The sequence below is a fragment of the Mesocricetus auratus genome, unplaced genomic scaffold (assembly GCF_017639785.1).
Source record: "Mesocricetus auratus isolate SY011 unplaced genomic scaffold, BCM_Maur_2.0 Super-Scaffold_100003, whole genome shotgun sequence".
Taxonomy (NCBI): domain Eukaryota; kingdom Metazoa; phylum Chordata; class Mammalia; order Rodentia; family Cricetidae; genus Mesocricetus; species Mesocricetus auratus.
Genome location: NW_024429188.1, coordinates 75,612,664 through 75,756,842, shown reverse-complemented (window position 1 = coordinate 75,756,842; position 144,179 = coordinate 75,612,664). Strand labels below are relative to the sequence as shown.

At 36.4% G+C, this 144,179-nt stretch overlaps 1 protein-coding gene, 1 long non-coding RNA gene and 1 pseudogene across 2 annotated transcripts; 1 reads left to right on the top strand and 2 right to left on the bottom strand.

The window, feature by feature from the left end:
* Positions 1-5,638: 5,638 nt before the first annotated feature.
* On the bottom strand, positions 5,639-9,873 carry LOC101829179 (annotated as a pseudogene).
* A 25,990-nt stretch (positions 9,874-35,863) lies between these two features.
* On the bottom strand, positions 35,864-137,124 carry Nrk (Nik related kinase). The gene is made up of 29 exons (XM_040744450.1): positions 136,790-137,124; positions 129,093-129,158; positions 93,032-93,088; positions 91,805-91,876; positions 88,222-88,347; positions 86,584-86,694; positions 85,370-85,460; positions 82,771-82,901; positions 80,543-80,597; positions 79,155-79,233; positions 78,133-78,308; positions 76,310-76,373; positions 74,747-75,917; positions 72,251-72,349; positions 69,433-69,500; positions 66,703-66,797; positions 64,531-64,628; positions 62,777-63,141; positions 61,337-61,646; positions 59,493-59,673; positions 58,642-58,713; positions 57,096-57,239; positions 54,729-54,887; positions 50,735-50,839; positions 49,127-49,269; positions 48,723-48,872; positions 45,525-45,684; positions 42,354-42,493; positions 35,864-39,241 (listed from the first exon to the last, which is right to left on the bottom strand). The coding sequence occupies exons 1-29, from the start codon at positions 136,844-136,846 to the stop codon at positions 39,146-39,148; spliced, it is 4,641 nt and encodes a 1,546-aa protein (XP_040600384.1). The 5' UTR covers positions 136,847-137,124; the 3' UTR covers positions 35,864-39,145.
* Positions 45,535-78,110, top strand: LOC121140018. The gene is made up of 2 exons (XR_005876841.1): positions 45,535-45,644; positions 77,904-78,110. It is a non-coding gene; the product is annotated as an uncharacterized LOC121140018 (long non-coding RNA).
* Positions 137,125-144,179: the final 7,055 nt, after the last annotated feature.

Below are 144,179 nucleotides of genomic sequence, written 5' to 3'. Positions count from 1 at the left end.
CTCTGTTTCTTGAATGATGTAATGTGAAAAAACTTATGAATATCTGCCACATGCTACTACCACCATTGAGTAAACTGCTCTACCATTCATTCCCCAACAAAAGTGTACTGAATCCTCTGAAATTATGGGAAGAAATAAATAATTATTCCTTTATATTGTTATTGTTGGGTGATTTATCACAAAAAATAGAAAAGTAATAACTGAATAAGCAAGAGTAACAACTCTCCTAAATATGGATAACAACCAAGCCCAAGAGGTAGTATCTGATTTCCATAATTGCCATTTATAAAATTCAAAAGTTCCAGCATTTGATAAGAAACTAGATAGCATGTAAAAATGTGAAAATATAGCCAGTATACTGTGGGCAAAAAGAAATTAATAGAAAGTTTCCTGGTAGAACACACATATTGAACTTACTAGATAAGGTCTTTAAAATAAGTAATTCATATTCAAATACCCAAAGGAAATCTCATGGTTGGAATTAAAGGAAGCCAAGTAATGATGCATCCCCCATTAAAGCATAAAACCAAACCAATTAAAAACTTTTCAGTTGAAAACTTTACCCCAAAATCCTTTATGGGATTCAGTAGCATATCTGAGTAGGCAAAACAGAATTGGCAAGACTAGTGAAGATAGATTATTGAGAAATCTTTAATCATTATTTTATTTTAAAACAATCTTTTCTCATTTTACATGCCAATCCCAGTTCCCACTCCCTCTCCTCCTCCTGCTCCCCCCACCTTCCCCCAGCCCCTGAAAATTTTATGATTATTTGAGAATCAGAATGGTGAGATAAAAGAATGAATTAAATATGGTATTTGTTGGATCAACATATGAATAATGGGAATTCTCTGAAGAGAAGGGGGAAGAAAAGATAGTTGAACAAGTAATGATGGAGAAATCTAACTTAAATTTGATATATATATATATGTATATATATATCTTAATTAATTCAAAGCAGGGTGAAGTGAAAGAGATCCAAACTGAGATATATTATAGTCAAACAGTCAGAGGACCAATGGAATGGTGATCCTGAATACAGAGGCAGCCACTCAGTTCTAAGGGTTCCTGAATGAAATTACTAACAGTTTTCATCAAAGTCATTGAAGCTGAATGGGAAGGCATATTTAAAATAATGGCAAAAATATATCAACAAAGAGTTTTCAAATCCAGCAAAATATCCATTGAAATAAAGACAATTAAGATATTCCTAGACAGAAAAAACATTAAAAGGAATATATTATTAGTATAGAGTTTCCTTTAATGAAATATTTAATTTCAGGATGAAGCATCTCAAGTCAAAGATAAGAAAGAAAATATATGGTTCGTAGGGAAGGAAAGGTGATCAAATACATTGTTTGAAAAAATTAAATAAAATTTTTAGAACAAAAAAATTACGAATGATCAAATCTTGTCTTTTGAGAGCCCCCAAAATAACTGTTAAGAATAGAGTTCAATTGCCTGTGGGAAGGAAGGGAGAGAAAGCGGAGGAATGGAGGGAGGAAGTACACAAGAGAGGCTGAGGTAAAAGACACACAAATCAATGGAATCTGGGGAAGTGAAGATGAATCTTCAGTCTTGGTATAACTTCCTTTCAAATAGTGATGAAAGAAAAAATAAAGAACAATAACAACAAAGGAACTAAAGTAACTTGCAGCTGATGACATTTTCTTATGCTTTATAATATGCTGACCTTCTAAGAGAACCACTAAAATGCTAGTTAATATATTCAGTAATGTTACAGCATGAAAAGGTAACACATAAAAGTCCTGTAGCCATGCATCAGGAATGAACTATTGCGAAGAAAATTTGAAAATTCCATTTAAACTCATACAATAAAAATGAAAATTCCTAGAAATAGACTTTAACAAGAAATTTAAAACTTGTGCACTCAAACTGTAAAACATTGCTGGAAAAATCAAAACAGACACCCATATGGAAAATTCTCCTTGGTACTTTAGAAAAAATTATATTGTTAAGAATGATATCATTATTCTTCCTATCAATTTGTATACACGTTGCAATTCTTGGCAAGATTTTAACAACCCTCTGCTCCTACACAAATGAAGTACTATCTCTAAAAGGTGTGTTGAATTGTAAAAGACAAGAATGATACAAGGCTCACATATCTCCATTTCTAAGCTAATAAAACCTGTCTTAATAAAAAGCTGTGTGGTACTGGCTCTGATAAGCATGCAGATCAATCAATGGGATAGAAATGAGAGTCTAGAAATAGCTTTTGCTTTTATGGTGAATTGATTTTCTTTTAACAGGGACTTCATGACCATTAAAACAGAAATGATGCTGTAAGAGGATAGATGCTAGGACTACTAGTTATCTATATGCAAAAGAATGAAACAGGACTCATACCATACACAAAAATCTTTCTTGGGTGCAAGTACTTCAGCATTAAAGATTCCCTAACCTATTGAGACCTGTCATTTAAGATGATGGACTTGGCCCTTCAAAAGAGATCAAAGGAAGATTCTTCTTTTTTTACATTCAACACATCTGGTTCAGATAGAGGCTGAGGGTGCTATGAAGCTGCCAAGGGAGGCAAGCAACTGTTAGTCCTACCTGGCTGTAAAACCCATGAACTACAATAATGACCAGATGGTAAGATATTCATAAAGGGGATGAATAGGTGACTCAGGGGTTAAGAGCACTAGCTGCTCTTCCAGAGGTCCTGAGTTCAATTCCCAGCAACTACCTGCTGACTTATAACCATCTATAAGGAGATCTAGTGCCCTCTTCTGGCCTGCAGGGATACATGAAAGCAGAATACTGTATACATAATAAATAAATCTGTAAAGAAAAATGTCCTCTTTTTTAAAAAACGATATTCATAAAGGTACAATAGTGGCATTCATAACTTGGTGGCAACTAGTAACTGTTTAATTGGAGTGAAGGAAGGACTGATCAACAGGGGGAAATCATACCTGGTACTAGATTTCACTGGGCTTGTGAGGTCACAGATCTTAGAGGAGAATCTACTACCATAACTTTACTGAACTAGCATACTTCATATAAATGTGTATAAACTTATTCATATATACATTATCCTAAAAATGAAAATAAATTTAAAAATTACACACCCAACATAACCGGACTAACAAGCCTACTTCTATCACCTTGGCAGCACTAATTCCTAACTGCATTCTAAATACTCATCTTTGAAGGATAAGTGTACTTCCCATCTCTCATCAAAGAAGCTTCTCTGCAGCAGATGCAGACTGGTACAGAAAGCCACACTTGGTCAAAATGCAGAGATCAACTGATCATGGTGTTCTCCACATCAATATCTGTATATGCAATACAACTTCTACACCCAGGGACCAGGGAATATTGTGGAAGAAGGTGCAGAAGAATTCTAAGAGCCAGAGGGCTATGGAATACGCTGTGAGATTGTTTCCTAGTAATGACGGAGAAGTTTTACCCCCGATACCTTGACAAAATACCTACCTAAACAAGATTTGAGCAAGGACAGCCTAAATAGACATGCTAGCATGGAAGTGAGATACCTCACAGGCTCACACCTAAACAACTATAGATGAATAAGGACGAATGAGAGAGGGGAAATTCATCTTTCCAAGGGAAGTTTTCAGTTAAAATCAATGAAATACTTTAATGAGAAATTACAAAATAAATCTGATCTTGAAACAAAACACATAAGACAGAGCAGATTATGAAAGGTGGATTTGTGAGTAAAGTGCAGGTTTGGGTGGATCAACATATGAGTAATAAGAGACCCTCAAAAGGAAGGAGGGAGGAAAGATATTTGTGCAAACAATGATGATGTAAACCTACTTAAATTTCAAAAAGGTATGAGTACACGTTTACAAACCAGAGACTAGCTGAGGAGATAGCTCTCTGAGTAAAATGTTTGCTTTGCAAACATGGGTTTGTGTCCCTAGCAACCACATAAAAGCCTGGTATGGTTGGATACCCAGCAATCCCAGCTTTGGGAAGTACAGAAATAGTTGATTTCCTGGAAAGCCTGTCTACCCAATCAGTGAACTCCGGGTTTAGCGAGGGACTCTGTCTCAACAAGTAAGGTCTAGAGTGATACAGGAAGGGACTCCAAATATACCTTTGGTGTCCATGTGCACATATACAGGTAAACACATCAATACACAAACATGAACACACACACTGACACATACCCACAGAAAAGACAGAGTAGGGTGAGTTATCATAGGAAGAAAATGGAGAATAACAGTTTAGAAAAACGGTTAGGTGTGCTTGATGGTGTACAGGACTACTTGCATGTAAATAGAGGGAAAGGTTGCTGAGTTTTCTGATGTTTATACTGCCAAAGAAACCAGAAGTTAGATCTAAAAGGTTGCCTCCTATTGACCAAATTTGTTTTTGACAAACAGTGGCCTATCAGTTTCCCAAACTGACTTAAATCTGGTTGGATATTATGACTTATTCATATCAATATATTTGGAAAGATCTGTATTGCATTTGAGTTAAGGAGATTAAGAGGTATAAATTTCATTCCATCATTCATCTGCTGGATACAGCATATTCCAGATCTGGAGGGTACACGAAGATGCCTGGACCTCTGATGACTAAGAAACAAAGATTCATAAGCCTCTTCACATCTTAAATGACACCAAGAAGAAAATAAAGAAAAATATATCCTATTTTATAGTTTAGCCAAACTAGAGAGAGAAAGACTGAATACATTTCCTCCTTTTCTACAGCAGTGTTATAATTTTATAGGAAAATGATGAAACAAAACCCAGGAAATATGCATATGTTAATTCAAGTTGTCAGGGTTGTGTGAAATATTTTCTGGGTAGGCAAATTCCTCCTCTAGCTAGAATGACAGCTGTTCATGTCCTCCTGGAATAGAATTCCTGGGGAAATTTTAATTCTTCAAGGTTCATAGTTTCAATAGTCTGGTAGCCAAAGGGAGAGGCACAAGTATCTGTCTTTATAATATCTTCTCTCCTGCCATGGAGTTATCAAAATAATCTGTCATAAACAACTCCATTTGATCCATACACAAGAGTGAAACAAACTATTAATTTATTAAGCCATAGAAACAGTGATAATGTTGATAAAACATTTCTCAGAGGCAGAAATATACCAATATTATCCCCATCATGGAGATCAGAAAATAGTGTCAGAGAAGGTGGGCACTCACTCAAAGGCATATGCATGTTTAGGGGTGTGATCAGTACTGTCTCCCCTGGATTAGGGTTTTGTCTGCCTCCTGGGAAAGAGTTGTAACAGAGGCAATGATCACAATAGTGGCCTCTTTTCAAAGCTACTTAGTGTTACAGCAGAAAGCCAGTTACAAGGTAAATAGAAGGGAATAAACAAATGTACTCAGAAAGCTTTACCGGGTTTTGAGAAAGAATCACCAGTTACCCAGAAGCCAGTTGGGAACTGCAATATGATACTGGAATCCCAACATCTCCATCCAAAGGACTGGCTTACAAATCTTCTTGATGACACACTCATTGATTATGGCACCTGACACACAACAGCAGAAATCCCAGAAGGGCATGTTTTTACCAGACAAAACAAAACACAACTAGACATGGATTGGACATTCTAAATGTGGCACAAAAGAGTAAACTAAGTAAGTACGGTGCTGCGATGAGAAGCTATTGGAAACTGATAGCTACTTGGAGAGGAAGAGTCCAAGGGATGTGGCTTTAGCGAGACTCCCCCGTGTTCCAGTAGATGGTTCTACACCCATGTCCCTAAGTGGACTCAGTGAGCTTAAAAAAGAGCACATGAAATTCGGAAGGAATACTGGTGCAGGGACATAGGGAGAAGTTAGATAGGAAGGAATGGGGATAGATTTGATCAAAACACATTAAATTCATTTATAAAATTCTCAATACAAAAAATAAACAAAAGTGCTATGAGAGCAATAAAGCTGGTATTGCTATTCCCAACCAGCTCTGCATGCTGGAGAAACTAAATCTCTTTTCTCTCTCTCTCTTTTCTCTCTCTAGCATACTACACTTCCCAGAATCATGGAAGAAATGCCCCACCCCCACAAGATCTAAGTTGATCTTGCCCATTCCTACCACTTATTTGTTTTGTATGTCTGCTTTAGTCTGTATCTCCCTTTCCCACCATGCTGTCACAAATGTCATATTTACTCTCCATTCTGCTACTGCCAAACACAAGTCCTCCTCTTTGCTGCTTGTGAGTCTACTATGTAGTCTATCTACTGTGGGGAAAAACTCCTATGAGGTCCTTTCATTTACTTCCTGACTCAAGGCTCAGTGTGTTCCCCCTCCTTCACCCCATACCTGCAAGGAGCAGGACCAGGATGAGAATGTTGAAGTTTGATGTCAAAGGTACCTGAGTACAAACCCTGATTCTACTACTTATCTCCTAGGGGGATTTGGCAAATTACAAAATGCCTACCTTGGTAACATGAAACAGATATAATGCTCAAAAGACATTTGGATCATTATGTAGGTAGTAGGTAGGGAGATGGCAGTTTGCCATTTCAACTTTTGTCAAGGGGAAATTTCAAAGTTTCAGAGAATCCAACAATTAGTTTGAGTATATCACTATATTTTCGATGTGCCAGCATACATACTAAACTGTTAGCAGTAGTTAGGTCTGAATAGTAGAGGGTGAAAGTAGAGGTAAAAGTGGAGATATGGATATAAGGCATTTAAATTTTAATTTTAGATACTTCACTTTTTCCAAATAGAGCATGTGATGATTATACACTATGTTTTTCCCTTCTAAAAGCATTTTTAGGGAAATCATTGAAATAATCTCTCTATGTAATTGTTTTATCTGGCTGAAATCTTCATGGCCAATCATCATAACCATTTTCTTGGGTGTGTCCTTGACTTGCTGTTTGAGTTATTGTCTATTGCATAGGTGAGAGACACAATCCCAACATGACCTGAAGGAATCTGGGGGCTTCTGCACAGTGACATCAACAGTTGATATAGGATTATTGACTTCACCATAGGAAAGGATAAGCCAATATGAAGTAGGGTTGGAGTTCCATGTCTGAATGTTTATGTATAGGGGGGTGTGGGGTACATTTGTGTATGAATAAGTGGGCAGATGTCATAAGTGAACATCTGATATCTTCCTCAATCACTTCTTTACCTATTTCATTAATTACTTTTGAAACATGCTCTTACTATGTAGCCCCTGGATGTCATGATACTTGATGGGTAGATAAGGCTGCTGACCTGAAGGCGACAAGAGATTTGCCTCCCAACTGCTAGGATTAAAGGTGTGCATCACCATCATTTTTTTGAGATTGATTTTACTCTGAATCTGGGATTTACAAATTCTTGTAGACTGATTAGTCAGTAATTCCCTGAGGTACTACTTCTCCAGAACTGGATTACAAATCTGTGATTTCCAGCTCTGGCTGCATGTGTGCTGGAGATCTGAACTCAGGTCCTCAATCATGCCTGTGCTGTAAGTATTTTGCTGATTAAGCCATGTTCTCTGCACTAAAGTTGGAATTTATTAAGAAGAGATTCTGAAATAGACTGAAGCGGATTCAAGTAGATTGAAGTTAGCAAGAAAGAGCAGTGTTCCAGGAAAGACTAGGATGCACCCAAGTGCACAACTTGACTGTTTAAGGAAGAGTCTTAAATATCTTAGCAGTAACAACATAAGCAATTTTAGAGGCTTTCAAGTTACATTTCAAAGGGTTGCTAAGAGAGTTTCCCTCCCTCTTTTTTCTATTTTGCTTCTTTTTTGAAATAGTTTTTACAAATATTGTTTATTTTAATGAAGCTGGTACAGACGATGTTCCTTAAGAACTCCAGTCCCTGGTCAAAAAAGTACAAAGAGAATGAAAAGGAGCTGTGTCTGTTGGGTACACCTCTGCATGAGTAGCTTTTTCCTAACTGCTGATGAAAATTAGGACTTTCTGGGACTTTAAGACGCCTGTCTTATTCTCTTTTTTTTTTTTCTCCAGTGAAGCCATATTTGGAGTTAGTTGTTATTCTCACTTATTTGTCATCTTGACTACAAATGTGATATTCTTCTTTGGGTCCTGTAGCGTGAAATTTGGTGCTTTGCCATTAGCCATGTGGCATATTAGAGGCGCATATAGATGAGGTAATAAAAGAGCGTTTTACCACACTGGTAACCACACCCACTTTAGGCATGACTAAAGACATATACGGATGTAGGCGGTGAACTAGGTCACTAGCCAGGCCCACTTTTGGTCATGGCTAGGGGCGTTATGGAGGAAGGTATAAAAGACTGGGGGTAGAATAGGGGGAAGAGGGAATCATAGGATCGAAGACAGATCAGGCACCAGAGTGACCTCGAGTGATCTAAAGGTATAACATCAATTGGCAAGCTAAGCAATAGTGGAAGGACCACCTCGAATGCCCATTCCTGATAATGAACTTGATGTCTATAACTATCCGGGAGCCTTCATCCTGGGACTGATGGAAGCAGAGGCAAACACACATCTAAGCACTGAACTGAACCCAAGGAACCCAGTGACAGAGAGAGAGGAATGATGAGCAAATTGGCAAAGAATGGGCTGGCAAAACCAGCAGAGACAGCTGATCTGAACAGGGGAGTGCTCTTGGACCCCAGACCGACAGTGGGGAGGCCAGCATGGGACTGATCTGGACCCCCCCCAAATGTGGGTGTCAGCGAGAAGGCCTGGGCAACCTATGGGGCCCTGAGCTGTGGATCAGTGTCTATTCCTGGTATACAATCTGTCTTCATGTGCCTATAGCACAAAGAGAGATGCTCTCTCAGCCTGGACTCTTAGGGGAGAGCCTTGACCCTACCAAGAGTAAAATGATAGACTCTAGACATCCCCTATGTGGAAGTATGTGGCAATAGGGTGGGAGGGAGGGTGGAAGGGGAGTGCAGGAGGAGGGGAGGGAGAGGGAACTGGGATTGACATGTAAAACAAGCTATTTAAAATTCAAAAAAAAACTAATGGAAAAAAAAAAAAGACTGTTAGCAGACCGTCTCACCCTCTTTCCAGCTTCCAGTTCAGTGGTGGAAAAATACTCGGCTCATCTGGGTTGCTTGTTTTTCTCTTGTGAGTAATTTCTACAATAAATACTTATACTTTCAATAAGTGTGCCGTTTATCATTGCAGCATCAGGATCCACACCCTTAGATTTTAAAAGTAGCTTCAAGCTGAGGAAAGATCTTTTTCTCACAGTTCAGTTCTCTGCAAAACTCCCATCTCCCACTGAAAATCACAGTCCAGGAGTGAAGCAACTGTATGCTTGTATGCTGTAACTTCAGGGCCATTGGAAAGTCACAGAAAAGCTCCCACTGGCCGGTCCTTTTATCATCACAAGCCGGAAAATGAACAGTCCTAAAAAGGGTGGCCTCTCTGCACACATGACATTTTTAAAAATAAAAATAGAAGGGCAATATTAAGGGAGCTGAGGTTTGATCCCCAAAATCAATACAATAATAACGACCAATAATGAATATTGAACACTAGAATTCAGATTAGCTAGAGTGTCAGTACTCACTTTTCATTTTGAACACCACATTATAAAAGAACTATTTTAAAAATAAAATGTATTGGCAGAAAAGGAAAAAAATAAAAAGAATTGTCTAAACCATCCAATGACTCTCCCTCATACCCCATTTGTTCCTGATGAGTTTCAACCACATCTTCTTCCATTCTCAGTTCTTATGGAGTGTGATTGTCATCAATTCTCTGCCCTTCAAAGAGAAATCTGAGTGAATTCATTGGAACTCCCTGTCTTTGACACTGTGAGTCTTTTGGTTTCTTGAGATGTGTTGTCATTTTCACTTTGAAATCTATCTCACTGCTATCATGTCCAATAACTCCGAGTTTAATGCATCCCCTTCCTTCGTATCCCCTAAGTCAGTTGAAGTTTTTACCTCCTCGTCAAACATGGTGATGATGGCTTTGTTGGGGGTCTCTGTAATATAGTGGCCTCTGGCAGGCAGGCTGGCCGTCTCTGTCTCTGTCTCTGTCTCTCTGTCTCTGTCTCTCTCTCTCCCTCCAGTTTTAAATAAGTGAAATTATAAAATTACAAGGTGTCTTCAGGGTTCTGTATCTTGTATTGGTTTGTAATCTGATTAAACTATGGGTCACAAGGATTGTACAAGGGTATGAAGTAAAGGAATGCCCTTTACTGCAAATGGACCTTCTTAATGAGGTTCCTGGAAAATTATAGGTTTACTGCTGGGAAAGAAGAAAGACCACTTATTATTTGGCCTTAACATAGTATAGTATATTGGTGCTTTAACATGGTTATTTAAAATAGCTTTCTTTAAAATGTTTTATTTGCTTGGGAGGCAGAGGCAGATGGATCTCTGTGAGTTCAAGGCCAGTCTGATCTACAGACTGAGTTCCAGGACAGCTAAGGCTGTTACACAGAGAAACCCTGTCTCAAAAAAACAAAAAAATGTTTTGTTTTTATTTTATGTGTGTCTTAGGTACTGTTCTATCACTGTGAAATGACACTGTGACCATAACAAGTCTTATTTTTAAAAGAGCATTTGATTGTGGCCTTGCTTACAGTTTCAGAGGCTTAGTTCATTGTCATCATGGTGAGGAGCATGGCAGCAAACAGGCAGGTATGGTGCTGGAGAAGTAGCTGAGGGTTACATCCTGATCCATAGGAAGCAGGCAGAGACACTGGGCTGGGTGACAGTGTTTGATACCTCCAAATCAACTTGCAGTGACACATCTCCTCCCATAAGATCCCATTATCTTCAACAAAGCTATACCTCCTTATCCTTCCCTGACAGTTTACCAACTGGGGACCAAGCTTGTAAATGCAAGAGCCCATGGTGGGGGCTTAATCAAACTGAAATCATCACATTCTACCTCCTGGTCCCATTAGGCCTGTAGCCATATCTTAATACAAAATGGGCTCAGTCCAAGTTCAAAAGTCCCCACAGAATGAACAATATTTGAAAGTTTAAAGTCCATTCTGAGATTCATGGAAATTTGTAACTGTAATCATGTAATCTTGTGATTCCCTGTAAAATCCAAATTAAAAAGCAGGTCACATCCAATATACAAGAGCACAGAATATACATTACCATTCCCAAATGGAGGAAATACTGGACCAAAGCAAGACTGAAAATCAGCAGGGCAAACTACAAATTCTGCATTTCCATGTCTGATGTCAAAGTGCTCTTCAGATCTCTAATTCTTATCAACTTTATTGAATGTAGCATATTTCTCTTTCCTGAGCTGGCTCCACACCAGCTGCCACTTTCTTTGGCAGGTATCCCAGGATTCTGGCATCTGTGACATCTTGGAGTCTTGGAAAACTTCATCTTTGCAGCTTCAAGCATTGACCTCATTGGGCCTCTGTGCAGAGGCCCATCTTGCCTCGTACCTGTTCTCAGTAGCTTTCCTTAGCTATGGACAGAGATTGCACAACCTATTTCTTTTATTCTTGACTCTAAAGCAAGAACCAAGTAACCCCACAGCTGGAAAATTCTGCTGCTATCGAGGGCTGAAACCTAAGCCCTTGGATTACTTGTATTTGCCTAAACTTTGGCTTGTTGATTGTTTCCTTCTCCACTAGAGCATTCCTTCAATTCTTTTATACAACCTGGCAGTTTATCTCTGTGGGACCTTGCCCTCAGGTCACCACTCCCTTGATTCCATCTAGCATAAGGCATTTCTTTGAACTTTTGATCTCCTTGAGCACAGGACTGAACTCCAACATCACTCTTCCTGGTGTCCTTTTTCTCTTTGCAATGTACATTTTGTATTTCTCCTAGTCCCACTTGCATTGCAGATCTGCATCAGAGTGATTCCAACTAACAAAAGTCAGTGCTAGGCTGTCTTGAAATCTCCTCTGACAATTCCAAAATTTTAATTTAATCCAAAAATTTTCAATTTAGCCTTTGGCAGAGATCAAGGGCAAAAAGCAGCCATATTCTTTACCAAAATATCCAAAGAATGGTCTCTAGACCACTCACTAATTTTTTCCATTCTGAAACTTCTTGTTCTGGGCTGTCACTGTCTACATTTTCCTTAGCCCCCCTGTTTATGCTCCTACTAAGATGGCCTAGTAAGCCCAGCTTAAAGCATTCAACTTTTTTTTTCTAGACCAAAGTCCCTGGGTGGGGGTAGGAGCAGTTACTGGTATGTGGTGGTTTGAGTAAGAGTCACCCCCTAGGCTCATGTATTTGCCTGGTTGGGCCCCAGTTAGTGTGCTGTCTGGGAATGAAGAGTATGGATTTGTTGAAAGAAGTGTGGCCTTGTTGGACGATGCCTGTTACTGGGAGTTGGCTTAGAGCTTTAAAAAGCCCACATTCATCTCAGGGTCTCTCTCTCTGTCTGCTCCCGGTGGATTGGGATATAGCTCTAAACTACTTCTCTAGCATAGCCTGTCCATGTGCTTCCATGATTCCCACTACAATAATAGACTCATCCTCTGGAACTGTAAGTAAGGCCCTGATTAAATGCTTTCTTTTATAAGAATTGCCTTGGTCATGGTCTCTCCTCACAGCAACAGAATTGGGTGTTTCACCTACATGTATGTCTATGGACCATGTATGTGTAATGCCTGTGGAGGCCAGAAGAGGAAATCAAATACTCTAGAACTAGAATTGCAGATGTCTATGCACCACCCACCTTGTGGATGTTGGGAACAGAACCAGGGACGTCTGTAAGACAAGAATGCCTTGCACAAGCACATGCTCTTAAATTCTCAGCCATCTTTCCAGTTCCCAACATATTTTCAGATAAAAGGAATATGGTCTTCATATAGGCAACCTTCCACAAAGTGTTGTCAATTATGTTGAAACTGTTGAGACTTGGCTGGCACAAGGCTTCACTCTTTCAGGGTAAAGGGTTCCTTTCCCTTTCCACGTTCCCTTCAATTTCTCTGCGTTTCTATCCTGCTTCAAAGATAGCTACAGAAACAACTTAAGAATGGAAAATTGTACTTCAATTCACAGTCTCAGGTTATTTCAGGGTATCACAGCAGGGAAGTCCTTGATAGCAGTGTTCACAATTGTCACTGTGACAGAAATGTGTGTTGTAATCTCCTTTCACAGGGGCAAGATTGAGGGACTGGCCTGAAACCGTGAGAGGCCCTCCCCTAAATACTAGATCTGCCAGTGAGGTTCCACCTTCTAAATAGCCAGTGGTCTCCTAAAATAATGCCACCACCTGAGAACAAGTATTCTATATATGAATTTTTAGATTTATCACTACTGCTATCTACTTAGCAACACTGCCTATATCATCCAATGCTTATTTCACATATGAACTTCTCTTACTCTTGTCTAAAGCCATTGATTGCAACCATTATTGTATATCCTTTTGTGTACTTTTGCCTTGGGCTACATCTTTTTTCCTTTGTATATCTTGCATATTTTTTTACTTTACTATGTCATTTCAATAAACACACATATATCCTATTCTGTCATATAGGGAACTACCTCATGATGTCATTTCCTTGTTTACTTATATCACATTCTTTTACTCAACATGCAAAGCAGAACTTAAAAGTTCAACAGCATTTGAGTTTGCAATTTCTCCATCTCCACTAATTTTATCCTATCTCATCTCCTCTTACCATCTTCCTATCATCAAAGTTGTTAAGTTTGGAGCCTGGGCCCTAACAGACTAGGCTTTGGTACTCATTTTTCAAAGACCATGTGAAGATAGAAATGTGGAAGTTTAAATAAGTGTCCCCATAGGCTCAAATGATTGAAAGCTTGGTCCCCAATTCCTGACACTTTTTAGAGTGGTTATAAGGAAGTGCAGCCTTGTTGGAGGAAGTTCTTCATTAGAGTGGACTTAGAGAGTTCATAGCATAAAGTACTTTCAGTTGGTTCTGTTTCCTGCCTGTTAATACTGATGTGAGCTATGAACTTCCTGCTCCTGGCAGCATGCCTGTCCCCTTCCTGCCATGTTTCTCTGCCATGATAGACCCTTATCTCCCTACAACCCTAATCTCAAATAAACTCTTTATGGTGTTTTCTTTCTTTTTTTCCATAGTGTTTTCTTACAGTACCAGAAATGTATCTTATATAAGCAGTGGCAAAAAGCAAGGAAAGGAGATTTCTTCAATGTGGTCATAGTGGAGAGAGGAACAAAACAAGTGGTCCAGTGATACCTTACTTCTTCCAGAGCCATCTCTGGGCCACTAGCACGAGGTTCAGTTTTATATAGGGTATAAGACTTAATACTTAAGTAAGCATTCCTGGTTATGATCTGGTACTACTCATCACTCATCTGTAGTCAATACATCACCTACATGTCAGCCCTGTGTGAAATCATTGTCTGTCAAGATAAGTAGGCCCTGTGGTAGGCCCCAGAGTACCAGACCTTTTCTTCTCTATTGGGAGGCTTCTGAGGAAATTCCAATTCCTTGAGGTCTATTGTCTCACTTGCCTAATATTTGAAGGGAAGGACACAAGTGTTTCTTTTTTAAGTATCTTCAGTCCTGCAAAAAATGTTTATAATACTATCTCACCTAATCTCCCATTACAGTCCCTGCCCCCATCCCATCCCATCATAATCTCATCTCCTCATCTCTTCTCATTTCATCTCATCTCTTCTCATCTTTATCTCAAACATTACTGTGCTTGTTCCCTACATGTATTTACACTTAATTTACATGAAGTAAAATAATTATATTTGAAGTATACAGTTATATGAATTTTCACACATGTATGCAGTCTCAAAAGTACATCTTCATATCAAGAAATAACACCCACCCACCTACCCAGAGAGTTCCCACATCCCTTTCTACTGAAGGTCTATATTCACCTCAATCAAATGCTGTGTTTCCATGTCTATAGTTAGAAATTAATATAATCAAATCTTCAATTAAATTTAACTGGATTCAATATTTCATGGACAAATCCTTTAGTGCCTAGATTCCTTATGCTAACTTTATATTTTTGAGCCTCACAGAACCTTAAGTTTTAGTGGTGAGTTCTCATACTCTTTTCAGGAATGTTCCACAAAAGCCAAAGAATGATTCTTCCAGGCTAGTCTCCTTATTGGTAGAACCAAATGGTACTCAACCTAGTTCTCATTCTACAGTTTTCACCTTCTCCTGGGTTTGTGAAGTTAATCAAAGATATCAAAATCTGCCTCCTGTGGGAACTAGAAATCACTCTATCCATCTTTCACCAGAGACCTCCTTATCATAACCTTGGTTAGTTCCCAAGGTCAAACCTGCTGTGGTCCTACATGGCATGCGGCATCCTTTACCACCAGGCTGTGAGTGTGTGTGACAAATAAATAGCTGCCAAAGTCATCTGTTGAGAGTAAAATGGTTTGCATTCATCCATTCCTAAAATCCTTGCCATGACTCCCTTCCTGATGAACATAGGGTAGGAGTTGATAAGGCTCACATTAATGTTTTTATGTGCTTTTAATGTTACTGTTCTACTACTCTGAGAAAAAGCAACTTTGATGAGAGGGGATTATTTAGCTTTCAATTTCAGGATACAGTCCATTATTGCGAGAAGTCAGAGTTGGTACTTTAATCACCACATTCACAGAAGTAGAGAGAGAGAGAATCAACAAGTGATTCTTGTTTGCTAGCTGCTTAATACTTAGCTAGCCCCATGTATTCTAACACACATTTACCGTTATGAGGAGGGGGGGGAGGAGGGAGGGAGTAAGGGAGAGTAAACATGTGATCTTTGTTGGCTTGCTGCTTAATACTGAGCTAGCCATATGTATTCTACCACAGTCCAGAGCCTGAAAGCAGGGAATGGTGCCACTCATAATGGGCTTGCTCTTCCTACATCAATTAACAATCAAGACAATCTCTCCCACAGATGTTTCTTTTTTTAAGATTTATTTATTTATTACATATACAGTGTTCTGCCTACATGCCAGAAGAAGGCACCAGATTGAATTGTAGATGGTTGTGAGCCACCATGTGGTTGCTGGGAATTGAACTCAGGACCTCTGGAAGGGCAGTCAGTGCTCTTAACCTCTGAGCCATCTCTCCAGCCCCCCACAGATGTTTCTATAGACCAATCTGATCTATATGAAATTTTTCAATTTAAATTTTCTTCCCAGTTACATCTAATAAGTGCTGTTGCTCACATTGCTATATGTAGCACCAACTTGTTTCCTATATTGCTGAATAATATTCTGCTATATGAATACACTATAGTTAGCTTATTCAATTCCTTTTTCACAAACAGTGGATTTTTTGTATATGGGGATAATATGAATCAAAGATGCTATTAACATTATTACACAAGTCTTTTATGAGCACAGGTTTTTCTTTCTCTACAGTAACTACATAGTAGTGGAAATGTTGGATCCTGTGTTGAGAACACGTTTAACATGATGTGAAGCTGCCAAACTGTTTTCCTAAAGCAGTAAGTAGTACTGTTTTGTTTATCACCCTTCATGTGCAAACGTTTTAATAGCTTCACACACTTGCCAACAGTAATTGATGCCAATCTTTTTTATTTTAGCTATTCTAGAAAGTGTAATTTTTACTTTGATGCTGCTTTTACTTTAGTTGTTATCGGCTTTATTTTAAGCTTCTCACTATATTGATTACATGACAACCTTTTTTTTCATTTGTCACAGGTTTTGTTCTTGTCTTTTTTAGTTAAATATTTTATTTAATAGTCATGCATGCATATAATGTCTTTGTATCCATCATATCCCCCATTCCTTCCCTATTTCTCACACTTTTCTTTCCCAACTTCATGCATTTTCCCCCTCTTTTTTAAAGGTTTAATACCACGATGGTGAGATTGATGACTACCTTATATACCATTCTAGAGCCTTCATCGAGTAGCTGATGGAAGTAGATGCAGACACCCACAGCTAAACACTGAAATGAAGTCCTGGAATCCAGTTGCAGAGAGGGAGGAGTGATGAGCAAAGGGGTCAAGACAAGGCTGGAGAAACCCACAGAAACAGCTGACCTGAACAAGGGGGAGCTCATGGACCCCAGCCTGATGGCTGAGAAACCAGCATAGGACTTTCCCAGACCCCCTGAACATGGATGTCAATTCGGAGGTCCCATTAATCTATGGGACCTCTAGTAGTGGATCAGTATTTATCCTTAGTATATGAATGGACTTTGGGAGCCCAATCCACATAAAGGGATGCTCTCTCAGCTTAGACACATGGGGGAGGGTCTAAACCCTTCTCCAAATGATGTGACAGACTTTGAAGATCCCCCAGGGAAGGCCTCACCATCCTTGGGGAGCAGAAAGGGGGTGGGACAGGGGGTTAGTGGAGAGCAGGGGAAGAGGGGAGGGAGAGGGAACTGGAATTGACATGCAAAACAAAATTGTTTCTAATTTAAATTTAAAAAGTTTAATACCCATGGAGTTCACTCAGTGCTACCAGTGTGTACATGGGTGCAGAGCCATCTACTGGAGCATGGGTGGCCTCTCATTTGCTGCATTCTTGAAATCTCTTCCCTGACAGCTGTGCATTGTCAGTATCTTCTCATATTGAGATGGGAATTCAGGAGCCCCTCCCTCATCCATATTGGGATTTGGCTTGGCACCATTTTGTGCAAGGCTCGTACATTCTCACAGCTGTTGGGAGTTCCTGTGTGCAACTGTGCTGTCATGTCCAGTAAATGCATGTTCACTAGAGACATCCACTTCCTTTCACTCTTACAATCTTTCCACATCCTGAGTCTGGGAGAAACAAGGTGTGTTATAGATGTCACATGTAGAGCCGAGCACTCCACAGGCTTTTGTTCTCTGCATTAACAGTTAAGAGTTTTTTTTATTAATAACCATCTGCTGCAAAAAGAAGTTTCTTTGAGGAGAGTTGATATATGCCCCAAACTGTTAGTATAAATGTAAGAACTTAGGGGGTGGGTTATTATTATTCATTTAGCACAATGAAAGGACTTGGGTTCTTTGCTAGGGCCTATGACAGAGCCAGAACAGTTGTTTCTTTTTTCCAGTGAATAGTATTGAGCATGGGGTCCCACTTACGGCAAGGACCATAAATCCAATCAGAGAGAAAGAAACAACAGAAGTGAAAAAGGCTCTGTGATGTGAACAGTTTGGAACTGTGTATGTTAGTTTTTGTAAACTTGACACAAGCTAGTCACCTGGGCAGAGAAAACCATGATTGAGGAATTGCCTCCAATAGGTTGGTCTATAGGCAAGCCTGTAGGGGCATTTTCTTGGTTAATGATTGATGTGGGAGACCACTGGCCACTGTGGGCCTTGCCACCCCTGGGTCCTGGGTTGTGTAAGAATGCAGGCTGAGCAAAGCATGAGGGTCAAGCCAGTAAATGGCACTGTGCCGTGGCTTCTGCTTTAGTGCCTGCATTTCGTTCCTGCCCTGACTTTCTTTGATTGTGGACTGTGATGTGGAACTGCCCACTATTCTGAGCTGCTTTTGACCATTGCGTCACAATTCAAACCTAACAAAAAAGAAAGGGAAATGTTAACTTACAGTGGCCTATTTGCAGATGTTTATTATAGTTTGAAAACATGTTAGTGAACCAGTGAGGTAGACCAATGTGATAAGGGTACTTGCAATAAGTTTGGCAATCTGAAGTAGATCCCTAGGACACAGGTGGTGTTGGAAGAAGAAAGTGAACTTCTCCAAGTTGTCCACTGATGTTTACATGTGTTTCTGTGGCACATGTTTACACCCTCTCCATAGAAAATAAATAAATGTAAAAGAAAAAAAAACATATTCCTAACATAATTTAGATGAGTGTTTGAGCAAACAATTGGGCATAATAGCCTTGCGAGGTGGATATGTAGCATTCTCCTCCACAGAAGGCTCCTTAGTTTCTCTATTTTATCCAGAATAAACTGTAATAGTTTTAGAATCCCTAGTGGCTCCTGTGATGACACCTCTCTGATTTCTATTATCTGCTGCAGTTTTCCCCTCTTTCATTGTACTAAGGATATATCAAAGAACCAGCTTTTCTTTTCATTGATTGTTCCCATTGTTTCTTAGATTTCTTCTTCATTAATTTCTACTCTGATCTTTATTAGCTTAACTTGGGTTTTACTTCCTATTTTAGGATTTTGTAGGTAGAATTTGAGGTTACAAATATGAGATCATATTATTCAGGAAAGAAGGGAGAATAAATATTTTTAGTACTGTAGGCCCCATACTCTTTTTGTTGCAACTTCTGAATTCTGCCATTATATTAAAACACAATCACACAAATATGTACACGAATTGGTGTGGTTTTGGTTCCATAAAACATTATTTATCAAAGTAGGGGAAATCCGTCTTAGAAATTTTACTTTAGTTTGCTGTTTACAGCTAAGATTGAAAGGATGAACATTTTCATTCGTCTTAAATTAGAGTTGAATGAGGACATAGCGATAGCTTTAATTAAATTTACTGCGTAGATGATGATGCTAATTCTCAATTGCACCACTGCCACTACTTTTAATTTGACATTATTTGATTTGAAAGAGGCTTAGGCTGTAGTACCTAATATTTTAGGTTCATTTGCATTCTAGTTTGCACAGCCTAAAATACAAGAACTATGGGAACATAATTACTGCAGTTTTTCTCTGTCTTCATTCCTATTTTCCACTGATATAATCTGGACAAATATTCAGGATGTGTTTGCACAATGAATCATTGGTCCATGTGAATTCTATTTGCATCTGGGGCTCATCTAGTTCATATATACGGCCTACTTTTAGCACAGCACACACAGTATTCTTTCCATTGTGCACATTAGATCGTGTACCTCTCCTATCTCAACCCCCTCCAAGAAAGTCAAACTTCATTCAGAGGCAATTATAATCGCCTGCAGGGCCTTCAGTTTCTGGCTGCTCTACTTATTCTTTTCTATCTAATCTCTGCTCCTGCAATATTCCTTTTGTCTTTTACTGCGTCAATGTGGCTGTATTGATTTTCTGCTGATATATCAAGTACACTCTTATTTTAGGTTCTTTCTCTGCCTCTACCCCTCTTGATTATTTCCCCCAGACACCTGCTTGACTGTTTTCCACTTCTTTCAAATCTCTTCTTCAAAATCAGCTTCTCAGTGAGACTAACCAGGACAAAAGCTATTGAAAATTGAACATGGTTGCTAGGGTTTTGCTTTGAGTTTTGATTTTCAAATCAAGATTTATGTATGATAATGTAGATGGGCCTTAAGGACAATATACTAATTTTAAACAAACCAGTTGCAAAAAGCAATTACTACATGATTCCATTTCAATGACTTGTACAAAGTGCTCAAACACTAGGAGTGGAAAGGAGATTGACAGTCACCAGGTGCTACTGCAGCTACAGTCTCAGTTGGTGTGCTCTCTGTTTGCCAGGAGGAAAAGCCCCAGAGATATGTTGGAAGCAATGCACACTACTTTATTGTACACTTTAAATTGTAGGCTGTGTCTTTTTCACACACAGAAAAGAAATAAACAACCACAAATTAAGTTTAACCAATTGAAGGTTTAAAAAAGGTCAGTTTTGACTTCTGGTTTAATCCTGAACGCAGAAAAACCGGAGCAATCACTATTCCCATGTTCACAAAACTAAAACAAATAATGTTTTTCCACTTTAATGGTTTGCATTTCCTTTTTTCATTAAGTATATAATTAAAAAAGAGACTATCAACCTGAATGGGGATATGGAAGAGGATTGAAGGTGGGTAGCTCTGAGGCCTGAGGGGGAGGGTATGGACAGGGTTTGAAGGTGGGGAGCTCTGAGGGTCTGAGGGCAAGAAAGGGAAGGGAACTGATGTAATTCAACTTCAATGAAAAACATTTAAAAATTATCAGGCTCAATTTTCAGGGCAAATACCACATTTCCATACAGGGAGACTGAGAGTCACAGCCAGGTTTTTTACCAGGGACAAACTCCACTAAAACCATAAGCTGATGGGAACACATAAATGGTGATGTTAAATACTGTGACAAGGAGAAGCTTCTGGAAGACAACACCCCCAGGGCAAGGGAGGGCAAGGCCACTACAGTTTTCTGAGTTTTATCTCCAGAAATCCTGTCAGGTTTTCATAATGGAAAGCCCAAAGGACAGCACTTCTGTTTGGCAGGAGAAGGAAAAAGCATGCATTGCCAAGACCTGTTCTCCACAGGAACAGAATTTACCAGCGCTTCATGACATCTGGAAAAGTATGCCATTGACTTCAGCCTCCTCCTCCTCCTCTTCTTCCTCCTCCTCCCCATCTACCTCCTCTTCCTCTTCCTTCTACTCCTCTTCCTCCTCCCCCTCCTCCTCTCTCTCTTCCTCGTTCCTCTCTGTCTCTCTTCTTTGTTCCCAATTTCCATTCCCTCTTTCTCTCATTTCCTCCCTCCCTCTCTCTCTTTTTGAGGGTGTCCTAGTTAACTTTTATTTAAATTTTTAATGCGGTATGCTTTGATCATAGTCTTTACAATCATGCAACTATTCTACATCCTCCCTGCCTCTCTACCCTCCCAACTTCATGTTCATTTGCTTAAAACAAAACAAAATCACAAAAGAGGAACCAGAACTAACTCAATAAACAAAAATCAAAACAGAAAAACTAAAGAGAGAAAAATCAATAAAACAAAATAAGAGAGAAAAAAATGCATTACAAACTTATGTAGTCTGTTTTGTGTTGACCAACTACCCCTGGGTATAGGGCCTGCCCTGAAGTGTGGTTGATAAATCCAATGTTACTTCATTAGAGAAAAGTGATTTTTTTCCTTTTACAGTAGTTATAAACTGGAAATAGCCTCTTGGTTAGGCATGGGATTTTTGTATCTACTTCCCCTTCTCAGTGCTGGGATTTTGTACAGTTTGAGTCTGTTCTTGCATTTGCTGTCTCAGTCTCTGTGAGTTCATATGTGTATCAGTCTAGTTATGTCTGAAGATGCTGTTTTCCTGGGATCACTCACTACCTCTAGCTCTTCAAATCTTTCTCCCTCCCCTTCTGCATCCTATTCTGTAGGCTACCACTTTGCTGGAATGACAGCGTACTTTGCTGTTAAAAAAATAGTCCATGGAGCTTGAGATGAAGGCAGATTAACAGTTGAGAGCACTGACTACCAGAGGACCAGGGTTCAATTGGCAGCACCCATGTGCCAACTAATAACTGTCTTTAATTCCAACATCTGATCCCTTCACACAGACATGCAGGGAAAACAACAATGCACATAAAATAAAGATAAATTATAAGAAATATAGTCCATGTGTATATAGAAACAGAACTGTGAGACATTTAAATTGTTGGTGGAAAAAAAGAGCAATAAAAAACTTACAATTCTGTAACCAGTAAAATAAGATTAAAGTAAAGTTCAGCCGGTGGGTACAGGTCTGAATTCTTAATTACTCTGAGGCTGAGGCAGGAAGGTTTTAAACTGAAAGCCTGCTGAAGTTACAGAGTGAAATCAAGGCTATTTGAGAACCCTAATATAATCCTGTCTTAAATAAGCTAAAAGCTATGGATTTAGCTCAGTGATATAGTGCTTGCCTATTATGGGCTAAGGCTTCAATCAATCTCAAGTATCACAAAATAAAGTAAAATACAAAGGCAAAACAAAAAATGAAAGAATTCATTTTCAGGTAAATTTTAGAGTGGTTCTGAACCTGTGAGTCACAACCCCTTTGGGGGTCGAACAACCCTTTCACAAGGGACACCTAAGAACACCAGAAACCACAGATACTTACATTAACATTTACAACAGTAACAAAATTACATTTATGAGGTAGCAATGAAAGTAATTTTATAGTTATAGCCTTTTCCTTGCCAGCCGCTTTGGTTTTTCCCCACCAGTAGCCTGGGCTCTGCCACGTTGTAGTCCCCAAATAACACACAAGACACTGTATTAATTATGAAGCTGTTGGCCTTGCTTGTTTCTTACTGGCTAGCTCTGACTTAAGTATTTATCCCATAATTGTTAATCGAAACATTTCTTTTACCAGAGAAAAATTCCGGACATCTTACTTCTCTGGTGGGCTACATCGTGACTCCCTGTGCTTCTCCTACCCAGGGTCCTCCTGGACTCCTAGTCCCACCTATCTTGCTTCCCTATTGGCCAACAGTGCTTTATTGACATATACACAGGACTTCCCCATCAGTTAGGGGTCACCACAGAATGAGGAACTGTATAAAAAGATCGCAGCATTAGGAGGGTTGAGATTCACTTTTCAAAGAACATAAAGATATTTTCTTTAAGAACAAAGCGGTTCTATAAATAAAAAACATGTTTTCATTTAAAAATGGGAAGAATTCTAGAAGAAAGGATAAATGAAGGCAAAACAAAATCTTCCGTTTTCCTTGGCTGCTCTAAAAGGCAATAGACTGATTAAAGTAATAAAGACAAAGCTGTATTATTTGCAGCATATGGAGATGAGAAAGGAAGGACAGGACTGAAGAATTTAATATACTCAATTCAAAGGTATGTGTGATGCATATGAAGTGGTAAAGTGTTAATTGAAGGCAGATTTAAGCTAACTAAGATGCCTATTGAAACTTAAGGTTACTAATTAAATACTTTAAAAATAAATGAAATGGAAACTGAAGTATAACCAGAGAAAGCTAAAAAGAGCAAGTGCAATGAATGGAATCTAAACATGGAAGTTACTACTACTAATCAAGCTGTACTAATTGTGATAAAGGACATGTCCTGTATACACCAATTAAAACATATAAAGTTAATACCAAACAGGTCCCGAGTACATATTGTCTATAAAACTTAATTAGTTTATTGAGTAGGTTTTCACTATGTTGCCTGGACTGGTCAAAAACATCTAGACTCCTCTGGTACCAACATGCTGAGTAGCTGAGACTATGGGGCTTGCTCTCACACCCAGCTAAGAAACCTATCTTAAATAGGAAGACAGCCAAATTGAAAGATAAGGGATGACAAAGATATATGTGAATAAAAGAAAGCTGTACTTTCTATTCATTTCAGTAAAGCGAACTTCAGAATCAGGATGATTATTATAGATAAAAACAGGCATTGCAGATAATAAATGTGTCATTTATACAGACATCATAATCCTTAAATTGTATTCACTTAACAATAAAACATCAAAGTAGGAGGCACAAAACTGCTAAAGCTACAAATAGCAATAGATAAATCCACCTCTATTTTGGGAGATGTCATAAAACTGTCAGCAGTAAATAGATTAAGGTTCCAGAAGTTTGGTAAGGATTTAGTAAATCAGAAAAGCACTAGTAAAATCAACTTGAAGGCATTGGCATTAATGAGTTAGTCCCTGAAGTATCCCACATTATAGACCAGAAAGTACTAACCCAGCAAGACAAAGATAGCTTGGGAAATTGCCAAATCTAAGGAGATTAAACAATATATGTAAAAATAAAACATTAATCAAAGAACTCTAAAGGGACATTTAAACATAGCTTGAATTATATCAACATGAAAATAAAGCTATAGAATTTAGTTAAGCTTCAAGATCAATATTCAGGTGGTATAGATGATAGTGAATGCTATAGAGAAAACAATATATTTATTTACCAGAGAGAGAGTCACACAAGCTAGGAGTTAGAAGTGTGGCTGGCTTCCAAGGGAAAAGGAGGGTCCTTTTCCTTTCACTTCCTTTTATATCTACCTGTGCTAATTTACTTGTCCCCGCCCTCATGGGCGGATAGCTTTGTGGGGTTCACAACTACAATTCCCCTTTTAGTCTAAATAGAAGATTTAAATTTGATACAAACTCAAACATATACAACATATATATATATATAGAGAGAGAGGGTGATAATTAAGTTATAATCTACTTATCCTAAGCTAAACATATCCATTCCACCTAAATTCTAAACTTATCTGAAAGGGATGCCTAAGTCTGAACACCTCCTTCCAATCCCAACCCTAAAATAATTGCAAATTAACACTAACAGGTGTAAACTATCCTCTAATATCAATAGTAGGGAGAAGGGATATGGAATTCTCAAATTTACTTCCTGTTGAAGTGGGACGATGACAATCATGGGGACCTGTGGGAAGAAATTGTTAGTGTAGGAAGAGTCTTAATTAGTCTCTGTTCGGCAGGAGATGCTTGACTGAAGTTTTTGATTAGAGTTCTAATTTTGATTGAAGCTCTTATCTGAAGCTCTGATCAGATTGCAGAAGATGCACTGTATCAGTTCCTTGGTCTGCAGATGTGTCGAGTGATGTAGTTCCAAGCTGGTTCCAGGATAGTGCTTGTCAGGTGGGGTCGATGATGTGGGGCAGTTTAGATGTATCTAGTCGAATCAGGCAGAGTAGGGAAAGTGAATCCACATTCTCTTTCTGAAGCAGTTGAAGACCGCTGTCAAGAAATCCCCTTTTCTCTGGAAAACTGAAATATTAATGTTAGCGCAGAGATTTTTAACTTTTATATTTATACTGGGAAAGGCGACCCTAAGGAAGATAATACACATGAAGGAGATTAGAGTTTTAGAAAAAGAACCAAGTATACATAGATGACAGTCCTGATTTTTGTTTTCTTTTGTTTTAAATCAATGGCTCTTTGATATAATACAGAAAGTCTGAATTGCATTTTAACAATATGCTTGGGTTTAAAGCAGGAGAGCCAATCCAACTCTAAAGCCAGCGTTAATTAGATGAGTTGGGACTCAGGCATATCAAGAAGAGAAGAAAATAGAAATTACAATAACAAAATAGAGAGATTTAGACATTGATAACATGTTGTATTATTGCATGTTTGGTGGTCCTCTGAGTAGCTATCCTTTCTTCTTTAGGTATCCATATACCTAGTATTTTTTCACTGTTCAGAACTAATTTTTCCTGTAAAGACACAAACAGAACACTTCTCTTTCCTTTGATGAGGTCTCCTTACACATAGCAGTAGTTGGTATAATATGACCTTGTAGATGAGCCGTCATCTTTCCTCCTCCTGAGACGTCTTCTATTCTGATCAAATCTTAATTAATTTAGATGGGACCCAAAGGTTTTCTTGTAGGAGTGAACCCCGCAAAGCTATCCCACTTCTGACACCAGATATAGATGATAGTCAATGCTATAGGGAAAACAATATATTTATTTACCAGAGAGAGAGTCACACAAGCTAGGAGTTAGAAGCGTGGCTGGCATCCAAGAGAAAAGGAGGGTCCTTTTCCTTTCACTTCCTTTTATATCTACCTGTGCTAATTTACTTGCCCCCCCCCATGGGCAGATAGCTTTGTGGGGTTCACTACTACAAGGTGGCATTAGGTAGATACATATTGTATGATGTAACATCTAAGGATGGGAGGTTAGGGAACAGGACATGATAGGAGTGCTAACCTAAATGAAAGATGTATGAAAAACTATGAAAATTCACTATGTTGTAAGCTAATTTAAAAACAGAGGTTTTGCTGGGTATTGTACCATATGTCTTTAATCTCAGTACTTGGAAGGTAGATGCAGGCAGAATCTGTGCATTTGAGGTCAGCCTGGTCTAGATAGCAGTGTTTAGGATAGCCAGTGCTATCCAGAATTAAAAATGGGATGCTTCTCATCAAATTATTTTACTTTCCCAAACCTTCTTTTGCTCTCTATGAAGCTGAAGTTACCACATAAACTACAGAGATTAATTTGCTGTAATTTGGTCACAGCAATGTATATAAACTAACAATTTAATTAATTTCAACAAACAAAATTATCTATTATATGTATACACACTTATTCACATTAAACATACATGTACTCATATGTCATGCTCTACAGCAGGAAGAATAGAAAATCAAAGCCACGGCAGGCTCTAATAGCAATACCCTGTGTCAAGAAAAAACATCCTCAGTACCAAAGCTTCTTTTTCTTCTCTACTTATTCTTATCAGTCAGGTATATATTTTATAAGGAGCAATATATAATATTGTATAATGCTTTCCTGCCACATCCTCCCCATCCTCCCTCTTTTCTCACCCCTCTCCATTTCACTTGTGTCCATTTCCTCCAAGATATTTTCATTTTTACTTTTGCTTAATTCATTCATTCATTCATGATTTCACTTGACTATATGAAATCTACAAATGACAAATGAGAGAAAATATGTTGATTGCCTTTCTCAAATTGGCTTAATTCACTTATTCTTTTGATGTTTGTCACCATCTCATACATATATATGTATATATATACATACACACAAACACATACATGACACATATACACATGCATGTAGATATGGTTGTATACTTGTGTCTGTGTGTGTCTTTGTGTGTATGTGTATAAGTCAGACCTTCGCATTGTAGAAGTCAGATGTTGACATCCCTATGTCTTCCTCAATAACTCTTCAACTTCTTTTTTAATTAAAACCAATTTATTAACCAATTATATGAGATATAGCATTACCAAGGTGCCAGTAGTAGAGTAGAGCTTGATACAGAAGTTTTGCTCACAGTGTGTACTCGGTATGACAGGAGAAATATATATGAAATCAACCAATAAAAGGAAATATATGTGGTATCAACCAGGGAACAGACTGCATTGGTTAGATGCAACCCAGAATAAATGGCTAAACTGGGAAAATTAAGAATCACACATTAGGTCACTCAGCTTTGTCCTGTTTCTCCTAATAGCATCCCCATCAGAAAGGCTACCTCCACATGCGATAGAGTGGAGACCCCTCCATATGCTCTGTTTTCTTCTGTATTCTATGTTCTCATTGTCTGATTCATACCCTGTATTTATTTTTTCTCCTTTTGATTAATTTATTTTTTACATTCCAATTCTAGTTCCCACTCCCTCCTTTCCTCCCACTCCCCCACTCATCCCTCCTCCTGTCTGCTCCACGGAGATGGTATGGCCTCCCCTAAATAGTCTACTAAGTCTGTCCCGTCATCTAGCTGAGGCAGGACCAAGGCACCTCTCCACCCCCCACACATGTCTATGCTGGGCAATGTATCTCTCCACATAGAATGGGCTCCGCTAAGTCAGTTTGTGCATTAGTTCAACTTCTTTTTTGAGATACGAACTCCCATTGGGCATGGAAGTCACTGGTTCAGCTAGAGTAGCTGGCCAGCAAATTCTGGTAATTGTCCTGTTGCCTTCCCCTGTGCTGTGATGAATTCAGGGACTCAGGCTTCTTAAGAAAGTAAGAACACCACCACCTCCCCAGCCCCCTGCTATTCTTATTTATTTCCCTCCATAGTATCCTTCTTTCCCTTGGTTCTTCTCCTGGATATCAGTAGTAGCACCTTTATCCAGTTGGGCAATCAAATTATCCTTAAAATTTGCCATATGTCCTGAGAGTAAAATGCCTGTGAGACAATCACCAACTAAGTTGTAAGGTTTTAAAAATTGAGATGAAAATTGAGCTTTCAATTACAATTTGGGGGAGTTAACAGAGACTTAGTAAATATAATATAAATTTCAGGCATTTATCCCTTCAAACCTTCTAGTATATCAAGTTTTTACATATGTTTTCAATACCCATAGAGCATGAGAATCTATTTTTAAATAATAAGACAATATTCTCTAATGTTGCAATTATATTACACTCTTGCAGTTATTAAAATAAAATGGTATGCAATGGGAACATGATATTGAATGTTCCTTGTGTCTTTCATCCTTAGGCCTTCTAAATGGTCCTATGTACCAGTCTCAAGTCATGGCCTCTGATTACTCATTTCAAGCAAGATGGTGACAATTTGGGTGAAAATCTGCCTATAGTTTTTTTCTATGCCCAAAGAAGTCTAAGTATCATTATATTAACAAAATAACTGAGCTCAGGAATCATGTTTCTCAAACATGAGCTTATAGCACCACTTAGTGGTTTACATAGTTCATAGACACAGGTCTAAGAATGATTTGAAAAAAGTTCAAGTGGTCATAAGACCAAAGACTGCTTCTATCTTTTACATTTGATATAACACTACATAAAACAAGCTACGGTAGAATAAGATACAAATTTCAAATATTTGTCCCATGAGAGTCAGATGAGAATCATGTTCACCCTTGTCTGCTCTAGGTTAGGCAACTTCTGTGTATCACCTTATACTTCTCCATTTAAACAACCTGAATTAAACTAGTAGGGGAGTTAGAGAAAGGACCAGCGAATATTTGGATAAAGAAACTTTGAGTAAGGAGACATTCTTCAATCACACCATGTAGAATACAGAAGCAGGTCTTTCTCAGGAGATAGGACTTTCCCAATATTTTATGCCTTGGCCAGCAGGGCACAATGGGAGTCGTGCCTACAGAAAACTGGAATGAAAGGGACAAGAGACAAAGAATAGACAACAAGACAGGCTTTCTGATCAAGCTGTGAGATTCATTTTCTCAGGCCCATTATAAATTGGTTAGGGTGGGAAAACTAGGTAGGGCAGAGTAATCAAAGGAGAGGGGTCATTGGTGTAGTAACCAGGTCACTGAAGGTGAGCAGATAGCAGGTATTGGCAAGGTGAAAGGGTCACAGAATGAGGGTTTGAGTGATATAATTGTAGAATGTTTCCTTTTTTGACATTGGCTATTCCTGTGAGCCCAAGTTCTATTCATTAGGAAGCTGGGGAGGGGAAGAGGGTTGAATGAGACTGAAGGTAGCTATTCTTTTAACACATGGGCTATTCTTAAAAAAAAAGGCTGGCAATATTTACTAGAGGTCCGAAATAACAATGATCAGTGCTGACAATTTTATATCTAAAATATTACTTAAGTTTTGGAAATATTTTGGAAAATTAAAAACAATAGGTGAAATAGTTTTATCCCATATGCACAGGTATTCCAAGATTACAAAGGAGCTAGACAATAAACCTAGGTATTTTACTTATCCAGGTAGCATTTCCCTCCTTAGAGGCAACATTTTTAACGTTAAAAGATTATGCAATATAATCAACTGTACATTTTTCTGTTACTGTAAATAAATTTTTGAACCTTGCATTAACACTGCTTATGCTGAGTGATCTGTGCAGTTGCACAACCCGAGAAGGCATATCGGTGACATTTTTTGGCTCTTGTTAACCTAAGTAGTAGAAACCAAGCCTATTGAGTGTGTGTGTGTGTGTGTGTGTGTGTGTGTGTGTGTGTATGTGTGTAGGAGTGCGTGGTAGCTCCCCTGGTAGGGCCCTAGTGTAAACATCAAGGCACCTTGATCGGGTTTGTTTTCTTTGCCAAAGACTTCAAAGGCAGAATAACTGTCAAACACAGTGGGTAGCAGTGGGGAAAACTATCAGACAGCAGACAAAATGAGCTCGTGTAGAAAGATAATTTATTAAAAGTGAGGAAACACACACAAACACACACTCACACACACACACAGAAGGTGGAGGGGAGGGAGATTGAGAAAGGGAGGGATAAATAGAGGGAGAGACAGAGATGGAGAAAAAGAGACAGACAGAAACCTGGAATCCATCTTAATGTGGTCCCATGAGGTGCTAAAACCGACAGAAACCAGATGGGTGAGGTTTCATGAAGGACTAGAACCCACAGAAAACAGCCGGGTGAGGTCCCATGAGGAGATAGAACCCACAGGAACCACCTGGGTGAGGTCCCAGGAGGTGGTAGAACACAAGAAAACAGAAGAGTAACTAGAGTGGGCAACTCCAGCAACAAAGCTTTCAGGAAGTTACCAACATTATTTGTTTAGTCCTGTTCAGGTTGTTTGGTTTTATCTTATTTTATTATTATTTTATATGCCTGTTTGTATTCTAATGAGAGAAAGAATGGGTGTGGATTTGTATGGGGGAAGTAGGAGAGAGTCTGGGTGTAGTTCTGAAAAGGGAAACAATAATCAGAATTGTATGAAAAAAATTTATTAAAACTGCTTGAGGTAAGTGTGGGTTCTGCTCAGGCCCAACTCCTCCCATCCCCTCCTTGGAATTTCCTGGGTCCGCTCCTCAAGTATTGGACCCACCACAATGGGTCTAGCCACTTCAGTTTTGGCCTCTCCCATGCCCTCTGTCCATCCTCCCTCCACTTGAGTCTTGACACCCCCCACCCCCGCTTGAGTGAGGAGGACACCAGGAGAGGCTGGACCATCCAGAGGTGCCGACATTGAAGTCTTGGCCCACCTACACCCACCGGTAGATTAGAGGAGAAGGAGAGACCTCACCTGCACCCATTCGAAGAAGGAATGTGAAGATGACAGTATAAGAACACACTCAACAACAGAAAGACTAGTATGCCACCACCAGAATCTAGGGACTCTACACCAGCAAGACCTGAACATCCCAAAACAGATGAGGCAGAAGAGAAGGACCTCAAAAACAACTTTATGAAGATGATAGAAACACTCAAAGAGGAAATGAGAAAATCCCTTAAAGAAATGGATAAAGAGACAAATGAAAAATTCAAGAAATAAACAAATCTCTTAAACAATTCAAAGAAAGCCAAGAAAAAAAAACAATCAAACAAGTGAAAGAAACAATTCAAACAGCTCAAGGCTTGAAAGCTGAAGTAGAAACAATAAAGAAAACATGGAATGAGGGGATGCTGGAAATAGTAAAGCTGGGTAAATGATCAGGAACAACAAGTGTAAGTATAACCAATAGAATGCAAGAGATGGAGGAGAAAATCTCAGATGTTGAAGACTCACTAAAAGAAAGAAACAAAGAAAATCTCAAGTCCAAAATATGCCTAACACAAAGTATCCAGGAAATATGGGGCACCCTGAAAAGGCCAAACCTAAGAATAATAGGTATAGAAGAAGGTGAAAAATACAGCTCAAAGGGGCAGAAAACATATTCAACAAAATCATAGAAAACTTTCCCAACATAAAGAAAGACATGTCCTGGAAGGTAGAAGAAGCTTACAGAACACCAAATAGAGTGGACCAAAAAAAAAAATTAAGTCCCCTCGCCACATAATAATCAAAACACCAAATATACAAAATAAAGGAAGAATATTAAGAGCAGCTAAGGAAAAAGGTTAAGTAACATATAAAGGCAAACGTATCAGGATTACACCCAACTTCTCCATGGAAACCCTGAAAGCCAGAAGGTCCTGGATAGATATTCTACCAACACTAAGAGGCCACGGATGCCAGCCCAGACTACTATACTCAGCAAAGCTTTCAATGGCTATATATGGAGAAAACAAAATATTCCATGAAAAAACAAGATTTAAACAATACATATCCACTAATCCAGCCCTACAGATAAAGTTCTGGAAGGAAAGCTCCAACCCAAGGAAGATAACTACACCCACAAAAACACAGGCAATAGATAATCCCACTTTACCAACAGCCAAAAGAAAAAGGGGGTGGAAATGGATACATAATACCACTACCACTAACAAATCCAAAACAAACAAGAATGAGCAATCAATGGTCATTAGTATCCTGTTAAGAGAAGCTTTTTCTTTGAGAGAAGCCTTCCCGCCAGCCTGGTTCTAGAGCCGCATAAGTCCCAAATAAACACACAGGAGGCTATATTAATTATGAAGCTGTTGGCCTTGCTTGTTTCTTATTGGCTAGCTCTGACTTAAGTAATTACCCCATAATTGTTTATCTAAGTATGTCTCTTACCGGAGAAGTTCCGGGCTTCCTACCCCATGGCGTTACATCTCAACTCTCCTGTGTTTCTCCTTCCCAGAGATCTCCTGGACTCCTAGTACCACCTATCTAGATTCCTATTGGCCCGCAGTGTTTTATTGACAAATAACAGGACTTCCCCAACAGTATCCCTTAATATTAATGGTCTTAACTTGCCTATAAAAAGACACAGGCTAACAGAATGGATTCGAAGACAGAATCCATTCTTCTGCTGCATACAAGAAACACACCATGCTCCAACATTTGAAGCTGAATGTCCTCAGTTTCTGGTGTTAAACAATTTGCTATTTTAAGCAGGTTAGACAGATATTTGCATGCACAAGCATGCACATTCTTTGAACTGAAGCTCATTATGTAACCTTACTTAACCTTGTAGGTTAAATGCAGAATTGGGTATGTCAAGAGTTCCCAGTGTGTGCATATGCATAGAGACCAATAAGAATAAGATGTACTTGTTGGGGATAATAGCTGCCTTCCACTTCACATACCTCTCATAAATTATTTCTGCTCTCAAATCTAATTCAGGAAGAACATATCATAATTCATAACTCATTCTATCAGGTAAGTGCCAGGAGAGCTAAATATTCATGGCAATTATATGTGTCATAGAGGTGTGTGTGGCTCTGCTTCAGTAACAGAGGATTCTTTTTGCTCTCTTCTTGTTCCTCACCATACCCAAGGCATTCCATTCACTCATTCATTCATTCATTCATTCGGTCAGTCAGTCTTTTATGAGGGCATGTGATTGTGTGTGCAGTGTATGTACCTGTGTGCATTCTATCAAGTGTGCTCACCTATGTGGTTATGGAGGTGAGAAGAGGACTATCAGGTATCTTGCTCTAACATTCCCTGCCTTATTCCCTTGATGCAGGGTCTCTCACCGAACTGGAGGCTAGGCTGGCATCTAGCAAACCATGGAGCTTCTGATTCACTCTACCATGTCTTGATTTTACATGAGTGCTTAGAATTTCAACTCGGGTCTTAATACTTGCACAGGAAGTTTTCTTACCAACTGAGTCATCTCTTTGGCCCTCATCAACAAATTAAGACTCCAACTATACATATGGATTTAATATTAACATTGGGATTTAATGCCAAGTAAGTATAATCTTATCCTCCAACAACCGACAAGTACATGAAAAATTGGACTTCTTATTGATTGTTCAGAAAACGATATTGTTTGAATTGTATTGGCCTTCATTTCTTCTCAGTTATAATTAACATTATACCTTCTGAATTTAAAATCCCAAAAGAATCCATACAAATGAAGCTGGTTGCATGATCAGCCACATCCAGTAACTTATCACTCAGATTCCTGTAATCAAGATCAGTAAAGTCAATGATTCCTAAAGCTGTATGGGGTATAATCATTCTTCTAGTCTGTCATTGAGGTCATATAAGGGGCAAATATATATTTAATTCATTTTCCCTAGGTTAAGTAACAATCACAACTCATGGAGAGTTACTTAAAAATCTTAGCACTTAAGGGGTTATATAGTGGAATATGAAAGAAACTTTTTAAAAATCTAAGTTTGTTGTCATGATTTTATTAGGTCATTCTTAAAAATGAATAAAAAGAGATAATTAATTGTATATGGGATGGGGTGCAGACAGAATTAAAGGGTTTACTGGAGATAGCTTCATCGGGAGACTGAAAGACTAGGAGGAACTACAGTTTGCAAAGCAGCAAGAATCCATATGTTCACATGACCCAGGAAGACAGTAGGGTCATTTGGATATGACCCAAGGTATTTGGGCACCTAGCTCAAAGACTCTCATGGATACTCATGTCCAGGGAACCCCGAAGCCACTTAAAGGAATCAAGTATCTATTTGGATGAGTGTAGACAATAGACCAGTGGGGAAATAGCAAATGTAGCCCATATTTCACCAGCTTGTCATGTAATTTAATTTTACCTATGGAAAAGAACTACATTCTGGTAATTCAATCAGTTTTGAACTCCATTATATTTGCTGCTATTTCAACTCAAGAGACTCATCTTTCTTGTATGGAATGCTTGGTTTAATGGCTTCCTTCCTAAAAATAATTTAGCTACTAGGATGGTACCTTCAATAAATGCATGGAATATATTTGTTTATAGTAATATAACATTTGTTGGTGCAAACATATTGAACACTTTTGAAGACATTTAAACATATCTCATGATGCTACTGTATAATTTGTGAAAAACACATATTATTGTTTGTATGAAACCAGAAATTAAATGTCTTATTGTTGTGATGATTGATATAGCAAGTCTTGAATTATAGAAATGTTATAGTGGCCTCCCTTTTGTTTCTTTTCAAGGTAAATAACAAATTAAGAAGATTATTATAATGACCTATTTTAAAATTCCAGGTTTGTGAGGATCTCTTGAAATGAAACAAAATGTGCCATATCCATGCAATCACTGATCAAATGATACATTGATGAAACAGCAAATACATGTCTGAATTTCAAGCGATTGAAAACAAAATAAGATGAAGGATAATCTCAGCCTCCCACTGATGATGCCCCCAATTTTCCTTTATCTCATGCATTTATTGAGCATTTCCCCTGTGACAGGTACAAAATGAGGTAATTTAGTGTATGGAGTGGTAAAGTCATAGACAGCTCTGATGTCTTAAGAGTCTGATTTTTCCATTTATCTACAGTATTGACCAGCTTCTGTAAACATAAACCCATAAGTTCACTTTATTTCCTCTGGACCTACTATTTTGAATCAGACAGATATGTTTCTGAATATACATAGCATGTGACAATGCCATGTTTATGCTGTCTTTTGTCTTCTATTATCAGCTTTTACAAACCCCTTTTTGATTGCCAATAAACTATAAATATGTACTCTCCTCTTTGGATAAGGTTCCTACTTTTCATTCACCACCAGACATGAAGATACTGGGATGGAATATGAGGGGAGGCAGTATTGAAATTTACTTGGGCTGTCCATACCTGTGTGTCCACCAGAGTTCCATGCATACCCAAAATGTGTCACACTCTGTCTTATGTGATTCTATGCCTATATGCCCCACATATCTAGAGAAAGTACTGTTAGTTTCTAATTTCACAGGTGTAGCCTCAGAGATATTTTGCTAGGATATTGTGTGTACATGTGTATGCTTCCTGTATTTGCCCATGTGCACGTGGAGGGTATAGATCAACACTGGACATCTTGCCACCTTATTTTTTGTCGTACTGAATTGGAAGCTCTGATTTTGCTATACTGGCTGTCCAGTAGGCTCCAGAAATCCACTTGTCATTCCTTCCCCGGCACTGGGTTTGTACCAATTTTACTAGTGCTTTACGACTCTACACTGACACTTTCATTCTTGAATGACAAACTCTTCACTGATTCATATGTCCACTTCACAGAAAGAACTCTTATTAGATAAACACAGCTTTCTTTGACCAGAATCATACAACAGAGAGACCCTTGACTATTCCATAATGGGCAGATTCTTACCTAATTAATGAAATTATTCCTGAAATGAGCCCAAATTCCAAGACATTGTGCTTGCGTATTTCAATAATAACACCAATCAATAATTGCAAATTTTATTTAAGAAGCCAATCAATAATTCATTACAGAGTTTCTGGTCAAACAATTAGTCCCAAAGATGAACTCCATACAAGTTGAATATAAGTGATTCAAACCGGCACATTATCTTGAAACAAATCAAAAAATACGTAAAAGATCCCATTGAGAGTGTGTGGCATTATTCCTTATGGAGACTGTCTCAGATAAATGAATTGTATTTTGTGTGTTTGTGAATGTTTGTGTGTTCCTGTGTATGCATGGTGTGTGTGTGTGTGTGTGTGTGTGTGTGTGTGTGTGTTATAAAACAAGGGAGACGGATGAAGGGAGGGAAGGTGGGAGGGAGGCAGGAAGAGGGCAATCAGAGGATAACATCCAGTGTCATCCTCAGGAATGCCATCCACCTGTTTGGAGACAGCCTCTCTCACTGGCCAGAAGTTCTGCAATTAGTTTTGACTAGCTGGCAAGCAAGCTCCAGAAATCTATTTGTCTACCTTTCTTCAGCACAGGGATTCAAGGTATCCACTACCATGACTGGAATTTTTATGATTTCTGGGGATTGAATTTAGAGTACTGGGCATTGGCTTTACTAATCTAGCTATCTGTCCAGCCCTCAAATAGATGAAAACATTACTTGGTTTTCAATTTGTCTCAAAAAGTATTTAATCTTTACATTCTAAGGTTTGGGTGAGGGGATGTGAGTACGTGAGTGATACTGCCTTGCTTATTTAATTGCTTTGATGGTTATCACTTCTTGCTCTTTGCTTTTAGCATTTTAATTTGAACTCACTCAGAAATTTTGTTATCAGCCCTATTTTTTTAGCATTTTCTAGTGTTCAAACATTTCACATGATATCTTTTATTATAACTAATTTGGAAATAAAAAAATCTAACTCACCATGAAGTCAAACCATACTCTGACCAGTGTTGTTCATAACCTGCCAGAATGTTCATGCTTCAAACCATAATTCTAGTTACACTGGCTTTCAGAGTGCCTCTTCCCACTTCTGTGATGTGCTGGGCCTCCTAGGTACTGCTCCAAGGTATAGTACATAGTCATTCCTCCTATTACAAAGTATAATGACTATGAAATTGCATTGTTCTGCCTTTCTGATTCACCTGCCAAAGGCTATATAGAGCCCATACAGATTAACTCCTAAGTTGGAAATATCCATTAGTGACACTGATTACTAATGAACTACTTCAAATATTTCATTCTTTCATACTTTGCCACCCAAGGCTTAAAGCTCCCTTTTCCTTGCTAGATGCCAAACTTCTTTTGTTCAATAGTGCACTAGCCTTTGAAGCATGGCATTGCACTGGCAATCTGTCCTGTGTGGTTGGGTTGGGGACAACTTTGTAGATTCTGTTTGCTATTTCCTGTGCTTGATGGAATAACTGCCACAAAGATCAATGGGAGTTGAGTTGCTAAAATAGTTTTTAAAATGTATGACTGCCTTAAACGTATGTTTTAAGATGAAACTTGTTATAAGCTTAACTTTGAGTAAATACTATGAAGAAAAAATTCTTAAAAAGGCTTTTCCTACACACTACTTAAATGAGAAAAAATTCGGAAATTCAAACATAGCAAGCTCCATTTGCTCAGCGATGAGGTACTTGCACCAAGTTCCCCATGGCCTTTGGTGTACAATTATTTTTAAAAAGAAAACTACTTCTAAGGTATCGACTTGACATTAAAGTTTGTTTATTTAAAGTAACTATTGAACTTAGAACTTAAAAAAGTCATTTGAATTGTAAACACTCAAGGATAAGCCAGTTTTTAGGATCACATTATTGTGTCACAGTAACAGAAATGTGAATCACATTTAAATTGTAGACTCAGGTTCTCCTATAATCTGAACACTGAGCTACTATACTCTTGATAGAAGCCATAGGAAAATCCAAATCTTCCTTTCTGGCACAAACTTTCCAGGAAATGATATACTATAAGGAAATCACATGAAGTCAGCTGCTTTCTGTTTTGGTTAACCAGGTAGTTTAAAAATTATTATCCCACTAGCAAAGTCTTCAGACTTTAGAAGCAGAACTAGAGGACTCACTGAGGTATACTTTGTGGTTGGTTCTGTAGCTTTTTCTCTGGCCTCAGAACTAACCATGGCATTGAGGATGGACAGGTATAAATCACACTTTCTTATCAGGTAGCAGTTACCATAGGTGAGCAAGTATCACCTATTTTTTTGGCGTCTATAAAATATTTGGGTATGGACTGGCATGAATTTCACTTTGATATTCCAATGAATGCTATTTTGGTCTTATTATTTACTTGCCTACAACAAATGACTAAATTTGAGATTATTGTTTGATTGCTTTCATTTCTCAGTTTGTAGTGACAGAATTGTGAGAATGTATTAGCTGTCAATGTTCTTTTCATTTTGCCACGTTGCTTTGCTTAATAACTGGAAGGGCATTTTATATATTTTAATATAAGACTGGGAAAATATTCAATACTGTCTGATGGTCATAGTATTGGCTAGATAATGAAATTCAGAACTCTGTCAATCATGGGGACAGAATTTGACGCCTACTCTTTGAAGAATTAAAAAATCTTTCTACAGTACATGTGTATTGGAGTTCAGTCCTGTATTCAAACTGGCAAATAAATTGTTAGGTAGATTGTAAAAACAGCTATTGTACACAGTAGGGGCTTCAGAAAGGGGAAGCAAACATCTGAGGTTTTCTTCTTTCGTTCTTATATGGAGAAAGCCAGTTGAACAAGGGGCAGAAATAAAAATCACAGTTGGTTTCCAACTGTGGATTGATTGTTAAAAAGAACTGGGTGGCATATCCCCCTTGATCGCTGTAATTTTCCTTGTACATACAGGTTGTTCAACCTTAGTCTGGGCAATAAAAATTATTAGGCTTCTGTGTCTTAATCTAACCTTTCCTTGGAAAAATCACATATGTATTTTTTTAGAAAAGCTTATTTAGGGCCAATTCAATTGCAAGTCGCTTGTAACATAATTTATAACAGGTTTCTTTACTCCATGCTGTAAATCTGAATACAGATACTGTCCAAACTGTCCTAAGAGTAATGTCTGAATTCACAGTAACAAAAGTTACAAAGTTCGTGCAAAAGATATTGTACACCATTGGAGTACATAGAGCTTGCTATAGTTAACTTTACTTATAAAACTGAATTTCTCATTGAAACTATTATGTCCTACATTAAAAGCCTCTCGTTAAAGTGTTTCTAATGGTAAAACTGAAATGTCAGGATGCAATTGCATGTATGTGATGGATGTAAATGGAAGAAATCATTGGGACCGTTTAAACAGCATAACTTCTGTGGAGCTCTTCAAGTTTTCCAAGGGTCATAAAGTAAACCCGGCTGTGGTGGTTGTTCAGTGTAGAAGTAAAGAACAGCTTTAAAAAAATCAGAGAAAAGCATTATCAGTGAGTACGTAATCCACTTTAGCTAGATAATTCATAAATAAATGTGCACAGAGCCGGGCGCTGGTGGCGCACGCCTTTAATCCCAGCACTCGGGAGGCAGAGGCAGGCGGATCTCTATGAGTTCGAGACCAGCCTGGACTACCAAGTGAGTTCCAGGACAGCCTCCAAAGCCACAGAGAAACCCTGTCTCGAAAAACCAAAAAAAAATAAAATAAAATGAAATAAATAAATGTGCACAGTACCAATTTATAATTATAATTTGGTGTAACTAAAATATTAAACCATCTTGTTTGGAACAATTTTTCATTGATTGTAAAGAACATAAATTTGATTAGTTTCGAATTTGCATTATGTATTTCACAGCAAGCTCCTCACCATAGTCTATATAACTACAATTCATGTGGTTTACTAGTTTGACTTTGTTTTCACTTTAAAAATCTATCATTTGAGACTTTCATCCATCCACACAATGAATTATGATCACATTATCACTTGGTCAATTCCCTCCAGACCCCCTCAACATGTTTCCTCCCATTTTCATGCTCTCTTTTTAAAAATTATAACCCACTGGGGCCAAGTAGTGCTGAACATATGGGCATAGGTGGGAGGCCATGTACAGAACACGGGAAGTTACCAGTGCCCTCCCCAAAGAATAATGATTCTTCTTCTCTTCGCGGCTACCATATTTATTGTAGGTGGTTTTCAACGCTTTCTTTTAGTTGAGCAAGGGTGACACCAATGGACATGACAAATTGGATTGGGGAAATCTCACAACACCTCAACTCTATACAAAGAACTACAGGTAACTGAGGAAAGCAGGGAGCTGGGATCAAGAGAGTTGGTCCTCCTCAGAGAAGAGCACACCAACTAGTTGTCTAGTGCCAACAGGTCAGCCCTAAATACCTACACATTATGTGGAATAAACAGGTTATATTTAGGAATATGTATGCATATACATTTATACATGCAATAACAATTAGTGAAAAAAGGGACTATGAATATGAATGACTGGGAGGAGTATACTGGAGAATTTGGAGGGAAGAAAGAGAATTAAATTTTCTACTTCTTTTGATGTCAGCTCAATTCACTGAAACAGAAAACCATGAAAAAGAAGAAAATTTCTATAACTTCTTAAATATAAGCAGAAGTGGCAAGTGACAGAAAAAATGTTTCCTTGTATTAAAAGAAAATTTGAATTAGAATAAATTTGTTTTTATTTTTTGAGATTATAATTGGATTGTGACATTTCCTCCTTTCCTTGGTATAATGAATTAAACCCAATGGGATAGAGAAGAACATGTTGTATAAACATGTGTTCTTCCATAATAAAGAAAGTCAGAACAGAGGACAGACATAAATGTCAAAAAGAATACAAAGGTTTTTTTTTACATCATCAAAAGTTATACTTAGTAGGTTATCATGATTACCTAGTAGGTTATCATGATGATGATGAGTGTAAAATAAACCAACTACCTTTAACACATTTTATGTGACAAGACCTCTCTAAAATGCTTACTGAATGCATATTATGTAAGATTTTTACCATTGCTCCCCAAAAAGTTGTGAATAGTACCGTTTTATAGATAAAGGAATTAATTTTTTATTTTTAAAGATCAAACAAGGGTTGGTAATGTGGTACAATGGTACAGTGTTTGCATAGCACATGTGTGAGGTCCAGGGTTCCATGCCCAGCATTCTCCCACCCCATGACAAAAGAAACATATTAAAGATCAATTAAACTTCTCTGGTTCTCACAACTTGTTAGATGACAGAGCCAGAACTGCAACCCCAAACTCTGACCTCAAACTTTTGTTCTTAGCATTATATTCCAAAATTGGGCACCTTTCCTTGACATGAAGCAATTTTGCCCTGCTTTCCCTTCTATTAGCTTGAATTCTGTGTAATCCTTGATAATGATTCTTAAACCTATTAAGATATTTTCTTTCAAGTATTATTTCTTAAAATATTCACTTATGTAATGAAATTTCCCACCTATCTATTTTGAATAGTTAACACTGATCAACTTTCACAGAAAATTTCCAAGTCTCAATTTTAGTTTTCTTCCCTGTAAAATAGTCATCATTATACCTACGTGTGAAGATAAATTGAGCATCTAAAAATAGCAAACGTAAAGCTTAGCATATAATTATATATTCAACAAACATAAGTACCATAAGTACTTTTGCCTTCTTTTATTCTTGGAATAAACTAGAAATGGAGTATTTTCAAAAAGCAAAGAAATGCTTCTAAAGAGATGGCAAAAAAGGATTTCTCACACACTGTTGGTAGGAATGCAATATTATAGCAATCCTGGAAAGTAGTATGGAAGTTCCTCAAAACAAACAAACAAACAACAAAAACACAACCCTAATACAACTTGCCATGTGTTCTGGCACCCGCATATCTTGGTATGTATCATAGGAATTGGGTACCAGCCTACCCAAAATATTCATATGCCATGGTTACTGGAGCACTATCTGCAATAACTTTTGAGTCAATCTAGCCACCTGTTAACCAATGAATAAGCAAAATAAAACCCCAAGTCATTCATTTGCAGCAAAATACAAAGAACTAGAGAACTGATGCTAATCAAAATAAGCTAAAAAGAAAACATAAATGATTTCTTTCATGCATCGAAGCTAAACGAAATCCAAGAAGAGACTAGGAATGACGTTGGGACTAAGGCAGATAAAGGGAGTTTAGATCTGATTAGTGCATATGTAGGGCATGCACTGAAATATCACAAAAAATGTCATTGATATATGGATTAAATTATGCTAATCAAAACCAAAATATTTAAATCATCCTGAGGAGGCTTATTTGCTCTCATATTTTTCTTGAATTTCTTGGTTATGAAAATGAAAATGATTATGGATCAAAATTAATGCAAGTTCTTGTCAAATAAAATATCGATATTTAATTGGGATATAACTAGATTTTTACTTTGAAATTGGGGTATATATTGTTTTCATTAATAGTGTGCTGTTTTAAAAAATATAATCTTAATGTTTGAGTGAAAGGAAAGTCTAATTAATGTCAATGCCTAGTTTATTTCTGCTTCATTGAAGGGTGTAAACTGTACCTTGTCACCACGGGTACACAGGAATCTCAGTTTCTTGATTGACCTGCGCTTGAGCTCATTCTCGAGGATGCTGGACTGCAGAGATCTCACTTCAATAGCCTTTTGGTCCCACCCGGTGATTCTCTGTGTACACTCAAAAGCTACAATACAAATGGAAACGTCAGCAGAACATTTTATTTTTGCAACAGGGCAATAAAATCACAACCACAGTTAACTATTAAGAAGTTAATAGTTACAGGTAAGGCTAAACTCATATGGTTTTAACCTTATTCTGAAGTGTGCCATTTTGGACATTTTGCTGCTTAGGGATGGTATTCACAGTTGTTACCTATAGACCCCACAGTGATCAACAATGACTTGCTAGGTTTGGTGAATGCTTGTATTTGTATACTGTATGACCATAGACTAACCCAAGGGTTAGCGACTTTGTTTGCAAACATTCAGATCAATCCATGGCTTTAGAAAAATAGTAATAGCATAGGTAATATACAGTGTCACACCAAATATGAATTGAGGGGTCCCAATAAATAGCTGTCCTGTAACATACGTAGAAAACTGACTCGGGAACAAATTAAAACGAGGGCTTGGCATTTAGTTCAGTGGTAGAGTTCAAGACTCTGGGTTCAGTTCTCAGTCCTGAAAATATTCAACTGTTACATAATATCTTATTCAAACAATGACTTTGGTAACTAATTTGAGTAAGTTTTCTTCTTAGAAGCAGAGCTGAGCATAATATTATACAGTTAAAACTTTTTCTTGTTGAGGAAAATTATAAACATTTTAAAATTTTTTGGCCTGTTTTATGATCCTTTGTGATAATATCACTTATAAAAATACTATCACAAAGCAGAATTCTTGTTATGAAAAGTACATCCCTTTCGTTGATTCTGTGAAGTATGTTATGGCTGAAGAAGTAAGTAGTATTAGTAACTGTTTAACTTTCAACTTCCTTTATGAAATTTATAGGAGAGAAAATTTCCATATATAAATTAAATTGTAACATTTAAAATGACACAAATTTTGACTGAAGTTAAAAAACAAAATGTGGCACTTTGATGACTCAAAGCAGAATTCTTTAATTAATTTGACTCTCGGTTTCCCTTTATTTTAAAGGGGAAACTGGCATGAGTATAGCTATGTATTTTTAAAAAAAAAACACCCGTTTTTATCAAATACCCTCAGGTACTTCTGTTTAAACCAGAATTTATCTGCAGTAGTCTAAATTAAATTTACATACAATAACTTATGGAAGACTAGGTAAAGTAGAAAAGTAACCAGCAAATGCATGCTGTGAGCAATGGAGCTTATCTCAAAGAAAATGCAGAGCATGCATGCATAAATTATCCCAGGTTAATTACAATGCAAACGACTTAACTGTATGATTCTGATATCAAAATTGTCATTAAATTACTGTCATATATTGACTATGAAAAATAGCTGTCCTGAAATAACTTTATTAGTGTAATTTCAGGCCCTAATTAAATTTATGAAGTATGAAGAACCAATGGTCTGTCTTACAGTAACTAGTAAGAGATTTGGCATATATGAATTTGCCTTTTTGCTCACATGACTACTATATTAAAATAGTAGTTCTCTCAACAGCCTTACAGAGAAAAACCTTTCTAATTTTAACACAGACTGTCTACTGAGTCCAATACCCAGTATTTACATCATCACAGATTCACTCATCCTAGACACTTACTGACACAAGTTTGCTTTCTTAAATGAGTCTCTGAAATTTGAAAATAAGAGATTTTTGGTAAAACTTTCTTCGATTCTTAAGCTTCTATACAATTCTTTGGGAATAAAGAACATTGTCTTTACTATTGAAAATATCATAGTTTAAAGAAATGTAAATTTTAGTTTAGGAACATCTGCATTTAAGCTAGTTGTAAACAACAAGTTTTTTTTAGTTAAAAAGCAGATCAAATTATTTCCTTGATATCAGTGTTATATTGTGATGTATTCTCAATATGAAATAAACAAGCGATTTTTCCGTGTGCTTGTAGTGCCATAATTTATTTTACATGTAGGTGTCTTTCAAATTCTAGCATGTGAAAATTGCCTTTTGCTTTAGGATAGAAATTTTCTTGCCTGAGGACAAGAGATGCTGTAGACATTGAAGATCCCTCTTACTCTTATGATCATCTAGTGGCTTGAATATTAAGGTTATGCTCTTCAACTTGGCTACCTGATTTTCATTTCTGGGTTCGTATACTTTTTGATGAGCTGGGGAGGCATTCTTTCCCTAAGCTGCATCACATTGTTCTCAAAAGTATCATTATAAAATATAAAACATTACTCATCGGTTTTACTTTCTTTTGTCCTAGATCCATAAGCATTTAGTGTCTATCATTAAGCCCTCTATGAATTCTTAGCTGTTTGAAGAAATTAGAGCAGGTTCTCAGGATAATCCTTAACATTGACTATGTATACAAAATTAAAAGATTCTGCAGATGGAATGAAAAAGATTATCACTCCACAGAGAAATTGTCCAAAACTGAGTTCTTTCAAATTTTGCTATTAATAAAATATGGGTATTAGTTTTCTACCCACTCTACAGTCAATATAGAGCATGCTATTCTCTGTTTGGACAAACAGTTTTTCCTTCCCCTTCCCTTTCTTTTGTATAACCCACTCTCTTCACACACACACACACGCACCACACACACACACACACACACACACACACACACACACACACCCGCATGAACACAGGAAGGGGCCTTGTCATTCATGTTGTCATTCTACCCTTTACCCTGACTAATATTTTAACTATTTGCATGCATTCTCTTGTCTAGTCACTACACAGTGGAAACATAAAAAAGAATCTGAAATGATTTAATTTTCCAGACCAGCATCCCTAGACTATTTAGAGAAAAACAGTGCTCTAACTAGAAAAAAATATAATTCTCCATGTTGCTAACTAGGTGGCCACTAGTTCTATCTGTCTTTTATATATGTTACTTCACAATAATACCACTCTATAAACAGAACACTGATGCCTAGACAAAATAGTAGTACTTTTCTTTTTAATGTGTAAGACTTTAAATTGCCACTCAGTTATTTAAGGAAAAAACTTGAAATTCCAGAAACCTTATCTAGGACACATTTTTCTTTCTCTTAGAGCTTCTCTGGATCATCTGGGAGGAAAAGGAATTTACTACATACCCACAGAAGATGGTATGTCTTTCCACACTTCAAGGATCTTCTTGAAGAGTTGTTCATTTGCTTCCTCCGAGGCAGCTTCAGCATTGAAGGAGAGCATCACGCCAATTCCCAAGCAATCAGGTAAAATGATGATATTCTGTGATATAATGATTTCCAAGGATGGGATTATGTTTCATAAGATTTCAATGTCCAGAATTTTATCACTATTATGTTAACTGCAGCAACTATTACTTTAATTGAAGGCCAAAAGATGCTCAGCATGCAGGGAGGAAGGTAATCTGTTTCTAAATTCAGCAGACTGAGATAAACTAAGCACTTGAGAAGAGTTGGTTTCCATTATGTCACAAAGCCATCAGTTTTAATATTCTCTATTTTTGTTTAGGATAATAATTTCGAAAAAAAGTCAAGCTGTGCTTCTAGAGAAATTTCTTAGAATGCCAGAAAAGTATTGTGTATTATATAGGAAAACTAATACAGTCCTGAATTTAGGATTCATTTCAGAAATTAAGCAAAATTTTCATAATGAATGCGTGAGCCAAGTAACACATCATATACATACTTCTCGTTCATTAGCAAATTCATCTAATAAAGGAAAATAAACCTCAAATAGCTTAACTTCAAATATTTAAGGGACAACTTTTAATACTGTTAATAACTTGTTTTATTATATTTGTTCCCATTCAAGACACATAATGTTAACACAGGCTCAATATGCAAATTAAGAAATATTGGTTGGTAGAATAAGGAAATACTAAGAGACAAGTAAGAATTTGTAAATTTTCAGGTTCATAAATGGGACAAAATCTGTTTAGAGCCCATATATTATGCCATTGACAGTATTACTCTAATAAGGTAATACTAAAAAGGTGTGTTTTGCTGTTTTTCCAAATTAGCAAGTTACAGGGGTGGGGGAGGTCAGAAACTATACTTGCCAAAGCCAGCGTACTCAGGCCAATTGCTTGAGGCCATGTCTCAGCAACAACAATCCTCAAAACTAAAATGGGAATCCAGAGACGAAATGCAATTTTAATGCGTTCCCTGGGTACTTGCATGAGCAGTCGAATCAGAAAACAGATGAGAGAATGAAAGGAAATGCAAGAAATAAGGTTGTCTCAAGAAAATCTGTTTGTAATAAAAAGGGACTGCTGTGAATCCAGACAGCCTCTGAGATAATTGCCTGCTTCTCGGATGCTTTATCAAACAACCGGGTACTTTTCAGCACGTGTGGCTACCCAACACTATGAGAGCCTTAGTAATCTAGCACATTGGAGAAAATATGATTTTTAGGACATTCTCTTTCAGGCTCTTCTCCCTGATACTAAAATCCTTTCTATTTTAGTGGGTCAAGACACTAGGGAATTTGTCTAAAAATATGTTTGCGTACGTATGAGGTATCCTAATTAGGTCAGAAAATGATTTGTGAAATCTCTTCTTCTCTCATTCTCATTTCTATAGCAAATAATTTCCCTGCTTATTATTTAGATTTAAACTTCTTCAATGATTTTATTTTTCAAGCTAAATAGCCAATGCTGGCCATAATACTCCCAAACATCCTGTCTACACCTCCAAAGTTATGGGTTTATGTGTGTTATGTGTGCACTAATAAGCCTGGTTGGGCTTTTCAATAAGTCGAGATTTAAAACAACATTCAAATATTCCTTATTGCCCTGCCTTCTTAATAAAGACTATCTGTTATGATGATAAATAGAAGATACATGATGCTATAGAGACAACTTAAATGAAGAGTAATGTAGTTACATCAAAATTATTTTGTGGTTTTGGCTGAGATTGTGTTTAGTATTTCCACAGTAGAAACTGAGTAAATTGTATATATAGGCAACCACTGGGTCATAAGCCACTGATTGCTAGTTTCACCAAAATATCTTTAAAGATGTCTTCACTAATCAATGTTATGCTAATTGTTTTATGTCATTGTTTTAATTGCATTATTAGAGACATGGATTATATTTCTAAAATTGTTCAAAATGCCACATAAATTGAGTGGTTTAAAGTACATAAGAGTCTTGTCTAAGGATTTTATGTAAAGATAAGCTGCTGAAAATTTAATATTTAATCAACTGAATATCAAGAAAGGATGAAGCAAAAAACAAACAACAAAAAACAACTGCTGGCCTTTTAAATACAACTTTCAACTAGGAAAACCATCAGTTCAACCATCAATATTTTATATGATAAATTTGGAGTGGTATGATGTTACTGTCAAGCTCTTTATAAAATTTTTTATTTGTTTTTTGAGACAGGGTTTCTATGTGTTGTTTTGGAGCCTGTCCTGGAGCTTGCTCTGTAGACCAGGCTGGCTTCGAAATCACAGAGATCCTCCTGCCTCTGCCTCTGCCTCCAGAGTGCTGGAATTAAAGGTGTGTGTCACCAATGCCTGGCTCAAGATCTTTATATTAATGATGAGTGTTGTTACCAGCATTCACAATTTAGATCTTGGGCTTTATTTACATGTAAAAACTGTAGTGAATTTACTTTTAAAATACCGAATCTTTTCATCAGAAATTCTCCAAATTAATTAATAACATAAATGAATTTTAAAGTAATTTGCTATTGTCTATAGATAATACAATAAAGAGTGGAGTACACATAATTATGCAATTCTCTTATTGATTTCTTAATAAAGTATATTAGTATATTACAGGGTATAGAAATACTAAAGCTAACTGAAAAACCATCCCAGGTCCATTTAGCATAAATGCACAAAGATGAATGGATAGTGAATGCAGAGCACAAAGCCATTAAAATGAGACAGACCTCAATTAGTTCCACTTGATAATGGCCAGATGGTGGTGTGGGCTTGAGATTATCAGGTCTGGTTAATCAATAGAATTCTGGATTTTACAGGCAACATGTATTCATTAATAACAAAATCATTACAGCCAAACAAAATCTGTCTGCAAACTGCACTTAAATATTTGGAGAATGAAACCATTAGTGACTTTTATTTACGTAGCAACATTCTCCACCATGCTAAACTTACCTGTTAGATCTCTAACACCCTCAGACATACATGCACATGCAAACAAAACATCAATGCACATGAAATAAAAATAAGTATCACTTTAGAAAGTAAAAGAAATGAAGGAAAGTTATACTTTAAACTTTTGAGAGTTTTGATAACTGGAAAAATTCAAAGTGTGTACAATAAGTTCTAGCGATCTGAAGGTATTATCTTACGTTATTTGGCAATGTCACATCAGACATAACCTCAGTTTCTGCATCAATGATGTGATATCCATTCGCTGAGCTGAAGAAAATCTTCAGTGTTTTCTCAGAACCAATAGCCAGGTCAACTGTCACTGGCTTAAGATCAGGGGTTGGAAACACCTGAAAATATAAAAGCAAATATGGCCCAAAGGCCAAAATGATATTCTGACTAGGCAAAAATTTCCCTATTCTTTTGCCATATTTACAAGTTTATTAAACTCAGGTGGCTGTTTGTGATTGATTGATTAATTGATTTATGATCCTGGGGATTTAAAACAACTATGGCTTCCTACAACCTACAATGACCAAATTGTTAACATCCTTGGAACTGCATGTGGCCTTGTTCTCTCATTAGCTGCCCTTAAATTCCTTGCCTTGAGTTTCAGCAAATGAAGGAGCTCATCTGGTCTCTTAAACCGGTTCGCTGGATCAGCTGCCTGTATTTTTGCCAATATTCGTATATAGGCTTCATAGGACATGTAGTCTCCTTCGGAGTCTGCTGATTGATCAATGCATACTTGGTAAGGAAGGAAAAAGGCCATACATATTAACCTATGGTAGACAGACTATCCTCTAAGACTCCCATGGTTTATAGTTCAAGGAAACAAAAGGCCAAACAGGATTCATTGCAATGATCAGATTATGTAAAGGACTGAGCATCATGGGATTCACAATAACATGGTCACGAGACAGGCATCAAGAATGGAAATGAGGACTTAGACAGGGCCTAGCTAGACACATTGTTGATATTTATTTCTTTGTTTTCCAGTTCCATACCAGGTAGCACTGAAAAGTCAGCAGACACCCAAGAATTAACCATATCCAAATGTTGGCAGCTGAGCCAAGACCCAATTTAGGCAGATCAGATCAGGGATGCTATATCTGTCATGGTAGACTGACTGTCTATATAAAAGCCTATTCTATCTAGAAAGAGGCTACAGGATACTGTGCAGACAGTGCAAATAGTTCTTGGGGAGTATTCACATGCATTTTATTATGATCAATAAATATATGTGATATTTGGGCCTAAAAATTAGAACATGTACATAGATCCCAATCTAACACAAATGTATTTCATGAATACCATGAAGTCTATCAGTATGTGCTCCCATCAGTGCTTTGTGAAATCTATATGTGAACAAAGTAGTTCAGGATTATTGAGAGCATTTGCTAAAATGTGATTCTCAGGCCCCACTGCAGACCCACTAATGCAGCCTGGGGTTGGGTCCGAGATCTAAACATTTAACAAATGCTCCCACTGATTCTGATGCCTAAAAAAGCATGATAAAATAGCTACTTGGCTTTTTAAAAAATCTATCCTGTTTCAAAGAACTCAATTTATGGGAAAGGCAAAAATCAACTGTAATTTATTTTGGCCAACAGATGGTTAGTTTCCATAGCTGATCCATACAAATTTCTACGATCTAAGTTGCATTGGGGTACTTACCCACTATTGTCCCAGAACAGTTCTACAGAGAAATGTGTTTCAGACCGGAAGAAATATAGACCCCCACTTCCTTCCCCCAGCCACCTACTGTAATGATAGTTGGAGCAAAGCTTTTATCTCCCCTCTTCCAATGTGGCTTCCTCAGTATCTCCATATCTCTTCTTACCTTCCCTCTGCTCTCCACCCCCCACTAAGAGAAAACAGGGACTTTTCCAGCTTCAAGTCATTGGGGCGGCACCTGAAGCCTGTGTTTGGACCTCTAGAAGAGAAGATCTTCATGTTGACTACAGGAAATGGGATTGAGGAGCTGGTGGGGATGTCCTGTAAGGGGAGGGGTTGGGGACTTCCCTCAAACTCTCCCTTCCTGTGGTGCCTGTGGATTGTCTAAAAAAGGGTTAAATGATAATTATTGACATGATATATGCAAATTTCAATAACTGTAGCTGAATGATATATATCCACATCTACATTCCAAACTATTTTGTTTATAATACCTTCTTTAAGAAAAATGATATGATGCAAATGAAATGGTTACTCACTTTAATAGCAGTGCTTTCATCAAAGGACTTTGGTGCCCATGCATAAAGGTGAATTGATGATTTCAAAGCAACTGCAATGTATGTTGTTTCTTCATGTTGAACTATAAAGGCAACATACAAAAAAGTCATACCTCAGAATTAACAAGCAGGTGTTTATATTTATTATCACAGTGAAATAACCACAATGTTAAGAGCAAAAGCTGTGTATTTTTAGAATAGCTCCTTGGCTGGAGTTGTATTCTCTTCATTCAGTATTAATATTTGTGTAATTCATGGATTGTATTTATTAATATTCAAGTACATTTGATTATTATTATACACTACTGCAAAATAAGGCATAAAAAGAAAGCTCTAGTAAAGCTGAGTGGCACCTAAATTTTATCTTAGCCCTTGGCAGGCTCAGGAAAGAAGACTCTGAGTTTGAGTCCATCTTAGGGCTACATATCAAGAGCCTATCTCAGAAATACAAGGGTTGTGAGTGTGGCGTAGTAGTGAGTAGTGAAGTGTTTTTGTATTACACACAAGGCTCGGAGTTTCATTTTTGGCAGAGAATAACATATTAAAGAAACTCAAAAATAAATGGGAAAACTTCCCATGTTCACAGATAGGTAGTTTTTCTCAAAATGTAGTTATCTAAAATAATCTTTACAGATTAAATGCAATCAATATTGAATAATCAATGTTTTGGTCTGTAGAAATGAGGGGGTTGTTCCTAAATGTCACACCGAATCGTATAAATATTCAAACTCTTCAGAAAAGTCTTCCCAAAAGCCTAAAGTTGAAGTACACCCATTTTCTGAGCTCAGTGTTTATTATAAATTATACTAGTAGACTTATTGAAGCATCATCCAGTCATAAGAAAGACTGAGATTATATCATTTTCAGGAGTAGATATAGCTAGAGATTATTATATTAAGCTAAAGAATCAGATTCAACGAGACAAATAGCACACATCTTTTTCTTACATATGTAACTTGTATTGAAGAAAAAGTAAAGGCGCTGGTGACATGGCCCAGTGATTCAGACAGCAAACTGCTTTTGCACAGGACCCAAGTTCAGAGACTGGCACACTGCTTGGACATCTTAAAATTGCCTGTTACTCTAGATTCTAGAATTAGATCAATGGGATCTTTGCTGACCTTGTTGGGCACCAGAAGCAAAATAGTCATACAGATAAAATATTTGCAGGACAATGCAAATACAGACAAACTGAATATGATTGAGCTTCAACAAAAAAACTCATCATATCTAAGCTCAATTGCCCAAGACCATTCAATAAAGAGAAAACAGTGCCTTAAATGAATGGTCCTAGAACACATGGTAAACTATATGCAAAAGAATAGAGCAGCAGACTGTGCCAGAGGATACACAAATTAAGTAAAAATGGATCAAAGATCTAAATGCCAGAGCTTATGTTGTAAAACTCTAAGCAATAAACAAATGGAAAAATATTAATAACTTTCTATATGGCAATGTATCTTGTATTTAACAAAAATTATAGATAGTGATACAAGAAAAAGTAACTTAAGCTTCATCCAAATTAAAATCTTTTGTGCATCCTAGAGTCTAAGAAATTGAGATTGGCTCTGGCGGTGCAGACTTGAACATTCACCTATGAGAAAGTCTTACAAGACTTAGGATTGCAAAAACAAGGCCAGTCTGTCCAATTTAGTGAGACCCTGTCTCAAAGTATAACAATGGCTGGAAATATATCTCAATGATAAAGTTAAAGCCTGGTATGTACAAGGAAGTCCAAGTTAAGTTTCAGTACCACAAAAAAGGGAAAAGGGGAAATGAAAGAATTAAGATATATAATCCAGTTACTAAAGAAAAGTATTTGCAATTACTTATAAGAGTCTAGTATACAGGATTTATAAAGAATTTCTTCAACTCTATTCACCATCAAGGCAAAAAGACTAGAAAGTACTTCCTCTAAGAACAGTATAAAAATGGTAAACAAATACATTGAAAAGTATGGAAGTGCATTACTAACCAAGAAAAAGCATATTGAATTATGAGGAACTACTTTAACTCTGCTAGGATGACTAATATCATAAAGAGACACAGACACATATGAGTATTCAAATGGATACAGAGAAAATGCGGTCCTTATATATTACTAGTGGCAAGGTGAAATTCTGCATCTAATTTGAAAAGAAGAGACAAATAGATGCACATAAATACAGCAGAATTATTGTTATAAACCAGAAAAGAGCAAACATGCAAATGTCTATTAACTTATATGTAAATAAATACAAATGATATCTATATAATACATTCATATTCTGCAGTTCGAAAAAAATGAAATATTGAAACCTGTTGTATTATGAACCTTGAGAGCATTACATTAAGTAAAAGAAATCTGTTACGGAAGGCTACGTAATACATGGATGTATTTCTGTTAACTTCTGAAATAAGGCAAATATATAGAGAAAGAAAATAGGTCAATGTTTATCCAGTAGTTGACAAAAAGTGGGAAAGGGGCCAGGCAGTGACAGCACATGGAACGCATTACATGCCAGCCAAGGCTACACAGAGAAACCCTGTCTTGGAAAAAAACAAAAAAGTGGGAAAAGGGAAAAGGAAGAAAATACTGAATACATGTAATGGAATACTCATTTCTTTGGGGAGTAAAATCTGAACTTCTATGCAAATAAGATCATATTAATGGTTATTGAGTTCTCCACTTAAAAAAACTACATTTCATAGTATGCAAATCATTTCAATAGCACTATTGATATAGAGAGTAAAAGTTATGCAAAGCACTTGCTTGCTTTATGTAACATCCCTCTTCTTTGGCTTGAATACTGTCTCTTCTAATTTTCTACAATATTCTGTCTCTTGATCACATTTTTTCCTCCTCTTTTATTTTATCTCTCTTACCATTCTGTTTGTCAATGGAAGAAATGACTTTTGTCCAGGATACTACTTTCATTGATTCGGAATGGGCTCAGCTAGGAAAATGGACTTTACTTGCTCATTCACCTAGAGTACAGATTTTCCAAGATCTATCATTGAGATAAATTGTGGCATTTCAGTAAGAGGTAGGTGTACAATATAAGCTCCTGGATTAATATCTTGGAATATCTTTCACCTTTGGGGCTTTCATATTTATATAATATGATTGCAGGACAGTGGTGGTATTTAAAGCTAGAAGAAAGAGTTTTTCTTTTATTTTAGCTTTCTAGACACTAATTCCTTCACTTAAAGTTATATGTGTATAGGTGAACATGTGTGGAAGCAAAAAATGTCAGTTATGACATAAATATCCTCTTGCAATTTATATAATGTGATTTCAGTCATCTTTCATCTACACTATCAATTCTTCTCTAAGGGTCAATTGCTTCAGAGTAATAGGAAGCTGAGAAGAGAGGGAATTTGATTCAGAAAGGGAAGATACTGGGATAACATTACTTCAAGTTTGTCGACACCGAGAACAGTACTCTGAGGACATAGGGGGTTATTGTTCTACTTTACTGAGATATTTCTGGAGAGACACAGGCTATGAAGACATTATATAAAGAAACATACGCTATTCAGAGCAATAGTCAACAGATCACAGACAAACTCGGATTCACTGTAAAATTTCCTGGTCAGTAATTAAATGGAATCTCATTTTTGTCATTCCAGAGAAAGGAAATACATACTTCTCGGCAAGTTGCTACAAATACATCAAGAACAGTTATAGTAAGGGAAATATTGATTTCAAATATTATGAGTGACTAGGAAAGAAATATAGAAGTAAACCAAATTTAACTCCAAGAGCTATTTCAGTCGATAATTTATATATATATACATATATATGCATATATATGTTGTATATATGATTATATAGAGAAGGACCTGGAGACACCTCAATGACATTAACTCATCTTTTCATTCAAAATTGGAAATTACTTCCTTTCCTTGCTTGTCTTTTGCAACTGTGGACCTCTCTACATGAATGGAAGCATAAACTATATAGCAATATTAAATGTGAAATGGACGTACGGACACTGAAGTGTTCACAGCCAGTCAACTTATCAATGGATTTACAAGCCTCCTCTGTCTTCAGCATTTCTTTCTGCCTTCTCTTGCTTTCTGGATCATTATTCAGAATCTTGTTCCTCAGCCAGGTCAGATGATACACGCGAAGTCTGTTCTTGTGGCCTGGTAGGAACACATGATGATATTTCAATTCTCTCTTTCCTTTTACAATTTAGGAATACAAAGAAGTAGCAGTGTACTGCTCTTTAAATCAAATGTTCATTAAACTAAAAGTCACTATTAATAACTAACATGATATTTCTGTCTTCTGTCTTAATTCTAAGAGACAGTTGGGTTTTGCTGCTGCCTCTGTGCCTATCTGAAGTGGATCTAATATACTCTACTAGGGTAGGATAAGAATGTCTTTAGGCAGTCAGCCCAATGACTATCTATTCATTTGAACTTTGCTAAGGCATGGTTCCTGTATGGTTCCCAGATTTGCTAAGGCTGTTCCTGGTATTATGTATGGATGAGAAGATTTTTGAGTACTGACTGTTTGGGCATTCGGGACAGGAATATGGATCTCCTTAGTTTTCTCAGCCTGGTATGTTGATAAATGGATTGGACACATTTATTATTTCTTCAATAATTTTATCTTCCAAATTTTTATTTGCCTTTTAAGGCTTTTATTTTTATATATTTATGATGTATAATGTGGTATTTTTATTCATGTAAACATTGAGAAATAAGCATATTTATTACTTAATTTTGAAATTAAGGCTGAGAGAGCATCCCTCTTTGTGTTATGAACATACGAAATCCGTTTGTATGCCAAGGAAGAACACTGATCCACTGCCCAAGGCCCCATAGGTTGCCCAGGCCTCCTCACTGACTCTCACACTCAGGGTGTCTGGATCAGTCCCATGCTGGCCTCCCAGCGTCGGTCTGGGGTCCAAGAGCTCTCCCCTGTTCAGATCAGCTGTCTCTGCTGGTTTTGCCAGCCTATTCTTTGCCAATTTGCTCATCGCTCTTCTCTCTCTGTCACTGGGTTCCTTGGGTTCAGTTCAGTGTTTAACTGTGGGTGTTTTCCTCTGCTTCCACCAGTCATTGGATGAAGGCTCCAGGATGGTTATAGACATCAAGTTCATTGAGTTTATTTCTAAAGCGATTTGCCTTTAATCACACCTTGAAGCCAAATGAATCTCCTCCAGTCATATGGCAATTTGCACATTAATCTATATTCCACATATATATTGTAAAGTACAAAAACTTATATAAACATCAGTGGTTGGTATGGTTTTATTTGGTGGCCAAATCTTACCTTGACCATTCCCATTAATTTAGTAGTTGTCTTTTGGTTTTCTGATACTAATTCCTGTTTAGTGTTAGGTCTCAAACTCAGGACAAAGGGCTAACTAAGGTGCTTATCAACATATCAATGCAGACACTGGCTGCTAGGTTCTCCCAGCATCCCCCAGTCCCCACCTGTTACAGGATCCTCCTTGCTGGCATATCCTGCCCCCCACCTTGAAGTCTCCAGCCCAGGAGCTGGGCCGCCTTTCTCCCAGCTGCTCTTTCATACTTACCCCAGCCATTTGGATACACTGATTTTTTCACTCTGTTGCCTTTTGGTCTCCTGGCCTCTTGGCTGCCACTCCAGGTTCCTGTCTCTCCCTCCCCTCCCCTCTCTTCATATGGACTATTCAGTCTGCTGGTCCTGTCCACTCTGGACTCTCCCGCATGCCTCTGGCCATGCTCTCCCACAGGTCTACGATAAACTTTCTTCTCTACCATGCCCCGGAGTAGTCATGTCCTCCTTTTCTTCATTTATTTTCATTAATTTAGTAGTCACCATTTAATACCAACTTACTTGCTTTTCCATAGTCAGCATTTCAGACTCTAATTATGAAAATTATGAAAATCAACTACTGTTTGGGAAAGGTATAGATCTTTTTAGGGAATCCATTCTTGTAACTAATCTTGTCTATTTGCCCTTGTAATATTAGGTGGAGACAAGGTCAATTCATTTTTACCCAATTACTTATTCACTTGTGTTCTGCACACATCAAAAGCTAGATGGTGGATATTGGTGTAGTCCCTCGTATGTGAGAATACAGCTCTGAAGTTTTGGAGACATCTCTGAAAAGAACTTCTAAGGATGCAAATGTAATTTTCTTGATCTCCAACCTAGGTTAAGTGCATCAAGATCAACGGGATTTTGTTTAGAGTGTAAAATGTACAAAAACACAAGTAGGAGATTCTGCTGTCCCAATTAAAGGTTATATTTAAAGTGTCTTCCTATGAATACTTTCACCTATGAAAGCCTTTAACCTAGTTTGTAGTTCAATTATTTTCCATAATTACTCAGTTAATTTTAGGACTTAAACAAACCAGAGATGGTAATCAGCAAATTGAGTGGCTCCACAACTTGAATCTGGCGGAACGGTCTTCGCTTTATAAGTTTAATGATGTCTGCCTTTCCACTTCTGTCCATCAGGTACAGATTAGATTTGGTGCCCAGCAACAAATTGACTCCTGTTAAGATATAGAAAAGTGCTGTATTAGCTGATAATTTATATTAGTGTATATTAATTCTACAGAAAGGGTTTTCACTATGATGCTTCTATACTCATCTATCATGCAATTTAATCAAAAACACTCTAATCACCCTCCTGTTTTTATACTTATCTGTCACATAACTTAATCAAAATCACTCTCATTACCCTCACTTCCACTCCTCTTCCATTTCCCTAATAGTCTCCATTTGATTTTTAGGACCTTAAGAAAAATAAAACTAGATTTTTGCATGTGAGGGGAACTGTGATATTTGTCTTTTCACATTTGGGTTATTTCAATATCCATTTGTACCCTATTTTCCTATAAACATGATTCTGCTCTTTTTCGCAGCTGAATAATACTGTAGTATGTGTATGTGTATTCCACATTTCTTTACACTTTAACCATTGATTTTCTATCTAAATATATATGTATAATTACTTTTATTATTGCACTTTGACATTTCAGGCTAATATTAGCCTTGTTAATATCATAATATTCAACTATGTACATTCCTAACAGTCTGTTTCATTAAAATGTATAAGTAGATGTACATACATACTAGCAATATTCTATTGCCTGCTGTCTAGTGTGTCATCTAACATACCCAATATTAGGTATGTCATAGCACTATTTCTTAATTGTCACAAACATTTCCAGAATCAATCAGACCTTCTGAATGTTGCCTGTAAGCAAATTTGTCTACATATATAGTTAATTTTGGTTCATTTTCTAGACATCAGCTACATTTCCAGGTACTTGGCAGACTCAAGTGCTCATGCATTATAGTCTGAGCACCAAGCTAAAAAATTGTTGAGGATGATCATTTTCTTCTAAGGGCTCAGTCCCTATAGTTAAAGTTGCTAATCATTTGCATTTCTCTTTTAAAACCCATCTTCTGTTCGTACATAGGCAAAAATCTATGAAGTATTAAGTTAGAAGTTGGTGTTTACTTTGGACCCTGGTTGAATTAAGTTATTTTATAGCAATGTACTGTGCAGACTAGTTTAGGATAACCTATATATAATCTCAGTTCTACTGCAATGGTCATAAATTTTCTGAAACAAAAAGTTGAAAAAAAACCTGTCAAATTCACAGAGAGAACTTATACATCTTCTACACTGAAAAATTGCAAGATCCTGCAGAAATCTTCCTTGTACTAAGTATATACTTAGATAATATTAAACTTAAGTTAAAAAGCATGAAGAAGTGCAAGATATTAATTCAAAAAGCTAAATCAGCCTTGAACCAATTACTATAAATTCATTTTTAATTGACTGGCAATGCCAAAATATTTTACTTTTACAAGCTTCACAAGTTTTCCACACAAACATGGATTTAAAAAACAAAAGAAAATTCAGTTTCAAGGACTCCAACTCACCCCACAAAGAACCACAGCAGATCTCAGATGTGAACTCCTTTTCATACACATGAATTAGTGGTTTGTTACATGCTGGGGAGACACAGAATGGGTTAACATTATTTCAGATGGTAACTGAGGAGGTTTTTCAGGAACCTCAACAAATCCAGCATATACTGCAAAGGGAAAGGCCCTAAGACAAAACACTCATCTATTTACTAAAGGTGCCAAGTATTTCCAGAATGGAGACGGCCCCTCAAAGTTGGGTTTCCTTGCATTTTATGCAACTTTTAGTAAATTCTTAACTCCTTAGAAAATACAAAATGTAGTGGTTAGATACATTCCTGAGTATGGATGTGATTTATGGTTTGATCATATTGCAAAACCAATAATTGTACGAAGCACTCAATTTATCAGTTGCAGATCAAATTTAGTCACCATAAAGATTCAGTAATAGCTGGGTGTGATAGTGAGGGCCTGTGGTCCCAGGAAGATGAGAATTCAGTGCCAGTAAGAGCTATAGAATGTCATCCTGGTTACATGAGACTCGCAAAAATCTAAGGAAAAGGAAAATATTTCATTGAGGAGTAATTATAAAAATTATATATTATTGGCTTTTTTAGGTACATATGATGTGGATGGTTCTCTCCTTCCACCATGTGGGCCGAAGGAATTAAACTTGTTAGGCTTGGTGGCAAATACATTTACCTTCTCACTCATCTTGCCAGTCTGAAGAATACGTTTTTTAAAAGCATTCATAGATCTCATCTCATACCAAATGCATATTCAAATTCCTTGATTATTATGCACATAAATTACTGTACCATCAAGTAAAACATTCACCATGAGAAGATCACACCAGAAATACTCACTGTTGGCGCTCTCAGTGTCAATATCAGAAGCAGAAGCAGACCCTCCAGAAGGTGAGTGGACTATAGGAAATCCCACTGTTGTTGATGACTCTGATATATCATTGGGATTCTCACCATCAAGTCCAAGGGATGTGTCATCCAAGGCAATTGAGTCTGAGGTCTCAGTTCCACCATCTGAATCCTATAAGGAGACCAAAGGCCATTTCTTACTTTATTTGGCTAGTAACTGGAAAAAATGCTATGGATAACTTGAAAATTTGAATGGAAATTTTGTAATACTTACATCCTTAAAATTCCATATTTACTAAAAATATTCAACAGTCTCATCAGAGAAATAAGCTGCTATTGAGATAGTGTGAGGGGAGAAACAGAAGGAGCATCAAGTTGCCAAATGTACACTTTCAGATCTAATATTTGTGGCAATATATCAGGTTCTATGATAGTAATCTCATTTATATATCTCTATGTACATTTACCACAACATAAAAAGTAAATACCTCTGATTTTGCTTAGGAAACAAAATCATAGAGAAAGTAAAAGTTTTCTATATCAGAGAGCTGATAAGTAGGGGATTTAAGGTTTGAAAGGAATCTAATCCCAAAATGTATATACCAAATAACCACTTTGAAAAAAAGCACACTATGAGGATATCTCATCCATTAGTTTAAGGTTTCTATGAGCCCACAATACTGTCCACACCCATTTTGAACAGTATTGTGGGATCACCCCTACAGTCTACAGTGCTGGGTCTTATGGCAAATGTATAAATTTATGGCACTTGCAAGGCTCAGGTCATGAGTCTTAGGCCAGTCTGTGCTGAAAAATAATTTTCAGGCTAACATGGGCCTACAGATATAGGCCCTAACCCTAAAATTGAAAAATAAAACAAAACAACAACAAAAAACTGACAAAACTATGACAAAACAATACAGAACACAAAATAAGAATACAAGAAAAAAAGATGGCTTAAAAGAACTGACATTAAGAAGAACCATGGGGAGTGTGGTTCAAATGATCAAACAAAAGATAGACAACAAAAACACAAACTTAAAACAATCCTAGAGTAAGCATATTTCACTATAATCTTTCATGCTTCTATTAATGGAATAGACATTCAAGGAATAAGAACTTCATGTGTGACAGTTCTATATTCAATACATGGAAAATTATCAACTCTGTTGAGGCTACTGAAGGTCAAGGGAAGAATTAGGAGTTAATTAAATCTACCAGCCTAGATGTCTAACAGATTAATTGGAAAACAAAAATAATTCTACTCAGAGAGAAACATCCTTCTAGATCTTTATGATAGACATACAGACTCTAGTAATGGGTCAACAGAGTTGAGTGGAGGGAAAAGGTACAGTTGAGGGAGCAGGGGAATGGAAGGAAGAGGAGGACCAACGCAAACAAAGCATGTGTGACAATGCTATAAAGAAATCCATCATTCTATGTGCTATAAAATGCAAATAAATATAAAATGCTAATGGTTGCACAATATTGTACATGTCTAAAATGCTAGTGATTTGAATACTTGGAAAATTTCAGCATGTATATTCTATGTCTATAAATGTCTATAAATAATACTACGAAATAGTAGTATTTGAAATACTTTGAAATACTTCCCCAAGGACATGATCTTACTTAAAATAAAATAAATCAAGTTTTTTTGTCCTTGGAGGTATATAGTGAAGTATTTAGTGAAGATTCCCATGCACTTATAATTATTTATTTCAAAATTTGGGGTACAAGAATATAACCAATATTGATTAGCTCTAATATTGTATATCATGTGCTGATATATGTTTACAAGAGAAGTATATTCTTGTCTTCAAATGCTTCATTACCTCTTGTTCATGTTCAAAATCCTGAAAAATGTGTTGATCCAGTCCTGCACCATCTTCCTGCGAGTAGGCTTCTTCTCGACAGAATCCATATGCTCCATTTTCTTCACTGCTGTCATTGACTCCTCTGTATCTGTTACCTCTATTGGCTCCATGCCCATCCTGGTCTCTAAAGGCAGCACTCGCTTCAGCGGCACTGTTTCCTTGATAACCTCTGGCTCCATTGTTTCTATAGGCTCTGAACGCTCCCCGCTGTACATTACTTCCACCACTACCACCTTTCTTCAATATTCCCTGTCTGCGATAGCTTGCCCTATTAACAAGGACAAATTAATGAAAGGTCATACAATAAAACCACAAATCAAAGCCAGAAAATGAAAGAGAAATCAGATTTTATATACACATACAGAGACCCATGTATGTTATGCTCAGGAATGACTTTGCTGTTTGTAAATGCTTTTGGTCTTATATGCACATGAAAAATTCCTCAACATTAAATACTGAATTAACATGATAGTCACTGTCAATTGTTTGTCATCATTATGGTGACAGAGGAAAAAGAACTGCACTCTGATAGTAGATACACATGACTGGTTAGAGCAGAAAATACTCATTTTTCTTAAATAGCTGAATAATTTATCAATAAATTCTAGTTATATTACTGATCAAACCCATAGAAATACTAGAATATTTTTCAGTATTCAGAATACTGTCTAAAATTGACAGTATTCTGTCAATTTTAACATATTTACATGTATACCAACAGCTCTGCTATAGACCGTTGGTCAATATTCTCACCAGAAAGTTCAAGTCATATTGGCTCCATATGTTAGAGGATGATTAAGATAATCACATAATCAGGGTTTATAAATGTTAAGTTCTAAAAATGTCCAATATTTCATATTGCATGGAAAACAATATTAAACATATGACCCTAAGATCATAAATGAAAATCTATGTGAAAATGGAATTCTTTGTAGATCTTCTATTTGGGGGAAAGAATCCAAAAGATTTTATGATAACTTCTCCACTAATTAAACTAATAAAGATCATCCTAAATTTATAATATACATAGCAAAATTTCAACTCTGTGAAATTCTTAGCTATTTTTCAGATAGTGGTATATTTCATTTTGTACCCCAATTTTCATTGTGATTTTGTAGGGAAGGGAGATATAGTGGAATTAATTTTAAGAGAAATAATCAAAAAATCTCACTTATCAATAAACTAATAAAAAACTGAATTTAAATTGTATGTAAATAACTCAGAATTACATGTTCTACATTAGAAAAATTGAAATGACACTACTGAACATTTACCAATATGTAAGTAAGTGAAATTCATTAATTCTTTTAATATTGTGTTAAATTTAAAAATAAACCAAATATGCCAATAGTTATGAACTTATAAGCATCTACAGGATAATAACAGAGACAAACTAACCTTGGCCCATTGGCTGCAGAACCCAGATTATCATCTATGTCACGAACAGATCCATCTTCATAGTCACCTTCACCACGGACTTTATAGACATTTGCTTGATCAACCTGGTTATTCCAGCCATAATGGCCATTGACATGGTCATAGGTATCTTCATAAGCATCGTAAGAAGCCGCCTCATCACCATCAATATTAGCACCAGCATCATAGAGTTCAACATAATCACCATCTTCTTCAGGTGGCTGAATGACAGGTGCAGGAATTAACCAATCATCCCAGAAGATTTCAGAGAGTGCATTATAGCCTACCCATTCATTTGTCAAGTATACAGGGGGTGATATTTTTCCCACTTTAAATCCATCTGGAACCTGTGTGCACAAGAAAGGTTAAGGTAGTCTCTAATAGCCTTTTCATTTTCTTTAGATATTGGAAGTTTTCAAAATGACAACATTTTAAAACATGTTAAAAGTATATTCTTTACTGAAACAAAGATGTCCACAAAGAGCAAATATTTTAGTGAAGATGAGTTGCCCAAATCCGAACATTAGTAATTATTAGTGGACTTTGTAGATCACACAGCAAATTTACTCACTGTTTTATTAACCCTACTTGCCTGCTGAGGAGTAGACATTTGTTTTTGAGGCTAAACAGTATAACTAGAGAAAGTCTGTTTTTTTTTCCTTTTGTTTTTTCCTAACACTAAGATTATGGTATAGCTCTTGAAATAGATAGGTTATTTTCCAAGTTTTGTCTACATATGCCATATATTATCTTAAATTATTTCAAATGCCTCCAAAATGCAAATGAAATCAAATGCAATTCTTACATTAAGCATAAACATGTATATGATAGAGTAAAGGTATTATGAAAATGAAATATTATGATCTGAAAGCACATTGCAAAAGTTTAGGGATGCCTTTTACTTATATGATCAGAAGACACTATTTTTCACGAATATTTTGTCTCATTATCTAAGGAACACTATTAAACAACTGCTGAAAATTTGAAATATACATCTTGGTCATATCTTAGTTTTTATAAGTATCTGCTTGTCATTCCTACCTACTCTATCTCTATTTTGTGTGGTACTGGAAATGAGTATGCTAAGCAAGCATTGTACCACAAGACTATCCTTCACACCTATCATCAACACATTCTGACAAAACTCTAAAAATACAGTACTGTCTGATCGGAAAAGTACTTTTTCCCCAATTCTTTTTTTTTGTTTTTGTTTTTTACGAGACAGGGTTTCTCTGTATTGTTTTGGAGGCTGTCGGTCCAGCCCGGCCTCGAACTCACAGAGATCTGCCTGCCTCTGCCTCCCAAGTGCTGGGATTAAAGGCGTGTGTCACCACCGCCTAGCTCCCCATTTCATTTTTAAATTCAAAATTTTATATTTCGAATACTTGCCCAACAATGTGATCTTTGTAAATAAAGACTAATATAACACATTTCAACTCTTTTACTCCATTTAAAAATATTTTCTCTGTGTGTTTGCCTGTATGCATATATGTACACTTTGTGCCTTCCTGGTGCATACAAATGCCAGAATATGATGTTGAATCTTCTAGAACTGGACTTGAATGTGATTGTGAGTTACCATATTCATTCTGGAAAACACACCCTAGTCTTCTGAAACAGAAACAAGTACTGAGCTACCAGTCCATGCTTAGCCTCCGTGTTTTAAGATCAGAAACAGTTGGCCAAACCAAACTGTTAGTAAAAATATATAGAAATGCATCATGAGATTAACCTACATGGATGTCAATCAGTAACTTCTGATCAATAGTAGAATAAGGCGGCGACGATTGGGACTTCCTCCTAGTCACAGGACTCTCCTCCTCAGAAGATGATTCTATGGATTTCCAAAAAGGACATTAGTAACAACAGTGATTTCACAACTACTTCAATTTGTGTAGGTGTCAATTCAACACCTTATTGTTTTTCTTTTAGCCTTTGTCATCCTTTTATGGAAGTATCTTCTCATATTAAAACCTATTGTGGCTGTGATCCTGCGTTATGCTTTCAAGATACTAGCACGCTCACGTTTTGTTCATATTGTAGACCTACAGGCATTTCTATCTTCAATATTTAATGTACATTTGATAAATCTATCAACCTTCCCATATTTAACCAAGTTATGCATTCCCAAATATTTTGATAAAGATTAAGAGTAAAGTAATCAAAATTATAAAACTTAACTGTGTATCACACAGCTGGAAAGTTTATAGTAATTTATGAAAAAACTTTCTGATGTGATGGAAATATTCCGTGTCTGTCTGGCTAATGAACATTTGAGAGTATTGAATATTAACCACTGGATCAGCAGAGTAGCTACTGAGCATTTAAATAGAAATAGGATGTTAAAATATTTAATTTTTGTTTTAGTTTTCATTTTAATAATCACAGGTGACCTGTTTACTGTCATATGGGATAGCACAGTTACATTATGAAAATATTTCTACTTAAATAAAATTCTTTCAGTTTGTAAGTACAGGTTTTAAAAACTGTCGTGTGGTAAATAATAAGTTGCACTGAAAATTCAGTGAGGATATATAATAGGCTCAGAAATCAGTGGAGTCTATGTGAACATATTTATTATAAAAAGGTTTCCCAAAGGAATACTGGATCCATGTTTATTTCTAGGAATATTGAGTATAAATACTGCTGCCCTTCTTTTATCAGCAAACTAACTAAATATAGTCAAAGTCTAGATACTACATATTGAAAACCATTATAATGCTGCTACATTTTGAGACTATTATACCTCCTATCCTAGAATGTGTATTCTTGCCTTCTAGTGTTGTAAATTTGGTATTTATTATTTTTTTCAGGAAGTAATACTTTCAGGTTGAGTGTCTGATGATTTCTCTGGCACATTGACAGTGAGGTGATTTCCTCTCTGAGGAATCCTAATCTGCTGGGAATCTCAGCTGTTCTGTGTCATACACATAACAGTCCCAGCCCTGAAAGATTTAGCTTGTATTTGCAGAAATAATGTTGTTTCCGTCTATCAATGGTGATGGGTTATTTTCTTTCAGAAAGGTAAGTGAGTGAACTGTAAAATTGATGTGTTCGCTATGTATTAGCAAAGTTTTACCTGACCAAACCAGAAGGAAAACATTCCTAATACTTTGCTTTATCTTTTTGGAATATCATTTCTATGTGAGATATACTATGAAAAGAATTTTTCACCATATTATTCTCCTAAGCTAGAGTAGGGGTTTTAAAGTTAAGAAATTTGAATATTGGGTTTTCTATATCCCTTATATATAAACATTTAGCAAAAATTCATATGCTACATTTTTATAAATAATGTGATGGCTTGATCAGGAAATGTCCTCTAATTAAACTATGTTCCATAGTTATAACTGTAAAATGCCAATTTTATGACCTAATGCACAATTTTTTACTTTCCTAATGTCTAAAAATGTATAACAAATTTAAAGTCTACTAAATTCACATCACCACTAAAATACTTGACTGAAATTAATATCAAAATTTGAGAAGCACTCTTGGCATTACTTGATGAATTAATTTTTCATGCATTTTTGAAGAAAGCCATGGGTTTGAAGCATTTAAGAAATATTTGTGTGATATTGTGTATACCATATTTTGGAGAGGTGAGATAAAATGACCAGTAAAACTTACTCTCACAGTTATTCTACTTATATTGTAAAGGTAGCCTAATTAATTTTGGCTAGTCAAAAAATTGTCTTCCAAGTTCTTATGTTGTATAGGAACTAAAGGAAATGATCACTTTCTTTTTCTCAGAGGTCATCACTAATCACTAATACCAAATCAGATCAACTGCTTGTTTTAATATTGCCTTCATTTAATCTTTCTCAAAAATCTTCTTTACTTCTGAAATATAAGCTGTTAAGTATTAGGCCTATGTAAGACTGTTCTAACTTTGAGTTTCAAATCACCTGATTCTGCTTGGTAATTGTGAAAATTTAGGGAACTCCTCTGTCTGATGTCCATCGGCCGTTGAGCTTCTTCGAAAATAGGCCTCTGAGAGACACTACAATGATAAAGAGACAAAAGGTTTAATGAAGAAATGCGTATAATAATGATAAGCATACTGTGATGTTACCTTCATCTCTTACAATCATCTGTGTAAGAAAACCAAACCGAACCAAAGAAAAGAAAAACATGAAGGACTGTGACACAAATGCTAGAGTATATATAATTCAACACAGAATGGTTTTCTTAAAACTCTATTATATATAGCACTGAAAAATTGGAGCATGAATGTTATTTTCCAATTTTAATTTCCTAAACCTATTTTATCTACGATAGACAGTTTCCATATGTAGAAATAGAGGAAAGCACCTTTCAATATAATACGTATTTCCTTCACATAATACACTTTCTCCAATGTTCAAAGTAATATTCAGATAAAATTATCCAGATAACATCAGGAAACAAAATCTTCTAGTGCATAATAGAGTTTTAACATGGAAAATACAGAGTATTTTATTACAAGTATTCCACTGTTATCCTGTTTTTACTTGCCCATAATTCACGTTTTAAATATATTGTTCCTGGTTTGAATAGGTAACAGTTTGGATACATGCGTATCCATTTTCAAATGCCAGTATAGTTAGTTTTATTTGCTTTCAGTTTTCTATCTAGGAAGGAGTCCCTTTGTTAATTCAAGTTTATAACAGACCAAAGACATTAGTGTGGCCCATCATTTCAGGAGAAAATCGATATTCATTTATAGTAATTTTATAAATTTATTTTTGTTTGTGAGTCCATTAAAGCTTCATATTTTTATAAATTTACAGAAAATTTATTTGTAGAAAATGTATGTCATTAATCAATTAAAAATCCGTTTGTATAGTTACCAACCACTCTCAAGTTAACATTAATTTTAAATTTTATATACTGAATTGTATTAGAATTATGTTCAATGGCACTACAATTCATTCACAACTAATCTGGTTTCTTCTCTTTGAGGTTAGAAGTATCAAGGTAACTCAGGCATTGAATGTAGAGAAAGAGTTCTCAATCTTACTTTCTAATATTTAAAATTTTCTTCCTCAGGCTTTGTGTATAATTAAAGTCACAAGACTTAAAAATAATGTTTAATGTTGTATGGCTGTTTATTATGTGTGAACTCTCTATCATCTGTCCATATTGTGCAGTCTCTTTAATTTTACTATATTATATGATGAGTATATAATTGTTAATATCCAAATTCTGTAATTATGACGTTCATTTTCAGTGTGTGTGTGTGTGTGTGTGTGTGTGTGTGTGTGTGTGTGTGTGTGTGTGTGTGTACATGGACCTGGAAATAAAAACATTCCATGTCACACATGTGGAAATCATAGGGACAACTTGTGGAATTTTGTTCTTTCTGACTGTGTCGGTTATGGGAACTGAATTCAGTCCATTAGGCATGACGTAATGCGCTTTTACGCTCCGGCCCCACCCCAGCCACCTCACTGGCCCTGTCTAATAATACATGGAATGATCAATAAGTATTTACTGAATGTCAGACTGAACATAGGCTTTATTGTGAGTTTGGTCCATTTTAAAATTGTCATTCACATCTAATGCATGCCACAGAACACCTGACTTATGGAACATAATCTTTGAAAATTACAATGGTTTCTTTTTTTATTTTAGAGACACTCTTATTTACATATACATCCCCTCGTTCCCTCACCCTCTGATCCTTCCATGCTTCCCACCAACCCCCCAACCCATGCCCCATCCACACCCCAGGGATAATGAGACCCTCCACGGGGAATCATCAAAGTCTGTCACATCATTTGGGGGAGGGCCAGGTCCTCCTTGCCATATCTGAGCTGCAATAGTATCCCTCTATAGGGAATGGGCTCCCAAAGTCTATTTGTGGCCCAGGAATAAACACTGACTCCACTGTTAAGAGGTCCCATAGACTGCCTTGGCCTCCTAGCTGGTGCCTATATTTAGAGGCTTGGTTTGGTCCAATGCTGGTTCCCCCACTTTATGACTAGGGTCTGTGTGCTCTTACGAGGTCAGGTCAACTGTTTCTGCAGAATAGTTTCTATGTTGCATATGTCATCTATTTATAGGACAATGATTTATATATTTGTTCTTGACCTCAGAACACTTTCAGGCTTTTCTGCTCTCTGGCATTAGCTTCTGCACTTGTGAATAATTTGTTTTATCATATTGTATACATAGGGAAACTTACCTACATTTATCAAATGATTAGTATCAGGTAAATTATTGTGATTACTTTTCTCACTATATTTTCAAAATTGTTAGGTAATTATTGAATTGAAGCACATGGAGTAGACTATGAAAGCTGTTATTATTGGATAATTGCAGTTAAATTTTCAAATGTAAGTTGATTTTGGTTAATTGTCATGGTGTGAGTGATAATTTTGTTTTGTCTTAACATGAAAATTAATTTCAAAGAAACAAAATTTTGTTGTTTTATTGTTGTTGTTGTTGTTTCTCAAAACAGGGTTTCTCTATGTAATAGCACTGGCTGTCCTGGAACCCACTTTTTAGACCAGGCTGGCCTCGAACTCACAGAGATCCGTCTGCCTCTGCCTCCCAAGTGTTGGGATTAAAGGCGTGGGCCACGACTGCCTGGCCCAAATTTTGTTTTTTATCTCACAGTTACTCACAAATAATTTAAAAATGGAAGCACATACCTTGAAGAAAATTTCACACGATGGGTACGATTCCGGTTGCAAGGCATAGAAGCAGATCTCTCGTGGACCTTAGAGATGCAATGCAATCAATAGTTTGATAAAGTCTTAACCATAAATTCTTTTGTGTTATTAATTTATTAGAAAATGTCTTTCTTCACATATATTTTTCACAAAAATCAAACTTAAAATCACAATTTTTATAAATCGATCTTATTTGTATAATTTTTAACCTTAGAACTTAAGTATCATAATGTCTTATGGTTTCTTTGATCATTAGCATAGATGTAATCTAGAAATAATGTAATCAAAACTTTACATTTTATTATTGCGTAATCCTTAGCCTAGAAAAATTAATGGCTTTTCTAAAAATTTACAGGTCAAATTAAAATCTAAAACCAGCTTTCTTTTCAACCAAAAATTAAGAATTTAAGTTCAAACTAATGCCAATCTAAGCTAACTCTAGATTTTCACACATAAAATTCATTATAATTTCTTTGAGAAAGTATGTCATAATAAGTGTTCCAAATGCTTTTTGCCTCTAAGCAAATTATTTTGAAATTTTCTTACCATACACTCATTTAATATAGTAAACTACTCAAGAAGAGCACATACAATGTTGGTTTACATCAATGGAGCAAAATTACTTTCTGTTAGTAACACCAGGCAGATCCATAGTCTATTGCCTTGTTTAATCTAATTTCAAACCACTAAGTTTTTACTTCCGGTAACTTTCTGCTGTGCCCCCCAGTAGGCTATTCTAACATGCAATAAGAAAGCCACTAGACTCTTTAGAGAGGAAATTGCATCCTTTTACTCATAAAGAAAAATCTAGTGTATTGTAAAAAAATAGATTTCCTTTAATTCCTAGAAACTGTACTTATCCTTCATACATTAGTTTGCCTTATGAAGAGACTTATCACTTATTTATATTTTATATTAGGTCTCCCTATGTTCTAAAGGCTGTCCTAAAATTTCCAAACTCAAATGATCCTCCCACCTCTGTCTCTCCTATAACTGATACTACATGTATGTACTGCCACCACAGCAGCGTCAATAAAGTAAGTGACACCTATTAAATCAATTGTCGAAAATCACTAAATGTGTATAATAGTAAGAAATGAAAGGACAAGGCTTAATCTGAGTTGGCATTCTTTGGTTTGAAAAATGGGAGATGGAAAACAATCAGTGAGACTGCATGTATTATGTTCCAAACCAAACATTGATCATTCGCTGCATGTCTTGCTTAGTGTCAAGTTAAATATAATAACTACAATCTGGGAATATAAGCAAAGCCAAGTGTTAAGGCAGCAAGGAAGACATTATTGACTATTGTAATTAACTGACACAGTCCCACTTATCTTCCTTCTGTAAATACATAGTATGTATAAAACAATAATCTTAACTAGGCAATCATGACTAAGTACCTAAGAAACTTGAAGAAGTCTTGAAAAAATTTCACAGTAGAATTCTGTGAGGTATCTTATGCTGATTAAGTACAATAATGTGACTCCTAAACCACCACTGCCCGAGGAGCGTTAGTGTTATTTATCTGCATACTAATTAATTTCAGTGACCAAAAGGAATTTGGAATGTTGGCTGTTAGGAATGCAAGTCATGATACTGCTACCATGTCTCCCTATAAGAAGTAAACTCACAATGGCATTCTCACAAATATGTGTTATGAATACGCCATTTTTTGATGTGGTCATCAAAACAGAAGTCATCCTGACATGTAATCATTTAAATTTTTGTATGTGAGAAAATGAATCATAGATTAACTGACTCAGATCTTTGATAAATAGTGTACCAGGAAGGGACATAATCAAGGTAAAGGATAGCATGTGGCTATGTTACACAGTGAACTACCCACATTTTGATATGAAATGCTATATTTTTTAAAAATACACTGAAAAACATTCTTAGTATATGCTAGATATTTTAAATGAAATAAGTTTGCAAACCTAAGAAAAAAATCAAAGTGATGCCATTTGTCAGCAATGATAACAACATAAGCTTTCAAGGGAGAATTAGCAATTGTAAATTAGTACCTGTTACTGCGTAGTTGACAGCTTATGAATACCGTTACATTTATGGTAAAATCGGTAGTGATGTTAAAAGTGCTGTTTTGATATGGTGAAATGGAATATAAACTTTTTGGAGAATCTGTATACACAGAGAACTAATATTTTCCAATTGATTGATGAATACGTGAATTTAGAAATCATGTATAACTGAACTATCTATTCTTAGTACAAGACAGGGCAATGGATTGTAATATTAGTTATGCAAAATTTTATGAATGTAATTTTAGATTCCATTCCATTTGTCTAGTTTGGGCATGTTATCAAAGAATACGCACAAGTATCTGAAGGAAAATCTACAACAGTCACAATTATCTGAAAATTTTATACAAAATTCCCCTTTCTAGCCATGCATAAGTAACAAGCCAGCTCTTACACATATATTTGTAGCGAAACACCATATGGCCACAGATTGACTTATGAGGCAGATATGAATCCAGCTGTTTTCTATTAAGCAAGACAGATTAAAAGGATCTGAAAATATGAGACAATGACATCCCTATAATAATATTTTGGGCAAGATAAATACTTTTCATTTGTATTTATTCATCATGTTAAATGTATTTGTACCTTTTTGGTTTTAATTTTCAATAAGTTAGAGAGCGAATGACATAATGAAAAAGCTTTACAGAAGTCTCAATATTTAAGATTATAAAGGGATCCTGAGACCCTTAAGTTTAAGAGGCACTTTTCTAGGTACTTATTAATGTCATAACAACTCATATTGAGAAATTTACCTCATTTCCTGTAGGATTTGGAACGTATGGTTCTATTTGGACTTCAGCCTGTATTGAATGAAACACTTCATCATTGTCTGATGAGTCATCTTCTTTATCCTTTTAAACAAAAACCACAGAAATATTTAAATGACCATGAGAGTGAAAGTGATAGGAACAACAGAATTATCTTAATTTGTAACCATAATGAATAATTTTCAAATATTTAAAAATTATTTAAATGAGTAGCTTCTAACAGTTTTTTGTTAATGACCCCTTTTTAAGCTGAGAGAAGGTACCAATTGGGCACAGAAAATTGCATATAGACACACATATTTGCATAGATTTTCAGGCGAACTATTAAGTTTCTGAAGCTTATCTATGGGATTCAAATTAAGAATCTGATTTAATGCTTGATTAGCACATAATCACAACTTAACTTTCACATTTGGTGAGCTGTTATAACTCCAACATTTGGTCCTGAGTAGAGGAAGATCTGTGATACAGAGGTGCAAATATTCCTCCTAAATTAAGCTCTCAGAGTTAAGAAGTTTTTCAATCAAATGAATCAACCACCATTATCTCTTCCAATCATAAGGAAAATCTATGCACTTTTTCTCACTAGTATGGTGAGGCACTCAGACATGTTTCTAAATTCTAATTAAATTTCATATCTTTCAAAAGAAGGATAGCTTTGTCTCCAGTATGAAGAATTTTATTTCCTTTAAGTTACTTTTAAGGAAGACATACAAAGATATGAATGCCTATGTAAGAACATAGTCTCATATGATGGTAACAATTGTTCACTGACTTTACATTTTGAAATAGCTTCATGTATATAAGGATATTTGGATATGCGTATATATATAGCTCCAAAACAAGGAAAGTATGTTTTCTGCTGCTAATGTTAGGCATATTTCCAGGATAAATACAAGTCTTGTTCGTGAATGCAAATCTAATTGGCTAAGAGAGTTCACTGAGAATAGTCATTAGCATATTAAATGCCTTTAATTCCTGCCACACATCTCCATTTTAGACTCACCTCTCCCCTCCTGCATATGATTTCTGTCACTATATTCTGAGAGTGATGACATCCATTTCTCCTTTTGGGTCATTCTTTCACTTTTTGCGTTTTAAATTCTTTTCTCATGTAAATGAGCCAGGGAATTATCAATTGTTTAATTGATTTAATGTGCACTCACCTAAATAATTACTTATGTAGATACTCAGGCAAGGTTCACTTGTAATTATTGCATCAGTTATTATTTAAGTGGATCTGGTTAACTGTTTAATCATCATTTAATAATTACTTTGATATAAATAAATAATAAAATTATTAGAAAAAACTATTCTAATCTTCCTGACTTTAATAATTTGTTTATCAGACCTATAACTATTCATTATCAGATTAGTATTTCCAGATAAAATTCAACAAGGCCTATCAAATTTTATCCTCCTCTATGAGAGTTTGAAAATAGTGAAATTTTATTGTCTGATCCTCAAAGAGAAGTTAAGTTCCACTTGTTTCCTGGTCTGTGCAGGCATGTCATTGAATAATTACATAAAAACATGGGACTATTAAAAAGACAAATAGTAATTATGACAACTATATACAAAAAGCGCTTTGAAAATGAGTTCTGTTCTCACTTTTGAAAACATTTATTTATTTTTACTGTATATGTACTTTTGGCACCCTGTGTGCAGTGTTTGTGGAGACCAGAAGAAGGGATCAGATCCCTGGCACTGGAGTCATCGATCATTGTTAGATGTCATGTGATACTGGGAACTGAACCTGAGAATTCTGAACTATCTCTCTAGCCCAGGTTTTTTGTTCTTATTTTAATCTCAACTGAAATGTCCCAAGGTACAAATAAATGCAATTCACACAGCATCACAGGTCAGCATTCTATGGCAAGATATAACAAATAAGCAACTTCCAATTAAGATTAAAATTATTTATTTTATTTATGCATTATGTGCTTGCTCTAACTCATCTGCACCTCATGAGTGCAGAAGCCCATGCAAGACAGAAGGTTACAGGCAGTTATGCGGTGCCATGTAGGGTTCTGGGAACTAAACTTCTGTCTACTGCAGGAGCAGTAAATTATCTCATCTGCTGAGCCATCTCTCTCTGAGCCCAGAAAGTTACATTTTAGAGGAATAAATTGGAAGCAACTTTAGACTTTTAAATTAGGAACGTTTCAAGAGTCAAAATAATTATTTTAAGTGTTTGTATGCTATCCCTTTACTGGTTAAGGGAGTAATTGGTAAAAGCAAAACTAGCCCCTAATAATTAAGGTACAACCCCTACAGAGATATATTAAACCATTACTTGTATTATTAAAGCAATTTCTCCTTTTGATCACAATTATCTGGATATTTCAGAATGACTCATTTGAAGTACAAATTAGTAAATGTTTGGTAGAGCCTGGGCTATTCATTTCATTGTGCTTCACATGTAAGCATTAAGTAGCACACTTTCTTGTTTGACTCAGGAAAAATATCAACATCTCTTACATTTCCAATTTGTCTCAATTCCTCTTCATGCTGATTAAAGATTTCCTCCCATCTTCGCTGGCGCCGTCTCCTGCTGGTTTCTGAGTCTGAAAATTCAAACTCCTCAATTCTCCATAAGGACTTTGCCCTGAACCTCTTGGGTGACAGTCTTTTCACCAGTGCTTGCTTTAGACTAGAAACTTTTGACTTTTTCTTCCGTGTCTGTTCTGGTTGAGTGTAAAACACATTTGATGACAAATTTTCCAGCAGGATTTGCAGCGGACCAAGTGGTTTTGAGATATATGCATTTGGTGCTTGAAGCAAGTCCCTTGATAATCCCTCTATCAGTGCTTGAACTGCACCGATTGCCTGGGAGGCCTCTGGAGCCCAGCCCTGCGCTTGAGATGAGTCTTCACTTTGTTCCCCTACTGGAATTAGCACCTGTGTGTCCAAGTGAAGAGGCAGGAGCACATGATGGTTCTGTGACAATAAAGGCAGGAACACCTGGGCATGTACTTGTAGGACCTCAGGTTCCTTATCCTCAACCTCAGCTTGCGGAGGCTCCACGGCCTGTTCCTGCACCTCTGGCTGCTCAGGTGCCCTATCTTGCTCTGGATGCTGCTCAGGAACTTGATCCTGCCTCTGCTGTTGTTCAGCAGCCTGGCCCTGCCTTTGCTGTTCAGCTGCCCTATCTTGCCCCTGAAATTCTTCAGGCACCTGATCCAGATCTTCAGGCTGCCCTGTTTCTAATGCCTCAGACTGGGCCTGCTGTTCTTTGGGTATGGGGGCCTGTGCCTCTGGAAGACTAGGTTCTTTATCCTGAGTAGGGAGTTGCATGGGCACCTGCATCCGGGATGCTCTCTTTAGTTGGGGAGGTGCCTGAATCTGCTTGAACAGAGGTGTAGATTCCTTAGCTTTAACTGGAGCCTGTAGCGGCATGAACACCTGAGCTGCCCCATGTACGCTCTGTGGTGTCTGAGCCTGCTCCTGTACAGGCCCAGGTGTGTTGTCCTGAGCATGGAGAGGCATGAGCCCTATGGCTTCCCCCTGCAGTTCCTGAAGTGCTTGGAGTCCTGGCTCTTCTTGATCAGGTAACCACCTTGGCTGAGGGAATTCTCCATGTTGGACTCTAAGAGGTCTGCATCTGCTGCTGGCTGGCAGTCTCAGAAGTTCCTGAGTGCAAGAAGGTCCTCTAAAATAAACACACAGATGATTGCCATATAATGAGAGTTTTCAGTGGAACTAGATTATACATGAGAATTGCCTTAATTTTTAAAAGATACAGCCCTCAAAGATAACAAATAATTATGGAGTAATTCTTGCAATATCTGATATAGTCTGTAGGTAATATGTGCAATGCTAATGAATTAAATCCTTAATGTGGGCTTGTATTCTACTCGATCATTCTGTTGATATGTATAAAGTCATTTTGGAATACTAACAAAAATTCTCAGTATTTTCACACAATATCTCATAGAAACAGAAGTACGCTGGGTTTTTTGTTTGTTTGTTTTATATCAGAATGGATTGTTGTCTTAGGTAACCTGGTGCTATCTAGTTATATATTCAGTTTTCCCAACACACCTGAATCTCTTCATGGCGTACTGTTGCTTAATAGCATCTTCTCCTTCGAAGACCAGAGGTATGCCTTATGAAAAAGAAAATGGAAATAATACATAAATAGAGTGTGATTCTCCTTAGTCACTTAGCAGCTTCTAAGGCACAGGATGTACAGGGCATTTGTCTAGGTGAGACAGTTAAAAATTGAGCTAGCTCTTCAAACATACTTTGCTAGTGGTGTCAACTCTCAAGGTATACTTTTGAAACCAGTAGAGATAGTTCAGGCAGATTAGTTTCTCTGGACATAAGAAAGAATAATTTAACCATCAGATTGTTGCAGTTCTAAAGAGATAAAAGGCATAATGGAATAAAGGGGTGGGGAGGGACAAGAACAACTTTATGGTGTGGGTTTGACCAGTAAAACCATGAACACTTGCCTATCCCATATAGTAATTGATGCTCCTGAGTCTGCTCCAGAAGAGGCTTAATTATGTACAGCATCCCAAGCCTGCAGGGACATAATCACCTTGACTGTCCCTGAAGCAGTTGAAGTGCTTTTCACTTAGGTAACCTCCTTGACTGAGGGAGTTCTTCGTGCAGTGCTCTAAGTAGTCTGCCTTTGCTTATTCAGCTTCTTTGCTATCAGCTGTTCTGTTTCTATTGAAATGTGGAATCTTACAAATGGAAGAGTTTTCTTTCAAATCCCTGTCCTAAATTGCTTAGGACAGCTATAATTACATTTGTGGAGCAATGTCCAAACAAATGGGACTTCCCTGTATGTAACATATTTTTGAAATCTTATAACTTTAGATTTTAGCAAATTATGGCTGATGTTCCTGTAGCAATTTGAGAATGGATGGCCTGTATGATGCTGGTCCCAATAGCTTCATTATTGGAGGAGCATAAAGAACCCTGTAGCTCCTCATTGGGAAACAGCACACATAATATTCTAAATGGTACAAGCAACACTGCAGTCACTCCTACAGTTTATTAGATCTTAGCATACTTTCTATCCTTTTCAAGTTCCCTGTTCTTCACTCTATAGTTACTCTGGACTCTGTTTATACTCCCTGAAATGCAGAACGTTTTAGAATATATGAAATTGGAGCTTCCTGAGTATTTTCCCCTACATTAAGTAAAATCATCTTGTCACTTCAGCATCAGTAAGTGAAAGCTTCACTTTGTGTACAGAAATTAGCTTCTTTAATTACATCTCAGAATTTGTGATTAACACAGAGAATTAACTTCACATGATATATACAAATTATTTCAAAACTAAGTCATTAAATGTGCAATTATGAACACATTTATTTCTAAAGACTTGATTAAATTTCTTTAGTTAGAAGTTTACTTAAAATAATACAGCCATGATACATAATTCTATTTGAATCTGAGGCTTACATCTTACAAATGTGAATACTTGATAGGTATAATAGAAAAAAGTGAATAACCTCATAGATAAATGATCACAAATGAGGTAATCACATGAATATACATACATCATTGAAAACACTAAATGCCTAAAGGCTTTTGGGTTTTTAACTTTCAGAGTAAGTTTTTAAGTGTGTGTGTTTATGTGCGTGTAAAAGTGTGTAATTGTATGTGTGTGTTATTACAGAAGACATTACAGAGGGCAGATGTGTCAGATCTACTTGAGAAGGAATGGAAGTTGGTTATGAGCCATCTGTCAAGGATACTGGGAACTGAACTCAGAACCTCTTCCCGGCTGAACCACCTCTCCAGACCCCATCAACTAAATTCTTAAACAAATATGAAACTAACTAAAAACAGCAAATAAATGTAAGAGCCTCTCTTATCTGAATTATATAAAGCTTTGTTGTCTTTACCTGTCTTCTGTCTCTTTTTAATGATTCCAGTAAGATGTTTTGTCAATGACTCCACAACGTGCTGTTCATTTTTAATATTCTGAACAAATGGGTGATGAAGCATATTTCCAGATGTAGGACGAAACAAGAAATTTTTTATCATGCACTTTTCCATGAAATTGTGGAACTTACGGGACCTGAAATAAATAAAGCATACAGAAGAAAGACATTGTCACCTGCTGCACTGTTCCTATCCTACTCCTGTGCTACTTTTGAGGTCAAATATTCTGAAAAACATGTTAGATTTAGAGTTGTCTTTCGATGAGCAAATATCCCACGTCTTAAGGATAAACATTATACAGTGAGGTCATTTAACCTTCAGAAATAGAAGTCAACAGACTTTACTACTCAACAATAGAAATTTCAATGCATTTGGCAGCATATACATGGTAAAGCTCATGTAATAAGATGTCGATTAAAAGATTAATGTCGCCTGTGTTGTCAGTGAGTGTTGACTGGTCATATGCTGTGACAGTCAGTCTCTGGAGTTGGAATGTTTTAATTACTATAAACAATTATAGCCACAGAGGCTTCACTATAATCCAGAAAGAAGGTATTGATAACCAGGACAACTAATCTTGTAAAATAGCACATGAAAAGAGACACAGTCCAAAAGCTTACATCTGTATAAAGAGTTAAGTTCAGAAAAATGCCAACAATGAAACAACATTTGCACCTCTTACTAATCATAAACAAGAGTTTAACTGAATTAAACAGCTTCATAGAACAGAATTCTCATGGTTGCCTGGTTTGCAGCACTACAGAGGGAGTTCTTCAAGTCTATGGATATTTAATTTAATGGGCCAACCGATAGGACTCTTTATCAGAATTACTGACTGTATGTCAGTAATTTAGACCTCCAAGTCAAGATACTGGAATACAGGAAATGCTGTCCAACAAAAATGTTGAAACAAGAATGACCAAATGAATGAAAACTTTGTTATAAAATACTAAATCAATATATTTAAGAAATTCATGTTTACCATCCACTGGATTTGACTGTGGGAGCAGATTCCCGTAGAATAACGAAAAGGGCTTCCAGGGGCTGAAGGTTACACAGAGCTGTTAAGGGAAACAGATGAATTTAGAAAGAAAGTAAAAAGGGTAACTGCAGAGACTACTGCTCATTCCATTGTCTCAGTGTTCATTCACATATCCTGTTAAATAGATGCTAAGAAATGAACAGATATAAATAAATGCATAAGTACTAATAGTAAAATTTGTTTTACTAGAAAAACATTGTCAGTGTCTCTATTACCAGGTCTAACAAATCAATTAAAAATGGGCTACTAAAAAAATGGTCAAAAATATTAAAATACCTTACACAGTATCTAGGAGAATGCAAAAATCAGGAAATATATGGTCCAGATGAAAGTACACTGGCCTGGCATAAAGGAGGAATTTGGTCCATAGTCTGCTTTCCATCAAGCAGACGATTTACATGGTCACAAAAAAAGGTAGAGGCTAAGAAGCACATCTCTTCAGCTTGTGGCCTATGGTGCTATGGTGTTTGAATGCTACTATAAATCGTCCAGCCTCGGTATAAAAGTCCCAAATTGCTTAAGTCCCCAATACAACCTAAAAGAGGCCCTGATAACCAAAAGCTTATATTGTTAAAGCACCCTCTCCCTGCTAAGATTCTCCTCTTCTTTTTCTGTTTCTGTGGGAGAGCCTGACATACAAAAGATCAAAGGATGATAATTTTCTTACCTAAATCTTGGAAGACATCATCTGATAATTGTGGTTTTGGAAAACTATCCCCTCTGAGATGACAATTATCATAACCTAAAAGATTGCTGCAGTTAAATTGACGAGTATCGTTTCCATGCAGAGTAAATACTCCAGGCAATAAAGGATAGTGGTGAAAGAGAAATTGTTGATAGGGAGGCTATCTAGAGTTGCCTATGATTAAAGCAATTTTCAGTAATTATATAGGCATATGGCCTATCTCCTTGTGAGTTCAGAATCTCCTGGCCCTTTTGTGATTTCTGTGCAAAATTCTTCTGCCCTCCGATGAGTTCATTCTTCATTCCCTTTATGTTCTGTTACTTAAAATAAGATTAATGCCAACTATCACATTCTGAATTTGAAGAGATGGACAGAGAAGTAGATATCAAAGGATAAGGTATAAGAAACATAAAATAATAAGATATATATCATATATTTACATATGGTGATTTTTTTAAGCAAAAGCATTTGGTCATCATTGAAAACATGACCATTTATGGTTTGGTACATGATATGTCACATGTGTAGTCAAAGAAAAGCTGACTGTTCCAAGTGTTAGCATCATTTTTTAAGAGAGACAGATTGTACAGTGTACTATAGCAATCTTTGAAATAGATCAACTATATCAAACATTTGTACTTACGAGGAGCCCCTTCAGCCATTTCAATAGCAGTGATTCCCACGGACCACACATCACTCTAAAAATGATAGCAAGAAACCTACTGTTAAAATGGAAAATTAGTACCAACAATCTCAAAACCATTTGTGCAGGGATGGGCTATCCACGTTAGAGCCAATTCATGGGTTTTCTAGAATAAAGCTTCTTTAGAGATCATGGGTTTTCTAGAATAAAGCTTCTTTAGAGACTGGAGTTACAGAAAAGTTTTGAATTTGTAACCAGTCAGCACCTCACTGTGCCACAGGTTCATAAGAAATGATATTCAGTGAAAGGAAAGTTCATCTTGGGTACATTTCTATTATTACTGCATTTTAAATATAAAAGTAACATTTTTCTTAAGAAATCTTAATATGAAGATTTTGATATGTAATTTTGAGCAAGTGATTTAATTCTATGTATCTCAATTTCATTTAATGTAGAATGATTTTTAATAGTACTGAGTTCATAAGATTGTTATGCATGTATATGTACATGTAAATATATATATGAGTATATGTACATATAACATATTTAATAAACATAGATACATTTAATAGTTTATGGGTTAAACGTTAATATACAAATTATGCTACATACATACTATATTCGCTGATATACTTTACATAAATTATTGTATACATATTTAAATAGCTCCTGGAATATAATCAATTGAACCTGAATCATTATAAAGCTCTTATAAATTATCTTCATCATTATCAGCTATACTTGGTTTTTCAAAATATGAAAATGGGGCTGAGATGGTTCAGTGGATAAAAACATTTGCTGCAAGCCCGCTGACAAATTTAATCATTAGGATCCACATGACGAAAGGAGAGAATTGACTTTTACAAGTTTTTCTTTGAACTCCTCTACACACACACACAGCATGGAGGTGCATGAGAACAGATACCATACTTGGGATACTGTAAGTGAGTGAAAGAACTTTGTTTCCATCATCCTCATAGCTTCCAATGTACTGTGAAAATGCAATAGGCTCTCAGTAAGTAATTTCTTTATATAACAAGCAAAGAGTACTGCAAGAAATGGCAAAGAAATGAACTATAAATTGATCAATTTCAAGTATTGAGTCCTAAGTTCTTAAGGAGAGAACACAGTGAATTGTTTGGAAGGCGTGTGATGTGGCAATTGAGTGAGGTTTCTCTAGTTTTTAGCAAATGTGGAGTTTTGTTCCTTTCCATGTTGACTTTTTAGAATATATGTTTGTATACATATATGTATATATGTGCACTGCTAATTGAAATTTCAGTAGAAATGTTACTATATACCACAAATTGTTAATTTGTCTATTCCACTGATTTTCTGTGGTTTTGGAGTTGAGCCAAATGCCAAAGATTTTTCTCCAGTACTTCTAGTAATTAAATTATTTTTATTTTTGAACTTATAAGGATTAATTATTTGCCTTATATTTATTCTTTATGTGTGGAACTGGTGATTAAGCTTAGGGCCTTTTGAATGTAAGACCTGCTAGCTGGTATCATCAACCCTGTCACTCTTCATTTTGATACAGAGTGGACTTTACACTCATTTTGAAGTTCAAGCAGGCCTAATACTCCTACTCCTTCCTTAGCTGCCCAAATAGTTGGGATTACAGTCTCGAGGCCCCAGTACTGGCTTCATTTCATTGAGTTTAGAAATTCCTCTGTTCTTGGAAGTCAAATTTCCAAGTGAAGCCATCTAATATATTTTTATAAAGAAGTTGCCAACAACTTGAGCTAGATATCCCCTCCTGAATCTGAAAAAGTGCCAATGTTCTACTTTGTCTTCATTATTAGAAAATATTACTCTTATGCATGCTATGAAACCACATATAGAAATAGAGTCTACTATTTCTGATTGGAGGGTACTTCAAAGGAACATCTCTCTTCTTTTATCGTTAAAATAGACGTAGTTAGGGCTAGAGACATGGTTCAATAGGTAAGAGCATTTCATTTTACTGCTTAATCACGAGCACCTGGAGTCAGATACCAGCACTCATGGTCACCTGGCTGACAACTAATTGTAACTCCACCTACAGAAAATCTCATGCTGTTTCTGTCCTCCATGGACACCTGCACACAAATGCGTGTGTATACTCACTCACACAGACACCTTACATACGCATGAACAAAATAAATCTTAAAAAAATAAGATAAGATAAATATAGCCATTTTTTTCCAGATTTCAGTCCTCACTGTGTGAACTATCTTACTCACTCTGTAATCATAGGAGCGCCTTGGGTCCTCATCACAGTGAATCACCTCAGGGGCCATCCAGTATGGTGTACCAATGAAGCTGTTTCTCCTTCCATTTGTTCTGCTCACTTGGGCACTCACTCCAAAATCCACTACATATGTCAAAATCATTAATAAGGAACACGAATCTCAATAAGTTATTGCTTTAACTTGGAAAGACAATACAAAAGCCACAATGGATAACAAATTTTCTTTCTGGCCCAGAAAACTTTACCATGAAGTCTTCTCCAGGAATACTGGGAAATGAGCTTTAGCTGCTATTTATGTTGGAACAAGACCCAACACTGCTGTTACAAATTTAATGTAGGTTTGGGTAAATGTTTATCATGAATATTAAAAAATAAAGTTCCACTGATTGCTAAAATGTGGCATATGGCATATGTAGAGCTTGGATCTGCCACCAAGTTGGAGGATGAATAGCACTATGAGCCACATCTTCATAATGTAAATCCTGTTAACAGTTAGTTAGGAAGTCTCATGCATGAGATCAGAAACTCCAATCCCACTGATAAGGAAAAACGAGCTTCCTGAGAGAAGTTTAATAAGTATACAATCTTCTGAGTCAGGTACAAATATTATCTGGGCTAACTACATCTCATTTTTGTGCTATAAAGTTTAGTTTCTCATTCATCTGTGGGGTATGTTGTAAGAAAATATTTAGTATGGTATCCTGAGAAACAGACAGAAAAGGGCTGAAGTGGACTGGGGTTATTAATTCCAAAAACAATAAGACAGGGATGAAATATGAAGTAGATTTTCAAATTTATAATGGTTTCTGGGAATCTGGAATATGGTGAACAAAATAACTGAAAAGCAGCTTGAATAATTTAGTGGAATCAAAGAAAAAATGAAATAAAATTAATAGTTTAAGGCAGTTTTCAGAGAGTACCTAACAAGAGGGATTATTCCAAATATTTTTGAAGATCACTGGTGTGATTATGTACACTTTAAAAAGTATTTTTTACATAATAGCTCAACATTCCCACTCTCTCTAATAGCCAACTTTAAAAATCAATAAATACCTATGAAGGCCATAAACTGATATATCCATATATGCAGGGAAAGCAAGTGGGTAAAATCTAGAAGAAATAATGGTAAATACAAGTTTAAAAAGACAAAGAAAAATTATGATAAAACATGGAACTGAAAAGTCAACAATGAAGCTGGCTATGGTGGTGCACTCAGGAGACAGAGGCAGGAGGATCTTAGAGTTCAAGGCTAACCTAGTGGGCTGAGTGAGTTCCAGGACAGCCAGAGCTACACAGAAAGACTCTGTTTCAAAACAACAGTAACAACAACAAGTAGAACAAAATCAAAACAAAACTCAACAATAGAATAATTTGTATTTTTGTTAATGACACAAGGAACAGATTATGGAGATTATTATCACTTTACAGTCTCTCCTGCTGTCACTTCCTGTGGCTATCTTTATGTTCATGTATATTGCTTAAAATATACTCTTATCTGAAAACTGAAGTCAAAATGTGTTAGAATTATGTGTCAAATAAGCATGATTAAGCTAACACTACAACGTTTTGCCTCATGAATTAAGTACATCTACATTAGTGAATGTACTTTGAAACAGATATTTAAAGACACTTCATATTTGCAATTTTTGTTTCATGTTAATGTTGGGTATTACCAGCAACTTGACTCAAGCTTGTGAACATACAATCTTTTGTATTTGAATGTGACATCTATATGCATTTTATGTATTTCAGCCAGTGTGGCTTATGTTGCTAGTTTTGTAGTTTATGGATATAAGACGTGATATGTTTCCTCAATACTACTGTTATTTCGAGAATTACTGTTACTATCTCATCTGTCCTGCAAATACTCAATAAAATATTCTTTTTTCATTATTTTTATTACAGTTTTTTAGAAAAGAGCTTGCTTCACATGTGAATCCCAGCTCCCTCTCCCTCCCCTCCTACCGCACCCCCCATGGTCCCCCCCAGCCTCCCACCCTATCCCCACTCCCTTCCACATAGGGGATATCCAGAGTCTGTCATTTCGTTCAGGGAAGGGTCCAGGCCCTCCCTCAAGAGTCCAGGCTGAGAGAGCATCTCTCTATTCTTAATGACAAAATCCCTACTCTGGTTCTGCTTACTTAGCAAGAAAAGGGGAAATTTAGAATTTGATTTAATTATTACTGCAACATCTCTTCTCTTCAGTATGATTTGAGGAATAGATGCAAGTAAACAGTTTATGTTAAAGCAATTGAAAGCTATTTCATAGTCTTCAGAATATGGCTCTATTATGGACGAGAATATTTTTAACTGTTTAATAGCTACCATGATTCAACCACTGAATTAAATGTGACAGCTATTTCTAACACAGTTTACAGCTATACATGACCAAAAAGTACAGTTCCTATTGTATTTAAAGATTGTTTATCTAAAGTTTCAAATAAATTATTAGGCATTTCCTTTTTCTTTTATGCCAACTCCCTGCCAAACAGTTTCAAGTAAATCCAGATAAAATATGACATGACATGATACGATGAAAGGCAGTTTTCTTCACTTTCTACCTCAGCTAACCCTTGCAAGAATGAACTTACCTAATTTTACTTCAGCATTATGAGTCAGCAGCACATTTTGGCCTTTGATGTCCCGGTGAATGACGCGGTGTGCATGAAGGTGAGCTAAGCCCTGTACATACATACACATTTTAAAAGTCAAGTAAGTATATAGATACACTTTTTTCAGTTTTCTAGTAGTGCTTTTAAGTGCTTTTTGGAAAAAAGCTTTTGTTGAGAAAAATGGTCCACATTTGGCTTTTCAAACAAAATTCTTTCTTTAGACTGGAATGACTACAACCAGTTCCCAGAAATACTACTTTTGGCTATAAGGAAAGGAAAATAAATCAGAATACTCATGAAACAAAAAGAACACCAAAAAGTAATATTTATATAGATTGGGAAACTTTATCCTCTTTTATAGCCTCTATATTTCTGACTAGCCATGACAGTAAAGACATGGCCATCTTAACTATTAACTGTTTTGTTCTATTTCTTATCCAAATATTTGGTTAGTCAAAATATTTTCTGGTGATGTCTGTAGGCCTAGGATTTGAGGGAATATGGAAATTCATTTTAAATTGTGTACAATTTGTGTTGGCTTACCATGTTGGCCCCAGCCCATTCACCATTGAAAGAACCCCATGACCTGGCTAAATCATAACATGGTATGCAATATTACACTTCAGTGAGACCATGCCAGACACTAGTTGGGCATTAATAAGACATTTATTGAGCTTTTATTCTGTGCCAGACATTTCGCTAAATGTTTAGATGGAGTCATTGCTAAGTTATCCCAGAATCCCTTTGTGGAATATGCTATCCTCCTATATCATTGGTAAGGAAAATGAAACCTGGGGAAATCAAGAAATTGATTAAAGGTCACACAACTAATATGTGATGAACTGTGAAATCCAAACCTGGTATACGATTTGAACTCTTAAAACATTTGCATTGTTATCATAAGTAAATCAAACAAAATGAGAAGGACGGCATACCCAAAGTGGTGAGGATACTCTTCATTTTATTAATATCAGTCCCACGACCCGATGAACATAGTAGCATGAATCTCACGGCTATGATTTGAGCTTAGCGTCTTTGGGGATTTCTTATCTACAGGTTATGCCTAAAATTCTTAGTCAGGTATACAGTATAAATATTTGTGTGTGTGTGTGTGTGTGTGTGTGTGTGTGTGTGTGTGTGTGTTAGAGTGAGGTTCTTTGAAGATCAGGAGCAGGAATTATGTGACCACTCACCTGAAGAACTTCTCGACAGATATAAGCAATCCAGTCTTCTTTTAAACTCTGATTTCTTGTCATCCTCACTACATCAGTGACTGAGCCTGCCGCACATAACTCCATCACCATCTGCAGAGGAGCCATAAAAGCATGAACCACTTTAAAACTTAAAACAGCAGAATGACATTTGTGAAGGTAGGTAAACCAGGAAGCACATTCGCATGTTTCATTAGCAGGTGGAATGTGAACTAATCAATGACATATAGGCTTCGTAGGTTGTGGTTTGAGACACTTAGAAGGAAGATAGTCTAAGTTTATATTAAAAAACATACCCTTGATCATGAAAAGAAGTTTGTGAGGAGGAGAAGCCTAACTGTTGACTGGAGTGGAAAAGAAAAGAAAGAATATTTGAGATATGGAGGGTATTAAAAGAATTTATAGATCACTGTTAACATTAGATTTGTTTTCATTTTCTTAATGGGCTAGAAAGACTGAATGAGTACTATTATATCTGATAACGATAGTCAATGCTTCTAATATGCTGTAAGAAAGCTAAATTTTGTAATATTTTATGAAAATATGGCATACATGGAAATACTAAATACAGTAAACACAGAAATGTGGAACAATATTTAATAAAATCTCAACTATGATTGTCAGAGAACAGAAAATCCAAGTTACCTGGACATTCAAGAAAGATAGGGTTACTTTGAACATCTCTAAATCTGATGGTCCTAAGCATGCTGTTATTAAACTAGAAGCATCACTGTCATCTATGGATTTACTAGAAAGTACAAAGTTCACACAATTCCAGACCTACTCAATTTAAAAGTCTGTGAAGATGGGTGGGTGAGAATTCTGTGCTGTAGAAAGTTCTCCAGAAGATCCTGATTCATGCTAAATTTGAATTTCATTGTAATATGTTGTAAGAATTCTCCGGTATCAGTTGTTCTAATTCCCCGAATCCATTATGTAGATTGTAGCAGGACTTTTTATTTATACTAGTGGATCCTGAAAACTGTCTGTTGCTGTTTTTTTTAAAGCCATTATCCCAGTTTAAGTCCCAAATGCTCTGTTTTTAAAGATATCTTTGACTAAAACTCAGTATCTAAGATAGTAAAGCATTACAAAATGTCTATTAGCTAGATTAGTTATGCCAAGTACCAGTTGGTTACTGATATTTGTATTTTTTGATCTGGAATTTATAATAGTCCAGCCATGATGACAAATCAACCAACCACTTGGCTATATTTATGCAAAAGTGTACACATGTCAAAAATACCTAATATGGAGCTATCTGTTCATGTCAAGTACTAATTCAAAATTTTCCTCATCTGTTTATTATCTCTAGTCTATAAAGCCACCTGGATACCAGCAAAAATAAAAACATCAGAGCTACAATTTACTATTTGAATTTTAAATTAACAGTGTTCACTGTATCCTCCTTTAGCCCACTGAAAAGTTTCTAGCCAGGCATTTAGCTTATCCATTCAGTTGCTTATCATGATGTCTCAAGGAACCAGAATATATTTTGCCATACTATCTTGAACAGTTGAGAGTCTAAGTTTTCTAGTAGGAAAGCAAACATCGCATCTCAGCTCCTTCACTGTGTTTGACTTTTCTTATGGAAAAAGATCAGGGCAAAGAAAAACATACCCAAAGTTGGTGCCTATGGCCAGGAGGACTCAGCTTGAAAAATGCACCATAGAAGGACACAATGTTTTTGTGGAAAGAATACTTCCTCAGCAGATTGAGTTCAGTCCTGAGATCCTCCTCTTCATCCTAAGCAGTAAAAGCAGACAACAAAGCTTTCAGCTATGTAAAACAGTGTAATATATTTATAAAGGAAAATCTTATAATAGCAGTATAGTCTATAGTATTTCAGAATAAAATCTCAAGAATAAACAATGATTGGAAATCTCTGATAAAATTACAATTTAGGAGCAAAAAGAAATTTCTCTTAATTCAGAAGTTCTTAAAATATGACCCTGGAACAGCAGCACTCACCACACCTTGAGAAAGTACTCTACATATTGTAGAATTCAGTTACTTAAAATGTAACACCAACTTTTAGTAACTTAGATAAATATTAATGTCACCACAATCACAGAACATTTTTCCTCTAAAATGATACTCTATAAACTTTAATTCGTGGCCTACCCCCAATTCTAACACACTCATCTTAGTTCAGAGAAACCGCTGTTTTACATTCTATCCAAAGTACATAAGTGAAATTTTATAATATGTAGTCTATTCAGAGTAGTTATTTCTGAGGTTTACACATGAAATGTCCATTCATAAAACATCAGTATTTCAATTTTTTTGGTTTACAATCAAATGATGGGAACATTGGTTACTTCTACCTTCTGGGTACTGTGAATAATATTTCTATGAGCATTCATTTGAAAATTTTAATGTATATATTTTCATTTCATTCTGATATTCTAGTATATTTAATAATGATGAAAAGCCAAACTCATATTCAACATCAACTGTATCACTTTGCCTGACCAACATAACATATAAAGTAAGTTCTGATTGCTCCACACTCACCAATAGTTGTTATATCTGTTCTTTGAGAGTGAAATGATAGTATCATGTGGTTTTGATTCATAATACCCTGGTGAAAAGTGGTTTCAGATTCAGATTTTCTTACCAATTTCTTATTGGCGTGTGTGTGTGTGTGTGTGTGTGTGTGTGTGTGTGTGTGTGTATGTGTGTGTGTTTGTAACAAAATACTGAAATAAAAAAAGTTCTTTGCATGTTTAAATGTTTGGTTGTCTTTTCATTGTATAACTGTAATTTTAAAATACTCTAGACACAAATTCTTTATTAGATATTGGGTTTAAAAGTATCTTTACCCATTTTGTGAGTTGCCTTAAAACATGCCAGCAACATGTTTTCTTTGAAGCATACATTTTTTTTACTATTGATAAAGTTCAATTTACTATCATTTTATTGTTAGTACTTTTGGTTTAATATCTAAAGAGTCATCATCAAATAAAAATCACAAGCATTTACCTTTATGTTATTTTCTAAGCATTTTATAGTTTGTAAAAACATTTTACAGCCCTCATGTTTAGGTATTGGATATATTTTCAGTCAGATTTTTTTTCTTGCATATTTATAGAGCTAGTAGCAAAATGTTTTGATTAGTCTTTAATACATTTGAAAGGCATGGGTTCATTTGATATTAATCTTGTAAGTATATCATGTCTGTAAAACAAATAATAATCTAGTCTCACTGATTATTTTCAGATTCTCATTGAGAGGTTGCAGTATGCATTCTGTCAGAGTTGTGCATGATGGTAAAGTACTTAGATACTGAAGTGATAAACACACAGTACATACATGTAACATATGATTCATATACACAATAGCTACAGATATGCATGTGTGGAATTTGTTTTAATCTAAACAGCTGCATATTTTTCTTTCAAAATTTTTAGCAAGACATAAACACATCTATTCATAGCAATGAATACTTGTATAACTTTTGGTGACAGAATAACATGATACTTAATGGAGCTATGGGTCTTGTGCTTAGGGGATGTTGAAGTACTTTTTAAAAGAATTATTAATTTATTGATAACTGAATTAATCTGGTTAGGTGAGATCACTGATTGAAGTGAAAAGCATAGTTTCAAAGTACAACTTTCTCAAAAGCTAAGTTGACGATAGCCAGAAAAAGAACAAGTATTCAGAATATTACTAATATTTCTCTTTTTTGCCATTGATTTTCCATAGTAAGAAGCCCACTTACTCTTACAAGGTTCCACTTACTTAAAAAAATACAGAAGATTTTCCTGTCTTTATAGAATATCTACATATGTGCAACTAACACACTTTTTAGCCAAAATAATCAAGCTGATTTAGAGATGCTAACTTATTAGCTAGCAACGATGTTCCTTTAATAAAATATAATTACAGAATTCAAAATACATGACTTAAAAAAATAAAACTTCCAAGAGTGGGTTTCCCACATAAATGTAAACTCTCCCAAAACAAATAAATGAAGATCAGATATGTTTGGAAAGCATTAGTGTGTTTGCCACTCTCAATTAACGGGAAGTTGAGCTTGTAAGAAACACACAAGTACATAATATCCATCAGGCCAAGTGGGTAATTTAAAACTCTCACACATCTCCCAGTAATATGATGCTCCAGTGTTTCCTGGCTCTGTGCCAGCTGATCCCAGACTGGCCTGAATACCCTGCTTTTTGTCAGAAGGCAGCTCAAGGAGGCCAGAATTCCCTTTATAAATTCACCAATGCTACAATCAAAATCCACTTCTTATATGGAAAAAATACCAGAAAGGTCTTGGAGGCCTTAACATTTTTATTAATATAGACTTTTGAGGAAAACAGAATTGATCAAATAATTCTAGTGTTTATTCCTTTTGTTTGGTGTGTTTTGGATCTACCAAAGCCACTCATAGCTGCTTCCTCTGAATAGGTTTCTATGGTTATCATACTTTATAAACAAACAAGAAGACTGTTGTGTAACAGATAAATCATGAAGGTATTTGGCAATGAGTTTTTCATATACCTAGAAAGATTCTAAATGTATTTGTTTGTGTTAATAGACAGGGTTATTTTTAATGTACACGATGCTATATTTATTATGACATAAAGGCTGAAAATGTCCAAACATTATTTGACCCCAGGAGAACAAAACCAGAAAAATTAATCAATGATTTATATTGATATAAATAATACTTTTGGTTTTATGGTCATATAATATTTTGATAGAAAACTAAATTCTTTTGAAAACCATATTTCTGTATGCCTAAACTGATTCTAAAGTCGGTGACTATTGGGATAAGGGAGATCTCAGAAATTCTGAAAGGAGAAAGTGTTTCATAGTCCTTCCTGTGCAACATGTATAAAGGACATTGCTAGGGTCTAGTTGAGGAAAAAGTTCTTCTTGTTACAGTCAACTCTTCCTCTTTTACTAGCCAACGAGAAGGTTCTATACTCTGTAGACATACTCAATATTTCCCCTATAGCCAGTGATTGACTACACAAAGGACAATTTCTTCCAGGCCCTCTTCTTTGACAGATGATAGCATTCAACTATGGTGAGTGAATCTATATGAATAGCAGAAGATATACATGTTACCATTCCCAGCGGGAGCATTGAAAGGGAGTCCATGTAGCGATAATGATGAACTGAAATCTGAAATCAAAGGAAAGACTATGGAGCTATGGAGGTGCTAATGAAGACATTCAGTACTTACGCTGTATCTCCATCCAACAGACTTTTGATATTTATTCACTCGCACCCGCTTCCCTATTTCAGGCAAAGGAGTCTGGAAAAAAAGAGAGAAATAATATTAGAAATATTATTAGTACATTTTTACAATCATTTATGCCAAAGTAGTTTGTGTTACTTTGGCATTAAATTGTAGATTAATAAAGCATCATTCCTTTCTTGCTTCCCAATAATAGTATTAATCTAAAAATTCAGTTTCTTATGAATGTGTAAACTGGTCACTAAATTCATGTTAATGTATGTAATTGAAACATTAATGGGAAATTTTTCTCTGACAAATGCAGACAGTAAATATTAAGCATCTATGGTCTTAATTTTTAAATGTTTCAACAAGGATTAATGTGGTTTTAGAGCTCCAAAACTAAACTATGGGTTATAAATCCACAAACCGCCAAATCCTTTGAATCGCACATTGCTTTGCAACATTTGACATTTACTGGCAAAACAAAACTACTTGATTCTTTCTTCACTAGTTTTAAAGTAACATTTCACTGCAGGATACAGCAGATCCAGAACCCTACAAACTCTTTCAAGTATTTTTCCTTTAGGATATAGTAAAATAAAAATTTGTTAACTTCTGCTATGTTCATGTTAATATTATTTTGAGAAAGTGAATTACACAAATAAAGACAGAGGGCAGAAATCAGTCCTTTGCTCGTTCTTTGACAATAAATTATGAATTATGACACAATTTTATGACTGTTAGCAGGAACAGCGCCAATTAAATTGTCTCTCTTGCTTATCTGTCAGGAAATATATGAAAAATGTGCATCTCCGACAATTTCTTTCCTTCTACTGTCATTGGGGATCTAATGGCCTCAATTCTCAAAAGAAATTATTGGAGAAAAATATAACAGAGCAGAGCAGTATTAACACAATGCAAAAGGAAATATCTTATTTGCTGTCGCCAGCAACAGATAACCAAATGAAAAGAGGGAGAGGTAGGTATTTTCCCAATTGGCTTATCATATCAAATATTTGGAATTTATGGTGTGAGTGAATTAATGTGGAAATAAAACAAACCAGTAAGTGTAATACATTATTAACTGTGAGTATATGACTACAGTCATTCCAGATTAACTCGAACTAATGTATAAAATCAAGACTTCAAAACAATGCTTTTGGAGTTGTTTATGCCATGTACACAGAGTACTAAGTGTGCAGAATACAAAGAGGGCACAGTATTGATTACCTTCCGGGCATTCATTACTTTAACAGCCGTGAATGAACCAGTTTTCTCATGTAGTCCCTGAAACAAAGGATAGTGTTAAATTTCAAATGTTTGCTGTTCACCCAGCTACTAAGAAACTAATAAAGCAAAATATATTATAATTAATTAAAGTCAAGGTCATAGCATGTTAATAAATAGGTATATGTGCTTATAGTGAATATATCTATGTTATTTACCTAAATCCAAAGCAATTCACTGAAAACGAATAAACTTTATTATGTAGTTTAAATGTTTGTACTTATATTATGCCATAATTGATCATCGAAAATTATCATTTATTTAATATAACTAAAAGTCTTTTGTGTTCCAGCAAGGAATCCACGTGAAAAGTGCTCATCTTCAATTAAACATAACAAGAAGACATTTTATTCTACACTTTTTGACCTACATGTATTCTTATTGAATATTTCTCCATACACACAATTTCTTCCATAATGATCACTTGTGAGAGTAATACCTAATTAATTCAACAGACTCTAAACTTCTTAATATGTCTTTTGTCATAGGAACCAAATACTTATGAAATAAGTTCTGGAATATTTGTTTTCTTACTGGAATGACAGTGATTTCTAAAAATATAGTCTTAGCCTAAATGCAAGTCATAGATTTATAACAATATTAAAGTGAACATATAGATTTTTTAAAATTCGAGCTTATTTGTGGCTGCTAACTAAAAAGTACTTCATCCTGTGGTAATAGAAAAATTCCAGTCCAGTGTTTCTATGAGTAAGCTAAGTGGAATGCCTTATATGATAGTTCTCTAGCAGAAAATTATTCTTGGACTATATACTAAGTTAAACAATATTCCACCAAGTTCCAAGTTCACCTTGTACTCCAGATTGTGACCTTATTTTGTTATACCTGTATTTCTTGATATACAAAATGCATTACAACTTTCTTTGTTTCTAAGAAGTTATTCATGGGCCAACCTGCTGTTCTGTTCATACTACTATTCTGTGCAATATATAGCACTTGGCATACTAGCAAAGATATAAACCATATAGCATATTCTTTGATAGTAAACATTAAAACTTTGTAAAATTTGAACCCAGTCAGCACCATTCTTGTGAATACACAGTAGTGAGGCAATTCAATGTCACTTAAATACTAGTACTCATGGTTTAAAATTTCAGTTTGTTAATATCCTCTCGATCTGTGATTGACTCTCATTTCAAAATTGCACACAATTATTTTGTAGGACAATTATATACTAAAGTGAAGTTTAAGAATTTACTCATTATTCCTGAAGGAAACTAGACCTTGGGTCTTGAAATCATTTAAGAGGTTAAGACACAACCATTACAGGCTTCCATAGATGTCTAATGTATTCAAAAATACATGATTAAAAAAATGCTGCCATTAAGGTAACATTTTAAAGTTTCCCCTTGTACACTAATTTTCTTTTAACATTTACAATAAAATATTTTCAAACTCAGAGAATAGTTTCAAATCTAGCACAGAGTTCCTATGTAATCCTTTCAAGCTTTCTATAATGTTAGTATATTACATGACCATGGTATAATAATAAAAAAGTCAACTAATATTGGCATGATACTCCTTTAAACTACATTACAGTTTATTTGTGATTTTCTGGTCAACCAGTTTTTACACTGCACCTCAGCTTTGGTTTCTCTGATGGTTTTTTGTAATTATTTTGAGGTTGCACACTTGCAGGAGAAGAGCAAATAAACGAAATGTCCCTTTCATCACATACATCAGGGGGAAGAGTATTACAACATAACAATTAATGTTATGACCTTGGTCATTTCATGTAAGACCTGTGAAGTTTTTTTACTATCAAGTCACTGTTCTCCATGCCATACTGTAATTCACTGGAAGTCACTGACATTAGCTTTGAAGAAGGATACTGTTATTCTTGACCAGCTATCTAGAGACTCTAGAAGGTGCCTTTCTGAAATAAACTAATTGTTCAGTAGTGCCATCTTGTGGTTTGCTGATAATGTGGAAACTGTTTTCTGTTGAGAGCTAAAAGCTATGTCATAGTGAGAGAAGTGCAGCAATTATAATGTGGGGTTTGTTGTGGCCTTTCCTTTTTCAGGTACAATTCGTGTTTTATATGTGCAAAATTTTCTGTAAATATATGTAGAAAATCCTAAGAAATCAGACAGGCTTTGTACTCTAAAATACTAAGAATTTTCATAGGCTCTACTGATTATTAAAAAATCCCCAAATTATAAATTGGATTTTGGAGTCCACTTTCCCTATGGAAATATCAACAATATTCAGAAAGCAATAGTTATACTGAAATAATAATTCTCTTAAATTATAAAACACTCAAAATACTAGAAGGATAAACTGGAGTCACAGTTTTTTTAAATTAGAAACAAGCTTGTTTTACATGTCAATCCCAGTTCCCTCTCCCTTCTGCTCCTCCGGTGCCCCCATTAACCTCCTATCCCATCCCCTTTTTGCTCCCCAGGGAGGGGGAGGCCTTCCCTGGGTGCTCTTCAAAGTCTGTCAAATCATTTGGAGCAGAGCCTAGGCCCTGTCCTGTGCGTCTAGGCTTAGACAGTATCCCTCTATGTGGAATGGGCTCCCAAAGTCCATTCATGTACTAGGAATAAATACTGATCTACTACCAGAGGCCCCATAGATTACCGAGGCCTCCTCACTGACCCCCACGTTCAGTGGGGATGAATTTTTAAGATGTGTATGCCTATAACATTTAGGGAAAAGAAAAGTCAAAGACTTACTACTGACATAAATTCTCGAACCCCTAATAAGTCTGCTCAAGGGTTCAAGACAATGAATACAGAGTACCATAAAAAGACATAAATAAGGTCCAAAATGACTGTCCTAACAAATTGTAATGCCTTCACAGCTAAACATGTATTCTTTTCACAGATCTATTTGAAGTAACTCAGGAGAGAACATAAATCCCTCAATGTGCTAATTTCAACTTGGCAGAGATTTGTGTTCTTAATTAATTTAGGTAATCAAATAAACGGCCTTATTTAGTTTGCTTCCTCTGGGAAAAGCAGAGTTCATTATTGTGCTGTTGATCTTTACTTGCTTGAAAATTAGTACCAACATTCTGAAAATATATATCTTGTTAACAGAAAATTCTACATACTCCTAAATTTGCTACAGTTATTACATACAAACATGTATATATGACATATATATGTATTTCTTTTATTGAAGACTAAATATTAATATACATAAAATTTAAGGGGAGGTCATGAACACGATATTGAGAATTACAAGAAAAGTTGCACTATTAGTTAGTAATCAGACTCCTTCACAGACTTTGAGAGGTCAAATTACGACACTAAAGAGTAATTACAATTTGGGGAAGTATCTTGAAAATAAGAAAGTAAGGCTAATTTAAAACACTAAGTTTCCAAAAGCAAATTTCACTGAACTTATAACTACAGAAGAAAGTTTATATGAATTAGCAGGCTCTTGATCGCCTGATGCTTAATCTTACCAGCTTCTAACTGCCCAACCACCTTTCCAAGTCCATATTTCCTTTCTGTTGGCATAGATCTGTTTTAATAAGCTTTCATAATTCTTCCCTTTGCCTTTGGGGTTGTTTAGGTGAAGATGCATGTCTTTCCCAGTTATTTGCTGATTTCCATTAGAATAGCTGGGAAACTTTCATGGAAGTGGTACAGATGTCAATTGGAACATGAATATGTCACAGCATTTGAAAAGACAGGGAATTAAATTATGTTCTGAAGTGGATAGAACTTCATAAGCAAATATGATCAGGCAATGCTGAGGAGAAACACTCAACCTACTAAACACAAAAATGTTAGGAAATGGAGGATGACTATACAGCAGAAAAGTGAAAACAGAATGTCAGAGAACACCTGCTTTAGTCATATCAGAAATGTCAGTGGAAAAAATAAATTCTTGCTGAAAGACAGAGTGAAGACATCACTGATAAAATCAGCCATTAGTTGTGTACTTCGTGACGGCCTTTTGTTAGTCTGATGCAAGCCTCAAAATTGGTAAGGCACTGAAAAATCAGCACTGAATTGCAGCAATGATCAATTTCTTGGGAATTATACATTTTAAACCATAACAAATGATTTAAAATAGCAGTTGTGACATCTGTGTTGGTAAAATCTATCATTCTGCAACAGTTAATTACTCTGCTTGCCCATAGAAAGAATATAGGATAGTTCTTGATGGCCTTGTAATTTTCATTAGGCAATTTTTATATTATGTAGTTAAAGAAATTGTTGTGAAAAAAACTGCCTTCTCTTCAACCATTCATTCAGAGTCCTTCCACTTACTTGTTTTGCTTTCAGTTGGCAAACTGAAATCACACAATCTTTTCAATTGGGCTTATGGTAGAGAATGACCACTCAGCTACTCTCAATACTCATGTCCATTCTATAAGTGTGTAGCTTGATTTCTATTCACGTAGTTTTGTCTTTTGTCATCTGTTTTGATCCCTAGCAAAACACCCAATTGACCCTTGAAGGCCACCACAAGGGCAGCTGTAAGCAGTATCTGGAAGTATCTATAAGCAGTATCTGGCAAACGTGTCTATCAACAGGTCTATGCAGAAATATAAAAGCATGTGGCCAGTTGAGGGCTTTCAAAGATTAGCAAGGCATATCCTTCCTTCCAAGCATGTCCTCCCATTAACTATCCCTTCAGACTGATAATAAGGATACTGTTTCTTACATGATGTCTTCTCATTTTGTATTCCTTTTGATCCTTCATCATACAAGCTAGCTCTAGAAGCCCAAATTGACAGTGTTCAGAGTAATCAGTGCTTGGAGGTGTGATTAAAATCAGCAAAGATGTAGTGAAGACAAAGGGTGAGAACTGAGGCCATACATGAAATATCAGTCACTCTCCAAGAAGGAGCTGTAGTATATTTTGGAAGAAAAGTGAATTTTATGAGCTTCAAATTTAGATTAAAAAATGTTAAGGGACTCAAATATGCAGATACTAGATACGTGAAAATTACTAAATGACAAAATTATCAAGACTCACCCATTTTCATTCCCACAAGGTCTAGTGTACTGTAAGAACACACATGTGATCATTGCATTGGACTGAATGGCCGCCAGAGAGCATCATGAAGAATACGTTATTCAATATTTGCATGAACATCTCATTGGCATCAAAATTGGAAAAGTCTTCCTAGGTGCGATCTCTCCCCCCACCACCTTAAAGAAAACTCAGAGGAAGCAAATGGTTGTGGCTAGAAGCAGGTGGAGCCTGACACTCAATAAATACGATTTTAGCATTGAAGCCTTAGGATTTCAGACTTCTACAATCAAACTATTACACTTTTCATGGCAGGCATTGCATGTTAAAGGGTGAGAGGAAAAGGGAGTAATTTTCTGTTAAGAATTCTACTGAAGAAACTGTTTTAAGACATTATAAATATCACTTATAAAACGCTTGTTATTTACAGGCCACTACAAAGCTATGCGGTATCTTTGCATAAAATAAGGGTAAGTTTGTATTTCAGTTACTGAGTTACACAAACTTCAATTATATTATCACTTGATACTTTGTGTGTCTGAGACCTCATACATTCTTTTTACCTAATTAACCATTTACCTATCCATCTATTACTAGATGACAGATGTGTAAGGGAAAATCTCATTTTTATTTAATTGTAGAGTTACAGGCAGTCAGCAAATGTGTATTTGGCTAAACCAACTTAATTGCAATGACTATAAACAGGAAGGGGATGAGCCAAGTAGTGAGTGTAGATCCATGAGTGGTGGTGGGGCCAGAGATAATTTTTTATACCATACAATTTAGGAAAAAAATTTAGAGAGACCATAGTGAGTAATAGTCACTACAATACACTAAAATTTCCAGACAAATCCTGTGAAATGCTGCAGTGTTGCACGGTACTCCAGGAATCTAAAGGGCCTTCATCATCAGTAAGTGAATTTCCCTTCTTTAACCCTATAATCTTATCTGTGGTTCCACTGTGAGGCCACTCAAGGTTCCAAGCAATTCTCTTAAGTTAGAAAGCCTCAAGGCTTGAAAAGATACATGCTCACCCATGTCAGAGGGCAGAGACCTATTGAAAGTAAGCAGAGTAGTCAAGGCTCTTGCCAAACCCACTGTCAGGTAGTATTTCCTAATCCTCATCTATGCCACTGTGCTGAAAGCTTCACTAAATATCTGCAGTATATATTGTATGTTAATTATATATATGTACAAAAATCTACATGTATGTATCTATAGCTATAGATAGTGCGGGTCTATCAAGTCCAGCAGGGTGAACTGGTGTGAGTGCCAAGTACTTCACTTCTTTCTTTCATAGCAAGCCATCCAATTACACAAACCTTGGCAGGTTGCAGCAAATGGATTCATACTGCACCAGACTTTGTGAGTAAAAAGCTACAGAAGCACCAGATTAACCAGACAGACTAATGTTTTTCCTCTTCCAGAAATCTGGGACAGTCATGGTCATGCTTACTAGGACTGTGAAACAGTCGAAAGAGGGCCTTCGCGGTTCCAGTGGCTTTGTAGCTTAGGATCTGCCCTGTAATTTGAAGCAGTTATGTGTGCTTATACAGCAGCTTCAACTGACTTTTATTGCCCTTGTTATTACTCCTGCAGGGAAAAATAGGTCAAAATATGTAGTAACATCATTTGCAAATGGAGCTTCTCTCTCTGACACAATAAAAATGGACAAGAAAGTTCAATATTTTTGGCTTAAAATTGTGTGTGTGTGTAGTAGTAGTAGTAGTAGAAATATATAAATAGTAGCTAGTCGGTAACTAAGAGATATCCTCAGTAAACTGCTACTTTATAAGCCAGGTCTAAAGGAGACACAAATACAAAACCATTGAAGTTCATTCTTACAATTAGGTGGCATAATAAAATCTTCATTGCTGGCCATTAATATAAATTTGAAGTCATAGTCGACAGGAATGAAAAGTTGACCCAGAGACTAAGAACAATAGTTGTTTTCTCAGAGAACCTGAGCTTGGCTTCTGTGCCACATCTGGTGGTTGACAATCACCTGTAACCCTAGCTCCAGGGAATCCAACTCCAACACCATCTTTTGATCCCTATTGGCAGCTGCATATACATGGCATATTCATACACATACACACAGAGAGAAAGAGAGTGAGAGAGAAAGACTGAGAGAGAGCACATGAGAGACACAGAGAGAGGTCATTTAAAATGTCAGTGTACAATCTAGACTTTACATGGTGACGATATTAGGATAGGCATGAGCCTAGGGCCCACGGTATCTCAAATACACTCATCATACTTCTAAGCATCACTATTCATTAAAATGTAGTGAAAATCTGATAAAGTAAAAGAGATCCACCTAGCTCTCTGTGTGTTTGCTTTTAAGTCTACAACAATGATTTTTTTCCTCATAGTACCATGCATTGCAAAAATAATAGGGAATTTGGATACCAGAAGTACTTTACCTTTCACATTCCTTCTCCTTCCTTCTGCTACTGTTTTCCTCACCGTCACAGAGCTGTTAATTTTTTTAACTAAGATATAGCTGGACTTAACCATGGCACATTGTGTCAGGGCATGGGCAAGGACAATGAAACAAATCCTTGATAAGCACAGGTTCAGAGCACAGAATGGCTAATACTTCATCACAAAATCACAATGTTTAAACATAAACTTCTTTCTTTATGCAATGCAGGAATCAGTTAACACTCACACAAAATGTATTCCATGTGTTCTGACAGATGTGAGCTGCAGTGTCTCCAATTCTATCAAGCAGCCCAACTAGTCAAAGAAAAGCATTGAAACACCTGGTTGATGGGTGAGCCAAGGGGCACAAAAACCCAAAGCAGCAGCTTTGCCTTGAAAATGTACCCACTCAAAAGGAGAGACTTAAGTCTTCCAAGTCTGCATACAGACGTTAAGCTTAACAGTCCTGGGTATGAATCTAAAGCGGATCTAAAGGATGTCTATGACTTCAAGTAAAGATTTCATGTGGGGTATGTATGAGATTCTATTTAAGAAAATCACTGAAGAATGTCAGCTCAACTTAATAAGGTAATCTGGAAGAGTAAGGTGATATGAAAGATTAAGACTGTAACCTAAAGGAAACATACATTTATATAAAAATATTCTTAGGTTTTGAATAAAGGAAGAAAGCTATAAAATACCACAGAAACATGCAGAGCACAAGTTTGCCTTGTTTAAAATTTTGACCTTTTTCTTTCTACTTCAAATTGCTTCATAATTTTTTCTACTATATTATTTACTACTAATCCAAAATTTGTTAGTCAACATAGCCAGTGACAGTATTAACAACATATCCAAGATACAGCACAAGAATCACTTCCTATTTTGTTGATTTTTACTTTTTGAAGCTGTCTCTATTTTTTTTAATTTTGCATCAGGTCAGATATGTGATGTATAATCTATAGGGACCAAAGAATTTGAACAAATCGATTTTTACAAGTAGATTACATAATCTCCCTACAAGTAACAATATTTTCTCCAGGCCTTCAGCAAATATTTATGAATTATTCTGTGAATTTATTATTGCTTCATATGCATTAAATATCAGTAACAAAAAGAACTGTTAGATTAAATAAGCATCTAAGGCAACATGCTTTTGAATTTATATTAAAGTAATCATTTGCCTCCAAATAATAAACCCAGGTATGTGCCCCATATCAGAATGCATCATAAAGATTTTCGGTGCATTTTGTCATTGCTTTCTAAATTTTATTGAATTTAGTAGAGTATGTTCTGTGGAATATAGCTTTTTTGAAATGTAATATTTCTTTATACATAAGCATATAAGGGTTTTTAAAATGTCCCCCATGTGCATGAAAAGAATGATTATTCTCTACCTGTTCATAGTAGAATTCATCATAGTTCAAAGAGATGAAACACCTTAATTGTATTCTTATCAATTTTTGTCAACTTCATCTATAAAATGTGAGACAGAGGTCAAAGACTTTCATTGTAATTTTGGATGCACTGTATTAATATCTCCTTGTAATTTCACCAATTCAACCTCACTCATTTTACAACATGTTTTCCTTTGCTTTGCCTAAAAGTTCTTAGAGTTAATGTTAGAACATTAAACTTTAAATTCAACTATGTATTAAACTTCTTACTGCTTATAAAAGTAAAAGTAAACCAAGAAAGCAAATCCATTTGAGACTTCACAGCAGAGAAAAAGTCCTTCCATCAAAATGTCTTCTGATTTCATTTCCTTTCTTAAAAAATGCACTTGACTTTTATTGCTAGAATGCTGTACCATCTAGAATACTCACAAAGTTAATTACCCAGCTTAATTTTTTGGGGAGGAATGAGACTGAAGTGTACCCCCCCTGTGGATTTCCCCAAAATTGCCTTTATTGGCATAAATGAAGGGGAGATTCTACCATGTATTTTGCCACAGGCATGCTGATAAGGCTGCATGATCAATGACTTGCTTCCTAAAGAAGCATTCTTCAGATTCAGAAATAGAGCTAGAGTCTTACAAAGAAAGATGGCAAAGTAGGATTGTTTATTTTATTTTGGCACTCTGGTTTTATTTATTAGTATACCAATTTCCATTAAATTCCAGGCCAAATTGCAGTTTTTATATGAACTTCAGTGCATCGGTATTTGCCACTTTTATGGGCCTAAGCATTTGTTGCATACCCAAAGAACTACTGGAACACACTGCTATATTTCTACTTCAACGCGTCAATTAACAAACTCACTAAGTCTACATGTAGGATTTAACACAGAAGTATTTGGTCTCCAAGGGTATTTGTTGGTATTAGAGTCATGAGTCTCTGTCAGCATTATAGTTCAGAGGTTGTTCTTACTGTCAGTATTGTAAACTTTTTTTCATTGTAAGCTACGAATAATACATACAGCCTTCAGGGGAAATACCTGAAAGACTGAGCCTAAGGCCTCATTAATGACTATCTTTTCAGGCAAAAATAAATCTTCTCTCCTCAAAATGTACTCCTGTCTCCCACTGATTCCACATTCACTATTCTCATCCCAATCACAGGCAATGGCTTAGATGCATTGTTTTATTGTTACCATTCTTTAGTAGAATCCTTGCAAATTGTTTCATTATGTAGTTGCAAAGGAATACAATAAGCAATTTCCAAACAAGAGGTGAGGGGGCTTAGTAAACATCTCACAAGGATGAAGAGAAGCACAGTGTTATAAAGGACAGGAAATGGGACAACTCTATCCTCTGACTGGGTAACATGGGACTGTTAAAGTGTTGATTATCCATAAGCTGCCTTCCTGACACAAGCATTGGGAGAAAAGGATCCAAAGAAGAAAACAGGAATGAAGAAGAGAGGAGAAAGAATGGAATGCTTTACTCTTGTGAAAGGACAAAATCGGGCAGAGTTGGAGTTTATATGTTAACTGATATTTTAGGAATGAATACCAAGAGACTGGGTAATGCATAGAGCAAAATAACTCAGGTAACTGGTTCTTTTTGTTTAGAATTTAGGAACTGTACTTTTTTTAAAGTAAAATCTAGGTTTCATAAATGGCTTAGTTTTATTCTACTAAATTAATTCTGTCCTGACCAAGTGTTCCCTTACAGAAAATAAATCAGAAACTAGTAATATTTTGTCAAGTTTAGCCATGAAATTGAAACAGTGAAATTTTTCAATCACTGAAAAACATTAATATATGGAGTGTGTGTTTCACTTTTATGTATATATTCATCCCAAGAATGAATATGATATAACATTTCTTGCTACATTTTATCTTTTTAATGACTAAAATTTTTACTTTCAAAACAACCACTTATCATACAGAAAGTTTAAAAACAAAGTATGAACTTGCTATGTACTATATAATGCCAGTCTGCCACAAATATATTGCATGCTAGGAATAAGTTCAGCAAATTTGCTCAGAAGCATTAAAAGCGGTGTAAATACGTACCTCCCTATCCCGGTTCTAACATCTGTCACTAATTGTGTTCATCATAAATGTTGACTTAGGAATGTTAAAGTCACAAATACATCCACTTTGGAGCCAACTTTTTCTCTATATAGTTTGTTTATGCACCAAATGATCCATATCCTGGTACCAAAATATTCTGTCACCCATTGCTATCCTTTGAAACATATCTCTGGATAATCTCAAAGGAAAATCAGGAGGAAGAAAGTCTGAGACTTTAAAATACATTTTTATTCCTTTTAGATATGGGCAATGACTTTCCTGTGATTCTTGTTTTATGAAATGTCTTATGATTAGGTTTAATTAGTGTAGGATAATTATCTGGCTTCCTTTTCTTTTCCTGTTTTAAATTTTAGTGGCTAATCAGTGAGGAATTGTTGGATTTTACAAACGGCACCAATGATGACATTTATATACTTTTTCCAAACTAGCTCCCAAGTAAATCCAAATTCAATGTTACACTACTGTAGATAAAACTAATTTATTTTAACAGAGACACAATTACATTTTCTTTGGTGTTGTTACCTGTCTGGTTTTGTTTTTATTTTGTTTTGTTTGATTATTTTGAGACAGAGTTTCAATGTATGGTCTAAACTAGCATGAAACTAACTCTGTTTGCCAGATACGCCTCATTCTGACAGCAATACTGCCTTGGTCTTCAAAGTAGTAGTTTTGCAAGTGTAAATGACCACATCTGGCCATATTTACATTCAATGTTAAAAGTCACTATTCTTTCATGAGTATAAAATTCTTTCAGTAAGAATTTGACAGCAAGTGTGTCCACTTTGTATGTTACTATCTCATTTTTATGAAGGAAAAATGTCTAAACAATATCCATAACAAGTATAATTAATAGCACTGACAATTGCACAAAATACGTTTGAAATCTTTATATTTATAGTGTATTGGATTTTTGACAAGAGCAGCAGCACAAGTCAATGGAAATTGTTAAGTTATTTTAACAAATAGTACTGAAACTATGTTTTAAAAATGTTTTACTTCTTCCTACTCTACACAGACATTTTCAGAAAATGATTGAACTACCTAAATACAAAAGTTAAAAAAAACAGTAGAAGAAAACTTGTGTTTTAAAGATGACCCAAAGTCCAAATAAGTAAGGTAAACATAGATAAATTGAACTTATAAAAACTAAACTATAAGGCTGGGGAATCAGAGGCAAGAAGATCACAAGTTCAATATATCCCTGGTTACATAGTATGTCTGAGGCCAAAATGGGCTACATGACATCCTGTCTCAAAAAATTGTGCTATAAAGACGACTCATGGAATAGGAGAAGATAATTATGTATCTTCTCAGGAACTTGTATTGACAAAATATTTAAAATGTATTACTCAAGAAAGATACATAAGAGGTGAATATGCTCAAAACAAGATACTCAAAATTATTGACTATTAGGAAATGCAAATTTCTTGATTTCCTCCTGATCATTAGTTGCCTCAGTGAAATAGGATGCCTCTTCCACATAGGGTTGTTTTAGAAATTAGAAAGGAAAAGATAAATACAAAAAGTTTCATAGTGCCTGTTCCATAGTAATCACTAAACCCTGAAAAATCAAAGGGAACTACTGCATTCAAGGCAAAGTTCTAGGCTCGAACTTCAAAAAGAAATTGAGTCAAAAATTTCATTCAAGATCAAGTAGTGTTTCAAAATTACCATCAACCAGTTTTGCATTCTTTCTAAATTTTATGTATGAAAATGAATCCCCAACCATTGATTTTCCCCTCAAAAGTTAAATATACTGTGTTACATACCCACAGAAATGCTACAGAATGTGGTCAAAATGATTTTGCTTGTATGTCCCTAAGTGAACATAATACAGCAGGGGATACCCGAGGCACTTGAAAATCCATGGGATCAGCTATGAAAAATGATTTGCAAAGTCACTGAAATAAGTGTACTCAGGAGAATCCAAGGTCAACCAGAGGATGTACTTTGCCTTGGTTCTTATTATTTCCTTTTCAAAATCATCATTTTTAAATAAGTGTACTCAGGAGAATCCAAGGTCAACCAGAGGATGTACTTTGCCTTGGTTCTTATTATTTCCTTTTCAAAATCATCATTTTTAAGTCATGGTTTGTATTTTGTTTATGCTTAGGAAGGTAAATCCAGTTCTGTAAGACATAATTAAGAAAATTACATAAATGCATTAATCATTTATATTTTACATTGATGCAATCAGTGACACGAGTTTTTTATTTTCTTTTCCCTACAGGAAAGAGCCACTTGAACAAGCCAATGTAGGAAAGCAAGAAAGGAAAAGATTCAGATTCGGAATGCAGTGCTTACTCATTTTAGCCACAATCTCAAAATAATCCTCAAAATAATCATGACTTTTCATTAATTCAAGATTCTTCTTCTCCTAGCATGAGAACAAAACTCCCCAAATTAAAGTCAAACAATTTTTAAAACTGCAAAACTGGTAATTCTCCCCCTTCCATGCACACTACCCAAAATGTCCTGGGTCAACCAGATACTGATTTTCGTAACCTGATACATTATTTCAACCAGGTGGCTCCATCTTGACCCAGGCATTGTTATAGGCAAACAGATGTTTCTCAAATTTCACATGACATTATCCATTCCACCTGTTTTTGTGACAGATGATTTACTTTCTGATACTTAAACAATTCTATTCCCCCATCACCCTACAAATCAGGTCACCTCAACAGAGAACCATCTTAGCTTAATAAGATTCTAATCAAACCCTTTCAGTTTATACACACATAAACAAACTATAGAAAACGAAAGTATTCTGGTGGTGCCACTTGGAGGGAGTATGTTATCAGCCAAGCATGGCAGTATGCCTGTGGAATCTCAGTCTCAATTCTTTCATATGTCAAATTTTATTTCTTACTTTTATGGAATAGGGTTTTGCTATTTTGTACAAGCTGGCCTCAAAGTCCTGGGCACAAGCAATCCTTCCAAGCCTTCCTAATTGTTACTTGAAAAAGAGGTGCACACTACCATGACTGGCTTTAGAATTTTTACATTCTTACCATTCTGGTTGTCTGTCATGAATTCATCTACACGTCTGTCTCATGTCTTCATTTTTCTCTTTAATTTTTGTTGAAATAATTTCCCCCATTCCTCTTCTCCAACTCCTTGAGTAGTGTTCTCATACATCCCTCTAAAATATATGGCTTCTTGTTCTTTAATTATTATTGATATATTATTGATATATGTATATGTATATAATTACAGCCTGTTGAATCCCTTTAATACTGTCGTATACACACGTGTTTAGGGCTGACCAGTACAGAGCTAACCTACATAGGGGGCTAGTCCCTGAAGAAGATTGATTTTTCCCTCTCTCAGTAGCCATTAATTGCCTGTAGCACTTCATGTAGGAATGGGACATTATAGGGTTTCCCCCATCTATATTGATATGTAAACTGATATTATTATATTTCAGGTCAAGTTTAGGCAACTGTATTGTTGAGATTTCATGGATGCAACTTCCTTGTCATATATACAATATACTATCTTGCAGCAAATCTTCTGGTTATTTGACTCTTGTGGAGGATCTTCTGTAAACTAGGCTGTCCTTGAACCCCTGATCTTCCTGCCTTTACCTCCCAAGTACTGGGATTAAAGGTATATGTAGTGTACCTTACTTCATGATGCACAATTATTGGATAGGTTTACTGAGTAGTAATTGGGATGGGTTAATTGAAGGATAATTTACATCCATAAATTTTAGTGTACATTTTATGAGTTTAAAGAAATATGTGCAACCATGTAACCACTGCCACATTGTATACATATATAGTGTGTCTTACTATATTACAGTTCTGATAATGGATTTGTTAGTTACTTGAATTTCTATTTTACCAAATCTTTAGCTTAAAAGGGGGACAACTCAAACATTTTAATGTCCTATATTTGTTGAAAATTTTCTGATATATCAGGGTTCATTTGCTGGTGAGGAGAGGAGAGGAGAGGAGATGGGGAGAGAGAGGAGTCAAAGAGTCTCACCAATAAAGAGAAAAATAGGGACAAGCAAAAGACAGGAGGGAGGGGCAGAAAAGAGGCATAGGAGCCATAGAAGTAGGGTATAAGGTGGCACCATGAATGTGGCTTTTTTATATATTTTGAAATGTCAGTCTTCACTATTGATTTCAGACAGAGATTATGAGAAGTGCAGCTGAATCTGAGGCAGGCCACCTATCCACAAATACCTGAAAATAGTTTTATAAACTTGTTTTGCTGTAGTTCTATTTGTTTTGTAAGTTATTCTTGTAATAAAACACCTACGCCTAGACAATTATGAGCCCTTCTTATTGAGCTTAACTAATTAAGATTTGACCACAAAACAATTAGCTACTTTTCTCTGAAGAAACACTGGTTCTCTGCAAATTGATATAAATGCCATCAAAGAGTTTTAATCTCCTACACTATGATGCTTCTGCATATATAAAGGTGATCCCATAAAATTATAATATAGCCATGGTATGTAGTCTCACACACACACACACACACACACACACACACACACACACACACACACACACCAATCTGTGGGTTTCTAACATGGAAGACATTCACTAAGAGCTTTCCTCTCAGAATGTATCAACATCATAAAGTGATGCTTGATTGTAGTTACTCCCCCATTCACTTAAAATATGAGAAAGCCTAATCTATTCTATTCTACTACTTCATTATTATGTTAGATTCTTGGAATCATTTGCTTTATTCTGTTTTGGTTCCTTATCCCTCATCTTGATACTGTAGATATTAATATTATAAATCACTTCCAGTCCTTTGACAAACAGCAGGGGTGGATTTCTAAGCTGTTTAAATTCAGCTGCTTGATAGCTGGCTATGAAGAGCATTGTGAAACATAGTATCTGTATTAAGCTTTTGCTTCTTAACCAACCGCCTGTACTTTTAGTGGATTAAGATACCAACCGAAGACAGGGAAGATAGACCAATACTGTTTTCATTTTTATCACTGGTTTAAGTTACTATACAAAGTAATTGGTTTCATTATAGCATTATAGCATTACACCACCTTCACTACTCCCCACTCTCCTGTTGCTGGTCTTTTTCATTCGTTAATAGTCCCTCTCTGCATTCATTGCATATGCACACTACTACCCTATCTTTTTTTCTCTCCCCTCATTAAAGTCTTTATTCCAAAATGTAGAATACAGCAAAAAATAATGACTGCTTTAGAAAGGAAATAAACACTTGAAGTTCCTTTAGTGTGGTTAATATGACATTGTATTGTCCCACATTTCTTCAAAATCAGTCATTAGATTCAATTAACAATGTCAGTGACAAAAATTTTGATGGCTTATTACATAACTTGCTATTTCTAAAAGTTGCTACATAAATATATTCAGCTAAAGCTCAAGACTACTTGATAGGCCAAGTCATATTTACACCCACTTTGCAGATGAGGCAAGTAAAATCACATAGCCAAGATCATATACTTAGGTTACACAGCCGCTATATAGATCCAAAACATCTGGTTCCATATCTCAAGTTTTCAACCATTATGTAACATTCCCTTTCATCATATGTTTAGTTATTGTTGTCAAATGTATTTGATTCTGTGTCTAAGAAAATTGAACCTTTAAATCACTATTAAGTGGTCCCAAGTTCTCTACTCTTTTTCCTAAAGGTACAATAGTACTGTGGTAATGACATCTTAGTCTAATCTATTTTATTCCCTTTTATCAAAATTAGAATGGTATGTAATATAGTGAGCGCTAATATTCTTCTCATTTTCACTTTTGATTCCATGAATATTCTTCAACAGCTAGCATGTGCATAGTAATATAAATTCAAATATATTCCATGCAAATATTGTCATTAATATGATATTTTCCTATAATTACTGAAATCCAACCTTTGAAAGAACTTAAGACCTTTTATCAAATTTCATATCCACTTAAAATACTATGTACCGGAATATAGTGAGTCTGCATTCTGTCAACTTGGGTGAAGTCAGAAGAAATATAGGTGACATATTCTATAGTATATAAGGGTTGGTGCTTTCAGTGACTAAGAGGAATATGCTTCATCTGAAGCTCATTAACTAAATATAATATTATATTCATGTGGTTTACAGATGGTAATATTGCCTCTTTCTTACCAGGAATATATAAAACTTCAGCAGTAGCTTGAGGCTATGTATCTTGAATGATATATTCAGCCAGTGTAAACTAATCAAGAATTAATTTAGTCAAATACATGGTTTGACCAAAATTCTTTCTCTCTTATTTCCCTATTTTCTCTTAAATGGATTCACGAAGTTGACTGGAACAATGAACGAATATATTTGAAAGAAATTAACAAAAGTCTTCAGATCATCTCAAATTATCTCTTTGTAAATCTTACCATGAGAGCTTACAACTTTTTCTATCACCACTGTCAACTTCTGCCCTTTCTAAAAACAATCCTGCCCAGGTTTCCAGATCTGAAAGTTCTGCAGAAACATTTAGTACATTCTAAGCCATCATCACAGGGAAATTTACTGCAGAATGCTGTGACACTACTCCAAACCAGTGCATTAAGCTGCCATCACTAACTTGCCAAGAAAGAACTTTGTGAAGACTGTCCCAAAATGCTACTCGACTGTGTATTAAGATGTAAGGAACAAATTGCTTAAGTTTCCAATTCACTAACAGAATGCATATGCCAAGCAGAGAAAAGTAACTAATTCTATAATCAAAACCAGGGCTGCATGTATTTCTAAACTTTTAGGGATTTGTGGGAGCAGGAGAGTCAGGGTGTTTGCTTTTATCCATGCCCAAAGACATACTTTCATGGCTTATAATTTATTTTTATTGTGAAGGAGAGTCTTACATTTCTTCATCAAATCTATATGTTCTAAGATCTTAACCTGGAAATTTTTATGCCTACTTCATCTTTTTTCTTTAGATTTTCCAAGTGGGAAGAAGACAATTCACTTTCATGGAATGTTGGGATTTTTAAATAATGATAAAATTTTTTGTTTTCTAACTTGCAACTTTGCATGTGTGTGTGTGTGTGTGTGTGTGTGTGTGTGTGTGTGTTGTCCTTGTGTGTTTGAATTTGTGTGTTCCACATAGTCATGAAATTTGGAAGGAGCTTAAGTAAGTTTTGACAAGTGCTCTTGAAACTCCATGAAAAATGTGCTTCTCTTCTGTTTAGTATCTGATTCTAACTGAAGGCTATATGTACAATGAGAGGAAAAATGGTACCTTTAAGGGTGGAATACACCTAGGAAATGTTTTCAGCAGTGAGTCTCCCACTAGGTGTAAGCTCAGAATGACATCATTTGTTAAAGCAAGTTGTCTGCTTCACCCAGTTGAAATTCCCGACTCTGTTTCAATGTTACTGGAATGGACCACAACTTCTGAATATGTAATAAGTTTTTGGGTGATACTGATGCTATTGCTGATCCAGTAGCCTGATTTTGAAAGTGAAACATGAAAGGACTTAATATATCAAAGTAGAATCTGCTAATTAAGCACTCCACAGGTCATAAATGAAAAACTAAAAGGATGACCATAGTGGGGCCCTGGATGTTACAGGCTTAGCCAGAAGAAAAGAGGATGAAACACAAGTAAATACCCACTTCCCTAATTCCATTAGTTGGATGATACATCTCCAAAGGATGTAAGGTATTGAAATTTTTTCAAAAGATGCTGCACCCCTTCTTTCCTTACTATCAGAACTGTTAACATCTTAGGGCTTCACAGAAGTTTCAGCAGATTTCCAGTAAATCCGAAGTGACTAGATTTTAATTTTGTCTTATTATCTGCCAAGACTTTAGCACTGGCTTCTGGGTTTCCCTTAATAAAGTGGTCCACATGCCACTTAAAATGGCTTCCTTAATTGAAAACATCGGTGATGCTTTAGGGGATAGATGTCTAACATCAGAAGGAAGGAGTAAGTTCATGAGTCTGGCTTGGTTTAAGCCCTGCTGCTTAGATTTGATGTGTGCATTAATCCTCTTTTTACATAGCCAAATATGAAAAAGAAAAAATATTAAAGTCCAAGGCTCAAGTTAACTGACCAAGAAGAAACTGAATGATCCAAGAATGGATTAATCAAAACCACATTTTAAAGGGAACATAGTCTCTGAACTATATGTACTCTGAAGACATCTAGACAAACAAACAGGCTCTATTGACAACTGGAAAGAGATTTAAAGGGGGACACTAAAAGTCATGGCTACCAATATCAAAGACCCCAAATTCCATTTATATACACAGAGCTTCACCATTTCTCTCTTCATCAGTTAATTTAAAACAACCTAATCTACATGACCATGTCCCCATTTCCTCTGTCTTTCAGCTTAGTTCAGTAGCCTGTGACCACTTCAACACTTCACCGTATCGAAGGGGTCTCACAATATCTGATCCAATAGTCAATTCCCTTTCCACGCAGAACTTCAAAGGCCTCATAACTCTAAATGAGGTTCAGGTAAGCATATAAAATACTGTGGGCAAAGACAGTGGGAAAGTTGTTTCTCCATTGGCTTAATGGAGTCTATTTTTCTGAAATGACAAATAAATTTGAACAGTTTGAATATACAGTGTCTGTAGTCTCTTCTCTGAATTGGTTCAATCAGTCAGCTGTTTAATACTCTGTAATTTAAGGAGTAGGATTAAGTCCTTCAGTCTTTCTCTTTCTGTTGCTTTGCATTTAAATGAACTAGGGTCAACAGAGGGTCAATCTAAAAGTGACTTGAGCCTGTAGAAGTTGGAGAACCAGGCTCCCTCCATCAAGGGCAATTGGATAACCTCTGGCAAAGTGTACTTTTCCTTCATTCCTCCCCCACCCCTCCCACAAAGCCCTTAAGGCTCTTTCCTTTTACAGAGGTGCTACATCTGGCTTTGCTTTTCTTGGGAGCAACTCTCCTTGTTAGGAAATTCTCCCTCTTAATTCTCACACAGCCATCAGAAATAATTTACCTGCCATGGACCTCATTTCCCTTGGGATTGAGGTGAGAACTAATCTCATGTGCTAAACTGTTAACCAGTGGCTCACTGCATCTCTTCATTTAGCAAATGCATGTGACAAGGTGATTGCTGGCAAGAAGACCTAGAGTGTGACTGCCCAGTGATGGACATTTGGCAAAATGCATCAAGTTGTTCTGTGGGAAATAATTTTGGTCTATCTTTTCAGCAAATCATACCGTATTGAGTCAAATCTTTATGTTCTCAAAAGCTATTATGTTTCTACTATTAATATGTTTCTATTTTTATTATTTTATAATGTTTCTAGCTTCTGAATAATCGATAAACCCTCTCTGAGACTTCTAGTTCACATCTGAAGTTTAGCTTAGCAGTAGTTCCCAATGGAAATATTTTCATGTAGACCTTGGACATGTGTTTGTACAAATGATTCCTCCAGAGGATTTTGGTGTGCATGCCAATTTAAGAACTTGTGCAGTACAAAAATAAGGATATTATATTCCATTGGAAGAATGCAAGTCCAGGCCTGCGACTTACTCTGCTTACAATGTTGCCTAAACAATTTTAATTCATATCAAATTGTGGATTACTCTGGAAAGAAGAAAGTACAGAAATTTACTCCATTTTATATCATTCATTCTCCCTCTTTTACTGCCTCCTACTCCCAGGTATATCAGACGTTATCCATTGAGCCAGACTTTCCTCCTTTCAAATGACCATCACCATCTAATACAGCTAGGACAAATTACCTAAGATTTTACATAATAATACATAACATATGGACATATGGAAAATGGCTGTAGAAAGCCAGGAACAATTTTTTCTCCCCATATTTTCAGATTCTTTCCAGAAAAGGCTGAAGAAATTCATTGCAGTTGAAGTGTTTCACTGCACTAAGCAGTATTAGTATCTAAAGAGAAGAGTCAGAAGAGAGGCTACAAAACAAAAGAACTTATTCATAGGAAGATGCATGTCATGGGAATAATGTGTGCCAAAGATGGAAGACTTATTTCCTCCTTGAATTTTGGTGAATATCATTAATTGATTACTATTGCTTACTTGTGGCTATCATTTAAAGGAGCTCAGAGAAACATTTGAGTCACAACTAATTTCCACAGAAATGACACTCTGCTGGTATAGTAACAAAAGCTAGCACTACCAGCCTGCATAGCATTTTAATGGTTGGCAATCTGGTACTGAAGCAGGAAAAAGTGAGATATTTCACCTTCAGCTCTCTGGAAAGAGGTAGCACATGTAGATCACAGCTGTCAGTAAATTGGAGTATTAGTTAATATCTGGAAGATTTGAAGGGGTTTGAGTAAGTTAGCAAAGAACATGAGTTTCCTATAAAGCATGAGGTTGTACATCCTTACTTAATTTGACCTTAAGCATGTAATTTTGCTGCTGAGGGCTTGGGTTTTCTGTTTGTAAATTAATGGTGGACCTATAGCATCTAAGGAGTTCTTCCCACTCTGACCTGCAGAGTACAGTTTGATTCTTCCCAATCTATTTCAGTTTTCAGAGCAGTAATTTTTTATTTTATTTTTGAAATTATAATAAAATTCCATCATTTTCTTCTTTCCCTTTCTCCCTGCAACCCCTCCCATATGCCCCTTCCTTCTCTCCCTCAAATCCATGACCTCTTTTTTTCATTAATTGTTGTTACATACATACATACATACATATTCGTAAACATAGCCTGCTCAGTGTATATACTGTTACTTGTATGTTCTTGAGGCTGACCATTTGGTACTGGATGACCATTCGCAGTGCTCTTCCCTGGGGAAGACTATTTTTTTCCATTCTGAGCATTCCTTAGTTGCCTGTAGCTCTTTCATTTTCCCCATCCTCAACAATAACAATGTTTTGTATAATTTCTAGTTTTGGTGAAAAGTTTATGCAAATTCTTTCAGGGATACTAACAACTACATTTCATAATGAATTTCCCTGTTCCCAATGTTTTGTAAAGCTGAGCTTAAAGGAGGTTAAGTGACCCACCCTCTAGCCATTCCACTCATGAAAGTCATTTAACTCATAAAAAGTTAAATTCAGACCTGTGTGATAACCAAAGTATGTGATCCTACTGTGGCATTGGGACTAGAATAAATTTGATTATAGAAAGGTGGGGCAAAGTAAGTTTTCGTGTCAATTTTTGTTAGGGACATAAAATTCAATCACAAAACAGTTATCTTCCTGGGCAGAGCTCTCATCAAGAACATTAGTCTCTTAAGTAGTATATATATCTACTATGTGTTAGGAAGAAAGCTTTCCCTTTGAAATTTTATAGCACAACATCAATAGCATAGCTAATTCATTTCTGTTCTGGTTAGTTTCTTTCTTTTTTATGACAGGGTTTCTCTGTGTAGCTTTGGAACTTCTCCTAGCTCTCGCTCTGTAGGCCAGACTGGCCTCAAACTCACGGAGATCTACCTGCCTCTGCTTCCCAAGTGCTGGAATTAAAGGCATGTGCTGCCACCACCCAGCTTCTGGTTAGTTTCAAAACACATTGTGCACTGGACACTTTGCTGTTGAACTGTTTTACATAAAATTTATTCTTTAAAAGAAAGTTTGTGCTTTGTGACAAAAATGTAATCCTTAAACATTGACCATTCAGAATAAGCAACTCACATGTCCTCCATAAAATATACCAGGTAATTGGACTTCATCAAGTGATCATAATGACAATTCTCTAATTCTCCATCTTTATCTGAAAGGCCCAATTTTTTGAGACAGATAAAATTAAAAAAAAAACAAGAAACCCATAGAGATCAAGAGAGTTGTATACACTAGTGCCTCCCCGTAAGCACCTTCCAGGAGACCATGGTGACCCACCTTTTGTGTTGTCCTTGACCTGTCAAGTAGTAAGAGGCCCCCTTTTTGTATTTACCAATTTTCTGACAATTTTACACTGCACAGTTAAAAGTGAGCACTTTTGTATGCCAAGCAAATCTTGTTTCAAATCAGGCTTAGAAACTTACTACATGACTTTAGGTAAATGATCTCACTTCGTTACACTTCAGTTTCATAGATCAAGTAAGAGTAACATAGATAGGGCTGGAAAAGTGGCTGGGCGGGTAATGGTGCTTGCTGCCAAGCCTAAGGACCTGCATTCACTTCCCACATGGTAAAAGGAAAGAGTCTACTCCAGCAGGCCATCCTCTGACCTCCACATGCACACAGACACACAGACACAGACAGACAGACAGACAGACAGACACACACACACACACACAAATTTAAGGAAAACATACAAGTAACATTCATAAAACTACTTTGTGGGGTTGGTATAAGAAAGCAAATTGTGTAATTCCCACGAAGTGTAGAGAACATCTGGTATATAGTAAGCAATTGAAGTTATTGTGTATTTTTATTACCTAGAAATCAAAACTTGTTCATTTTTATCTACATATTACCTTGATAAACTCTCTAAATTTTTAAATTAGAAACTATTTTTCATGGATCACTAGAAAGAGAACTGATTGTTGTAAAAGGACCAACAAACGTCCCTGAGATGGTGACGATGATCGGGTTCTTTTTTCTTTCCATTGGGACTCAGCAATTTCCCACATGCTGTGACTAGCAATGCCACATCAACTGGAAATGTCCTTTTGGTTCTTCCTAAAATTCACAGGTATACTATTTTCTAGAGACTGTCAGTTGTACTTAAGGGAGCATCTCTTGACCTTGCTTACATAATTTTGAGAGGGGTGATGTAATGGCTAGATTTAAGCACCATTGCTACTAGTCTACCTCTACTCCATGCTATATACAAACTAATGATGTCTTGTGTCTGTTTCCTTAGGTTAAAGGTTCCAGTACCACATGTAGAATAAGTGATTTATCACAACTCAAAGAAATGGACTGTATCTGATTGAGCTCTAAACAACACTAATCTTCAGTGTCCAGTCTGCCTGATCTCTGCCACAGAATATATGATCTTTCAGCAGAAGAAAATTGAGCATTATTGATTTATATTTGTGGCAATTGTACTAAGTTATTGGACAAAAACTGATGAGTTCACCAGTCCAGAGCCTGTCTACATGTACAGTAAGAAAGAGAAAAACACACCCACACCGAGTAGCTTAGACAAACTTTGATTGTCTTCTCCTGACCAGTAGACTGAGAAGACAATGTCCTCCTTAGTAAGCAAGGTGAAAACTCTCCTGTGCTTGACTCAGCCCTTCCTTCGGTGAGGAAAGAATTACTCACCTGGACTTAGTAACCCCTACAGCTGCCAGCAAAGCAGCTTTGCTATGGAGCTTCTAAAGAAGCACAAGGCAACATTTTCTAGAAGCGGGGAGCAGCTGTTTCAGGACTAGAAGAGCTATCATCCCCACCCTTTGGCAACAGTTTTAGTTAAGCGTATTCAGCATTCCTTGCCATACCATAGCAGGTGGGTAGGACAGGGCCCCTCTTATTTCTTAATATAGAGCTCGCAGACAATAAACTTTTGACTGGCTAAAGCTGGTTCTGTATATAGCTGGCAGGTAAAATACAGAACTTGGCCAGTTAAATTCTAGTTTCAAATGGACATCTGTGCTTGCAGTATAAGTAGACATTTTGGGGGAATACTTATTCTCTTTCAATAAGTTTCAAATTTAACTGAATGTTCTGCACTTGGGGGCCAAATTGGCAACTCTAGTTCTGAAGACCCTTACATTCTTTTATTTCTGTCCTTTTAGCACACAAGCTTTATTTTATTTTATTTTTCATTTGCTTTTTGCTCCCAACTGATCACACCAAGGCATTACAACACAATATTTGAATAACCAAAACCAGGAAATATACAATTAACCAATGAATTTTTTTTGCATAATGCTTCTGCAGAGAAGATTAAAGAAGTGATGTATGTTATCTAGACCTTATCCTCAAGGCTGTTTTTCAATAAAAGTCTCAATTATGAATCAGCAAAGTTACTGTATTTACCTGTCATTCTGCATATTTTAATGCCAATAGAAGGCAAGACCTATAAACTTAGAGACTTATCCTCGGGGAATAAACCTTTATTGGTGTAACCTAAGCATCTGAATTGTACTCTTCCATCAAGTGAGTAACAGTCTCGACAAAAATAACTCAAAAGATAATTCAGAACACCTACAGAATCCCAAAGCCACTTGTATTTGCAAAGTCGAACATAACTACATAAAAATTGATGTAGAAAATCAGGTCATTTGCCTCCAATAATGCTATAAACATACATACAAGTAACATTATACAGACTGGGCAGATCATCTTTTGGGATATATATGTACACACATATACATATAAGCATGTAACAACAATAAAGGGAAAAAGAGGCATGAATTTTAAAGATAGCAAAGGAGTCATACTGAGAAGTTTGAAAGGAGGAAAGTGAAGGGAGAATTGTTATTAATTATACTATAATCTCAAAATAAAAAAGTTAAAAAATAGAAATTGTCCCATTTTATAGTATCTGAAAGGCCTTATATCAGTTTTAACAGAATTATAGGTATAGTTACTTTGCTATTTTTCTAAACATTATCTTGCATAGATTAATTGACCATGGTTCAATGAATTCCTGTAAACTGTCTCTCAACATCACATACTCACACATGTTATTGGTACTTTCAAATGTGTGGAGGGAAGTGGGAAAGGTTTATCTAGAAAGTCCTGACCTCACAACAGAGCATCCCATCTGAAGGGCCTCAGGGATGGAATCTGACAGTAAGTTAATGCTCTGGAATCTACTTCTCTTGTGTCTAGGCATTCAGGTTTGCCTGAGAAGTCCCCCAAACCATTTTAGGTGCACTATAAAACATCTATGTTCCATTTTAGTAAGGGTATATATATCAGGTGCCAACAAAAATTTTTTAAAATTTCCTTCAAATAATCAGTCACGTAGGGACCCAACAGCCTTGGAGGAAAACAGAAGCCCAAGAGAACACAGTCCTTTAATATCACCCAACCAGTCGCTTAATTCTATTAGTATATTTTCAAAGGTGGTAGTGTGTTGTTGAAGAAATCAGTTGAACTGATTCTACACTGCACTGGTTGGAGTAGTTATGGACTCTGCACCCTACCAATATCACTTCTCTTTTACACTTCAACTAGCTTGTACCTTTTTGTTCATGATGATTACTTCTGCCACTAGTGTAATCAAGGAGTGCATATGTCTACTTCATACCAAGTACAATATATTTAAAAGTGTGAAAGGGTCATGAATCAAGCATATGTAAACATGAACATGAACACATACACACACAGAGACAGAGAGAGAGACAGAGACAGTGAGAGACTTTGACTAACAGTAGCATCCCAGATATTGCAGCTGGAAAAGCATCCAGTAAACCAAGACAAGTTTGTTATCAATGGAGAGAAACAGTGGGGAACAGAGTGAAAGAGGGAGAAAGGGAAGGAAAGAGAACAGAGTGGGGACGGGAGACAGGAGGAGAGCAGGTAATAAAACTACACTACTAATTCTACATTACTAAATCTTTTAGAGTTTAATGTTTTGGGCTATTTAATTTCTTTTAAAGCATAATAAAACTTAGGATAGTTAAGAAATTGGCGAGCTTGGGTAGAAGGTGAAGGGAAGCAAGGACATTTGTATGTTCTTATTTATATGTGTTTTTCTTTCTAATGGCTGCCAATTTTCCAAGTCAGGAAATATTTGTACACGTTCTAGACATCTTCCTGAAGGTATGAAGCTCTCTTGAAACCATCTTATTTGGCCATGCCAACACCACTACAGAAAACTACAGTACCCTGAGAAAAAATATACTCTTTCAAGTTTCCTAAATGACTCATTCAGGAGCGAGTAATAAAAAGTAGGGCTAATATTTCCATCCTTTGGAAATATTTATCTCTACACAGTACCACCTTCTTTTTAAAGTCAGAATATAAAGTTACTTAGGTGGTATAATTTGAAAGGCTAATGTCGTTAGTCATTTCCATGAAGGCACATCTGCAGAGAGCTCCCAATAAAGTGCCATTTGAGAGGAAGTCCCTTCTGCACACATCATTTTCGTTCCATTAGAAAATGCACTAAGCGCCATGTCTATAAGGTACCATCATGCTTATTCCAAAGAGATTACAAAAGCAGTTAAAATAGATTTTCTGGATGCCCCCTTTTTAAATAAGAATCTCTTTGTTAATGTTAATTTTTAAGATAAAATGGAAACATAAATGTAGACAATAGAAAATGAACCAGGAAAATTACCCTTGTTATTTATTCCTGATGTCCTTATCCCCTGACATGTGCGATTCAAATTATTAGGTACTCCAGGAGTAGAGTTAAAAAAAAACAACTGGATCCCTGCTCTCTATAGATAATTTGTGTAGCAGTTTTAAAGACTAATCTTTAGATATCCACTCTAAGCCTCCTAGCAGATTTTATGCTGTCGTTGCAACACTAATTTGTGACATGGTGGGAAGAATTTGGCTGATTACAACTCTTGTAGAGGTTAACCACTAGGGAAACCTCAAGCAGTAAGTTCTGTTGAAACTTGCATCCCCAACTGAAAGGACAAATATAAGGGAACTTTCAAGCGGCACACCTGGTTCTCATCTCCACATCTGCAATGCCAAAGCTTTACACTCTATGTCCACTTGCTCAGCTCTCCTCCTCTACCACAGTCTAACCAAGCCATGGCCATGTAACCCCTACATGTAATGTTTTCCTGTCTTTTCTGGGAGGAGTTAGATTCTTAAACAGAGACAAAATGTCTCGTTTTTTACAGCCTATTCTTTACACAAGTCACTAGAAGTACATCAGTAGATATATTTAACACATACATATAAATGCTGATTTCACTTTTCTTTTTATTAGTTATTTGAGAATCCCATTTAATGCCTTTTGATCATCTTTGACCTCCTACTCCAACTCCCTCCATATCCATTCCACCTTGTCCTACTTACCATCATGTCCCTCTTTTAAAAACCCATCAAGTCAGATTTGTGTTGCCCATGTATTCTTGGATACTCACACTTCCACTGGGACGTGACCAGTCAGTCCAGCAGAGGCTGTGCTCTTAGAAGAAACTGACTCTCCCTCTCCCAGCAGCTATCAACTGCACTTCCTGGTTACCTCCTCTCAATTTCCTTACTGAAATTTCCCACCAAGAAGAAACCAGTTATCCACAAGACCCTAACTATAAATGACTCTTTAGTGTTTTCCTTTCTCCTGGGGATGGCCAGTAGGAACAGTAACTGAGGGAAAATATCCCTGGCCTCATAAGTATAACCCTCAGCACTGGAAATAGGAAGTGGTGACAGCAAGCATTTCTCAGCTATCCCATGATTTCTAGGAGTCTGAGGAGGAATGCAGTCACATACTTGAGTGCCCTTTAAAGCCTACCTCTTTGTGCCCATCCAATTCTGAAAATCTATGAAGTTCCAGAAAAAGGCCCTGAGACTGAATGTCTTAGTGTTCATCAGGAAGGAAGCAAAGTATGTTCCAGGGACACATACTCAATGGTCTTCACGGTGACCTAAGCTTGGTTTTTTTGTTTTTTGTTTTTTTTTGTAAACATGGGTATTTTTCCATTTGGGGAAAACATTTATTTTCACCTGATGTCTGGTAGAATTGAGAAATTTGGGGTTTACTTTTCACTTTCTAATTTACTGCTTTTGTCCGTTTGTTCATTATCTTGACCATCTTATGTTTCCCAATGTGCGAATGGGCAAGGTACTCATATCACAGTGCTCTTATGAGATGTAAGGTAATAATGAAAAGTAAGTGCTAGGGACAATGTAAGAACTAAGGCTATATGTGCTGCTTGGACCTTGAGGTCACAATCTCTCAAGTGGATGCTTAAATCATATATTACAGTATTTTTCTCAAAGTCAAGAAAAACAGTCCTTCTCCAAGGACTCTACATCTGTGCTTTTTTTTTCTGGTTTTACTCTTCAGAGTTAATGATTTATACAAAATGTCACTGGAAGTGCTTATAATATAATCAATCTTTTCTTCCCTCAGGGGACTCTGGACAAGCTAATCTTCCTTTCCTATTCATACAGGGACTCAGCCTAAAAAGACAAACTTAAAAATGCTTTCTTATTTTGTAATACAAATGACGCATAAGCCACCACCATGATGCCATTATTTCTCCAATTTAAATAGCACAACAAATCACATCTCATTTTCCCCTTCTTTCTGATGCTTTGGTAGAAGAGCAACTTATTTTAACATAGGGTGAATAAGCAGGGGAAAATAAAAGTGTGGCATAAAGACCTGTTTGTATATTTTGGTTGTCCTTTATATTTTCATTTCATTTTGCTAATAGGCTTCTCTGTATGTTTTTACCAATGCATTCGCTGAGCAAAATAAATTTCTAGCAGCTTCTACTTTTCTTTTTACACTCCTCAGAGAATCACAATGATACATCTATTTCTAAACACAAATTTGGCACCACTCACGACAGTACCTTAGACAGAGGTACACAATATGACAGACTGTTGAAAAGCCCAAAAACCAATTAGGACTTGTTCTTATTTCACTGTATTATTTCATTGGTCTTTTACAAAGTGTTCATTTAATAAAATGTGATTGTGACCTCTTAGGAAACTACTGAAACCTAAGAAAAAAAGCCAAAGGAACTGAATTTTCTCTGTAACTATGAACATGATTTATACATGTACTTAAAACTTACTCTTCCATATACTATACTGAATAAATCAATGATATTTTAGAGGCAGATGAATAATTCATACGTGACTTATTCTTCTCTAACTATAATACTAATGGCTTCTTCCCTCTTCAGGTTTAATTGAGACAGAAGAGTTTTAATAAAATAGGGGAAAAGGAAAACCTAAAATTCAGAGGCCTATATCCTTTCCCACAGTTTGTGAGATGTCATTGCCATGGTAGAAAAACATCCTTTTCTACAAGGCCTTTAAGAATCAGTACTTCCCATTAATTTGGTACTGAGTCTCAATTTAGTTGGCCTGTGTTGGTTCTTTTCACGACTTCACTACAAATATTCAACCTCTGTTCTCTTATTGTGACTAAAACTCTTGGAATATCATTGATCAGAAGCTTCATTATACTTTCCACATCCAGTTAAAAATAAAAAAATATTCTTATTTTCTCCTCTCTCTTTTCCACTCCAATTAATTCATCTCTTTATATTTCTTCCTCATCATTATTCCTTTGTCGAATGTAAGGTTTCACTTAAGTAAACCAAGAAAATGTGTCTCCCAACAGGTTTATAGCTTTCTTATCACATTCTCCTCAACATAGTATAAGATACATTTAACATTTCTAATGCTAGGTCAGTATGACATTACTTGAGGAAGACCAATCTTTACATCTGAAGCATATTATCAAAAAGGAGCAAGGTAACAGGAAGGAACTAGAACCAAGGTGCTGCTCTGGAGTTGTGATATTACATTAGGAAGACACAATAGCTTGGTAGGCCTATGGCTTCACCTCAGCTCCAGCTTCAGTGCCTGCTCCAGAGACTTGTACTGTATGATAAAATGCCCAGTGTTGTGTTCTCTGTGGGCACTCAAGTAATATTTGTTGGCTGACTTAATTGAGCTATATTTGCAAAATGGCAAGGATGTGAGGAAAGTTTCCTACCTAAAAAGAAAGCATTCACAGTGCTAGACATTTGGTAGGCAAATAAACAGTATAATTTCAGCCTAAAAGGAAAAATATTCACTTTCCCATCCAATAGACCTAGTGGCTAGGCAACTCAAATGTCAGCACCATATTTCTGGAAATTAATTTTAAATATCATAAATTGCATGTCATTAACTTTGAAGACATTTCTTTCCTTCCTTTCTTTTCCCATTCATTGCTCCAAATTCAAATGCAGAAGATGTAACTAATAAACTTCGATCTCACCTGGCTGGTGAGGTTTGCAATGTGTCCAGCAGTGTGTACAAAAAATTAAATTTTAAGAGCCATGCATTGGACAGTGTTTTTAAACAAGATGTCCACAATTAGTGGTGCATTTCCAAAGCAAAAACAAGTCATGAATTTGCTCATGACTATAATGTCACACTATTATTAACCTGAATTAACCTTCTGACTACCAAGAGGCAGATTTCTGCACTAAGGTCTCTAAGGATCAACATCCAAGATAATCTTCAGTTTCAGAACCATCCACATATTTTTTTTACTATATTTCATATAAATTTCCCTTTCCTTGAAATGGTTGCCTCCAAACACTTTTATTGTCTTCACCATGTTAAATGGCAATTAGGAGCAGGTTTCAGATGGTAGCAGTTCAGTTGAAAGCTCATGAAGCTCAAGGTCATTTCATTCATTCTGAAAGTTCTACTGACGACTGTTCTGCTAATATTACATGCCAATGCAACTTTGCATTCTTAGTATTCCTACTGCCAGCTTTTACCTGTGAAATGGATAATAATTACTCGGTTAATTATCAAGCCTATCAGGTGGTGAAATAGAGGAGGAAACAGAAAAATAAGCTGAAGAATACTTTATTGGGTGAATAAAAATGTGGAACTACTCTGACAAATTGCCACTAGCCAGTAATCAACTTGTAGTGTGTGAGAAGGTGAAAGGACTACAGGATTGCTGCCATTACATTGTTGATAGTAAGACTCACTTACATTATATGTGATGGCAGGCACTATGTGAAGTGCTGTATCTCAAAGCCACAAGAACCTGCTGCAGTTATCCTGTCTAGATCATTTATATTATTATTGAATAAATATGGTCAGAAAATTCAAATGACATGCTTAGTGTAAGAAAGACTGTCAGGTTGCCCGTTTCTACCCTTCCTCCTTAAAGGGTCTTGTTCTCTTGCTTAATAATTCATAAAATTACTGAGGCATCTCTGTGGACATTCTCCTTGAGAAATTTGAGTTTTATCCTGTAGAATAAGTTGCAACCTATTTTTATACTCTTTGGAGGGTTGGGGATCATTACTTATGTACTATGTTGTACATATGGAGATTGGAGAACACCTTTGTAGATTTTATTCTCTCCTATCTTCACAGGGCTCTGGGAATTGGACTCAGGTCATCAGGCTTATGCTGCAACCACCTTTACTCAGTGAATCATCCATCTTACCAGCCTATAGCCCATTTCTGTAGCTATGTCATCCCACGGCCAAATATTAACTATTCTTCCGAATGAAATTCCTAATCAGATTCTATGGGACTAGTAGTTAAAGGTAAAGAAAAACTACCATTTCTAAGCCCACTTGAGGAAAAGGGGAAGAGCAGTACTTCTCTCCTAAAATGAAGAAGGAAAAGGAAACCCACAATTTCAAGTGAAGCTTGTATTGGCAGGAAGAGGGGTAGGGTGGGAAGATCGGTGTCTAATTAGAAGAAGGAAGGGAAAAGAGCTACAAGGTAGAATAGAGCGAAACTTGGTCCTCATTTCTATGTGCACAGACCTCAGCAGACAGCTGGAAACCTGCCAGAGAAGGAGGCCTTGGAAACAAGCGGGAAGACATTGGAGAGACTTTACCAAAACAAACAGCAGCAGGGGATGTGGTTGGCAGTACCAAAAAAGCAAGGAACTCTGTGAGTCACTCTTACATTAACTTTGAATGGTATCATCTCTCCATTTTGTTGTATAGGTTAGTTGTTTAACAGCTGCTACTGTCTAATATATCTATGAAAAATATAGACATTTTTATCTTGACAATGTAACATTATAGACAGAAAAGACAATCCAGAAAAAATATGCACTAGAAAAATATCTTACTAATAGTTTTATTCAATATTTTTCAGCTGCATATTCGAGCATAAGTAAGATGTAAGTGTCATAATGAATATGTTATTTAGCACACTAAGTATATATCTGTTATTTTCCTAAATACTGCTTTATTAAACAGTGTAATACCAAGTATAAGGTAAGTCATTTCCATCATTTTTTTATTTATGGTGTTATTGAGTTTTTCTTTGTGGAAATAATAGCAACAGTAATGAAAATAACAGCTATTTTAACAGAAATCTACCATGTGTCAGACATTCTATAACTACTGTTTCTAAGTTTCATCCACGTTTGCAAGGTAAGTAGGAAGAACTCTATATTATAACCAAAAAGAAATGTGTAATCAGAGGTTAAATGGCTGATTCCCTACCATAGCTCCACGGTATGTGCCTGGTTCAAAGGAGCTATGCCCTAACCACAATATACCAACTTTCTGCTGCAGGGACTGTTTTTATTGTTCTAATTTGGAGTGTTTTATTATAAACTTCTAAAATTAGAATTATTAGTGCAAAAAGGATAATCCCTTTAAAACTGATGACAACTTACTCCATGTTGTTTTCTATGAGGTTAATATTAATGTACCTTTTTACAGGAGGAAATTAAGAAATAATAAAAAGGGGTAAAGTCACAAGTGAGTGACAGAAAAATATCTTTTTGTTGTCACTAGAACTTTAATCTTAACTATCCCGAAACTGGGCTCCATTTAGAAAACAGTGGAAAGAACTTTTATCCCTGGATCTAAATAGGTTCACATAAAATTCTTCGAAGCTGATGTGTCTTAACATACAGTGAAAAACTGCATCATAAGCATTCATTTAAAAGATATTTACATAGACTGACCACTTTGTAGGAGGATATGAAACCCAGAAAGAGAGCCACTCCTAACCTAACAGCAAGAAAAATAATCAATCTACAAAATCACACTTTTTTGAATCTAGGGAGGAGTTCAAAGCCATAAACAAGCCTTGAGTCTGAAGAAAGGCATGGACTCAGCTATGGCTGCAGGGGAAACAGACATACATACAAGCAGACATAAAGAAAGCATGGATTTTTTTATGTGAGTCACTAAAGACCACGCATGACTTTGCAAACGTCTTGGGAAGTGAGAAACAGTATGTAACTACAGACACACAGGCATCTACGTGTGGATTTATGGCACAGCCAAAATGAAGGAAGATGCAACACTACTAGGACGAGGCAAGGAAAAGAGAGAGGACATCTTGGAAACCCATGTGCACACGCACACATGCACGTATGCACACAAACACACACCAGAAACTATGGAAAACATGGAAATGGAGTGACATGTTTATACTGCTGAGAGAAAATGTCAATCGAGCCCCTATGCTTGTAAATATCTTCCAGAAGTAAAGAACTCATACATTTCATTATTAGAATTCTCAAACTATATAAGGAACATTGAAGTCTTAGTCTTAAACTCCTCATGTCAGGTATAAAATTGGATTGTCACAAATAAATGAAAATTTTAGAAATGGCTAAACTAAACATTAATATAAAAGGCATTATTTTTATTTTGTCTAAAGAAGTAGACCACCTAACTCCCCCCCAAAATGGTAAGTATAGAGTCAGTATATTCAATATAAATAAAACTTGTGGTACAATTGAAGGTTTTTATTACATGTAAAAACAAAATTTAAAATAGTCATAATCATTGCAAGTCATCTGGTATACCATACAACTTAGTGTAAGGGCATTGCTTGACTTGCATTAACATAAAATCTATATTTAAATATTCATTTGTGGTGATACCTATATGATTATAAATATTGGTTTAAACTAATGATTATAAATATTCTGCTTAAACTCATAAGTAAATTTAATTAATTATATACTAGACCCAGAGTTTTAAAAAAATAAATTTTCATGCATAACATACCTTTTTCCCTTTTTGACTGTTCTTCTGGTGAGGATATCAGAGCTCTGATGAATGTTTAATTCTTACCTTATTTCCAGCATTTGGTGATAGAGAAGGTGCTATGCTTCTTAGAAGAATTACAAATGCATATATACATATATACACCCATCTCAGGAATCGAAATATTTATATAATACACATATTCTAAATGTGTATGTCATAAGAAGGTATTTTGTTACCCATGTATAATGTGTTTTATCATTGTATTAGGAGGAAAAACTGAGAATATTAACAATATGAAATTCAACATTGCATAAGCAATGTACTTGGTTCTATGCCATTATTACTGTCTGTAGATAATCAGTTCTGTTTATGTGTAAGATCAAAACTATTTGAAGAACAGGAAACCTTTGTCCTCTTTGTTGTCACTCTCTCTGTTCCCTGTACTCGTTAAGCTTACTTCCATACTCAGGGCCTGCCTACATTGTGGAATGTGCTTTGGTAAGAAAGTTTATAAAGCATCTCACACTTCAAAGTGGGCAGATAAATTAGAGACGAAGCCTCACTGGGAAGATGCTGCTCCAGACATGTCCTTATAGAGGACATCCTTGTCTGAATGGGTAAGAAGATGTTTCCTTTAGGTCTAGATTGGGGCATTGCTACACAATCCATATTAATATGGCCTGTGGTTTACTGGGCAGTAAGGTTAGCCTACGTATAGTAACATTGCTTTCAAGGAAAAGTCCTTGGCAAAAGAAGGGCTTCCTTGTATAAAACCTTGTATTTTAAAACATAAGATAGAAAATAGAAGTCTATCATATTTTAGAGTACAAGAAGCAGGCTTGACTAAAGTGACAATGCTACTTACAATCTCTTAATACTGTCCTAACCCCCTGGAATGTCTGAATATTCGCCTCAACAACATCTTGCTTTTATCCTCGTGATAGCAGTTTTTAATCTTCCAGGAAGCAAGTCAACAATGAACCTCCAATCCAAATGAATTTCCCTGTTTTGTACTTCTATATGGCTATGAGTTTTCTAACAGTTAGTACATGACAATTAGAATTGCATAGCTGTGTGTTTACTTGCATACAATATGTGGGTGTTTTAAACAATCCTGTATACATATGCACACTTAATGATTTGTTTCAATATTATAATCCCCAGAAGAGTAGGAACGACACTTGTTCCATTCATTAGTTCATCCCAGGGGATTGTCATAGTTCCTAGGGCATACTTAGTTTGTAATATATAATTATTAAATAAGTACAGCTCTTCTTGAGAAATTCTTTAGCAAACTTTATCTATACATTGCAAACTTGTTAATATAGAAAATTAATGAATTTTGTCTATCAATAATAAAACATTCAATTTAAAGTTGAATATAGATGACAAATCCACTGATACATATTATAAAATAAGTAATATTATTATTTTTGTATATCCTATTTGATTTCCCTCTTTTAATCAAGGAGTTTCATTTTTGCTTCTAATTTTGCATCTTATGCTCTTTGGTTCAACATTTTAAAATCTCAATGATGTATTTTAATTTGATTCGCCTCTCAGATTTATATAATATATTTTAGCAATATTTTATTTACACTGTTGGTGGTTTGACTCACAATTACTGTTGTTATTAGAAAATTAAACATGAATAAATAACCTAGTTCCACTTACCAAATAGATTTTCCCGTAAGTACCAAGACCAATGGTTTTATCTAGTGAGAATATTCCAGTTGGATCCTACAAAAAGCAGAACAAAAATTATCAGTTTCCTTGAAAAAATTCCAATCCTCGTTGTTCTTTTAGAATTCACAAAATAAAAGACACCCCCTGAAACACGTTGTTTGATTAACCCATTTCCCAAAAGAATATGTAGCAATGTCCTCAGATTGAATGTGGTAATTTATTTTAAAACACACTAAGAAAGTATGCAATTATATATTAAGCTGTATACAGGTAAGTGTAGTGATATACTGTTTATGATATATTAAAGCTTGCCTGAAAGTAAATTCTTACCTTTATAAAGACTGGGGCATTCCTATTCTCAATGTGGCTGGAGAATTAATGCCTGATACTGAGACCTTGCTCCTTATATACCTTATATACCTCCCTAATGCTGGGATTAAAGGTGTATGATCCCAGTTGCTGAGATCATCTTTGTGTGAGCTGTTTCTCTATAGGACTGGATTAATCTTGTGTAGATCCGGGTGGTCTTGGACTCACGGAGATCTGTCTACCTCTTAATCCTGAGTCCTAGGATTAAAGGTGTGTACCACCACCTCCTAGATTCTGGCTGCTGGGATTAAAGCTCTGTTCCTGGCTACTATGGCTTGTGGCTGACTTTGATTTCCGAATCCTCAAGAAAACTTTAATAAATCATAAATAATATCACCATAAGTAATTCTGAGTAAACTACGTAGATATAAGTAAGATAGAAACAAGTTCACACACTTGCTAAAGAAGTATTCACTTATTAACCCTTTCTGAGTTCTAACGAGATAGATTAAAAAGTTTGTAGATATTGGACAAAGTCTAATTAACTGATTTATAACACAGAAACACTTAGAACTGCTGTTTCTATATATGAACAATAAAGCACAAATCAAAGCATTAGGAGCTTATCTATCTAAAACCAGGAGATAGTGTTGGTTTTGCTTCTTACATTCACATTTACATCAACTGAGTGTCTTTTCATGGCACAAACTGATCAATATTCTTTTGACTCTTCATATCAAAGAAAATATATTTATGAATACAGTCCTGAATCTTTCATATTCATCATCGAGTATTATGCTCTTACCTTGTAATGTGAATATTATCTTCCCATTCACCAAAAATATGGTTAAATAAAGTTTGTTTTTTTAATCAACACCAGAGACTTAAAAATATTTGTATGAACTATGAGTAGATGTCAGTTTATGCACATAATGGTAAAGGCATTGGCAAGTACTTGCAAATCCAGATAGTGTACAGAACACAAATACCTAATGATGTCATAAAATAATTTTACCACTGTGAAAAATGCAAGATAAAAAAGAGTAAACGGAAAGCTACTTAGTAAGGAACATACATGAAGAAAGTCATACATTTAAGATTAGTGTGTTATTTATGTGATCAAGCAAAACTGCCATGCTTAAATGACAACTCCAGATTAACTTCAATCAACAAGTATACAAATGGAGTCAGGAGAAGTGAGTTTTGATTCCAGAGCTGTTAATAACGAAATGTACAGCTCTGGGTGACGTTTATTCTCTTGGGTTCCATTATCACATGTGAAAAATGAAGGCATTGTGTTCAGTGATTTCTGAGTTCTAATATTTTGCAGGAAAAAATATCTGATACTTTCATCCTAAAATCCAGCTGTTTCCACAGAAATGACAAAAGCATTAAGGCAGCAGACTCTTGTTTTCTTAAAAACACTCATTACAATTAATAATAACACAATAAAGTCATGATTAAAAACAAGTTGATCCAGGCACATCTTCCAGCTGAAAATTTAAAAAAATCTTTAAATGACAGTTTTTAGTATTTGAGAAGAAAACTATATTTAGTATCTTGTACATAGCTTTTGCTATGACTCTCTGGAGGACTTACGGGGAAACGGTAAGCAACAAAGGAGTTACTCAGAATCAGCTTTTAGGGATTGTTACTTTAGCACATTTCATCCAAAGATATCATTGAGAAGTTTATTTACACCATGAGCAAGTCGAGAAACAGCAACTGCTCACTTTATAAAAATGCATTTATTTATTTATTCCTTCTGTAATGTGTGTGGGCGCATCCATGCATGCCATAATGCACACATGGAGATCAGAGGACAACTTCTCAGAGTCCTGCTTTCGGCTTGTGGGTTCCAGGAACTGAACTTCAGTCTTCAGACTTGGCCGCAAGCACCTTTACCTGCTGAGCCATCTTGTTGGGCCAGGTTACTTTTTAAAACAAACAAGTTATCTAAATCCTATTGGTAAGCTATTACTTTTATAAGTACGGTTGTGTTTAACATGATAAGATACCATGTTTGGGAACTCTCACATTGTCTGTTGATATATAGCTGGAATCTCTGAATCTTCAGAAATTTATCTTATCCTATATCTGCCCTTCAACAATAAGCATATCTTTTTTTTAGTTTTTCAGAAATAATTTATTTTAAACAACAATGGTGTGTCTTTCACTTAGTTGGAGGAGTTCTTTGACTCTAATTCTTTAGCACCCATCACATACTTATTTTTTTATTTTCTTTTTTATTTTAAATTTAAATTAGAAACAAGGTTGCTTCACATGTCAATCCCAGGTCCCTCTCCCTTTCCCTCCCCTCCTCCCGTGCCCTCCCACCAACCCCTGAATACCCCCTCATTTCCTCAGGGAGGGTGAGGCCCGTCATGGAGGTGTCCATAGTCTGTCATTTCATCCAGGGCAGGGCCTAGACCCTCCTCCAAGAGTCCAGGATGAGAGTGCACTTCACATTGTGGGAAATAAGCATATCTTATAGTGGGTTTTAAGTCAAAAGAGAAAGTAAGGAACTGTACTGTGCAAATCACAGAAATCTTGTTTCAGCTTCGTTAACATTGTCTGAAATCTTTGTTTTCTAGTCACGAGTAATGAAATCATCTTAATTACCCTAATTCTCACTTTAAATAAAATAATACATTTTTAAATTTCAAGTTTTAAAAACACATCAAACTTAGTATTTCTATATTGTAAGTCGGTTCCTCTCATTCATTCTGCATACTCTGTTAATCCTTATCTCACGTCTAATCTGTTCTACAACTAAATGATTTACTAAATTCAGATAAAAGGAGAGAAGAACTTTGCTGATTTGTAAACTAATGCACAGTATTTATATCTCACTTTCCGTTTTTAGTGCCCATATGTATTCTGGACTATAAAATAAGAAAGCCAAATGTTTAGATCTTCTCTCAAAAAGTGAGATGAAAAAAAAATAAAAAGGTCAAATTATTTCTGAGCCAGAAACTTTTAGGCAATTTTTTAAACAATTTTTCACATATTTCTATATATCCAAATTGTCTCTAGTAAATTAAAATCCCTAATGGAATTGTCCTTGAAAACCAGGATTTGAGAGTTGTTTCTTCTGAAGGAAGGCAGGAGAAGGAAAGACTGAGCACCCAGTGGTTTGTTCTCTTAAGGGTGTGGAAGAAGGAAGCAAATGAACCACTAGAAGGCAGTGTTTCCTGGTCAAGGAAGACACATTCCCCAGCCTGATCAATACAACTAAATGTGCCTATGCAAAGGAGGAAAGGAAAGCAATACAGGGTCAACACAGGTAGCAAGAAGTTTCAAATGTACTGACATTCACTTAAAGATTAGGGAACATGTTCCACTGCTTACAAAACATAGGTGAGAATAAACACTGAGTATATAGTGCTTTCCTTTCATTATTTTAATGTTACAAATAGTAGTTTTATGAAAAGAACTTGGAGGTAGAGTTCCTAAAATGTTGGTTTTAATGAGATGAGCGTGAAGGATGAGCTTCACAATAGAATCAGAACTTAGGAAGGAAAAATCTGTATAGACCTCTACTTCGTAGTCCATGGCTTGAATATATATTCCCTCCATGAGACTCATATAGAAACCCTGTTTAAAACTAAAGAATTCTTATTATGAAATCAGAATTCCCTTGGATGATTCTTTTAAGATACCCAGATGATTCTCAATGCACGTACCCTGTCTCTGTGCACTAACATATGGAAAAAACGCTGTCCTGGAGACGGGGAACGTGCTTCAGAAAATAGACTGAATTACAATGTCAAGCTGAGGCAGTATTCTACATGTACTGGATGATATACTTGTTATTACAAACCTTGTGCACTTGAAGGCAAAATTGCTTCCACAGAGCAGCTCAGGGGCTTGGTTAAGTGGAAAGCTTCTCATGACTGAATGTGGAACTTGGGTTTTGCCTTCTTAATGAAGACTGGGAAAACTGGAAGTTATATTTAACTGTAAACCTAGTGTATTTAAAATATAGAGTTTGGATCATGTACTATTTCAGATCACCTCTGCCACTACTGTCCTCAAAGCCTGTCTAATCCTGACCCCAATATAGATTAGAAGTATACATGACAGTGTCAAATACCAAGTCCAAATCCACAAGGAATGTCATTACCATACTGGGCAGAGAAGGCTTGGGGGACAATCATAGTGAAAGACCAGCTAGATTTGGAGAGGAAGAAGACTGAGTTATGCAGGCTTACCAGTCATACATACATTATATCATAAATTATAAATGAGCAAAAATGTAATATACAATTGTCGTTATAAACACATACCACAATACAATTCTCTTTGCAAAGAAAGGAAGCATCTCTGTACCACAAATCTCTGTACTTTTCTTCTCCTATAGGAAGTATATATTCAATTAAAAATTGGGAAAAGTTAGAGCAGGTCATTGACTAGAATGATTCTGTATAGTCCATTTTTACTACCAGCACTTAGAAAATAAAGGCAGAAGAACCAAGAGCTCAAGACCAGTGTCAGCTACATAAATAACTGGAAGCCTGCCAGGGCAAATATGGTTGAATTGACCTATTCACTGATAATTGTAATGGCTTTCTTATCTTCTAAGACCCTATGGAAGAGTTTTTATAATTGCATCAAAATAGCATTTACAATTGTGAAATTTGTGTAATTTCTCTCCTCTAATTTCACTACTGCCTAATGTTTTAGCCATAAACATTACCTAATTAAAATTACCACATAAATTTATAGCAATTTTTGTTGTTTTGTGCTACAAAGAGAGTCTTTTTGGAAGTTCAGGCTATTCTGGAACTCACTATGCAGCCAACACTAGCCCTAAAATCATGATTCTTCTATTTCATGACTCAAATTTCCATCTGTTTCTTTAAATTCCAATTTATACTCTTGTACAAGCCTGTGCTCTCTAGGATTACTATGTTTGTGCGTGCCTCTGTAATACGTGACTTGAACCCAAGACCTGTTCATGCTAGGCATGTACTCTACAGCTCAGTCAGTCCATACCCAGGCCTCCAAGATTCCTTTAGATCAATTTGACATCTGAAGGGTTGAATCTCTCCTCATTATCTAGCTGTTTCCAAACTGTTACACTTAGCAGGGACATGTGCCAATATTCTCTCCTTCATATGTGTCCTATTGAAAATAACTATTGCAAGGGACACTGCCCTATGCCGTTTTATTTTTTCCTTGATTATGTCTCTCTGCATCATAATGTAAATGTCTATCTAACTTAACTATCAATTCATCTATTCATTTACTTCAGTCTTCGAGATATAAATTAAATGTAAAAACAAACATAACAAAAAACTATAGCTCTGTGACTAAAGAAACAATGACTTTAAATCTCTAAACTTTTGATATAAATAAAATATTGAAGAGTATGCTGCTCTTCAGCTATGTTTCTTGGAATTTCGATCTAGGGACAGGGGGGAATTACCTATGATTTTCTCAGACAGTGCAGAAATATAAAATTCAGAAATATAAGAATTTTTCTAAATTGAACCTTCTATGAATTTAAAATGAGGGAAACTATCATTTGTACGCCATGTTTTTGTGTCTTTTCAATATCCCCTAACATTACAAACCAATCTTATCTTATTCTCCTGTACCCACTTGCCACCCTCATCCAATCTTGAGAACACTAATGCTTAGTGAACTATAATGTAAAGATTTCAGCCTTTTTGCTTATCTCATCGACTCTCATCAGATCTGTATGTCCCATAGCCATGACCAGGTTAGTTAATCCGGGGAATTTATCCTCTATGTTTGTGGTAATAGCGCCTTTCCTTTTTAGTGGTTGTTGTTCTGTGGGTTTGGAGTTCCCTATGCTATCGTTTCTATAAGGTCTTTTCCATCCCCCAATTTGGTCATTTTTAGACAGCAGCTTATTTCAGCTTGTCCATGTGTGCTTACACACACACACACACACACACACACACACACACACACACACACATCAAGAACGCTGAGGTAGCAGCTCACTCACTGGCCTTACAGTCTTATTTAGGAACACATCAATCACAATCTGAAAAAGAAAATTCTGCTCAAAATGCAATCCACCAGTTGAGTCCTCCATAATCCATAATATCATGTATACATCCTGGAAAAGAAATGGTTTCAAGTGTATGTGGGATGAAAAATGGTTTAATTTTTATCTTTGGTCTTATTTTATGGAGTTGCAACAATAACAGCATTTCTAACAGTTGCCATTCAACAGTTTTGATTTGAAGTATGGTCTCTTAATGATTGATAGCAGTTTGATAAAATATTACCCATGCAGGCCACTTCCCCTCACCACATACCATACCAAAAGGAGGCCTTGGAAGTGTCCCATTTTTAGGGAGGAAGGTATCTGCCGTCATTAACAACCCATATCTTGAAATGCCAAACATACACAAAATTAATTAAGGCAAGATGACTTTGAATAGTCCTATAACCTCACAGTTAATATTTAGCTTTTCTCAAGGCAAGGAGGCCAATGCCCTGAACTACGCATGCTTGGCGATCATTCCAGCACAGAGCCTGCTTAGTTCTCCTTTGGAGAGTCCAGGGGCCCATTGCATTCAAGAGAGGGTGCAAGTGAAATGCCAATCTAAAAAGGGAACTTGAAAAATGGATTTGGGTGGGATCCAGTATCAGCCAGAAACCAGATGCCAATGAAATAAACGGTGTTGTTACAGTAGTAAGTCTGTTGTTTACGATGCCTTTAGTAGCGCACCAATCAATTTCAACTGGACGTGGAGTAAAAGCAGACCCTGCACATAACCACGAACAAAAAATTATATTTTGTTATCTAAGGGGCATAATACATTGTTTCAAAAATTAAAAGGCATGTACAGAATTCAGTTCTTATGCAGGCGCCGTCGAGTTCTTTTCGCTCCAGCAATACTAAATCGAGAACATTTTCCTGGTGAGAATAAACTTTTAGAAACTAGTACTACAAAGTGAGAGCAGTGTTACTCAATGCTTCAATTTTTCTAGTGCTCATTACTTTTTAAGGGGTCACCCATGGGCACAGATCTCGGCTGGCAAAAGAAGCTGGGGGTGGGGGAAGGTCAGCCACTTGTCCTCTCCATGAACGCTGCTATTACAGGTACCCGGGAGCAGCTAGATAAAGTGAGATCTATTTCGAAAAGGCCCCACCCTGTAGGACCCACTTCTTTCTCCCCAACCTCACCCAGTCCCTTTCTTTTTTGTGGCCTTCACCTTAGCCAGGAGCCCAGGGACGCTGATTCTACGCAGGAGCTTTCCTGGCCCATCCTGAGGCACAGCCCGTCGAAGTCCTGGCCTAGGCTGCTGGAGGGTGTGGGCTGTTTTCCCCCAGGCTTTCAAAAGCCTCGGAAAGAAGCGCACAAGGAGGGCGGTGGCCTGGGGGTACTTACCGGTAAGTGGCCCAGATCTGTCACCTCCTTGTCCCTCCAACCCCCAGGTCCTGCCATGACTTCGAGAAGAATCGGAGCAGGAGACAGAGACCGAGTCCAGCAGGAGCGCTGGGACTGAGTCTCTGAGATAAAGGAGGAAGAAGAGTTTAAGGGGGTCCCGGGAAGGGAGGAGGGGATGGGAGAGAGGAAAGGGGACGTGGGTTTGTGGCGTGGGAGAGGAGGGGAACGGAATGGAAAAGAGTGAGCTGAAGGGAGGAGGAAGAGGAAAACTCGAGTTTTCGAGAGGCGGGAAAGTAAGTTTGGCTAAGGGCAAGAGAAGAGCTCCGGCGTCGGTCCGTCCGAGAGACGAAGAAGCCAGAAGGGTGCTCCGCAGAAAGAGCGCACAGCGGCCGGGGCAGGGTGCGCCTTTCAGGGTGAGGAGGGGGGCGGTGCAAGGCGAAGGGGCCTGGAGGAGCTCGAAGGGGATTGGTGGAGCGTCACGTCGCCAGGTGGGCAGCCGCGCAGCAGGGAGGCGAGCCAGGGGGCCCCGGGGCTGAGCGAGCCTCTGTAACGGTCTTAGGGCCAGCCTCTAGCCGCTCGCACCCCGCCCCCGGGTCCTGGGCTGCGCCTGCCGCCCCCGCCCCCGCCGGCCACTGTTCCACAGGAAACTTTTGCTAGGCAGCTGCCAGCCCCGGAAAACCGGTCCCGCTCAGCGCCGCTCCCAGTCTGGGCCCCACAGCTCTGCCACAGTCCAAACAACCCGCACCGTCATCTCCCCCCAAAGAAACACTGTAACTTTCCCAGTGGTCTGGGTTCTCTTTCTCGTTGCCTCTAATTTAATCGCTCAGCTGATGGGGAAAAAATCAGGAAAGAGAAGGAAAGGATTCGCCCGTCGGATTGGGGAGCAGACTTGGGTGTGCTCTAGAATGGAGGAATGGAGTCTCTAGGTCGGCAACAACTTGAATCTTCAGAGTTACTAACAGCTCAGGACAGAGCAGAAAGTTCCTTAGATCCCCCTGGAGGCATCTGCTTCTCCTCTAGCCCAGGGGCTAATTGGCGTCTGGCGGAGGCTGCTCAGTCAAAAACACACCTGAGAACAGGTGTTTGGGTTAAGAGACACAGACCCAGTGTCAGCAACCCAGGCTGATCTGTGTCCTAAATTTGCAGGCTTTGAGCTCGCAGTGAGTCCAGAAAGTTTCTGCTTGTTTTCCAGCCGCCAGTGTCCCGGCCGGGTTTCATTCATTCACTCATTCATTGCAAAACTTTTAAGGGCTCCGGAGCTGTGCGCCTCCGTTTCCCGCAAAGCGCAAGAAGGCTGATACTTGGTTCCTACTGGGCAAACGTGATTTAGCTTTAAGTAAGTTGCCTCTTGAAGCATTTACAGAAAAGGAAACCAGGGCATAAAACTAACCACATTCTAAACTCTTACACACTACAAAGAACACTTTAGAAAAATGTCCTAAAACTGCTTACATTCCCCGGAGCTAGCTTACTGTGCTTTGAGTACCCGAACGCCAAGTCACAGTGCTATTAGGAATTTGTTTCCTGTTTCTTTTTTCTTTTTCTTTTCTTTTTTTTTTTAAACAAATTTTGTTAACTATCCTAAGGAGATTTATACGAATAATTCCTCCCACTGTTCTCGAGTTTATCATTTCTGACCCAGCTTCCAAAATTTTGTAATTATTCCTCTTATATGCTAGTAGATTTTGTTTATTTTATGTCTGTTTCAACGCTAGAGTTTGACTTCTTTACGATCCTTTATCTTAGAGACTTGGTGAGCTCTGTAATGGCTACAGCTTGTCCGAGGAACCCAGTCTGGCTACTTGAAGATTCTCTGTTAATGGCAGCAGAATAAACCAACCAGCACCTCCTTCAAAATAACAAGCTGGGGTGTACTAAATTGAATCTTCTTAAAACAAATTTTATATACATACAAATATATATATATTTATCATCGCAGAAATTGCACTTTCGAAGAACTCAATTCTTGACAACTCTGCCACAAAAAAATCCTATTCCTTTAAAAACAATTTAAGATTTCCTGAATGTTCAGTCAAATGCTTCTGGATTTTCCTAAGTGGAAGTTGGAAAATGAACATTCCATATCTTTAAAAAGGAAGATTTGCATTTCATACAAAATTACAATTTTGTATGTATATCTGGTTGTAAGAAATCAAGCCAGGGAAATCAAGAAATACAATTACAGGGACTCTGAAGATAATCCTAAAATGATCCTACTTTTTCTGTGTTAAAGGAAAGACATATTCACAAGTTAACATTTTTACCTCCAATGTTTGCTGAATGTGGGGGGTGGGGAAATGCCTCCGTGGCCAACTGTTTCAGCCTAGGAAAGCAAATCCTGACCAAGCAAGAGAATCCAGATTAGATCTTTGTGTTTTCCAGTAGCATATTGGGAAACTGCAGGAGCTTCTTGATTCTACAGGTCTGGTTAAAGTGTCTGGATGGCCTCCTGTGGGTGGGGCAAGCAGAACCTAGATGTTTAACCAGAACTCCACAGAGAAACCTTTATTTATTTATTTATTTAGGTTATGATTTTCAAGGAAAAAGGAGGAATGTGGACACTTCGCCTTTTAAGATGACATTATGGGGGAGTTTTTGATACTTATTTGGAGAAGGTCAACCTACCTACTGCACCAGCAGATACGGATAGCACCCAAAGGTTCAGCTCAGAGGACAGTCTTCAAACACAGCACCTGTTTTCCAACTCCAGGCATTCTTGTCCCCTCACCCCACAGGCCAGTTTCCTTAACCCTGTCCCACATGCTTCTCCACCGTCCCTGTCCTCCCTTTCCTCCCTCCTGACCTCAGCAGCCATAAAAGTAATCCTACTTTGTCCAAGGTCCAGGAATTTGTCAGACTGTTTTTTTACCCAGAAATGATCTCTCAGCCCACATTCGAGGTCCCATGTTTTTCCACACTCTCTTCCTCCAACCCATTGTGTTTTCTTAAGACCCTGGGCCCTTTTAAACTTTTGGTTGTTGATGTATTTTATAACTAAATTTTATTGAAATGTTTACCATATGTGCCACACTAATAGCTTGGCATGTAATATCTCCTTAATTTTGCCAACATTTTCTAGTTTATTCATTATAGTCTTCATTGTTTAGTTAGGCAAATCGAGGCAGAGAGGTAAGAAGTGACTTTCTTAAAACCTCACAGGTAGTAAATATTTAGATGATCCTGGCTTCCAACCCAGGCACTCTGACTCCAGAGACCACTTGTCATTTGCTGTGGAAGGGCTGGTGCATATTTTGAGACTACATGAAGAGCAGCCAGATTCAAAAAATCCCAAGGGAGAGTGAGATCAGATAACACTAGCTAGGCCCCTGAGCTATCCCCTTCCCCCTCCCCCTTTTAGTGCTCAAGCCCTCCTCCAAGTATCATGAGCTTTATACAAAGAAATAGGACCTAGTCATTGCCTAAGCAAAGCCTATGACTCTCTGGGCAAAGAGCTCCAGGAGGAGTATCTGATAGGGAAATTTCACGGATTTGAAGCTGAAGATCTGTCCAGAAAATTCACAAGCACCCTTTAGTGCCCTAAAAATCCCCCATTAGAAGACACGCAGTAGCTCCTTAGTGGAAATTCCACCATGGATGGGGTGGGGGCTTATGAGGCCCCATCTGTAAGAGAGAAGCTATTCGCAGTTGTTGGCTGCTGGAGGAGGGTGAGCCAGTTTCCTTTCTGAATATGCCTCCTGGTAAGTAGTCCATGCTCCAGTGGAGGTCCTACACTCGTACACACATGGGCGACACTAATTGAACTCAGTGCCTTATAGGAAAAAGAGGATATGCAGTTGAGAGGGAGACACGGTGGGAGGGGTCTTAGAGGAATTGAAAAGCAGAGTCCAAGTGATAAAGATACACTGTATATATGTGTGAAATTCTCAAATAATAAATAAAAATAGTTTTAAAACCCATTAACATGTCTCCCAGAGAGATTTTTGGCTGGGAATGAACTGTGTTCAGTGAGGACTTGAAAGGAGGCTGTGTTTGTGAGAAACCCTCCTTAGCAGATGTGTCACACTAAATGCAAAGGAACAGCTAACTAGTTAGCCACTTGAGAAAAAGTTGTAAAATGATGTAAAGAATGGGTTTGATCCCCCCAGGGGCCCGGTGTGCCTCTTTGGTCTTGATAACATCTCCTCTCTCACCAGTCAATGTGCCTTTTAGTAGAAAATCAAATTCCAAGTCAGTAATTTCATCTTTGTAAATAGAACTACATATTCATTTTTTTCATAGACTTGGATGATGACATTATTCTTGGAAGAATAATGCTAAAAACGCAGATATATTTTATGAAAAGTAATGGTTTCAAAGATTCCAGATCTCTCTAGAAGCAGAGGCAAGATGATCTAAAGCAAAGCAATAAAACGATTTTCAATTGTTGTTGCTTTTCCTTCATTTATGCATTTACTATCACGAATATATGCCAATAGATATAAAACATTACTTTAAGTTTTGAATGTTACAAAATGCTTTATTTTAACAAATTAAGTACAATACCACCTCATTTGCCTTCCGAGAATGTGTTCCAAGACCCCTAGTATGTGTCAGAACTCACAATAACTACTGAACTCTATATACACCTATTATTCTTTTTCTATACTTGATACCCATATACGGTTGAATTGATAAATTAAGAACAACAAGAAATTAACAACAATAACTAATGCTAGAACTGAACAATTATAATAACATTCTTCAAGGAAAGTAATTGGAAACTTATAAATCAGTTATTTCTGGAATTTTCCAGTCAATATTTTAGAAGCATAGCTCACTGTGGTTAAGAGAAACCGTGGAAAGCTACTGAGGCTTAAGACAGACTGCTGTGAACAAAAAGTCTGTCAGTTATTAGGTTTCCTCTAAGATGTCACTTCTAAAAATGAATTGTCTTAAAAACTTCTATTAGCATAAATTTATTGTGTACAGGATAGGGTCCTGGGAAGGGTCTTGAAAAGAAGATCTACTCATGCATAATTCAAACCACTACTGGTCCATTATCTTAGAATCAACATGGGGCAGCATACCTGGTTGAAAATCTCAAGTCCTAGTAAGGGGAGGAAAACTTTGGTAATTGCTGTGCTAAAGACTTGATAAAATTTTGATTGTGGAGATGTATTTGCCATGCTACAGTTTCTACAACAGTTCTGAACAATTTTCCTACCTTACTTTTTTGTATTTCCTATGTGCTCCTCCTCTGGGGATAAAGCAACAATCCACACACTATTTGTCAGGCTAAAGGTCATGAAATGTGCCTTCTGACCATAGTTTGCAAAGCTTCTGTTGCTTGTCATGGAATGCTCTTAAGCTCAGCCTGGTTTGAGCTATGCTTGTTTCTAAAATGGGGACCTGGAAACCTGATCCTGGATGAACATGGTTTCATTGCTCTTGAAAACTGGAATGCTACTCTTAAAAATAAAATCAATTGTTTCATAGGAGAATTAAACTACAGTCACTAAAGCCAATAGCCAGATTTCTGAAATTGACCATCAAGCTTCCTTTTCTTCTTAGTTTTTTCTTGTTTTAGAAGATACACCATTCTCATCCTCAAATTCCCAGCCCAGCAACTTCAGGATGCACATTTGCTGTTGCTTGTTGCATATACACATGGGATCATGTTAATGTGAAAGACTAAAGAATCCCAAGCTTTAGTGACTCTTGCTTAAGCTCTTAGTATAATCTAGTAATACTGTATTGATATTGTTATGTTCCCTAAATCCTGAAAGATTCAGATCTAATACTTTGGATTTGGCTAGGAGAGCACTACATACTGACAACATAGGAAATTTGAAAATGTGGGTACCTAAAACTCTTCAGTAATACCAGTCAGGGTTTTGAAACGAGTTAAGGTTGGCACTACAACACTAAAAAATAACGTATTATTTCAAATGAAAAAGGCCACAGAATTCTAGCACTGAACTTCAAGAAATTATCCATCTATGTAGAAAAGGAATTTATCTTAAAAGCAGGGTGGATAGTATTTTTCTGGAGATAAAAGAAAGCATACAGGAAACACATAATGTTGTGAATACACTATAGACTGATTTAAGGAACTATCTGAACAAGATTTTCCTACATACAGATCATTGTGCTGTTTGGAAGAAGCAGTAATGATGCCATGCATACATATGACAAAAATCAATTTTTAGTAGCATAAGGCTTTTTATTCAAAATCAGAATATATTTATGCGTATGTATGTAGATATCAGCAAATTGCCCTCAGCAGATACACTTTAAGAAAATGTGTGTTGGTGGCACACACCTTTAATCCCAGCACTTGGGAGACAGAGATAGGCAAATCTCTGTGAGTTCGAGGCCAGCCTGGTCTACAGAGCAAGTTCCAGGACAGCCTCCAAAACAATACAGAGAAACCCTATCTCGAAAAACCAAAAAAAAAAAAAAAAGAAAGAAAGAAAGAAAGAAAGAAAGAAGGAAAATGTGATCCAAGAGTGATGGGAAAAACAAATTACTGTAATGTAAATCTTCATCTATTATATACTTACAATACACATGCATATATTCATATATGGTTTTCATCAAATAAACAAAAGTATGTCAAGTCTCTTAAGAATATTAAAATGCTGGCTAACTACACCAATTTGTGTGTGTGTGTGTGTGTGTGTGTGTGTGCGCACGCGTATGTTTTGTGTAAAAAAGAACTATGAAGAAGAATCACATTCTATGGGGGAACTGAGTTTATGTTAGAGTGATAATGATCCCATGGATTAGACATAATTTCTTTTTTTATATTTTATTTTTAAATTTAAATTAGAAACAAGGTTGCTTTACATGTCAATCCCAGGTCCCTTTCCCTTTCCCTCCCCTCCTCCCATGCATTCCCACCAGCCCCCCCCCCCAATATCTCCTCATTTCCCCAGGGAGGGTGAGGCCCTCCATGGGGTGTCCAAAGTCTGTCATTTCATCCAGGGCAGGCACTAGAACCTCCCACAAGAGTCCAGGATGAGAGTGCATCTCTCATTGTTGGATGGGAGCCCAAAATTCATTTGTATACCCGGGATAAATACTGATCTACTACCCAAGGCTCAATAGATTACCTAGGCTTCCTCACTGACACCCACATTCAGGGGGGGGGTCTTGATCAGTTCCATGCTGGATTCCCAGGCATCAGTCTGGGATTCAAGAGTTAACCCTTGTCAGGTCAGCTGTTTCTGGGGGTTAAACCAGGCCAGTCTTAATCCCTTTGGTCATCAGTCCTCCCTCTCTGTCACTGGATTTCTTGAGTTCAGCTCAGTGCTTAGTCATGGGAGTCTGCCTCTGATTTCATCAGCCACTGAATGAAGGTTCTGTTTCCCAGACTCTCTGGCCATGGGATTGTAGGCTGGCACTCCCCAGATCTATGTCTAAAATCCATATATGAGGGAGTACATGC

Excerpts from the sequence above, each read along its gene's own strand:
- Nrk (XM_040744450.1), bottom strand. The coding sequence starts at position 136,846 with ATGGCAGGACCTGGGGGTTGGAGGGACAAGGAGGTGACAGATCTGGGC. Across the intron at positions 45,685-48,722 it reads ATGTGACATTGCCAAATAAC|TCCTTGGAAATCATTATATC; the intron begins GTAAGATAATAC and ends AACATAATCCCA. Across the intron at positions 42,494-45,524 it reads AGACATACCATCTTCTGTGG|CTTTTGAGTGTACACAGAGA; the intron begins GTATGTAGTAAA and ends TTTGTATTGTAG.